Source organism: Oncorhynchus mykiss, chromosome 2 (assembly GCF_057628025.1).
Source record: "Oncorhynchus mykiss isolate SJ-2025 chromosome 2, ASM5762802v1, whole genome shotgun sequence".
Taxonomy (NCBI): Eukaryota; Metazoa; Chordata; class Actinopteri; order Salmoniformes; family Salmonidae; genus Oncorhynchus; species Oncorhynchus mykiss.
This window is the reverse complement of record NC_143023.1, coordinates 51,468,493-51,612,671: the sequence shown is the minus strand read 5'-3', so window position 1 is coordinate 51,612,671 and position 144,179 is coordinate 51,468,493. Positions and strand designations below refer to the sequence as shown.

Here is a 144,179-nt window from a genome sequence, read left to right as displayed (position 1 = left end):
ATTTGGCACCAGATCCAAACAGCTAAGAAGGACAAGAGAGACCTCTATGTCATCTTCCTCGACCTGGCCAATGCCTTTGTCTCAGTTCCCCATGAACTCCTCTGGGAATCCTTCAACATTTCCCACGTACCAGAACCCATCACTACACTGGTAAAGGCCTATTTCTAAGACCTGCAATTGTGTTTCAGAACACCAGACTTCACAACAACATGGCAGCGCTTGGAAGTAGGCATAATGGCAGGCTGTACAATTTCACCTCTGGCCTTCACTATGGCCATGGAAGTCATCATCAGGGCATCGAGATGGGTGGTCGGCGGTGAGAGAACTAAGGAAGGGCTCCATCTCCCACCTATCCGAGCATACATGGATGACATGACTACACTGACCACCACTGCAGCATGCACCAGGCGGCTACTTGCAAAACTGCAGGATAACATCAAGTGGGCCCGGATGAAAATCAAGCCAAGCAAATCTCGAAACATCTCCATAGTCAAGGGACAGCTTAAAGATATGAGGTTCTGCATTGGAGATGACCCGATACCAACGGTGTCTGAAGGACTCCAAAGACCAGACCATTAGCAAGGCTGCACCTCCCCTACAAACTGGACGGAAATGGACATCATCCAAGGCTGTGCAGCAAGCAACATCAGCTCTGAGACACCAATACATTGTGGGGAATATGCAGCATGGAAGAGGAGGCTTTGGCCTGGCAACAACATCTGAACGCAGGAAGATGGTGGTCGAGGAGGTGCGCAGACAGGAGGAGGCTGCAAGAAGTGCAATGGCTGTCTCTCTTGCTAAACAAGGGCAATGGACGCGGTGGGAAGGCCTGGAGAGGCAAAGATCAACTGGAGTGAGCTTTGGCAAATGGAGGCAAGCAACATCAGCTTCATCATTAGAGCTGTTTATGATGTGCTACCATCACCAAAAAACCTACATCCATGGTATGGCGAGGACCCGACCTGCCCCCTCTGCCCAGCTCCAGGGACTCTCAGACATATAATGACAGGTTGCAAGACCAGCCTCTCAACAAGGCCGCTACACCTGGAGGCACAATCAGGTCCTCAAGTGCCTGCAACCAATTCATTACCTCCAAAAACAAGCAATCCCGTCAAAACAACAACATTCATCCGGGAGGGACAGAAAAGGCCCAAGCATCCTCCTACGAAGCCAGAAACTGGACACCTAGCCATGGCCCGGGACTGGAAGATGCTTGTCGATATTGGCCAGCAACACATTTTTCCACCTGAGATTGCTTCTACCAACCTTAGGCCAGACATGGTACTCTTGTCCCCTTCACGAAAGGCTGTGTACATCAGTCCCGTGGGAAACCTCTGTTGAAGAGGCCTATGAGCGTAAGAAACTGCGTTACACAGAGTTGGTAGCAGACGCAACTCAGCGTGGCTGGAATGCAAAAGTCTGGCCAGTTGAAATGGGATGCAGAGGATTCGTGGTTTCTTCCACCATCAGGTTGCTGAAAGAACTTGGAATCCATGGACAGGCTCTGCGGCAGACCGTCAGAGCAGTTTCTCAAGCAGCTGAAAGAAGCATGCCAGTGGATCTGGATCAAACGGAAGGACCCTTGCTGGGCTATAACTTCATGACCCACCACCCCCACCTGAGAACCCAATTCAGATCCCTCCAACTTGAGGAGGGCATATGAGGTATGCGGTCAGCTGTAGAGCTGGCTCAGGGAAGAGGACGCCCCTGCCTTGCATAGTCTTAAATCTTAATTGGGCATGGGACACATGCTAAGGCTTGATCACCCTTTAGCTGGCCACCTTTGATGAGGGTGTTTAGTGATTAAAGGCCAAAACACCCACTGATTCGAAGGCACACTACTGAGGATGTGTCCCAAAATTGACATCTTAACCCAGTCTAAGAAATAAACCTCCCATGCCACTCTGTCAACGTCACGGCAAATCTCATGTGAGTGCATACCATCTATTGGCACAATGGACAGTTTTTAACATCTCGTCCCGTGTTTTATGATTCTCAGATGGTAGGTGTTCCAAAGGTCCAACTTGGAGAAGATTACCACCCCCTGGAGAAGCTTGAAAGCCGAGGAGAAGAGTGGTAGCGGGTAACGGTTTTAAACCGTAATGTCATTAAGACCCCTATAATTGATACACGGACGCAGGGTCTTGTCCTTCTTCTCCACAATGAAGTTCCCTTCACCGGCAGGGGAGGAAGATGGGTGCATAGTCCCTGCAGCGAGAGAGTCCTCAATATAACCTTCCATTGCTATGGTCTTCGAACCCGACAGGGAATAAAGTCACCCCCGAGGTGGTGCGGTGCCTGGGAGAAGGTCGATAGCACAGTCATAGGGCCGATGCGGAGGAAGAGATTTGGCGCGGTCAGAGTTGATAACATCCCGTAAGTCCTGGTTCTCGGTGGAGAGATCAAAAGCTTTATCCAAGCCAGCAGGGAGACGTCCCGTGGCAGGCTGCACCAAGGCTGCACCAACCACTCCCTGTGCCTCACCCGTAGCCTAGTTGATTAGGGGATTGTGCCTCTGAAGCCATGAAAACCCCAAAACCATGGGTACATGAGGAGACTTCAGGAGCAGAAACTGCATAGACTCACTGTGGTTACCTGACACTTGCAGGTGGATAGGAACTGTACTGCCAAAAGGGCACCCATCCATAACTCTGAAGTCCATCGGGATTGAGATACCCATCTCCGACACCAGGGTAGTGTCCATAAAGCTCTCGTCGGCTCCAGAGTAAATGAGCACGCCGATGGATTTGGACTGGCCTCCCCACAACAGGGTAGCATTGAAGGGGTTAAGAGTAGTGAGAGATTACTAGTAGTGAGAGAGTAGTGAGAGATACCTACTGATGAGCCTGGTCTTTTAATGGACAGGTAGATAAGAAATGTCCCCTAGCTCCACAATACAGACAGCTCTTGGTGTTTAGTCTGCGTAAGCGCTCAGCAGTTGCATGGGCTCCGGAGGAAACGAGTCAACAGCCCTCTGATTTCAGAGAGAACTCTGGTGACATTGGATTCACTCGGAGATGGAGACTTTGGGGATTTTCAGGAATCCTCGGAGGCAAGGTGGAAATTGAGGACAAGCGAGATCGACAGGGAACACCCTCTCCCTCCTACGTTCCCTTAGCTGCCCATCGATCCGGATTGTCAAGCCTATGAGGTAGTCGAGGTCCATGGGCAGCTCCTGAGCTGCTAGCTCGTCTTTAATCACCTCTGATAATCCGTGAAGGAATGCGTCGAACAGGGCTTCCAGGTTCCAGGCACTCTCAGCCACCAATGTGCGAAAATACACAGCGTAATCTGCCATGTTACGGGAGTCTTGACTTAGTTGGAGCAGCTTAGGAGCAGCCACTCTCCTGGACAACAAAGAATTGAACACCTTACGTACCTCCACCTCATACTCCTTCAGACTGAGGCAAACAGTGGATTGTTGCTCCCACACCGCTGTAGCCTGTGCGAGTGCCCTCCCGGACCTACAGCATTATCAAATACTCTATATTCGAGTGGTCCGAGGGGAACGAAGAAGTCTGCTGCTCGGAGATGAGTGAGCACTGGGAGAGAAACGCCCGGCAGTTTCCAGAATCTCCAACGTAGCACTACGGAGGAGGTAAACAAGGTTCTCGGGACACCGGGGAAGGCTGGGAAGAAGCGTCACTCTTGGCGGGGGAGTCTGCTGGGTCAGTCAGGGCCAGTTCCTACTATCACGGTTCATGCTAAGATCCAGATGCAGACACAGGAGGCGGATCGATTGCTGCGTCAATCGACTCTAGGGGGTTAAACTACACCGAAAGTAACAGTAAGGTACACAGAAAATATGGGGGGTTAACAACATATTATAGACAGAGATGTAAAGTACTTAAAGTTGTTTTTTGGGGTATCTGTACTTTACTTTAGTATTCATTTTTGACAACTTTTACTTTTACTTCACTACAAACCTAAATGGAATTATGTACTTTTACTCCATACATTTTCCCTGACACCCAAAAGTACTCGTTACATTTTGATTGCTTAGCAGGACAGAAAATGGTCCAATTCACTCACGTATCAAGAGGACGTCCCTGGTCATCTCTACAGCCTCTGATCTGGTGGACTCACTAAACACAAATTATTTGTTTGTAAATGACGTCTGAGTGTTGGAATGTGCTCATGGCTATCCGTAAATAAAATAAACACACAAATTGTGCCTACTGCTTTCCTTAATTTAAGTAATTAGAAATTATTCATAATTTTACATTTGCTTTTGATACTTAAGTATATTTAAAACCAAATACTTTTAGAGAAGTAGCATTTTACCTGGTGACTTTCACATTAGTCATTTTCTATGAAGGTACAGTTAAAGTGAGAAGTTTACATACACTTATTTATTTTATCTTTATTTAACTAGGCAAGTCAGTTAAGAACAATTTCTTATTTTCAATGATGGCCTAGGAACAGTGGGTTAACTGCCTGTTCAGGGGCAGAATGACAGATTTGTACCTTGTCAGCTCTGGAATTTGAACTTGCAACCTTTCGGTTACTAGTGCAACACTCTAACCACTAGGCTACCCTGCCGTCCCAACTAGGCTACTCTGCCGCCCCAACTTAGGTTGGAGTCATTAACTCGTTTTTCAACCACACAAATGTATTGTTAAAAAAATATTGTTTTGGCAAGTCTATTAGGATATCTACTTTGTGCATGACAAAAGACATGTCCAACAATTGTTTATAGACATATTATTTCAGTGTATCACAATTCCAGTGGGTCAGAAGTTTACATACACTAAGTTGACTGTGCCTTTAAACAGCTTGGGAAATTCCAGAAAATGTAATGGCTTTAGAAGCTTCTGATAGGCTAATTGACATTGTGTGAGTGTTCACAAAATTTGAAGAGGTAGGGTTTCAGATGTTTTCGGAAGATGGGCGGGGACTGTGCTGTCCTAGCTTCGGGGGGAAGCTGGTTCCACCATTGGGGTGCCAGAACAAAGAAGGGCTGACCAAGAGCTGCCCCCCTGTAGAGGTGGGAGCACCAGGAATCCAGAGCTAGCAGAACGGAGTGCTCAGGTTGGGGTGTAGGGTTAGAGCATAGCCTGAAGTTGGTGGGGGTTCCTATTGCTTCTCCATAGGAAAGTAGCATGGTATTGCAGTAGATGCAAGCTTCGACTGGAGGCCAGCAGAGTGTGCAGAGGAGTGGGGTGACATGGGAGAAGGTTGACACCAGGTGGGCTGCAGTGTTCTGGATAAGTTACAGGGGTTTGATGGCACAAATAGGGAGCCCAGCCAACAGCGAGTTGCAGTAGTCCAGACAGGAGATGAGAAGCACCTGGATTAGGACCGGGCCACTTCCTGTGTGGGTTAGGGTCATACTCTACGGATGTTGTAGACCATGAACCTACAGGAGCGAGTCACTGATTTAATGTTCCAGATAATGACTGTGATGTCCAGGGTCACGCTTAGGTTCTTTTCACTCTGGGAGGGGGACACCATGGAGTTGTACCCCATGATGGAGAGGACTTGGAGCGGGCAGGCCTTCGCCGGGAGGAAGAGCAGCTCCATCTAGTCAAGGTTGAGGTGGTGGGCTGACATCCAAGCTGAGATATCTGCCAGGTACGCAGAGATGTGTAACACCACCATGGTGTCAGAAAGGGGGAAGGAGAGTAGTAGTTGAGTGTCATTTTCATAGCAATGACAGGAGAGACCATGTGTGGATATGACAAAGCCGAGTGACTTGGTTTATAGAGAGAAGAGGAGCGGGCCTAGAACTGGAGGTTATAGTTGCCAGATATGAAAAATGGTGAGCTATCAGCTTGAGCTTGAATGGACAAGTGACAGTGACAGCATGGCATTTAAATTAGGATGGACAGGTGAGAGAGGGAGAAAATAGAAAATCTACTGTACACTTAGGAGAAATGCGTAGGCCTGGGCCATCACCATGATGACCAGATGCTCTCAGACTATGAGAGAAAATGCAGTCAGATGAAGAGAGAGCATCTGGGCCAAAAAGCTAAGAGACTGAAGAGCAGCATAGGCTGAGATGAACTTGGCATTCTTGACCGCAGATTGTTAGTTCCAAACAATGCCAGAGACCAGGAATTCCACATGGGTTGTGCGTGCAGGGTACACTAAATCAGAAGGTTTGCAGCCAAGGGGTGAGGAGGTTCTGTAAAGCCTACAGGGAGTGGAGAGAACAGTTATAGAAAACACACACATAGACACCAAAGTTACAAATGAGCAAAATGAGATGTGAAAATTACTAGATAAGGTACTGAAGTGAGGGAGTTGTGTGAAGCATTTCTCTCTTAATGCCGCTGAATAATCGGCAGAACTGTCTTGGTTTTGGCAACGGTCTGTAGTGAGGTGTGTACTGGCGGCAGAGAAGTCAGGCGCAGGAGAGCGAAAACTGATTTACAACGGTGTCGTTTAATATCCATAAACCACCGTCAACAGAACAATACAATAAATGGGTCAAACAAAACCCGGTAAATACCAGCATACCGTGCAATAAGCACTACAAGAAACAATTACCGACAAGGACATGGGGGGAACAGAGGGTTACATACACAACATGTAATTGATGGAATTGGAACCAGGTGTGATGGAAGACAAGACAAAACCAATGGAAAATGAAAAGTGGATCAGCAATGGCTAGAAGTTCGGTGATTTCGACCGCCAAACGTCGCCCGAACAAGGAGAGGGCCCAACTTCGGCGGAAGTCGTGAAACAGTCTTGGATTTGAGATGAGACCGCTGCTTACAGCTGCTGCTGATAAAATAGGGTAGACTGAAGTACTAATACTAATTGCCTTGCAAAGTTGAAGAGCACACATCCTGGTACTAATTGCTGATTGCCTAGGAGAGGAGAAATCAGCCCCTCTAATACAGCCACTGATTACCAAAACAACAACAGTCACAAATTGCCCTGCCCCTTAATCCTGGTTGATGTGTCAAGTATTTCGCTACACTCGCAATAACATTTGCTAAATATGTGTATGCGACCAAAAATTTGATTACATTTTGATTTGAACAATTAGCTGCAAGTTAAAAACCTCTTAGAACTACCCATCCCGGATCCGGGAGAATTGTCATCAACTACACTAATTAGCATAGCGCAACGGTCAAAAAATATTACTAGAAAATATTAATATTCATGAAATCACAAGTGAAATATAGTGAAACACAGTTTAGCCTTTTGTTAATCACCCTGACATCTCAGATTTTGAAATTATGCTTTACAGCCAAAGCAAGACAAGCGTTTGTGTAAGTTTATCGATAGCCTAGCATAGCATTATGCCCAGCTAGCAGCAGGAAGCTTGGTCATGAAAATCAGAAAAGCAATCAAATTAAATCGTTTACCTTTGATGATCTTCGGATGTTTTCACTGACGAGACTCCCAGTTAGACAGCAAATGTTCCTTTTGTTCCATAAAGATTATTTTTATAGCCATTTAGTCGACCCGACTAAATTCACATAGTAATGTGAGTTATAGATCTGTCTTTCGCATTGAAAGCTAGTCTAAGAAGTGATATCTGCATATTGCACCTTTAAATAGAGTGCCGAAATAAGACGGCATCGACAAGGTAACTACCCAGCTACAAGATGAGGTTTCTCAAATGTTTCTCTATTATTAAGAGTTCTTCAGTAACAATTATTTGTTCCTATATAACAATCAGGATAATTAATCACTCTTTATAGCAGTACTTAACAGCTACAATCAAACTATTAATGGGTAATTACCACATACTTAAATAATTGTTGCCGTCTTATTTTCCTGTTTTCTAGTACTTTCTGGACATTACTTTTTATTTCAGCACTGTAAACTAAAATGCTACCCATATTTTCTATAGCCCTCCCAGCATCTCCCTCCTCACTCTCCAACCCAAACCAGGAAAATGATAAATATTGGAAGGAGAATTGAAAAAAACAACCATAACAAATTCTCATGACTGCAAATAATAATTAACAACCTTGGAGGGAGTCAGAGAAATCTCCTCAGAAGGAAATTGAAAACAAGGCAACTGTTGATTTCAGTCTTTTTAATTAATAGAATAATTCAAACAATATTTTTTTGGAGCTCTCAACATAGCTTCCAGATGCAATAACTATGGAATTAATACTACATGTGGTGCCATTGAATTTGCATGAAAGCGTCATTTTATTTGATGGTGCTGCATAGGGGGCATCAGTCAACATCTGAGTCATGCATTTAGCGTATTTTCCTTGTCTCTCAGTAACATATAAGGTGGTGCCCAAGACAGCAGCAAAAACTGCCAGATGGAGAAAGAGGAAAGCATGTTAATCGCCTGTTTGACATAACATTGATAAGAGAAAATATTTTACAGTGAAGCTTTAACAAGGTACCTTGTACCAAAACTCAATTATGGTCCATGCAGGAATGTAACGCAGGTGTTTCAACCTCCACACTCCTTCCGACTGATCCATTGAATCACTATTGAATGACTACAATCAAATTCTGTAAACAATGGAATTAACAGGATTTTGTATCCCCACACATTTGAGTGAGCATGGCAAATATATATCTTCAAATTAATGTTTCTACTCTGGTGTGCAGTTAGTGTTGTAAATCTGCAACGGTTTGAGACCTTATTTTACCCATGGGTTTCCTTTCCTTATGCAACTCGATCTAGGGACCTAATACATCACAGATTAAAATTATCCAAGGCAGGGGAGCCCATTAGAAAATCACAGCATGCAATTAGTAGAAATAACAATGCCATGTGGCAAGCAATTAGTGGCTGAGATCACCTCTAACCCACTTATTATGACAACCTGACCTCGGCGAGTCCCAAGAAAGTCAATTTAAGAACAAGGATGGCAATTTTCCTGGCACATATGTATTTATGTGAAGAGGTATATGACTTATAATGTCTAATGCCTCATAATAATTGTCTTATGAAGCCATTTTAATTGTGTGAACCCTTATTGTTTCCCTGCAGTTAAATCCTCTTTGACTAATCCTCAGGCACCTTGCCTTATTTCCCTAGATAGTTTGATAGAATGAGCAAACTTAGCCACTCACTGTTTCTCTCGTCCTACCACATCTTGCTAACTTTCCTCTGAGTGGTGGCCTTATAGTCAGCATGATGATGGCAAAAACAGTAGCTCTATCGAGACTCAGATGTAAGATCTTAATTTGAGCCAGTTTGCTACAGCAGGAAAATAATCCTGCAGCAACAGGAAATGTGAATTATTACATGGGTTAATTGACATTTTTGAAGGGGTTGACACATTTTTCATAAGGGAAAATCAAGTCTGAAATTTCAAAGTGGAAATTACAAACTTCAGAGGCCTTTTAAAACATCAAATACACTACAAGTGTTTTTTTCCTGCATTACAGGAAAGTTCTCCTGCAACAGGGTGAACAAATTCAGATCCTACATCTATATAGCTCACTGCTGAACTTTAAAACTAACCATTAAGGAGTGGAAATGGATGTGGTTGAGTGTTCCCTCTCTCGCTGCCTCAAGGTCCTGTTTTAAATATGATGAAACTAAAAGACAGGGAGGGAGGAGGGGGTGGTGGGGTGGGCTCTGCGCCGCATGTGTAATCACTTTTAAGCTCTTAATCAGTCAAAATTAAACTGTCTCGCTGACAGGCATGAGATTCAAGTCGGAGGAGTGATATGAATTTTTGCCTCACCTTCAACAAAGGGCAGTTTTTATGATGGCTGGAGAATTCCCAGGCCCCCCATTGGATTGGATCATCTAGGAATCAGAACCGGAGGATTAGTAGGCTAATGTTACTGGGAGAGGGTTGCGGCTCTGCTCAGCACAGTAGTCAGGTCTTGCTCTTTACACCTGAGGACCGTTCAGCAGAATAATACAAGCAGCGTATGTAACTTTTTGCGCGACCGGACCAAATTCACATAGAAATATGTGCTATAGATCTGTCATCCTCATTGAAAGCAAGTCTAAGAGTCGGTAAATATGTTCTATGTGCACTATTTCTATGCTTCCCGTTCTTAAGTTTCATTTTTGCTTATTTTACCTTCAGTATTGTACACTTCAAACGACTGAAAATACAATATTTTTGGTTATGGAAAATGATTCATTAGATGATTCAATACACGGTACACAATTCACTTGCTTGTTTTGTCACATAAACTGGAATTAAGCAAACTATTATAATTTTAGCAACCAGAATATGACAGTTCTTATTGGCCGAGTTCTGGTAGTACCTCCCTGTTTTAAAATATTTTCTGTGGTGACTATGTCACATGAAGAATTGTTAGAACATTAACCTCTCTAGGGTAGGGGGCAGCATTTGGAATTTTGGATGAAAAGCATGCCCAAATTAAACGGCCTGCTACTCGGTCCCAGAAGATATGATAAATATAACTGGTAGATTTGGATAGAAAACCAAAACTGTTTCCAAAACTGTTACAATAGTGTCTGTGAGTATAACAGAACTGATATAGCAGGCGAAAAACTGAGAAAAATCCATTCAGGAAGTAGTTTTATTTTTGATTTTGTAGTTTTCTATTCAATGCTATTACAGTATCCATTGACTTAGGACTCCATTTGCCGTTCCTATGCCTTCCACTAGATGTCAACAGTCTTTAGAAATCGTTTCAGGCTTGTATTCTTATAAATGAGGGAGTAAGAACAGTCTGAACGAGTGGACCCTACCATATCGCAGAGCTTTTTCATGCGCATGTGCATTTCTTGTTTACCTTTTATATTGACAACGTTATTGTCTGGTTGAAATATTATAGATCATTTAGGCTAAAAAAACAACCTGAGGATTGATTATAAACATCGTTTTACATGTTTCAATGAACTTTACGGATACGATTTTGATTTTTTGTCTGATTGTTTTGACTTCGTTTGAGCCTGTGGATTACTGAAGAAAACGCGGTAACAAAACAAAGGTTTTTGTATATAAAGAGACTTCATCAAACAAAAGGAACATTTATTGAGTAAATGATTGCCACCATATGAAGATCATCAAAGGTAAGGGATTAATTTCATCTCTATTTCTGAGTTTTTTTAACGCTTCTTCTTGGCTGGTTACTGCTTGTAATAAATTGTCAACTGGGCTATGTTCTGGGCTAGGTATGTTCTGGGCTAGGCATGCTTTCGCCGAAAAGCATTTTATAAATATGACACTGTGGTTGGTATAACAAGAAGTTAATCTTTAAACCTATGTAAAATATGTTTTGTTTTCGGAATTTTTATAATGAACATTTCTGTAATTGAATTTGGCGCTCTGCAATCTCACTGGATGTTGGCCAGATGGGACGCTAGCATCCCACGTACCCTAGAGAGGTTAAAGAAAAACAGCGCTTGTAATGCAGATTCTGATGTTTCAAAACCACAACAAAGCGGCCTACAGAAACATCAATGGCCTCTGAGAGAATCACCTGAAGATAAAAAGACTACAGCAAAGCCTACACAGGATGTACCCTGCCAGAAACCTTAGAAAACTCTGTTTTGTATAGACTGCTGCCTTTTTTCAAACATTTTCATTTCATTTGGTATTGTAAACAATAGGGAATAAATCTACAAACGAAACTTACTTCAGTGATTAATTGAAATACACATATCAAATGGTGCTGAAACCCATGATTTCCAAAGGGGATTAATGAAGGCTGAGGTAGATTGTGGATTGCACTGAACATGACCCAACGCTTTTTTAACAGGTCGTTAGTTCGGGACTTATTTTCCACTTTGTGTAATATGCTAAACAGATTCTGCGAGAAGAGCATGCACTATCAAGCTTCATAAACACAATACTATTTGAATGATCAACATTCAATACAATCAGAAAAAATGATAGTTTAACCAGTGATGAAATGGGATGTATTTGTGTACTGTGTGCTAAATGTATACTGTATTTGTTACATCGTGATAAATGTTTACAATTCTGACGGATGCCGTTTGTGATCGATCATTTCCTGCATCACGCTGGGGAATTCAGAGCAGGGGCTGTTTGAAAAATAAAGCAATATTAAGTGGTATTATAATGAAGCGAGAAAAGGAGACACTCCCAGCCTCTTTTTTCACTCCTTCCAACTTTCTCACTCTCACTAGTGATTCTCTGTGATAGAAGTACAATAGATAATAACAAACTCTGGTGGCCAACATTTGTTTTGCATTCTGTGCTTATAATATATTCACACAGTTGTGTGAATATATTGCCTGAGTTGAGCAAACAGCGTAGTTTGTGTGTCCTTAGGCTAGCACAGGACTACATTTTTTTAATTGCTACACTCCAGCCCAAGACATTTGGGGGGAGTGATGTATTCGCTCTCGCCATTCAAGGCCGTTTAGGGTGTTTCCTGCAAGTAGTTAGCTGATGGGCAATTTCAATGTCAAGTATTATCTAGCATGTGTATATCTAATATCTAGTGACTGCATGTGTAACGGCCGTTGTTGGTGGAAGAAGGCGAGGACCAATGCGCAGCATGGTAAGTGTCCATATGTTTAATAAAGAAATTGAACACTGAACAAAAGAAAACAAAGTGAACGACCAAAACCGAAACAGTTCTGTCTGGTGCAGAATACAAACACTCAACAGAAAATAATCACCCACAACTCAAGGGTGAAAACAGGCTACCTAAGTATGGTTCTCAATCAGGGACAACGATTGACAGCTGCCTCTGATTGAGAACCATACCAGGCCAAACACAGGAATCCCAAAACAAAGGAACTAAGGTCAGAACGTGACAGTACCCAACTGACTGACCTGTGGCTCTGGCAGCTCCTGACTGGCCGGCGGCTCTGGCAGCACCTGACTGGCGGGCGGCTCTGGCAGCTCAGGACAGACGGGCGGCTCTGGCAGCTCATGACAGACGGGCGACGGGCGGCTCTGGCAGCTCATGACAGACGGGCGGCTCTGGCAGCTCATGACAGACGGGCGACTCTGGCAGCTCAGGACAGACGGGCGACTCTGGCAGCTCAGGACAGACGGGCGACTCTGGCAGCTCAGGACAGACGGGCGACTCTGGCAGCTCAGGACAGACGGGCGACTCTGGCAGCTCAGGACAGACGGGCGACTCTGGCAGCTCAGGACAGACGGGAGACTCTGGCAGCTCAGGACAGATGGGAGACTCTGGCAGCTCAGGACAGACGGGAGCACCTGTAGGGAGAAGACGGAGAGACAGCCTGGTGCAGTTTCAGCTATATAGGAGCTCTGCCTTGGGGCGCCGATATTCTCCCGGCTGTACCCAGGGTCCTTTGCCATCCAAGATCTCCTCCCAAGTCCAGGAGTCTTGAACCCGCTGCTCCTGGGTACCACGCTGCTGGTAGTTGTGGTGGGTGATTCTGTAACGGCCGTTGTTGGTGGAAGAAGGTGAGGACCAAAATATACTGCCCACCCCAACTCACGCCCTGACCATACTAAAACAAAGACAAAACAAAGGAACTAAGGTCAGAACGTTACAGCATGTTTCTTCATATTATGCAAAAATCCTAACGACTAAATCAATCCATCATTAACCACTAACTTTTTAATATTCCGACACACAATAAAACAGATTAATTATGAAAAATGTAATACTTTTCCTGACTTTTAAATTACTTTGACGAAGCAATGCGTTACATCACACATACTGTAAATACATTCCAGTCTAACATTTATTTGTGCCTATATCATATTTGCATTTAATACCACCCCGATGCCTCCTTGTCAAACACTGACCTTGTGGGAATTTAAAATGTTTTAAAATGTGACAATTGTATAACCTCCGACTATACCGAAAGAGCTTGGACTTTCCCCTGCCAATTTGGAGAGTATCCAGCACAGTGAACACTGATGGGGAGTGACTTGTCCTTAGTGGTGGACGGTTTCAGCTATATGGGAGGTCAGCACCGGAGGTCAAGGCCACATGACTCACGGTCGTAGGGAGACGGAACCAATTACAGTGCTGAATAGCTGTCCAAACAATAGCCTGTGGGACCCGTGGAACTGCGGCCACACACTGACTAAGGACTATGAGAGGAGAGTGAGGACCAATCAGGTCGGTGGGCAGCGTTCCAGCTCAATTAACACAGTCAGGTGACAAATGCATGCACACACACCAAATACATGCACACAGCTCAAGGCAAACACACCTCTCGGCACTCACACTCACTCACACTCACTCACACACACACACACACACACACACACACACACACACACAACTTGCACCTCCAATGCTGAGGATTTGTCAGTCACACTTCAGAAACAATATCTAAAGGTTACAAAGTTGGAGTTGTGTGATATGTGTGTATTATGTAAGCAAGAATGAGAATACTTCCAGCCATATGAGGAACTAAAATCCATGAAGGGCGGTGATGTTTCTGCTTTGTTTGCAGCATAACCAATGTGATGAATGGCTCATTCTTGTCAAGCTTTAAGTGTCCAGGGATACAGTTAGCCCAGGGTTCAAATACCATTATCTCATTAAAGGGAATGAAACTACTCTCATCATGAAGAGGTAACACTGCATGAAAAGGCACATTTACGGGTTGAACAGTCCGGTGCACAAGTCCGAAAGCGTTACGTTTCTGGAAATATGAAGGCACGTGTCCAGCAGTGTTCAGCCCTATCCTGTAAATCTCAGAAAATGGACCACTTTTGTGCACGGATGGAAATTCTTCAGTAAATCTCCAGAAACTACCACACATATCCATCTCACGACATCGCTATACTAAAACAATTCTTAGTTACTTGAATAAAACACACTTTTTGAAGGATGACAATTCATTTCAGTAGAGCAGGAAAAGGCAGGCAATAGCATCTGTGTTTTAGCTAAGCAGGGCCTGACACTAAAGTAACCCCCATGGAGACTTGCACTGGGCCAAGGATGACTCCTGCCAGTACTCTGCTCGATTCTTTAGAAAACACTTTCATTAATCTATGAATTTTGAATGTGGTGCTTACTTGCTTACATGGGTTAATATATTGGTTAAAGGGGAATATACCTCATTTTGAGGAATATGACCAAGCCTATTCAAAATTCAACGAATTTTCAAAAGAATCAGGAGTCATCCAGCTTGGCCCAGGATGGGCCTCCATTCAGGGTGCTATAGTGTTGAGGCTTGAGGGGTCCATGGTATATAGGTTGCCTTGATGAAAACTCCCCAGACATGATCCATGTGGTGTGGCTCGCCAAGTAGCTTGTGTCACTTTCCAAGCGGATCTGTAGTTCTTGACTAAGAGCAGTGAGAACCTTACTCCGGAAGAAGGGACGCTTGACGAACCACAAAGGTTTGCCATTTTGCAGGCCATCCTCCTCACCGCTCATCCGGTCCACATGAACTCTTCTCCAAATGTCTCTTTCATCCACTGCACACACTCTCGACCTTGCATCTAGACCCAATAGAACACAGTAAAAAAATGCCTAAGTCTCAAGTCATGCATATTCATATAATACATATAAAATCTGAATTTAACCCCACCAACTTCAGATTGAGAGATAGTAAGAGGAAATTCTAAACTTGATTGTAGTTCCCCCAAACAGTTTTTGATATCTTGTGAAATGACTGAGATTACTGGTATTATTGGACTATATTAAATGTAAGTAAAAACCATCAATAGCTAGCCAACAACATAAGCTAAAAGTTGCTAGCTAGTAGGGAGAAATAGTAGGCTAGCTATCACCTAGTGCTGACCTACAATGGATCTTCATTTAAAAGTTGTGAGGTACTGCAGCACAGCTTGCAGGCTGCCGCAGAATTCTATGGCACGTTATTTGGATCTACCCATCCCGGATCCGGGAGAATTGTCATCAACTGACATTAAGTAGCATAACGCAAAGGACAAAAAATCTTACTAGAAAATATTCATATTCATGAAATCACAAGTGAAATATATTCAGACACAGTTTAACCTTTTGTTAATCACTCTGAAAATATCACCCTTGAAAATATGCTTTACTGCCAAAGCAAGACAAGCATTTGTGTAAGTTTATCGATAGCCTAGCATAGCATTATGCCTAGCCAGCAGCAAGCAATCTGGTCACGAAAATCAGAAAAGCAATCAAATTAAATCGTTTACCTTTGATGAGCTTCGGATGTTTTCACTCACGAGACTCCCAGTTAGATAGCAAATGTTCCCTTTTTCCAGAATAATTATTTTTGTAGACAAAAATTTCTCCGTTAAGTTCTTCACGTTTGGCTGAGAAAACGACCGGAATTGCGGTCACGACAACGGCGAAAAATATTCCAAATTAGCTCCATAATATGGACAGAAACATGGCAAACGTTTATAATCAATCCTGAAGGTGTTTTTCAAATATCTATTCAATAATAGATCAACCTGGACAGGTGGCTTCTTAGTAGGAAAGAGAGAAACAATGGCCACATTTTATTTTACGCACAAAACACTCTGAGAGCCTCCAGCTGACCACTGACGCAATGTTGACGTTCAGGCTCATTTTTCAAAATAAAAGCCTGAAACTATGTATTGTAACACTAGACACATTGGGGAAGCCATAGAAAAAGGAATCTGGTTGATATCTCATTCACTGCTCAATAGGGACGCATAGGAACGCAGAGCTTTCTAATTAAGAGTCCCTTCCTGATTGGATTTTTCTCAGGCTTTCGCCTGCAATATCAGTTCTGTTATACCCACAGACAATATGTTTACAGTTTTGGAAACTTTAGAGTGATTTATATCCTAAGCTGTCAATTATATGCATATTCTAGCATCTTGTCCTGACAAAATAGCCCGTTTACTTTGGGGACGTTATTTTTACAAAAATGAAAATAGTGCCCCCTAGATTCAAGAGGTTATTAACAAGATGTTTATCTTTAATTTGCTGTATTGGACTTGTTAATGTGTGAAAGTTACATATTTCAAAAAAAAAAATTTTTAATTTCGCACGTTGCCTTTTCAGTGGAATGTTGTCGAGGGGTTCCGCTAGCGGAGGTAGAAAGGTTAAAAGAAAGGTTAACCTAGAAAGGTTAAAAGACCATTCGAGGACCGAAGGGTTGTGGGGCCCGATGGACCAGAGCCAGCTGTAATATATGTGGTAGAGACCCCCTGGGTAGAGGATGTAGGAGTGAGAATCTCCGGAAGCAGTTGGGAGAATCTGTTAGTCAGCAGGATGGGATCCCCCAAAGTCGTTTCAGCCCCATTCACCAAAGAAAGGTGCCTTGCGCTGGGCTTACGGTATATGACGTCCCTCCACTGGAATACAGGATCGATACTCGTGGATACGCCAGCTCCTCATTAAGCGTCCTTGCTCCTTTATTCTCTGAGGGGGGTGGGAGGTTCGGGGTAGGATGGGGAGGGCAGGTAAGATGGGAGGGAAGAGGGAACTTCACTAGGGTGGGGTCTCTGCAGAGGAGCTCTAGCAAGTCGTTCTGAGAGTGGCAACATGGTGGCGAGGCAGTGGCACGACGACCAGGCTGAGGAGTAGAAAAGGAAAAGCTCTTAGAGTGGGACCTATCCAGGATATGCTGCAATGTCTCAATTTGCTTAATCTGGACATACAGCGTCCAACTGGACATCTCAATAAGCTGACAGTTTCCACATTGGAAATTTGTCTGGCAATATTATTCCAAAACTGTGAAAGGTAGGTGCAGCTCCTACATGGGATGAAACGTTTGCCGTAGTCTCTGGTGGTTGCTGCCAATCTGGAAAAAGTCAATTTCCCCGCATGGCGGAAAGTGGTAGACGCCATTTTGGAACAATTCTGTTAAAATCCACGCAAATAAAATAGGTTGTCGGGGAATCAGCTAAAAGTCAATCAATCCACACATTGTGATAGTCAGTTAAATTGAATCACACAGTTTGAAGAATCACCACAGTCATAGGTAGCAAGCCAGAACCCAACCACAGACTAGAAAACAGCCAGCAATAGGACCCACAATAAACACAACCAAGGCACAAAACTCGCCAGCATAACAACAGCAAGAAGAGAAACTTACTCAATGCGATTTAATGCTGTGGCCCATCAGCAACACTGTGTGGAGGTTGTGTTACTAGTATGATAGCCAAGAGAGAAGCACCTTGGGGATGTAGTTTCCAGTATAGGTTGGTGGAGAGCCGGGAGGGTGGCAAGGCAGAGGAGCGTTAATGTGTACAATACAAGCTAATACTTTTTTGATGCCTTTAGCATTGTTCTACAGAATTAATAGAAACATTTAACTACATATGCACAAGTGAGTATAACACCATAAAGTTTATGACATCAGTAGCTTACGTTTCTGCGGTTATAAAGGTATACACACAGAAAACATTATGTGTCCTAAAGTGAGTGAATTCTGACATCACGTGTGTAAGAAACATCACTCCGGGGGGGGGGGGGAGCTTTTTGTAACTTGGCTACACTCATATGCATGAGAAAATCTCACTTGTTTTCACTCAGTCAAACCCAAATAATACATCACAATTACCAGAAAACTCAACACAGTTTAGATAACCATGTTACCTCTAGATTTTGAAACACTACTTATAAATGCACACAAACCTAAAAGAATATATAAATGGAGAGGTGGCTTTTTTTTCACAACGCTTCTCTTCGAACACGAGGTAGGGAAGCACTGCCACACGTGCCTGTGGCAGTTGAGGATTTACGTGAAGTGCCAAGTGTGTGCAAAGATGTCATCAAGGCAAAGGGTGCTACAAATATATTTTGATTTGTTCAACACTTATTTGGTTATTACATGATTCCATATCTGTTATTTCATAGTTTTGATGTCTTCACTATGATTCTACAAACTTCTGACTGGTACTGTATGTATTGCAAATATGTAAAAAAAAATATATATATATGTTTTTGCTTTGTCATTATGGGTTATTGTGTGTAGATTGATGACATTTAAAAATATATATTTTTGTAATAAGGCTGTAACGTAACAAATTGTGGAAAAGGGAATTGGTCTGAAAACTTTCAGAATACATTTTATGTCTCCGACTGGCTCGATTTGGTCTTATGTAGCAAAATCTGAAATTGCGTTTTTTACATTGGATGAAAGTACAGACTCAGAGCAAGAAAATTGTATATCATACACTACAGTTGAGAAACAATGTGAAAGTAGTTTTATAAGCCATAAAATGTGTGTTTTGATAAATTTGCATTCGTTATTATTTGCGGCTTGTGTCTTTTTTAAATATCAATGAATATTTCACTTTCTCTGGTCATAGGAGTAACAACATGAAATGGTACATGAGGCAGAAGTAATGTAATGCGACTTTTTGCTAACAGCTGGAAGACTGTGTCACTTTCTCAGCGGAGGGAGGGAGAGAGGAGGGACTGTGAGTTGGGTGAGAAGCGTCCTCACCGCTGATCCCTCCCTTCCCTCAGACTGACCATCAGATGCAAGCCATCAGTCCAATCAAAAAAGCTCATGTCTATGCTCACTCAGCTGTGCCTCACAAGTAATACAACACATTATCTATTACCAGTGTTATCATATACCTACAATTTTGAAATATAATTTCAAAATGGTCTGAAAGAATAACATTGGCAGGGCAATTCAAGTGTAGACAATATGCAGTGATAATGTATTGGGACTATAGCCTAATGCACAAACCTCATTGCTACAGAAAAGTTTTTAATTGGTTAATGTTGCATAGGCTTATGTTTTCTAAGTCATGTTTACAATATGTTCTGAGCGGTAGATCTCGGTTAGCATTTTGACTCAGATAGTGATCTTGACTCAGAAAAGGTTGGTGACCATTATGTCAAAGGGATGAGTGAACCAGTGAAACCACAGTATGCTGCAGAAGGGAGGATGGCTCATAATAATGTCTGTAACGGAGCAAATGGAATGGCATCAAGCACATGGAAACCATTTGTTTGATGTATTAGATACCATTCCACCGATTCTGCTCCAGCCATTACCATGAGCCCATCCTCTCCAATTAAGGTGCAACCAACCTCCTGTGAGTGAGACAGATCTTGCATTCGGACTGTGCGCACAGCGTTAGCTTCGGCTAGTATTGTCTCGTCTGGAACCTTTGTCAGGCGGTGGAGCGCACTCGGTGGTATGAAGAGCTCTCTGCTCAAAGAATCTGCAACAATCTTTTTGGGACCAGGGATGTACTTGATTTCAAACTTGTGCAGTTCCAGCTTGGAAATCCATCTCTGCTCACAAGCATCGAGTTTTGCTTTTGTCAGGATGTATATCAAGGGATTGTTATCCGTCCATACAGTGAACTGCTGCCCCCGTAGTCAATGGTGTAATTTGTCGCAGATAGCCCATTTTATGGCAAAGAACTCAAGTCTGTGTGCAGGATACCTTGACTGCGATTTACTGCCTGACTAGCTTGCGAAGGCTTTTGGTCTTGCTGTAGATCCCCCTTTTTGTACCTGATACAGAACAGCTCCTAGGCCATTGCTGGACGCATCCACAGAGAGTAGGAAAGGTTAGTCGAAGTTGGGGTGGGCCAACAAGACCTTATCCAGCAATGGTTGTTTTAGCTGGAGGAAGGCCTGCTTGCACTCTGTTGTCCAGTCAGCTGCCGTCAACTCCCTGACTGTTGAGAGTCGCTTCTTCATCTTGTTGTGTGGAACCTTGTGTCCAGTTGTCAAACCAACAAGAGGCTTTGCGATGGTCAAGCAGCCTTCAGTGAACTGTTGGTAATGCACCACAATCCCGAGGAATGACCTCAGAGGGGGTGTCAGTTCCGTTTTCCATCAGGTCAGTTCTGTCACACCTGTAATGGCCTTCACCTTCTCACAATCTATAACTACGCTATCCGCACTGATGATATGCCCCAAGAACATCCAAGACCTCTGATAAAGTGACACTTTTTAGAGGCCAGCTTCAAGTTGTGAGTCTTGAGCTGTTCAAAGACCATTTCCAGTCACTGCAGAGCCAGGTGTTCAGTGGGCGAATAAATCAAGACATCATAAAGGTAACACAACATCCTAAGAAAGTTCTAATCGGCGAATATATTTAGCATCATCCTCTCCGGTCATCCCCAAGCACTTTCACCTAAAGCAGCCAGCGCTTCATCCTGGTGATGGAGTGTATGGGCATATTTTATGGTGTGAGCATTGAGCTAACAAAAGTCAGTGCAGCCTTAGGCCTCCAGAATTCTTCCAGACAAAGACATGGGGTGAGGCGAACCCACTACTGGACTTCCTTAGGAGTTCACATTCTTCCATCTCATTCAATGTTTGCTTGAGCTTCTCATACTGATTATTTGAAAAGTGTCAGTATGAGATTTGAAAGGTTTTCTCGTCACTGAGTCGGATGCAATGAAAATAGCCACTAGCTTTTCCTTAGCAGCAGGAGACACTTGACAGGAGTCAATGTCAATATCACTCAAACCTAAGTCAAGTAAAAGTCCCTGACCGCTTGAACTGTCGGCCGGAACTGTCATCAGTCAGAGTCAGGTCATCTTGGATGTCAGTGAGTATGTCGGTCATTCCCCGTATGTGTTGCTCCAAAGCTAGTGGTGAATCAGCCACGCGAACAATCAAAGTCCTCTAAAGCCACACAAGGAAAGACAACGGCTAGTGTGGCGTTTTCGGCTCAATGTAATTGCCTTCTGAGAATGGTTTATCACATTAACAGGAAGCCACCCATCCCCCCGCAACAGAGTTACAGTGCTGCCAATCAGGTCTGACCTTGGTGTTGACCTTATGGGCTTGATAAGGACAGCAGAGTCAGCTGATAGGTTCTGAGTGCTTCATAGTCTGCCCCAGACTAAGTGCTTCTGTATGGGCTCTAGAGTCAAAGCCCCCTTAAATCTCACAGTTCGAACTTTGTCAGGTCACTGTCTCTCCATGTTAGCTATCATGCTGATTAACCTTTTTGATCTCCCCATCCCGGATCCGGGATCGTGAATACAGACTCAAGCTCATTACCATAACGCAACGTTAACTATTCATGAAAATCGCAAATGAAATGAAATAAATATGCTAGCTCTCAAGCTTAGCCTTTTGTTAACAACACTGTCATCTCAGATTTTCAAAATATGCTTCTCAACCATTGCAAAACAAGCATTTGTGTAACAGTATTGATGGCTAACGTAGCATTTAGCATTAGCATTCAGCTGGCAACATTTACACAAAAAAACAGAAAAGCATTCAAATAAAATCATTTACCTTTGAAGAACTTCAGATGTTTTCAATGAGGAGACTCTCAGATAGCAAATGTTCAGTTTTTCCTGAAAGATTATTTGTTTAGGACAAATCGCTCCGTTTTCTGCGTCACGTTTAGCTATGAAAAAACCCCTGTATCCAGGATTGTGTAAATCTATCAGCAAGCTCATTAGCATAACACAACGTTAACTATTTATGAAAATCGCAAATGAAATGAAATAAATATGCCATCTCTCAAGCTTAGCCTTTTGTAAACAACACTGTCATCTCAGATTTTCAAAATATGCTCCTCAACCATAGGAAAACAATCATTTGTGTAAAAGTAGCTAGCTAGCGTTAGCATTTCGCGTTAGCATTTAGCGTTAGCATTAGCGTTAGCATTAGCGTTAGCATCCAGCACGCAACATTAACAAAAACATAAAAGCCTTCAAATAAAATCATTTACCTTTGAAGAACTTCTGATGTTTTCAATGAGGATACTCTCAGTTAGATAGCAGATGCTCAGTTTTTCCAAAAAGATTCCTTGTGTATTAGAAATAGCTCCGTTTTATACATCACATTTGGCTACCAAAAAAAATCTGAAAATTCAGTCCTCAAAACGCGAACTTTTTTCCAAATTAACTCCATAATATCGACTGAAAACATGGCAAACGTTGTTTAGAATCAATCATCAAGGTGTTTTTCACATATCTCTTCATTGATACATCGTTCTTGGACACATGCTTTCTCCCCTGAATCAAATGGTAAAGTAGAAGCAGCTGGCAATTGCGCACCGAATTCGACGCAGGACACCAGGCGGACACTTGGAAAATGTAGTCTCTTATGGTCAATCTTCCAATGATGTGCCTACAAATACGTCACAATGCTGCTAAGACCTTGGGCGAACGACAGAAAGTGTAGGCTCATTCGTTGCGCAATCACAGCCATATAAGGAGAGAATGGAAAACAGAGCTTCAGAAATTCTGCTAATTCCTGGGTGATGCATCATCTTGGTTTCGCCTGTAGAATGAGTTCAAAATCTTTGCAGATTCTGAAACTTCAGAGTGTTTTCTTTCCAAAACTGTCAAGAATATGCATAGTCGAGCATCTTTTCGTGACAAAATATCGCGCTTAAAACGGGAACGTTTTTTATCCAAAAATGAAATAGCGCCCCTAGAGCTCTAACAGGTTAACTTGTTATGGCTGCAATCCCACTAACAGGATAAGTGTCATCAACAACCGCTGAATAGCATAGCGCTACATTCAATAAATATTACTATAAATATTTATATTCATGAAATCACAAGTGCAATATAGGAAAACACAGTTTAGCCTTTTGTTAATCCACCTGTGGTGTCAGATTTAGAAATTATGCTTTACAGCGATAGCAATCCAAGCGTTTGTGTAAGTTTATGGATCGCACGACAAAACATTATGTACACTTAGCATTAAGTAGCTTGGTCACGAAAATCAGAAAAGCAATCAAATTAATCGTTTACTTGCGATGATCTTCTGATGTTTTCACTCACGAGACTCCCAGTGACAAAACAAATGTTCCATAAAGATTATTTTTATGTCCAAAATACCTCCGTTTGTTTGGCGCCTTATGTTCAGAAATCCACAGGAAAGAGCGGTCACGACAACGCAGACGAAAGTTCCAAATAGTTTCCATAATGTCCACAGAAACATGTCAAACGTTTTTTATAATCATTCCTCAGGTTGTTTTTAAAATATATAATCAATAATATATCAACCGCAAATGTCTTTCACAGTAGGAGAGGGAAAAGCAATACCTATCCAAAATCAAACTCATGTGACCACTTGACGCAATGTTATCTTTCTGGCTCCTTTTTCAAAATAAAAGCCTGAAACTATGTCTGAAGACTGTTGACACCTTGAGGAAGCGATAGGAAAAGGAATCTGGTTCATATCCCATTAAATCCAGCAAAGGGAGGCTATGGAACATGAAGTTTTCAAAATAGAAGCCACTTCCTGTTTTGATTTTCCTCAGGGTTTCACCTGCAATATCAGTTCTGTTATACTCACAGACAATATTTTGACCGTTTTGGAAACTTTAGAGTGTTTTCTATCCAATACTAATACTAATATGCATATTTAAGCAACTGAGACTGAGGAGCTGGCTGTTTACAATAGGCACCTTTTCATCCAAGCTACTCAATACTGCCCCTGCAGCCATAAAAAGTTAAGTCTCCAGTTGTCTTCAGCTGGCGAATTAAGTCCTTGTCCTCTAACTAAAAAGCAGCATTCCCCAAGTGAGGATGGCCTTTATTTTAGCAGTGATGAATTCATGAACTTATTTGATGAAAAGATCCTGATCATTAGTAAGCAAATTACGAACTCCTCTTTGGATCTGCATAGTTGTCCAAAACTCAGTTGTCCTGAGTCTGCACAGAACTACCAGGACCGAGGATGAATGGAGACACTATAGTTTTTTAATCCTGTATGTCTTGACACATTCACAAATAGTAATGACTTCTAAACCTTCCAGATGCCTACTGGACCCTATTCCAACTAAACTACTGAAAGAGCTACTTCCTGTGCTTGGCCCTCCTACTTGGAACATAATAAACGGTTCACTATCCACTGGAGGTGTAACAAACTCACTAAAAGTGGCAGTAATAGAGTCTCTCCTGAAAAAGCCAAACTTTGACACGTAAAATTTAAAAAACGATCTATATCGAAACTCCCATTCCTCTCAACATTTTTCGAAAAAGTTGTTGCGCAGAAACTCACTGCCTTCCTGAAGACAAATAATGTATACTAAACGCTCCCCTGGTTTTTGACCACATGATAGTACTGTGAATGCACTTGTGAACCGGCTAAATTAGCTTTTAATTATGTCAGACGAAGGCTCTGCATCGGCCATCGTGCACCCATATTTTAGTGCCACATTTGACACCATTGATCACCACACTATTTTTGAGAGATTGGAAACCCTAATTGGTCTACACGGACATGTCGGAAAGATATCAGTTTGTCTTTGTGAATGGTTTGTACTCTGACAAATCAATTGTAAGTTTTGGTGTTCCTCAAGGTTCAATTTCAGGACAACTATTGTTTTCACTATATATTTTACATCTTGGTGATGTCTTTTGGAAACAAAATATCTACTTTCACTGAGGACGACACACAGCTGTACACTTCGATGAAACACGGTGAGTGTCAAAATTGCCTACCCTGGAAGCCTTTGTTTCATACATAAGGAAGTGGATTGCGGTAAATGTTTTACTTTTAAACTCAGACAAAAAACAAAGATGATAGTTCTAGGTCCCAAGAAACAATGAGATCTGTTGTTTGATCTGACAATTAATCTTGATGGTTGTAGTTTTTTTCAAATAAAACTGCAAAGGACCACACAGACATTATAAGTAAGGCTTTGTTCTTAATTAACTGCCTTGCCTAGTTAAATAAAGGTTAAATAAAAATTATCTGGACCCTGATCTCTCTTTTGACAAACATATTTAAAGGGCAGCTTTTTTCCTTCTTCATAACTGTCACTTTCTGATCTTAGTTATTTTTGTTATGTCTTTGTTTTAGTATGGTCAGGGCATGAGTTGGGTGGGTAGTCTATGTTCTTTTTTCTATGTTGTGGTTTTGTGTTTGGCCTGGTATGGTATGGTTTTCAATCAGAGGCAGGTGTTGTTCGTTGTCTCTGATTGAGAATCATACTTAGGTAGCATTTTCCCACCTGTGTGGTGTGGGTGATTATTTTCTGTTCTGTGTTTTTCTTCACCGTACAGGACTGTTTGTTTGTCGTTTTTTTTTCACCAGTGTTCAGTTATTTCCTTAAAAAATATGAAGACTTACCACGCTGCGCATTGGTCCTCCTCTTCTTCCACCCACGACGAGCATTACAGAATCACCCACCAAAAAAGGACCAAGCAGCGTGGTATCGGGCAGCAGCAGAAATCTCTGGACTAATGGACATGGGAGGAGATTCTGGACGGAGAAGGACCCTGGGCACAGGGTATATCGCCGCCCCAAGGCAGAGCTGGAGGCAGCGAAAGCTGAGCGGCGGTGGTATGAGGAGGCAGCGCGGCAGCGCGGCTGGGATGAGAAGCAGTCCCAAAAATGTCTTGGGGGAGGCACACGAGGAGTGTGGCTAAGTCAGTTAGGAGACTGGAGCCAACTCCCCGTGCTTACCGTGGAGAGAGGTGGACCGGGCAGGCACCGTGTTATGCCGTCAGGCGCACGGTGTCCCTGGTGCGCAGGCATAGCCCGGTGCGCTACATCGCTGCGCCTCGTATTGGTCGGGCTAGAGTGGGCATCAAGCCAGGTGCCATGAAGTCGGCTCAGCGCATCTTCTTGATGGGCTGTTGGTCAGGAAATGGGTTCCACACTATGATCAGGGTCTAGGAGAACCAGTCTTTCAAATAGTTGTACCTACTACTTTGCGAAATAAAGTGTTGTAAACATCACATGGTGATGTGAAGTGCCAGCCCTGTTCGAGAGTGCAAGCGTGCAAGCCCTGTTCGAAAGCCTGGTGTGGGCCAGGTTGACTATTCATTTGGCAAAATATGAGTTTGCCAAAGCTACAGTCACATACAGTGCCTTGCGAAAGTATTCGGCCCCCTTGAACTTTGCGACCTTTTGCCACATTTCAGGCTTCAAACATAAAGATATAAAACTGTATTTTTTTGTGAAGAATCAACAACAAGTGGGACACAATCATGAAGTGGAACGACATTTATTGGATATTTCAAACTTTTTTAACAACTCAAAAACTGAAAAATTGGACGTGCAAAATTATTCAGCCCCTTTACTTTCAGTGCAGTAAACTCTCCCCAGAAGTTCAGTGAGAATCTCTGAATGATCCAATGTTGACCTAAATGACTAATGATGATAAATACAATCCACCTGTGTAATCAAGTCTCCGTATAAATGCACCTGCACTGTGATAGTCTCAGAGGTCCGTCAAAAGCGCAGAGAGCATCATGAAGAACAAGGAACACACCAGGCAGGTCCGAGATACTGTTGTGAAGAAGTTTAAAGCCGGATTTGGATACAAAAAGATTTCCCAAGCTTTAAACATCCCAAGGAGCACTGTGCAAGCGATAATATTGAAATGGAAGGAGTATCAGACCACTGCAAATCTACCAAGACCTGGCCGTCCCTCTAAACTTTCAGCTCATACAAGGAGAAGACTGATCAGAGATGCAGCCAAGAGGCCCATGATCACTCTGGATGAACTGCAGAGATCTACAGCTGAGGTGGGAGACTCTGTCCATAGGACAACAATCAGTCGTATATTGCACAAATCTGGCCTTTATGGAAGAGTGGCAAGAAGAAAGCCATTTCTTAAAGATATCCATAAAAAGTGTCATTTAAAGTTTGCCACAAGCCACCTGAGAGACACACCAAACATGTGGAAGAAGGTGCTCTGGTCAGATGAAACCAAAATTGAACTTTTTGGCAACAATGCAAGACGTTATGTTTGGCGTAAAAGCAACAGAGCTCATCACCCTGAACACACCATCCCCACTGTCAAACATGGTGGTGGCAGCATCATGGTTTGGGCCTGCTTTTCTTCAGCAGGGACAGGGAAGATGGTTAAAATTGATGGGAAGATGGATGGAGCCAAATACAGGACCATTCTGGAAGAAAACCTGATGGAGTCTGCAAAAGACCTGAGACTGGGACAGAGATTTGTCTTCCAACAAGACAACGATCCAAAACATAAAGCAAAATCTACAATGGAATGGTTCAAAAATAAACATATCCAGGTGTTAGAATGGCCAAGTCAAAGTCCAGACCTGAATCCAATCGAGAATCTGTGGAAAGAACTGAAAACTGCTGTTCACAAATGCTCTCCATCCAACCTCACTGAGCTCGAGCTGTTTTGCAAGGAGGAATGGGAAAAAATGTCAGTCTCTCGATGTGCAAAACTGATAGAGACATACCCCAAGCGACTTACAGCTGTAATCGCAGCAAAAGGTGGCGCTACAAAGTATTAACTTAAGGGGGCTGAATAATTTTGCACGCCCAATTTTTCAGTTTTTGATTTGTCAAAAAAGTTTGAAATATCCAATAAATGTCGTTCCACTTCATGATTGTGTCCCACTTGTTGTTGATTCTTCACAAAAAAATACAGTTTTATATCTTTATGTTTGAAGCCTGAAATGTGGCAAAAGGTCGCAAAGTTCAAGGGGGCCGAATACTTTCGCAAGGCACTGTACCTAGGCAAGGTTGTTGGTCAGGGTTTTGTCTGTCCCGTGGAAGCTAAGGTCCAGGCTGTGAAGCAGCTCCCACAGCCCTCCACAAAGAAAGAACTGATGCGCTTCCTGGGAATGGCGGGGTACTACCGTGCTTTCTGTAAAAACTTTTCGGTAGTAGTGTCCCCACTGACCAATCTGTTGAAGGCCAAGGCTGAATTTATCTGGTCCACCCAGTGTCAAGAGGCATTTGATGCAGTTAAGGCTCTTTTGTGTTTGGCACCTGTGTTGGCAGCACCAAATTTTGGAAATGTAATAAGTATCAGCAAAACTATTCTGTAATTGAAAAGGAGGCTTTAGGTCTCATTTGGGCTTTACAGCACTTTGAGGTCTATGTTAGTACTGGTTTGACCCCTTTAATTGTGTTCACCGACCACAACCTACTTGTTTTTGAGGTCCCTACAAAATCCCAACCTGCGCCTGATGCGTTGGGCTTTGTTCTTGCAACCATTCAACCTTGATATTAGACACATTAGTGGTAAGGATCATATCATTGCTGATGCTCTGTCCCGTGCTCCTTTAACCTATATTGTATCTTCTCTCTGCTGACCCCTACGGGCTGTCTGTGCCTCTTAAATTGCTCCCCAGGTACCAGGGCTGCCGAGTTTGAGGGGCGGACAGTCAGTTGGGGGACACGGGGCCACTACTAGGAGCCGGGACTGGTATCCTTTTTTTTTCTTTTTTGGGGAATTTTATTGTTTTGAATATGTTGGGCCGAAATTTGGGTTGAGGGTGGGACCCTCATTTTAAGGAGGGGGTGTCACGGCCCCTACTCTGCAGTGCAGGGGCGGTTCCTCCTGCAGGCAGAGGAGGGTCAAATCAAATCAAAATGTATTTGTCACATACACATGGTTAGCAGATGTTAATGCGAGTGTAGCGAAATGCTTGTGCTTCTAGTTCCGACAATGCAGTAATAACCAACGAGTAATCTAGCTAACAATTCCAAAACTACTACCTTATACACACATGTGTAAGGGAATAAAGAATATGTACATAAAGATATATGAATGAGTGATGGTACAGAGCGGCATAGGCAAGATGCAGTAGATGGTATCGAGTACAGTATATACATATGAGATGAGTATGTAAAAAGTGGCATAGTTTAAAGTGGCTAGTGAGACATGTATTACATAAAGATGCAGTAGATGATATAGAGTACAGTATATACGTATACATATGAGATAAATAATGTAGGGTATGTAAACATTATATTAAGTAGCATTGTTTAAAGTGGCTAGTGACATATTTTACATCAATTCCCATTATTAAAGTGGCTGGAGTTGAGTCAGTGTGTTGGCAGCAGCCACTCAATCTTAGTGGTGGCTGTTTACCAGTCTGATGGCCTTGAGATAGAAGCTGTTTTTCAGTCTCTCGGTCCCAGCTTTGATGCACCTGTACTGACCTCGCCTTCTGGATGATAGCAAGGTGAACAGGCAGTGGCTCGGGTGGTTGTTGTCCTTGATGATCTTTATGGTCTTCCTGTGACATCGGGTGGTGTAGGTGTCCTGGAGGGCAGGTAGTTTGCCCCCGGTGATGCGTTGTGCGGACCTCACTACCCTCTGGAGAGCCTTACGGTTGTGGGCGGAGCAGTTGCCGTACCAGGCGGTGATACAGCCCGACAGGATGCTCTCGATTGTGCATCTGTAGAAGTTTGTGAGTGCTTTTGGTGACAAGACGAATTTCTTCAGCCTCCTGAGGTTGAAGAGGCGCTGCTGCGCCTTCTTCACGATGCTGTCTGTGTGGGTGGACCAATTCAGTTTGTCTGTGATGTGTACGCCGAGGAACTTAAAACTTACAACCCTCTCCACTACTATTCCATCGATGTGGATAGGGGGGTGTCCCCTCTGCTGTTTCCTGAAGTCCACAATCATCTCCTTAGTTTTGTTGACGTTGAGTGTGAGGTTATTTTCCTGACACCACACTCCGAGGGCCCTCACCTCCTCCCTGTAGGCCGTCTCGTCGTTGTTGGTAATCAAGCCTACCACTGTTGTGTTGTCCGCAAACATCACACCTGCTGGAAAGGTACAGGATGGCAACAACTGGTCGTTAGTGATTGGAGTCACCTGGGCTCAGGTTATTTAAACTGCTTCACTAATCACTCTTGTCTATCTCTCTCTCTGCTCCTCCGGGTATGACCCTGTTTTGTTTGTTCCTTTGTAGTTTTGCATAGTTTTCACTCAGCCAGTCACACACACAGATTCACGCATCCCTGCACTTTACATACACCTTAACTTATGATACTTTCACACCTCATTCCTTTTTCTTTGTTTAAAGTTAATAGTTTTGGTTTACAATAAATAACCTTTTTGATTGGCCTATACCTGTTGTTCGTGTCCCCTCATTTTTGCCACAGGCTATGAGCCAGCCTGTGTCAGGTCGTGAGTTGGGTGGGCAGTCTATGTTCTTTTTTCTATGATTTGGTATTTCTGTGCTTGGCCTGGTATGGTTCTCAATCAGAGGCAGCTGTCAATCGTTATCCCTGATTGAGAACCATACTTAGGCAGCCTGTTTTCACCCTTGAGTTTTGGGTGATTATTTTCTGTTTAGTGTGTTTTCCACTTGACCGAGCTGTTTCGGTTGTGCTTTTTTGATTCTTTGTTTGATAGTGTTCCGTTTAAATAAATAACATGAACAAGTACCACGCTGCGCTTTGGTCCTCACCTTCTTCCACCGACGACCGTTACAATAACATTGTAAAAATCATAAACATTTTTGTAGATGCTTATGTTTCTTCTAGATTAGACAACTGCAATGTTCTATTCTCCGGCTAAAGCACTAAATACACTTCAGTTAGTGCTAAATACGGCTGCTAGAATCTTGACTATAAACAAAAAATGTGAATATATTACTCAAGTGCTAGCCTCTCTACATTGGCTTCCTGCTATGGATAGGGCTGATGTCAAGGTTTTACTGCTAACCTACAAAGCATTACATAGTCTTGCTCCTACCTAAACTCAGCAACAACAAAAAACAACTTTTTCAGGACCATGTATTTCAAAGATAATTTGTAAAACTTCAAAGATCTTCATTGTAAAAGGTATAAACACTGTTTCCCATGCTTGTTCAATGAACCATAAACAATTAATGAACATGCACCTGTGGAACGGTCGTTAAGACGGTAGGTAGGAAATTAAGGTCACAGCTATGAAAACTTAGGACACTAAAGAGGCCTTTCTACTGACTGGAAAAACACCAAAAGAAAGATGCCCAGTGTCCCTGCTCATCTGCATGAATGTGCCTTAGGCATGCTGCAAGGAGGCATGAGTACTGCAGATGTGGCATGGGCAATACATTGCCATGTCCGAACTGTGAGAAGCCTAAGACAGCGCTGCAGGGAGACTGGACAGCTGATCGTCCTCGCAGTGGCAGACCATGTGTAACAACACCTGCACAAGATCGGTACATCCGAACATCACACCTGCTGGAAAGGTACAGGATGGCAACAACTGCTCGAGTTACACCAGGAATGCACAATCCTTCCATCAGTGCTCAGACTGTCTGCAATAGGCTGAGAGAGGCTGGACTGAGAGCTTGTAGGACTGTTGTAAGGCAGATCCTCACGAGACATCACTGGCAACAACTATGGGCACAAACGCACCGTCGCTGGACCAGACAGGGCTGGCAAAAAGTGCTCTTCACTGAGGAGTCACGGTTTTGTCTCACCCGGGGTGATGGTCGGATTCGGGTTTATTGTCGAAAGAATGAGAGCTTCAACAAGGCCTTTACTTTGGAGCGGGATTGATTTGGAGGTAGAGGGTCCATAATGGTCTGGGGCGGTGTGTCACAGCATCAATGGACTCAGCTTCTTGTCATTGCAGGCAATCTCAACGCTGTGCATTACAAGGAAGACATCCTCCTCCCTCATGTGGTACCTTTCCTGCAGGCTCATCTTGACATGACCCTACAGCATGACAATGCCACCAGCCATACTGCTCATTCTGTGCGTGACTTCCTGCAAGACAGGAATGTCAGTGTTCTGCCATGGCCAGCGAAGAACCAGAATCTCAATGCCAATGAGCACGTCTGGTACCTGTTGGATTGGAGGGTGAGGGCTAGGGCTAGGGACATTCCCCCCAGAAATGTCTGGGTGCCTTGGTGGAAGAGTGGGGTAACATCTCACAGCAATAACTGGCAAATCTGGTGCAGTCCATGAAGAGGAGATGCACTGCAGTACTTAATGCAGCTGGTGGCCACACCAGATACTGACTGTTACTTTTGATTTTGACCCCTCCCCCTTTGTTCAGGGACACATTATTCCATTTCTGTTAGTCACATGTCTTTGGAACTTGTTCAGTTTATGTCTTAGTTGTTGAATCTTGTTATGTTAATACAAATATTTACACATGTTTGCTGAAATGTAACGCAGTTGACAGTGAGAGGACGTTTCTTTTTGGCTGGATTGGCTGGAATTGTTTTGTGTTATACTTTGGGTGTCACACCAAGTTATTAACTGAAACAACAGACATACATGCAAATAATTTAAACTGAATAATTCCACATTAAGTCCTCAAGCACATGAAGTGGGTATTGTGGTTACTCATCCTGTCACAATCCAGACTTGAAACACGTTTATGTCAACAATGCATGAATATTGAAACAACAATAATGAGTTGGTAACTTGAAAAACATTTTCTGAGGAATGCCAATTTACCATCACCATTGCTATTAGCTAATGCTATGTCCTTGTCAGTATATACGTATACAGGACCAATTACTAAATAACTTCTTCTCTGAGGGCCCATGCATTTGGCACCGTAACATGTATCAGACAGTTCTGTCCCTCCTCCATGTATGCTGTGGTTCATGTTCTACAGTACTGCCAGCTGGCTCATGTTTTCAGACTGTGTCACTTTCAACACGTCTTCCATCCTCAGTATCTCTCCTTCTGCAGTGATTATGACATTTTAATGAATTCCCCTTTCTGACTCTCTCTAAGTTGCAGGACTGTTTAGAACTGGATATAGTCTCCCTCTCATAACCCTCCTTCAACAGGTACCCAAATAACCAGTTTTCTCACATTTTAGGTGTATGTGAGTGCATGTCTGCATGCAGTTGTACTTGCTTGCATTTGTGCTTGTTTTTATTACAAGAATCTGATTGAAACTTGTGAACAAAGAAGGGGACAAATGGTGTAGTCAAAATGTTACCAGAAATATAACCAACAGTAACATTGCATTACTTACATTCTTAAATTACTGTAACATTAATTAAATTGTATATGGTAATCTCGGTCTATGAATTCAAGAGTGGTTACATTTCTCTATCCTCATCCCTCAGTGGTGTCGTGTCTGCTTTGTTATTGTTTCAGATATTGTTGCAGATTCCCCCTTTAATCATTATCCCAAAATGTTGAAATCCAGTTTGTATTATTAAAGTGCACTTCTTCTCAAAAGGATGGAGATTATTATTATTTTTCAATTCGCTAGGGGCGAGGAGTTTGTACATATTGGTAATTAAAAACGCAGCATTATCCAATTACTTCAAAAAAACAGTTGCCACTATAGATGATTTCTGTTTAATAGACTACAAATAAAATATAAAGAGTCATATCTTCTATTGAGTGTACGGCTCTGATATAATGCCTAATTTGCTCCAGGGGATTGAAAATATACAGAAAATATATCTTATAATTTCCATGCAGGATTAAAAGTAGGCAAAGTTTAAAGGGGGTGGGGGCTCCATTAAGGGACGAGAGCCAGTTTGCGCTGTTCTTTGAAGGGAGTAGTACACAGCGTTGTACGAGATATTCAGTTTCTTGGAAATTTCTTACAAGGAATAGCTTTAATTTCTCAGAACAAGAGTAGACTGACGAGTTTCAGAAGAAAGATATTTGTTTCTGGTGATTTTGAGCCTGTAATCGAACCCACAAATGCTGATCCTCCAGATACTCAACTAGTCTAAAGAAGGCCAGTTTTATTGCTTCTTTAATCATAACAACAGTTTTCAGCTCTGTTAACATAATTGCAAAAGGGTTTTCTAATGATCAATAAGCCTTTTAAAATGCTAAACTTGGATTAGCTAACACAACATGCCATTAGAACACAGGACTGATGGTTGCTGATAATGGCCCTCTGTACGTCTATGTAGATATTCCATAACAAATATGCTGTTTTCAGCTACAACCGTCATTTACAACACATTAACAATGTCTAGACTGTATTTCTGATCAATTCGATGTTATTTTAATAGGCTTTCTTTTTTTTTAAGTGACCCCAAACTTTTGAACGGTAGTGTAGGCGTTCTTTGTATAATATGAAATAAAGTGTTGATTCTTTGATTTAATTATAGTGTATTTTTGGTCATTGAACATTCCCTGTTTGTCTGTTTTATTTGGTCACTCACTCTCATTTTGTCTAATAATATTGAACAGATCTGCAGCTATATCTGATGTCCTTGATCACTGGTGTGGGTGTAACAATCCCTGTATGGCTGACCTAGGATGCAACCCCTATCCGTAACAGCACTTCATAGCCACTAAGCAGCATCCATTATCCTCCAAAAACCATAATCTTGGTAGGGCTAGGATAACAGTACTTTAGGTCTCAGGGTGGGTGACATCACCACATGATGGCTATTAGGGCTTTGTCTCACTTTGTCTTTCCTTGATTCCTCATCTCCTCACCTGTATTGTATGGCAACTTTATTGGAGGAGAAGGTACAAAGTTCCTCCCCACTGGCCTTCTCCAATGGGTTTTGAAAAGGAGGCGAAGAGAGGAATCAAGGAAGGATGAATTGAGAAGCAGCCTAGCACTCAGCTGTCAACTAGCTCACATTGTGCTATACACTCTGCTACACTCACTGACCTCCTCCTTCCCGCATCAACCTCAGCAGCCAGCAGAGCAGACGGTGTGAACTGAGTCAATCTAGCACCCACAGAATACATTTTGTGGGTATTTAATTCTGCTACATTGAATCAGATCACACAGTTGACGGCTGAGTAATACTGGTGGTGGCATAGGAGGAGGTGAAAGGGATGTGACTGTAGCAAAGATGAGCTGCAGGTGAGTTCCATACTGAACATAAATATAATTGGAACATGTAAAGTGTTGGTCCCATGTTTCAAGAGCTGAAATAAAATATCCCAGAAATGTTCCATACACACTCAAAAGCTTATTTCTCTCAAATGTTGAGCACAAGTTTGTTTACATTCCTGTTAGTGAGAATTTCTCTCTTTGCCAAGATAATCCATCCATCTGACAGGTGTGGAATATCAAGAAGCTGATTAAACAGCATGATCATTACACATGTGCACCTTGTGCTAGGGGCAATAAAAGGCCGCTCTAAAATGTGTCGCACAACACAATGCCACAGATGTCTCAAGTTTTGAGGGAGCGTGCAAATGTCCTTCGAGATGGAATCGACATTTAAAACATTGCCATCAAGGCAACTAGCTACTACGCAACAACCTTCTCCTGTCTTCCTCCATCAGGCTTCTGATTTGTCTTCCGCGGGTCCATGAAATGAGCAATAATAGTCTTGATAGAATGTTTCAATGTCTTTTGATATAGCTTGTCATGGTATTTAAGGATATTAAAATGAAATCAAATCCAGGAGTTTCCCAGACTAGTCTCTCGGCCTCGTAATTTAGTGCCTCCACAAGCTTGTAATGAGGTGCACATTGCAATGTATAGACAAGAGCTGATGTGATTTTAATATGCACTGTATGGTCCGGTGGCAAGAGACAGAGACATTGCATTAAAAGTTATCTCTCAGAGTGCATAATTAAGTAAGCAAGGAAGCAATTGTTGTCTGTCTGATGCATTTGTGTCTGCCTCTGCTTGCCCCAGCCAGACAGACGTACAAAGAAGGTTTGAGGCAACGTGCAAACAAGTCTTCTTTCATTGTAGATAAGGCGCTTTGGAATACATTAACCTTTTCCTCATTTGTTTTGTGTGTGTACCCTTTTTGTTCTGCACACAAAATGAGGGGACATGGTATCCGCATCTATGGGTGACTCACAACGGCACTCATTGGGCTCACGAGGGAGAGGCATGTGGTGCCTGAATATTAGCCTCTTCGATGGAAATGAAAAAAAAATGGGGTATGAGTAGGTGAGGAGGGACAGGGTGATGGTCTATTCAGGGAGCAGGTAGCAGCTTTTCTCTCTCGTTTCCTCTTTCTCTCTCTCTCTGTCTCTCCGTCTGAGCTCTCAGTTCCTGAGGCACTGCAATTATCCGCAGGCTAAAGATGAAAGGTCATGAGTGTTTGTGGAAGACAAAGAGGAAAGAAGAGAAGAAGAATAGGTTCTAACTTTCCATCTTGCCATCTCCTGGTGCCCTTACAGGTAGTTGAGACAATGAAGACAGTAGGACAATACACTGTAATGGCTGTCAAAGGCATTGTGTTTAAAAAGGGGGAGAGGGGGAAATAGATAGAGAGGGGGACAGAGTGAAAGAGAGGGAACAAAAGAGAAATAAAAAAAAATGGAAACAGGTATGTTTAGAGGTATAAGAAGAATGTGAGAGTAAAAGAGAGACAGAGAAAGATACAGTAGATACCACACTGTGATGGATGTCAAAGTGATTGCATTGAAAAGGAGAGAGGGATAGAGGGTGGAAAAGGGAAGGAGATAGAAGGGGTTAAGGAGAGAGATTGAGAAATGGAGAGACACAGAGAGAGGGTAAAGGGTTAGCATTGTGAGAGAGAAGGGGAAAGAGGTATAAATAAACAGACAGAGATGCAGAAAGAATGAGAAGGAGAGAGTGTAAGAGAGAGGGGTCTCTATATGCTGGGGGGAATTATGCAGTATTTCAGGCCCAGTGCTCTGTGCCATTTGAGTCACTGCAGGTTCCTCACGCTCCAGGCTCTTCTATATAAAGCTCAGACAGCTGCTAGATTTTCCACCTTGCTGCTGTGGAATTCGATTAATATAATGCACATCCATGTTTTTGCCCTCATCAGTGGAAACTCGAGGGGGCCTGCTCATGCAGGTCGCTGGCCACATGTCTCGTGGTCATTGGACATAATTTGAAAATGGACAATATAGTATATCCTATATATATCCTATATCTTACTCTATTATATTCTATTCAATTCTACAACTAAAATGTAGGTAAATGCATGTACAGTTGAAGTCGGAAGTTTACATACACCTTAGCCAAATACATTTAAACTCCGTTTTTCACAAATCCTGACATTTCATTTTAGTAAAAATTCTCTGTCTAACGTCAGTTCGGATCAGCACTTTATTTTAAGAATGTGAAATGACAGTAGAGAATGATTTATTTCAGTTTTTATTTCTTTCATCACATTCCCAGTGGGTCAGAAGTTTACATACACTCAATTAGTATTTGGTTGCATTGCCTTTAAATTGTTTAACTTGGGTAAAACGTTTCGGGTGGCCTTCCACAAGCTTCCCACGAAGTTGGGTGAATTTTGGCCCATTCCTCCTTTGTAGGCCTCCTTGCTCGCACACACTTTTTCAGTTCTAACCACAAATTTTCTCTGAAATTGAGGTCAGGGCTTTGTGATGGCCACTCCAATACCTTGACTTTGTTGTCCTGAAGCCATTTTGCTTGGGGTGAATGTCCATTTGGAATACCCATTTTTGACCAAGCATTAACTTCCTGCCTGATGTCTTGAGATGTTGCTTCAATATATCCACATTATTTCCCTTCCTCATTATGCCATCTATTTCGTGAAGTGCACCAGTCCCTCCTGCATCAAAGCACCCCCACAGCATGATGCTGCCATCAACGTGCTTCACGTTTGGGATGGTGTTCTTCAGCTTGCAAGCCTCCAAACATAACGATAGTCATTATGGCCAAACAGATCTATTTTTGTTTCATCAGACCAGAGGACATTACTCCAAAAAGTACGATCTTTGTCCCCATGTGCAGTTGCAAACTGAAGTCTGGCTTTTTTACAGCGGTTTTGGAGCAGTGGCTTCTTCCTTGCGGCGCTTCCTTTCAGGTTATGTCGATATAGGACTCGTTTTAATGTGGATATAAATACATTTGTACTTGTTTCCTACAGCATATTCACAAGGTCCTTTGCTGTTGTTCTGGGATTGATTTGCACTTTTTTGCACAAAAGTATGTTCATCCCTAGGAGACAGAACGTGTTTCCTTCTTGAGCGGTATGACGGCTGCGTGGTCCCATGGTGTTTATACTTGCGTACTATTATTTGTACAGATGACTGGTACCTTCAGGCATTTGGAAATTGCTGCCAAGGATGAACCAGACTTGTGGAGGTCTACAATTTTTTTCTGTGGTCTCGGCTGAATCCTTCTTATTTTCCCATGATGTCAAGCAAAGAGGCACTGAGTTTGAAGGTAGGCTTAGAAATACATCCACAGGTACACCTCCAATTGACTCAAATGATGTCAATTAGCCTATCAGAAGCTTCTACAGCCTGACATCATTTTCTGGAATTTTCCAAGCTCTTTAAAAATACAGTCAACTTAGTGTATGTAAACTTTTGACCCACTGGAATTGTGATACAGTGAATTACAAGTGAAATAATCTGTCTGTAAACAATTGTTGGAAAAACTACTTGTTTCATGCACAAAGTAGATGTCCTAACCGACTAGCACAAACTATAGTTTGTTAACAAGAAATTGGTGGAGTGGTTGAAAAACGAGTTAACCTAAGTGTATGTAAACTTCCGACTTCAACTGTGTCTTTGCACTCAGACGAACTCCCAGCAAGCTGTTCATCATTCAAAGTTGTGTCCTAAAATATTTCAACTTCAATTTTATCTGCCTCTGTTCAACATATCTCTGCTCTTTTTCCTCAAAATTGCTAATCTACAGGAATGAGAAGACAAAATTAGTGTCATGCTCTCATCTCTTATGAGTTTTACATAATCTATGGTTGTTTCACATAGATACGTCTCCTGTCTCCCGTCAAAGAGCAAGCAAGAACGTCCTTTAGTCTTTCTTTTTATCTAATGATAAATGAAGACGAGTACGTGATCGCTTAAAACCTGCCATTTTAATGACATTCCCTTTCCCACTGCCATCGATTAATAGTTGGAAGTATCAAGTCGTGTGACAGAGTGTGTCGCGGTGCTTTCATCAAAGCCTTGCTCTGAGTCCTCCATCTCATTGGGATCCGCCTTAATTACCATCTCCCTGATCATATCTCGTCTTGCCTCATCTCACGCCAGCTCGAAGGCTCTTTGGTGCATTTTATGAATTGTTAGGTACTGATGAAAACAGTCCACATAAACATAACCGGGACAAGGATTGGTAGGAAGACAGGGGAGAAAAGGGGGAGGACAGGGATTTCATAAAAGTGTAATCACTGAGGGATACCTTTTATAGTGATGAAGTCGTAGTGTGGCGGCGCCGCATGAGAGCACACACCCCCCACCGCCTGCCTCTATTAAAAGAGACTGGGGCCGCGGGAGCAACATCTGCTGTGCCCAGAGAGAGAAAGAGAGAGAGGAGGAGGGAGGAAGGGAGGGAGAGAAAATGTGAGAAAGAATGAGAGTGAGAGAGTTAAATTGAGAGAGAGATCATCACAGTTTCCTCTGTTCCCTCTTCTCCTCGGGGATGGCAGAACCGAGAGAGTTTGGGGACGGCAGTATCCCGAATGTAAAAGACAAATTAAAAAGGTTTTGTCAATCTGGTGGCACTCATACTACCTACTCACGAATCCCTACTCACGAATTTTAAATAGCCTTTGTACAGAGTTGTGGTACATTAGGTTTTAAGTGCGTTAGAACAAAGGCTTGAAAATATAACAAACCTGGGCATGGTTTTTCAAGTTGGTGTAGTAGGGTAGAGAGAATTGATGCTTTCGATGTTAAACATAAAAGTTATGTTTAGAAAGATTTGGTAATCTGATGAGACCAAAAAACACGGGTTATTGTCTCTCGCCATAACTGATGAAAAACTGGATTATATTAAAAGAAGAAAACACTGTCACAGTTGACATTTACGCAACTGTTCATTTTGTAAGTATTAGTATTATTGTATTTCCTCTCAACATTGATTAACCCATAACATTACGGTAACACAATATGAATACAATGCTGTATTATTGATTTATCCATTATACATTTTATGATAGCCAGAAATGTTGTGTTCATATCAACTCCTTCCTTTTCCCATTTACTAAAGATCTACAAGAGCGATTTTACAGCATTGATTTACCAATCTCATAGTTTACTATTGGTTGTCCATTGGATGAACGCACAAACCAATTGAAACCTGTGGAAATGTCAGATTTTGCACGAGGATGGAGAACCATTGGAAAACAATTAATGGAAATCCGACTGGCTGCTGAGTGGAAGGAATAAACTGCTTGGTCGCTCAAACCTTTCCGATGGGTCGACTTCCATGGATGACTTGAGGGCGCTTGCTATTTGTCCAATCAGTGGGCCCTCTCAGGGATGTCCCATTTGCACAGTGCACTTCTCTCCTACTCCCCTCACTCTTCAGACCCGACGACGTCCCTCCAGGACTTCTCACACTACAAGGTGGCGTCCTTTGGCAAACGTTCCCGAAACGTGTGAAACATTTTCCGGGCAAGGCAAGCCATCTGGTAGGCAGTGGAGAGACCAGCTGGGAGACACAGGAAGAGAACCAAGTCAGCATCCCCTAAAAATGCATGTGTGAAAAGAATAGCATGATGAATCAGGTGATCTCTCATGAACAGGGCCAGAGGGTCAGGTGATTCAGTGTCGGAGAAGAGTGCACCTGCTCAAGGTTATCCTCCTCAGTCTGTGGGACGCGATGCTCTGGGCTGTGCTCTGCTTGGTGCATTGTGTCGAATCAGTCAACAAGAAAAACTGCTTTTCTCCTTTCCCTCAATATCTTTATTCTCGTTTTTCATTACTCACTGCATACCGGCAAAGACTTGTACAGTTTTTCCAGCTGGAATATCATGCATCTCGTCCTAAAATGGTTTGCTCGTTATTTTAGAAACCAGCTTTGCATTAACGTGGAATGCAGTACATTGTGCTGTTCCGATTAGTAGATAATGTGTCTCCAGGCAAAATATACAAAGAGGAAAATTGCTGACCGCATTTATTTTATATACGATTTCAATGCGCATAGAAAATATGTTGCAATCAAAATACGCTATAATAGCACCAAAGGTAACAGTTTTGATGGATAAACACACCATTACAAAACGGCTGAAACACAATGGCTATCTTATATTCGGTTTAAGTCACATCTTTACATTTTTTGGTCCTCTACCATACCTCCAATGGTATTAGCAAACAAGCACATCCTTAAAATTATCTTCACAATCATCCAAAACACTTTCCATAACAGTTTGTTATTTGTTTGTTTGCTGAATAACTTTCTGTGCCTTTTGCCCTACAACAAGGTTTGGCCTAATCCTAGTCGCCGGCCAATCAATGATGCCAACAGTTTTGACAGTTGCTGCTGAGAGACAGCATGGGGGCTTATCCACCAAGCCCGGAATGGCTTCACCCTGTCCTTTATCACTGCCACAGCTTGACACATGCTCAGTGTGACACCTTGACTGATTGCCTCATCGCGGACCAGGCTGAAGACCATGATTGATGTGTTACGAAGTGGCTTCAGTCTATACAATGCCACTCTGGCGTTTCGAACGGGACTTTAGATGGCAGGTTATTCCATATTAGGTTTATGTACAGTGGCTCAAATAATGGATGTTTGTTGATGCTGTCCCCCCATGTTGATTTATTGACTGAATTCCAAAGATGAGGGAAGGTCATACAGTGTAGTTGAGATAGTGAGAGTATGGAATGTGGAGCCTTGACAGTCTTGGTTTATGCTGGGACGAACTTGTCGGTAGGGTGAAAGGGCACAGGTGACACTGGTTAGAGGTCTCTACATCAATACACACCAGAGGAACCAGCCAGGGTCAGCAAAGGAGTCTGGGATGGGGAGACATGGGCTATCATTTATCAGCATTAGGCAAGAGCAGCTAGTGGGACACCAATACATCAGGAACATAGGCTCTCTGTCACACACACACACGCGGTAATGAGGTAGAATACAAAAGGTCAGTGCGCATATGAAGAAGTATGTGCAAACCACAGGGTGCAAATCATATTCCCAATCAGAAGCATTGTACCCCCCAATGATTCTCCCCTGTATTTCAAACTGTATGATAAAGACACTCATGGAATAAGCATAGAGAATAAGGCGATTCTTACTAGCTGAAACAAATGGGGAGCGTCCATAAAGACTGCAGCAGAAACATTCCTCTTGACAATTGCCTTTGCTGGAAAGCTGAGGGAATTTCCATCCACCCAGCAAATATTGATTTTGCTCTCCTTCTCCATCACCCTCCGTTCCTTTCCCTTCCCCCACTCCTCATCCCCCTCCTCCACAGCTTGGCCCTCTGGGTCCTGTGTGGTTTTGTTAAAGTAGCACACTAGAAGTCATGGATGCAGTTCAGACACTTTTGACTGGAATCTCCAATGATTTTCTCGCTTTCATCTTAAAGCTTCGCAGTGCTTGCTTCAAAGTTAACATTTTGGATTTTCAAATGCTAGGGGCATATTAACCAGGATAAACCATCCAGTGTGTTGCATGTTCAAGGGGAATAAGCCTGTGCAGCTCTCCCTGGGCGGGTCATAGTGGTCCCAGGAAACACTCCAAGGGATAGGGGAGTCTGGGGACAGGGCCAGGCTGAAGAAGGTGGGACTGGAGGAGGAGTGCTGGAGGAGGAGCTAACATTGAAAGTCAATATATATATAAAAAAATATTTAAAAAAATAAAAAGAGTTCTTAAAAATGTAAAAACTTTGTTGGCTTTTAATCAACATCATGAGCGTTTGATTCCCACTGTGAGCGTTTGTTAACAAATGTTAATTTGAATGTTTTTATATTTTTATTCTAATCAGTTTCTTAGGGAAAAGCCAATGATCTCTTCGCTCATGAGCGTTTGACTCCCAAAAAAAACAAGTAAAAAGAGCTGACATAAAAAGTCTTAAAAAGAACTGTGAGGAGTGATGTTGAGTGAATTACAAGAATGATACTGGCAAACAAAACCATCACAATAGTAGTTCAGATAAAACTCAAGTTGAAAGACATGCCACTGAATTGTTTATGTTCAATACTTGACCTTTTTACCTAGGTCCGACTAAATAGATGGGGTCTTTTCAGATTAACCAATAATGCAGTGACATTATTTTATGACTGAAAAAATATATATACATATGACACACATGACACGTCAAAATAAGGTAAATTGATAGCTGTATCAAAACTCCTCATATTCAGAAAATATGATACCCACAGGAGTGAAATACTCAACAAATGCTACAACCTTCCAACCAATTTGACGACTTCACACTCCCCTACCACTCCCAAATAATGCACCTGGCCAAATGGCAAAATTCATGATAAGGGTTTAGAAAAGGGAGCACACAGGAGTCACAATATAGAGTAGAGGCAGCACTGCCAAGTTTTACTAGACTACTTGATATCATTCCTCCTACACCACAGATTAATCTGATATCATGATGACACTGGTCTTGTTTATTCAATCTAGCTCCCTATGTGACACAGTCAGATCTTTTTTTAAGCAACCAAGCCATCTGGCCTGTGAAACCGAGCTACGCTCAGCTTCTGACTCACTGTTACTTAAGCAACACTTGCTATGAGCCAACTACTGGTACCATAGAAGTGCATTTGTAAGCTTTCATAAGTAACCATGAGAGTTTATGTATGCTTTATAAAGTCTTTATAAAGTTTGTTGAAAAGAGCCTGAAGTTGTTATGAATGCTTATAAGTCTTAAATGGCACTATGGGTTGATAGAAGGAATTGCAATTACTTTATAATGAATTATACACAATGTGTTACTGACACCTCCTTCACTAGGCATTTTGAGTGGTGCAGAACTGTGTTTGCCCACCCAAATGTACACACCCATCACTTCCTCCTCATAGAGGGCTAATGCTGTTTACCTGTCATTACGTTGTCATGATGTTTGTCAGCAATGTCAACTTAATGACCTTGTTATGCATAATACAACTTCATTACGCCTCCAAAGTGTTGCGTGTCAATGGAATAGAGTGGGCGGTAACAGCTTGGCCAATTTCTAAATGTGCTCTGGGGTGTTACCCACAAATCCTCTGGCTCCCCCTAGTGAGGACCTCCAAAACTAGAAGTGTTTTTTTTATACATTTGGGGCCCATTGGGATGGCCAAGAGGCAACATCACAATCATTACAGTTGTAAGTGATCCCATGTGGCTTAGAAAATAAGTGCATGGCACAAACAACGCCAGGGTCATGGGTTCAATTCTAGCTGCGGCCATCAATATGAAAAGTATGCACTCACAGTTGTAAGTCGCTTTGGATAAAAACATCCGCTAAATTGCATTACTGGTTTATTAAGTAGCGATTTCCTGTCATCGGGTGTACCTAATTTGTAGTGATTACACTGCACTTACTTGCAGTTACTATATAATTACATAAGTAGCCTATTGATTATCATTTGTTATGAAGTGTATTCTTGTAGGCAGTATCATCAGATTAATAAGAGTTTGTGTTTACAAACTATTATCTACACATGGATATAGGCTTTGTGTAAGAGCCTCCCCTGATGAGAATTATGTGACAATTCCTTTTACACTTTTCGTGGGCCTTTTTGACAGTGGAGAGTATTTCAATGATTTCCATTCAGGAAAATATGTAATGTGGAAACATTTTATCAGAGGGGCCTTTGTGTATGGGAGTTACCGTGGCACAATCATGTCACCATTACATCGTTGTGCCATTTACTGCATGGCAAAATACTTCTATGATGGACAGGGTTACTTTAAGCTCTGAACAGAGTTTGAACAGTTTGCTCAGAGAGATTGTTCGGTGAATGGCACAAGGCTCTGACATATACTGCTAAAGATGCATTGAGACATAAAAATCCTCACTAAGGGTTCGATTCAATCTGTGAATTTGTAAGATCTGTGCTGTAGTGCGATTGAAATTCAAATGCAATGTTCCCACGTTCACGGAGACTGCATTCACGATAAACGCTGCATATGTCAACTCAATAGGAAATTACCTTTAAATTTCAATCACACTATAGCTCTGAATCCCTTTTATATATATTTCCACACTATGAGGTTGGAATAATAGTTTTAGTGTACGAGCTGTTTGAAAAGACTGGCTGAAATTTCAGCATGTTTGGTGGGATGTAGTTTTGGCCTTCCATGTTGACATCACCATGAGGTAAATTAGCTAGCCCTTTCCTGCAGTCAATTGACCTAATGGCATCAATGGTGTGGTGGAATGTTATTAATATTTTTCATAATTTCATAGTTAATAAACATAATTTTTAAAAAGCTTTTGTGAGGTGTATACTTTTGTTTCAAAGTAGATTTGTTTAAGACTACCAAGAAACACTTTGTGTGACATTCTCAGAAATAATTTGATATTGAGATAAAAACTGCTGCGCTGTGGTAACCTGAATAAGTAAATCTGTGTAGCTAGTCATAGTTGTTTGGCATTATGTATCTTACAATTATATTAAATCATGCGCCTACAGGACCGAATAACAGAGCATCTAACAAATCAGCCCTTTTGGACATTATTCTAAGGAATACCCTTAACAAATACACATCGACTGGGATATTCTGTAATAATGTCAGTGATTACTGTGCAATTGCTTGTGTTAGAAAAACAAAAATGAACAAAGCCAAACCACGTTATATTTTTGAAAGACATTTTAGACAGTTTGATGTGCAAGTGTTCTTACATGATCTGTACCATAATATTGAAAGAGTAAGTCTGATTCCCGATGTTGACACTGCCTGGGACTATTTTATATGAAATTTGTGTTGACCATTTTAACTTTGAACCTGTTTCTTATACTGAGGTCTATAAAGCACTAAAGGCTATAGACACTAAAAAGTCTGCAGGTCCAGACAACCTTGACCCCTACCTCTTAAAGATAGCAGCTGGTATTATTACTGAACCTGTGGCTCACATTTTCAACTTGATTCCCTTGACCAATTCCATAACCAGACTTTTGGAAATCAGCTTATGTACTCCCACTGCTAAAGGGTGGAGATCCCTCTGATGCTAATAACGATCGTCCTATCATTAAACTCCCTATGCTAGCCAAAGTCTATGAATCCCTAGTGAACTCACAGTTAAAAAACTTCTTAATTGAAAATAACATACTGAGCCGGGTTCAGTCTGGCTTTAGATCGGGGCACAGCACCATAACTGCAGCTATGGCAGTGGCACATGACATCATTAATGCACTTGATAAAAAGCAACATTGCGCTGCTCTGTTTGTGGATTTATCAAAGGCCTTTGATTCAGTTAACCATGAATTGTTGCTACCTAGACCCAGAAACATTGGTCTCAGTGAAGGGGCAATAAATTGGTTATGGAACTATCTTTCTGACAGAAGACAATGTGTATATACTGACAATCACAAGTATAGCTTTCTTGAGAGGTGTGCCCCAGGGTTCCATTTTAGCTCCTGTGTTGTTCTCAAGTTGTACTAATGATTTGGGAAATGGGATGCAACCAGCAAAGTTACATCTATGAGCAGATGATACAGTCATCTATTCATGTGCTCCTTCTCTGGTTCAGGCTGTTGAAGAGCTCCAGACCTCTTTTCAGTCACGGCAGGCCTCCCTTTATGCTCTCAAACTGGTCTTGAATGTACAAAAACTACATTCCTGACCTTTTACAGAGCTAGAACTCTGCCAGAGAATGTTAGCATTGTCACATCTGGTGGCTTATCCATTGAAAAAGTGTCATCCTACAAATACCTAGGTATTTGGTTGGATGACAAATTGTCCTTTACAGTTCATGTGGATAATCTTGTGAGAAAGCTTAAATTGAAATTGGGATTTTGTTTTCGTAATAAGGCTTGCTTCCCACTTATGGCTAGAAAGAAGCTTGTTTAGGACACCTTTCTCTCTATAATTGATTATGGTGACATGTGAGATATGCATGCAACCTCCTCCATCTTACAGAGACTGGACCTGTTTATCATGCATCCTTGTGCTTTATTGCAAATGCCAAGTAACTCACCCACCATTGCACCAAATGGTAGGTTGGACCTCACTTTATAGCCGCAGAAAGCTACATTTGTATGTGTTCATCTACAAAGCCCTTTTGGGTAAACTCCCTCTTTACCTCTGTAGTCTGGTCTCCTTCACCACCAGCAGTTACCAAACACGGTCTGCTAGGTAGTTGCTACTTAATGCAACCGCTGTGTCAGATTTTTTTTAAACTTTACGGAAAAAGCATAATCTGAGACCGGCGCTCAGAACCCAAAACAGACAGAGGAATATCTGCCATTTTGGAGTCAACAAAGTTAGAAATGACACCATAAATATTCACTTACCTTTGATGATCTTCATCAGAAGGCACTCCCAGGAATCCCAGTTCGACAATAAATGACTGATTTGTTCCATAAAGTTCCATTAGGTCCATCATTTATGTCCAAATAGCCACTTGTTGTTAACCTTTCTGATCTCCCCATCCCGGATCCGGGATCGTGAATACAGACTCAAGCTCATTACCATAACGCAACGTTAACTATTCATGAAAATCGCAAAAATGAAATGAAATAAATATGCCATCTCTCAAGCTTAGCCTTTTGTTAACAACACTGTCATCTCAGATTTTCAAAATATGCTTCTCAACCATTGCAAAACAAGCATTTGTGTAACAGTATTGATGGCTAACGTAGCATTTAGCATTAGCATTCAGCTGGCAACATTTACACAAAAAAACAGAAAAGCATTCAAATAAAATCATTTACCTTTGAAGAACTTCAGATGTTTTCAATGAGGAGACTCTCAGATAGCAAATGTTCAGTTTTTCCTGAAAGATTATTTGTTTAGGACAAATCGCTCCGTTTTCTGCGTCACGTTTAGCTATGAAAAAAACCCTGTATCCAGGATTGTGTAAATCTATCAGCAAGCTCATTAGCATAACACAACGTTAACTATTTATGAAAATCGCAAATGAAATGAAATAAATATGCCATCTCTCAAGCTTAGCCTTTTGTAAACAACACTGTCATCTCAGATTTTCAAAATATGCTTCTCAACCATAGGAAAACAATCATTTGTGTAAAAGTAGCTAGCTAGCGTTAGCATTTCGCGTTAGCATTTAGCGTTAGCATTAGCGTTAGCATCCAGCACGCAACATTAACAAAAACATAAAAGCCTTCAAATAAAATAATTTACCTTTGAAGAACTTCTGATGTTTTCAATGAGTCAGTTAGATAGCAGATGCTCAGTTTTTCCAAAAAGATTCCTTGTGTATTAGAAATAGCTCCGTTTTATACATCACATTTGGCTACCAAAAAAAATCCGAAAATTCAGTCCTCAAAACGCGAACTTTTTTCCAAATTAACTCCATAATATCGACTGAAAACATGGCAAACGTTTAGAATCAATCATCAAGGTGTTTTTCACATATCTCTTCATTGATACATCGTTCTTGGACACATGCTTTCTCCCCTGAATCAAATGGTAAAGTAGAAGCAGCTGGCAATTGCGCACCGAATTCGACGCAGGACACCAGGCGGACACTTGGAAAATGTAGTCTCTTATGGTCAATCTTCCAATGATATGCCTACAAATACGTCACAATGCTGCTAAGACCTTGGGCGAACGACAGAAAGTGTAGGCTCATTCGTTGCGGAATCACAGCCATATAAGGAGAGAATGGAAAACAGAGCTTCAGAAATTCTGCTAATTCCTGGGTGATGCATCATCTTGGTTTCGCCTGTAGAATGAGTTCTGGGGCACTTACAGACAAAATCTTTGCAGATTCTGAAACTTCAGAGTGTTTTCTTTCCAAAACTGTCAAGAATATGCATAGTCGAGCATCTTTTCGTGACAAAATATCGCGCTTAAAACGGGAACGTTTTTTATCCAAAAATGAAATAGCGCCCCTAGAGCTCTAACAGGTTAACATCAATAATGTTCCAACCAGAGAATTCCTTTGTCTGAAGAAAAGCACTGGAACGAGAGGTAACTCTGTCGGGAGCGCGCATCATGAGACCAAGGCTCTCTGCCAGACCACTGACTCAAAGAGGTCTCATGAGCCCCTCCTTCATAGTTGAATCCTCATTCAAGTTTCAAAAGACGGTTGACATCTAGTGGAAGCCGTAGTAAGTGCAACTTTATCCATATCTCAATTTGTATTCGGTAAGCCAAGCTTTGAAAAACTACAAACCTCAGATGTCCCACTTCCTGGTTGGATTTTTCTCAGGTTTTCACCTGCCATATGCGTTCTGTTATACTCACAGACATAATTCAAACAATTTTAGAAACTTCCGAGCTTTTTCTATCCAATAGTAATAATAATATGCATATATTTGCATCCGGGACAGAGTAAGAGGCAGTTCACTCAGGGCACACTATTCATCCAAAGTGAAAATGCTGCCCCCTACCCCTAAAAGGTTAATCTACCCATCGTGTCCGATTTAAAAAATGCTTTACAGCGAAAGCACAACATATGATTATGTTAGGTCAGAGTCAAGTCACAAAAACACACACAGCCATTTTCCAGCCAAAGAGAGGAGTCACAAAAATCAGAAATATTGATAAAATTAATCACTAACCTTTGATGATCTTCATCAGATGACACTCATAGGACATCATGTAACACAATTCATGTATGTTTTGTTCGATAATGTGCATCTTTATATCCAAAAATCTCAGTTTACATTGGCACGTTACGTGCAGTAATGTTTTGATTCCAAAACATCCGGTGATTTTGCAGAAACACTCATAATAAACATTGATAAAAGATAGACTTCTCCTTAACCTTTTATAACTAGGGGCAGTATTTTCATTTTTGGAAAAAAAACGACAGTGTGATTAACAAAAGGCTAAGCTGTGTCTCAATATATTTCATTTGTGATTTTCATGAATAGGAACATTTTCTAGGAAGATTTATGTCCGCTGCGTTATGCTAATTAGTTTGAGGCTATGATTACACTCCCGCATGCGGGATGGGTAGTATCAAGAAGCCAGATGTTTATATTTCATTTGCTGTGTTGGACTTGTTAACCTCTAATGACTCCCCATCCCGCATGAGGGAGCGTAATCATCGACTGACACTAATTAGCATAACGCAATGGACATAAATATTCCTAGAAAACATTCCTATTCATGACAAGTGAAATATATTGAGACACAGCTTAGCCTTTTGTTAATCGCCCTGTCATCTCAGAATTTCAAAATATGCTTTACAGCCAAAGCTAGACAAGCATTTGTGTAAGTTTATCGATAGCCTAGCATAGCATGATGCCTTGCTAGCAGCAGGCAACCTTGTCACGGAAATCAGAAAAGCAATCAAATTAAATAGTTTACCTTTGATGAACTTTCGATGTTTTCACTCACGACACTCCCAGGTAGATAGCCAAAGTTCATTTTTTCCCAAAATATTATTTTTGTAGGCGAAATAGCTCCGTTTGTACTTCACGTTTGGCTGAGAAATCGCCCAGAAATTGCGGTCACCACAACGCCGAAAAATATTCCAAATTAGCTCCATAATATCGACAGAAACATGGCAAACGTTGTTTATAATCAATCCTCAAGGTGTTTTACTAATATCTATTCGATAATATATCCGTTGGGACAATTTGTTTTTCAGTAGGAACGATTGGAGTAATGGCTACCTCTGTATTTTACGCGAGAATCTCTCTCGGAGCCACCATGTGACCACTTACGCAATGTGGCAGCCTACGGCTATTCTTCAACAGAAATGCGTAAAACTATGTCACAATGCTGCAGACACCTTGGGGAATACGTAGAAAGCGTAAGCTCATTGATGGCACATTCACAGCTGAATAGGGACTCATTGGAACGCAGCGCTTTCAAAACCTGGGGCACTTCCGGATTGGATTTCTCAGGCATTTGCCTGCAACATCAGTTCTGTTATACTCACAGACAATATTTTCACAGTTTTGGAAACGCTAGTGTTTTCTATCTAAAGCTGTCATAAATGATATATCATTCTAGCATCTTGTCCTGACAAAATATCCCGTTTCAAACGGGAACGTTTTTTTTTCCGAAAATGAAAATACTGCCCCCTAGTACCAACAGGCTAAGAAACATTGAGCGGCTGTGAACTTTTGGAAAACTTTCCAGGTGGAGAGTACTGTAAATCCTGCCACAGGTTTTGAAGATTACTTAGTTATTTCCATCCCAAACACGTCTTACACGGCTGCTGCCTTCCCCCTACTTAGACTTGATTAATTCACAGCTACATAATAAACAGAATACATTCCAGCTGAGGCATTATATTACCTGTAATTAGGCCACAGATTGAATGTTCTGATCTAGTTAATTGATTGTAATGTTCATTCATTTAAAACCAAATATTCTGATGTAATTCAAGCTGATGTCAACTTGGAGAGAAAGCCATTCATCTTGTGATGTCTGATGTGGTATGTCCCGAATGTGAGCACAGCCATGTCCATCACTGACTTCTTTGAGTACTGCAGAGACATACTGTATGCTGCAAAGGCCCTGGAAACCACAGTGCAAAAGTTAACTACGGAAAGATTGTTCCATCATGGTAATTAAACAATTAGGTATATTGTGTCTAATTATGATTTGTCAGTAATTGATCAGTAATCATACAAAACAAAGGCGGTAATTACTGACTCTGACGGTGTGTTGACGGATCAAAAGGTAATTGACACAACCAATGGACATAAAAAACATAGGTTTTACTGAAAGCCAAAAATGTCTGTTTGGGATTACTTTCTTGGGATCGTTGGGACATCCCTACCCTAAACCCTAACCTTAAAGGAGCAATCTGCAGTACAGTGGTTCTTCCTTTAAAAGTTGCGTCACACTGCAGCACACCTTGCGGACTGCCGCAGAATTCTATGGCACATTATTTAATTGTCAGCCATTGTTACCATTAATGCTAGCTAGTGCTAGTTTGACCACCAGAGGGCATCTTTGAGAAGCATTTTATAGCCTTAAATATTGGCTGTACTAGATAATTTAAATACCCTTTTTGAAAAACATAGTACAGTGCCTTGCAAAAGTATCCACCCCCTTGGCATTTTTCCTATTTTGTTGCATTACAACCTGTAATTTAAATTGATTTTTATTTGGAGTTCATGTAATGGACATACACAAAATCGTCCAAATTGCTAAAATGAAATGGAAAAAAAAATACTTGTTTCAAAAACATTTAAGAAATGTAAAACTGAAAAGTGGTGGGTGCATATGTATTCACCCCTTTGCTATGAAGCCCCTAAATAAGATCTGGTGCAACCAATTACCTTCAGAAGTCACATCATTTGTTAAATAAAGTCCAACTGTGTGCAATCTAAGTGTCACATGATCTGTCACATGATCTCAGTATATATATACACCTGTTCTGAAAGGCCCCAGTCTGCAACACCACTAAGCAAGGGGCACCACCAAGGAGTACCACTATGAAGACCAAGGAGCTCTCCAAACAGGTCAGGAACAAAGTTGTGGAGAAATACAGATAAGGGTTGTGTTATTAAAAAATATCCAAAAATGTAAACATCCCAAGGAGCACAATTATAAAAAAATGGAAAGAATATGGCACCACAACAAATCTGCCAAGAGAGGGTCGCCCACCAAAACTCACAGAACAGGCATGGAGGGCATTAATCAGAGGGGCAACAAAGAGACCAAAGATAACCCTGAAGGAGCTGCAAAGCTCCAGAGTGGAGATTGAAGTATCTGTCCATAGGACCACATTAAGCCATACACTCCACAGAGCTGGGCTTTACGGAAGAGTGTCCAGAAAAAAAGCCATTGCTTCAAGTAAAAAAAGAAGCAAACATGTCTGGTGTTCGCCAAAATGCATGTGGGAAACATATCTAAGAAGGTACTCTGATCAGATTAGACAAAAATGTTGCTTTTTGGCCAAACCCAACTCCTCTCATCACCCAGAGAATACCATACCCACAGTGAAGCATGGTGATGGCAGCATGCTGTGGGGATGTTTTTCTTTGGCAGGTTCTGGGAAAAAGGTCAGAATTGAAGGAATGATGGATGGTGCTAAATACAGATTATTGAGGGAAACCTGTTTCAGTCTTCCAGAGATTTGAGACGGGGACCGAGGTTCACCTACCAGCAGGACAATGATCCTGAACATACTGCTAAAGCAACACTTGAGTGGTTTAAGGGGAAACATTTAAATGTCTTGGAATGGCCTAGTCAAAGCCCAGACCTCAATCTAATTGATAATCTGTGGCATGACTGTTGTACCCCAGTTGTACCGAGTTGTACCCATCCAACTTGAAGGAGCTGGAGCAGTTTTGCCTTGAAGAATGAGCAAAAATCCCAGTGGCTTGATGTGCCAAGCTTATAGAGACATACCCCAAGAGACTTGCAGCTGTCATTGCTGCAAAAGGTGGCTCTACAAAGTATTTACTTTGGGGAGTGAATAGTTATGCACGCTCAAGTTTTCTGTTTTATTGTCTTATTTCTTGTTTGTTTCACAAAAAAATATTTAGCATCTTCAACGTGCTAGGCATATTGTGTAAATCAAATGATACAAATATATTTTAATTCTAGGTTGTAAGGCAACAAAATAGGAAAAATGCCAAGGGGGTGAATACTTTCAGAAGCCGCTGTATATGGGATTGATTTTAAGACATTTTAAGAAATTCATTTGATTAATATTATGGTGTTTCTATTCCAAGAAAAATGTCAAACCAAACCATTAGAGTTTCCGTTAAGATGGAATAGAAAATATGGCGCTGTGCAACGTGATGGTCGGTAGTAGGCTACAGAACTAAGAGCATAACATTTCCACACCCTAACTGAAGTCTAACCAATACCCAAACGGAGACTGAGTGAAAATTAAAAATCTTGTTGATTTATCAAGACCAGTACCCATGCTTGTCTCAGAGCAGTGTGAAACGGTGCTGAAATAGTTGACTACCGCGGGTATGCTATTGCTTCAAATCCTATTGCTTCTAACTTCAATATGCTTTTTAAATAAATAAGACTTACCCCACATTAATCAGCACAACTTTTTTATGACTGCAGGGGCAGTATTGAGTAGCTTGGATGAAAAGGTGCCCATTGTAAACGGCAAGCTTCTCAGTCTCAGTTGCTATTATATACATATTACTATTAGTATTGGATAGAAAACACTCTGAAGTTTCTATGTCTGTGAGTATAACAGAACTCATATAGCAGGCAAAAACCTGAGAAATTCCACTTCCTGTTTTTTTTCTGGGGGTGGCAGATCTTCAACCAAGCTCTCATTGAAATTACAGCGGGACATGGATGAGTTTTCACTTCCTACGCCTTCCACTAGATGTCAACAGTCAATGGAACGTTGTCTGATGACTCAAATTTGAAGGGGGGTCGAATGACACAGGAAATAGTCACCACTGCCACGAGTTGACCATGCATTAACTATGCGCGTTTACAGGGGAAGCACCTGCGTTCCACCTCTCATATGAAGTCATTCTAGTTCTCCGGTTGGAACGTTATTCAAGATATATGTAAACAACATTCTAAAGATTGATTCGGTACATCATTTGACATGTTTCTACTGACTGTTACGGAACTTTTGGACATTTCGTCACGTTATAGTGGACGCGCTTTGTGACTTTGGAATTGTTTACCAAACGCGCTAACCAAAGTAGCTAATTGAACATAAATAACGGACATTTTCGAACAACTCAAGCATTTATTGTGGACCTGGGATTCCTAGGACTGCATTCTGATGAAGTTAATCAAAGGAAACATGTATCATGTAATTTCTGGTTTCTGTTGACTCCAATATGGCGGCTAATTTGGCTTCTGTTCTGAGCAGCGTCTCAGATTATTGCATGTGTTGCTTTTTCCGTAAACTTTTTTTGAAATCTGACACAGCGGTTGCATTATTAACTTGTTATGGCTGCAATTCCAGTACCGGGATTGATATTTTCACTCACGAGACACTAGATAACAAATGTTCCTTTTTTCCCATAAGATTATTTTTGTAGCCGAAATAGCTCCGTTTGTTCTTCACGTTTGGTTTAGAAATCGACCGAAAATTGCGGTCACGGCAATGCCGAAAAATATTCCAAATTAGATCCATAATATTGACAGAAACATGGCAAACGTTTTTTATAATCAATCCTCAAGTTGTTTTTCAAATACCTATTCGATAATATTTCAACCGGGTCAGTTGGCTTCTTAGTAGAAGCGAGAGAAACAATGGCCGCATTTGTCTATAACGCACATATCACTCTGAGAGCCACCAGCTGACCACTGACGCAGTTCCGGCACCGACAGAGATGGCCGCCTCACTTCGCGTTCCTAGGAAACTATGTAGTTTTTTGTTTTTTTACGTGTTATTTCTTACATTGGTACCCCAGGTCATCTTAGGTTTCATTACATACAGTCGAGAAGAACTACTGAACATAAGAGCAGCGTCAACTCACCATCAGTACGACCAAGAATATGACTTTCGCGAAGCGGATCCTGTGTTCTGCCTTTCACCCAGGACAACGGAATGGATCCCAGCCGGCGACCCAAAAAAACGACTTCGTAAAAGGGGGAAACGGAGTGGTCTTCTGGTCAGACTCCGGAGACGGGCACATCGTGCACCACTCCCTAGCATTCTTCTCGCCAATGTCCAGTCTCTTGACAACAAGGTTGATGAAATCCGAGCAAGGGTAGCATTCCAGAGGGACATCAGAGACTGTAACGTTCTTTGCTTCACGGAAACATGGCTCACTGGAGAGACGCTATCGGAATCGGTGCAGCCAGCTGGTTTCTCCACGCATCGCGCAGACAGAAACAAACATCTTTCTGGTAAGAAGAGGGGCGGGGGCGTATGCTTCATGGTTAACGTGACGTGGTGTGATCATAACAACATGCAGGTACTCAAGTCCTTCTGTTCACCTGATTTATAATTCCTCACAATCAAATGTTGACCGCATTATCTACCAAGGGAATTATCTTCGATTATAATCACAGCCGTATATATTCCCCCCCAAGCAGACACATCGATGGCTCTGAACAAACTTTATTTGACTCTTTGCAAACTGGAATCCATTTATCCGGAGGCTGCATTCATTGTAGCTGGGGATTTTAACAAGGCCAATCTGAAAACAAGACTCCCTAAATTTTATCAGCATATCGATTGCGCAACCAGGGCTGGAAAAACCTTGGATCACTGCTATTCTAACTTCCGCGACGCATATAAGGCCCTGACGCATATAGGTCCACAGACGATGCAATCTCAACCACACTGCACACTGCCCTAACCAATCTGGACAAGAGGAATACCTATGTGAGAATGCTGTTCATCGACTACAGCTCGGCATTCAACACCATAGTGCCCTCCAAGCTCGTCATCAAGCTCGAGACCCTGGGTCTCGACCCCGCCCTGTGCAACTGGGTACTGGACTTCCTGACGGGCTGCCCCCAGGTGGTGAGGGTAGGCAACAACATTTCCACCCCGCTGATCCTCAACACTGGGGCCCCACAAGGGTGCGTTCTGAGCCCTCTCCTGTAATCCCTGTTCACCCACGACTGCGTGGCCACGCACGCCTCCAACTCAATCATCAAGTTTGTGGACGACACAACAGTGGTAGGCTTGATTACCAACAACGACGAGACGGCCTACAGGGAGGAGGTGAGGGCCCTCGGAGTGTGGTGTCAGGAAAATAACCTCACACTCAACGTCATCAAAACTAAGGAGATTATTGTGGACTTCAGGAAACAGCAGAGGGAACACCCCCCTATCCACATCGTTGGGACAGTAGTGGAGAGGGTAGTAAGTTTTAAGTTCCTCGGCGTACACATCACAGACAAACTGAATTGGTCCACCCACACAGACAGCATCGTGAAGAAGGCGCAGCAGCGACTCTTCAACCTCAGGAGGCTGAAGAAATTTGGCTTGTCACCTAAAGCACTCACAAACTTCTACAGATGCACAATCGAGAGCATCCTGTCGGGCAGTATCACCGCCTGGTACGGCAACTGCTCCGCCCACAACCGTAAGGCTCTCCAGAGGGTAGTGAGGTCTGCGCAACGCATCACCGGGGGCAAACTACCTGCCCTCCAGGACACCTACACCACCCGATGTCACAGGAAGGCCATAAAGATCATCAAGGACAACAACCACCCGAGCCACTGCCTGTTCACCCCGCTATCATCCAGAAGGCGAGGTCAGTACAGGTGCATCAAAGCTGGGACCGAGAGACTGAAAAACAGCTTCTATCTCAAGGCCATCAGACTGTTAAACAGCCACCACTAAGCTTGAGTGGCTGCTGCAAACACACTGACTCAACTCCAGCCACTTTAATAATGGGAATTGATGGGAAATGATGTAAAATATATCACTAGCCACTTTAAACAATGCCACCTAATATAATGTTACATACCCTACATTATTCATCTCATATGTATATGTATATACTGTACTCTATATCATCTACTGCATCTTTATGTAATACATGTATCACTAGCCACTTTAACTATGCCACTTTGTTTACATACTCATCTCATATGTATATACTGCACTCAATACCATCTACTGTATCTTGCCTATGCCGCTCTGTACCATCACTCATTCATATATCTTTATGTACATATTCTTTATCCCCTTACACTTGTGTCTATAAGGTAGTAGTTTTGGAATTGTTAGCTAGATTACTTGTTGGTTATTACTGCATTGTCGGAACTAGAAGCACAAGCATTTCGCTACACTCGCATTAACATCTGCTAACCATGTGTATGTGACAAATAAAATGTGATTTGATTTGATTTGATGTTGTCGCTCACGCTAATTTTTCAAAATAAAAGCCTGAAACTATGTCTTGTGACACTACACACATTAGGGAAGCCATAAAAAAAGGAATCTGGTTTATATCCCTTTCACTGCTCAATAGGGATGCATAGGAACGCAGAGGTTTCTAAATAAGAGTCACTTCCTGATTGGATTTTTCTCAGGCTTTCGCCTGCAATATCAGTTCTGTTATACTCAAAGACGATATTTTTATAGTTTTGGAAACTTTAGTGTTTTCTATCCTAAGCTGTCAATTATATGCATATTCTATTATCTGGTCCTGAAAAATAGCCCGTTTACTTTCCAAAAATGAAAATAGTGCCCCCTAGTTTCAAGAGGTTAACACTAGTGTGACTCATGTCGCCTACGGTAGACCTACAGTGTTACAAAAAATAATATTTTTAATGACGTGACATTCAGCCAATAATTCGACTTATAGTATTGAAGGATTCTAAATTAATAACTAACGGGCATTTTTTGTTAGGGAAAATCTGATCTGTGAGAATATCTAAGGGGCTTTTACATAATTCAAAATTAAATAATAATAATAATCGCTTTGTTTAAAAAATTGTGATATTTTGGAAAATATTTAGTTTCAAATTACCGAAAGTGAGTGAGAAAAAGGCCATTTTTGAAAATGGGTAAGACATTCTTACTCATTTGTAAATAAAGCCAGTTTGTTATTTAGAATGATTTATTTCTGTTTTTAGAGAGAGAGAAACCACCATCGCCTCATGGGTCTCCAGGTGGGGGCCGGCACCTGTAACAACACAGTTTGCACTGCGATGCAGTGTCTTAGACTGCTGCACCACTCGGTAGACCCAATCCGCAAAGTCTTTAATGCTGATCAATTGCCTTGCACTAAGTATTTATTGTCCTGTTAATAGCCCATACGTGACTGGTCGAGAGTAGGCTACAGTACTACAGTAAGAGCAAAATAATCCTAACATTTCCACACCCTAATTATAGTCTAAATTTCTCTTAGAATAAAAACCTTAGTGTAAAAACAGCTTAGTAAGTAATACTGACGAGTAGTAACAAAACAGATTGTGTATTTTTCCGTATGTGCAAGTGCAGGACAGAGGAATAGCAATTCTTACACTATTGTTCTAAATTCAATCACCTTCTGCATCCTCATCATTTAGTTAATTGAATTTACATTTTAAAGTTGTGCACAATTATCAGTTTCTATTTGGTTTATGTCGCCCGCTCATTGTCAGTTAGAGACACAGTAGTGCCTTGGGACCCTAAAGCATAATCAGTGCTCTAACTCCCCCTTGCGCTGATCTGGAGCAATGAAGTTGTGACGCAGGGTATCGTACTAAACCACAAATGACCTAAACCACAAAGTCAAGCAGCATAATCGCAAAACTTATAGTTGAGAAACCACGGTAGCTACATTTATTTTGGGGCTTAAATAAATGAATGATATGTACCCATTGAGTCTTGAAGAATATAACTTATAAATGCCTCCTGAGCATAAACTGTCCTACCCCATCAGATCCCAAAATATAAGCTTGTTTTACTCCAATGTTTGTAAACAAAGTAAATGTAACAAACATTTTCGCCTCAAAACATGGTTGAAACTATAGTGTTGATATCATCAATGTTCAGTCCTTGTAGCTATAGCTCTGTCTATGAATTTGATAGTGAATACATATCTCCAGCCCCATCCCTCAGCTTTCTAGCAAAACTGTGGCGGGCAGTATGCATTGTTATTGTTTCAACTGTTGTTGGCCGCTTTAACCCATACCCTTAACCTAACCTTAACCATAACCCTTCCCTAACCTTAACCCTGACCATTTAACATTTCTCCTTCAATGGGATATGGATGTCCCAAGGATCCCACATCAAATCATATCAAAGTTTATTTGTCACGTGCGCCGAATAAAACAGGTGAAATGCTTACTTACAGGCTCTAACCAATAGTGCAAAAAAATTATTAGGTGAACAATAGGTAAGTAAAGAAATAAAACTACAGTAAGAAGACAGGCTATATAGAGTAGCGAGGCTACATACAGACACCGGTTAGTCAGGCTGATTGAGGTAATATGTACATGTAGATATGGTTAAAGTGACTATGCATATATGACGAACAGAGAGTAGCAGTAGCATAAAAGAGGGGTTGGTGGGTGGCGGGGCACAATGCAGATAGCCCAGACAGCCAATGTATGGGAGCACTGGTTGGTCGGCCCAATTGAGGTAGTATGTACATGAATGTATAGTTAAAGTGACTATGCATATATGATAAACAGAGAGTAGCAGCAGCGTAAAAGAAGGGTGTGGGGGGGGGGGGGGGGGGGGTACACAATGCAAATAGTCCGGGTAGCCATTTGATTACCTGTTCAGGAGTCTTATGGCTTGGGGGTAAAAACTGTTGAGAAGCCTTTTTATTCTAGACTTGGCACTCTGTGTGATGTGTTGCTACCTACCCTCAGCACCTGGGGGCGGCTCGCCAGGAAGTCCAGGATCCAGTTGCAGAGGAAGGTGTTTAGTCCCAGGATCCTTAGTTTAGTGATAAGCTTTGAGGGTACTATGGTGTTGAACGCTGAGCTGTAGTCAATGAATAGCATTCTCACATAAGTGTTCCTTTTGTCCAGGTGGGAAAGGGCAGTGTGGAGTGCAATAGAGATTGCATCATCTGTGGATCTGTTTGGGCGGTATGCAAATTGGAGTGGGTCTAGGGTTTCTGGGATAATGGTGTTGATGTGAGCCATTACCAACCTTTCAAAGCACTTCATGGCTACGGACGTGAGTGCTACGGGTTGGTAGTCATTTAAGCAGGTTGCCTTTGTGTTCTTGGGCACAGAGACTATGGTGGTCTGCTTGAAACATGTTGGTATGGTATTACAGACTCAGTCAGGGACATGTTGAAAATGTCAGTGAAGACACCTGCCAGTTGGTCAGCACATGCCCGGAGCACACGTCCTGGTAATCAGTCTGGCCCCGCAGCCTTGTGTATGTTGACCTGTTTAATAAAGGTCTTACTCACATCGACTACGGAGAGCGTGATCAAACAGCACCGACTGTAACATGTGGTTGGAGATCATTTCCAAGCCATACAAATGTAGGATCTTAATTTGATCACCCTGTTGCATGAGAACTTTCCTGAAATTAGAATCTTGTAGTTTTTTTAGGTTTAAAAAGGCTTCTGAAGTTTGTAATTTCCACTTTCAAATGTTTGACTTCATTTTCCATTTTCCAAAAATGTCCACTAATTCATACAGTGCCTTGCGAAAGTATTCGGCCCCCTTGAACTTTGCGACCTTTTGCCATATTTCAGGCTTCAAACATAAAGATATAAAACTGTATTTTTTTGTGAAGAATCAACAACAAGTGGGACACAATCATGAAGTGGAACGACATTTATTGGATATTTCAAACTTTTTTAACAAATCAAAAACTGAAAAATTGGGCGTGCAAAATTATTCAGCCCCTTTACTTTCAGTGCAAACTCTCTCCAGAAGTTCAGTGAGGATCTCTGAATGATCCAATGTTGACCTAAATGACTAATGATGATAAATACAATCCACCTGTGTGTAATCAAGTCTCCGTATAAATGCACCTGCACTGTGATAGTCTCAGAGGTCCGTTAAAAGCGCAGAGAGCATCATGAAGAACAAGGAACACACCAGGCAGGTCCGAGATACTGTTGTGAAGAAGTTGAAAGCCGGATTTGGATACAAAAAGATTTCCCAAGCTTTAAACATCCCAAGGAGCACTGTGCAAGCGATAATATTGAAATGGAAGGAGTATCAGACCACTGCAAATCTACCAAGACCTGGCCGTCCCTCTAAACTTTCAGCTCATACAAGGAGAAGACTGATCAGAGATGCAGCCAAGAGGCCCATGATCACTCTGGATGAACTGCAGAGATCTACAGCTGAGGTGGGAGACTCTGTCCATAGGACAACAATCAGTCGTATATTGCACAAATCTGGCCTTTATGGAAGAGTGGCAAGAAGAAAGCCATTTCTTAAAGATATCCATAAAAAGTGTTGTTTAAAGTTTGCCACAAGCCACTTGGGAGACACACCAAACATGTGGAAGAAGGTGCTCTGGTCAGATGAAACCAAAATTGAACTTTTTGGCAACAATGCAAAACGTTATGTTTGGCGTAAAAGCAACACAGCTCATCACCCTGAACACACCATACCCACTGTCAAACATGGTGGTGGCAGTATCATGGTTTGGGCCTGCTTTTCTTCAGCAGGGACAGGGAAGATGGTTAAAATTGATGGGAAGATGGATGGAGCCAAATACAGGACCATTCTGGAAGAAAACCTGATGGAGTCTGCAAAAGACCTGAGACTGGGACGGAGATTTGTCTTCCAACAAGACAATGATCCAAAACATAAAGCAAAATCTACAATGGAATGGTTCAAAATAAACATATCCAGGTGTTAGAATGGCCAAGTCAAAGTCCAGACCTGAATCCAATCGAGAATCTGTGGAAAGAACTGAAAACTGCTGTTCACAAATGCTCTCCATCCAACCTCATTGAGCTCGAGCTGTTTTGCAAGGAGGAATGGGAAAAAAAATCAGTCTCTCGATGTGCAAAACTGATAGAGACATACCCCAAGCGACTTACAGCTGTAATCGCAGCAAAAGGTGGCACTACAAAGTATTAACTTAAGGGGGCTGAATAATTTTGCACACCCAATTTTTCAGTTTTTGATTTGTTAAAAAGGTTTGAAATATCCAATAAATGTCGTTCCACTTCATGATTGTTTCCCACTTGTTGTTGATTCTTCACAAAAAATACAGTTTTATATCTTTATGTTTGAAGCCTGAAATGTGGCAAAAGGTCGCAAAGTTCAAGGGGGCCGAATACTTTCGCAAGGCACTGTATTTCCTTTTTCCTGCAGGATTATTTATTCATTTTGCTGATTTGCAATGCCATTTTTTGGGGTTGTCAATGGATAGGCCTACCAGTGAGATGTCTTGACTAATGAGGAGTCAAACACATTTGGGAACTTCCCACAGTTACTTAAAGTGTACAGTATGTCTGTAGTAGGCCTGTGTTTTTGTATTGGTGTTACAACAGAACAATGGAGAGCTGAGGACAAAAGAAAATGGAGGGACACTCCAGCACCTTGTTCCACAACGTTACTATTCCGAAATGTATTCTCCTTGTGCTCCCCATCACTGCTGTTGCCCTATGACGTCAAGCAGATAAATGTTTAAAGACAACCATGAAATATCCATTCCTTTCTTAGTTAAAAGGCACCTCTGCGTCACGCCTTTTGTCTTTTGCTCATTTCTGTCACAGATATTGGCCCATGATGAGGTGTCATGAAGTTGTGAGTGGTCCAATTTAGAATTCAAAAAACACCATGATGGGAACCGTTCCCTGAACCAAACATTGAATATTGAGACTTTGGTGCACTTTGAGTCTCCGTTACTCCCACACAGCTGATTGGAACGCTCAAAAATAAACCTTATAGATGTTTCCGCCACAACACATGGGCTTGGTTTCAATGTCACTACAGTTGAAAGGAGAGGGGGTGCAGGCAGAGAATGTGTGTGATATAACGGCCACACTCCTATTCAATATACCAAGTACATTCAAATAAATAAGATATTCTAGCTGGAAAGAAATTACATGGTTGAAACATTGAATGGAATTGAAGCTTGAGCACTCTCTCGCTCACAGTCCATCAGTCTCTAGCTCTCTCTCTCACACACACACACACACACACACACACTCCATTTCTCTATATCTCTCTCATATACCATATTTCACTGGCTAGTCTTTCCACCAATGCCTCAGGAAGCTTAAGTTGAAACCCGTCTGTACTCCCACCTTGCAGCATTTACCCTAAATCTCACCCCAAATCCCAGCTAGGATAATCTCATCCATCCACTCAGATGTACTCCCATTCATCTCGGCCTCGCAGTACTGCCAGCTCAGTCCTGTGTTATGAAAAGTAAGGGGATTTCCTCCTTGCTCCAACACTTCAGTAGGGATGTAAGTCTGTGTCACTGCAGAGACCCAGGGAAGCTGCTCACTGTCACCCAGACCCAGAGGCCTCTGACGACTCTATGGGCTCTGTGCGCATGTGACAGTGCACGTGATAGTCGGTTACAGTCCAGTGCAGCCATGCTTCTGTTAGACCAGGGATCTATAATTCCATAACTTCAGTCCACCAGAGCCACAACTGTTCAGTCTCCCTGACACGTAATTGATCAATTACTGTCGCTGATTGATTACCCACATCTTGATTCCCCTAAATAAATCAGTTATTGATTAAATGGGACACGAGGAATGAAGACCACTAGACACTGCATACCATCCTGCATCCCACTGCTGGCTTGCTTCTGATGCTAAGCAGGGTCGATTCTGGTCGGTCCATGGATGGGACACCAAATGATGCTGGAGGTGGTGTTGGTGAACCACTAGGGACACTATTCCCTCTGGTCTCAGGGCATTTTCACACATAGTTCTGAGCTATGGTTTGAATTTTATCATTTGATTGTTTGATTATTTGATATATTGTATTTTTTGGATTTGGTCCGGTTGGTTTCACATTGCAAAATGTCAAATGAACTGAAATACCTAAACAAAACCAAGTCGTTTATTTGTTGGAGAAAAATGCTCATGTTAAATTCACCTATGATTATCAAGAAGCATAAAGGGAAATTTCTCCCCTTTGTACCAAACTTCATTTACTTTAGTTTTGGTCTTACAACAACATGCGGGAGGAAACACTGCTACATGAATATGCTATATTCAGTATCTTATATCCCTGGTACAGCCCTCTTCTCCCCTAATCTGCATCAGATTAGCTCATAAATGCTCTTCTAATCACAGAATGTTTCAGAGATTTCAAGTTATTGTACTGCGTGCATTTTATCAAATGTTCGAAATCAAACAACCAATAATACTGCGCGCCTCTGTGTTTCCTGTGTTTGGTCCAGACTGTGTTCTCACCAGTAGCGAACCCCACCGCGTTACGAATGCAATCAGACCGAGACCACCGCTTTTGAGCAAACCCCGTAAGGATATCCCAATGCCCCAGGGCAGTGATAGGGACATTGGGATGATGTCTTTCAGATGGAACCTTAATCAGGTGCCCTGTCTTTCAGATGGGATGTTAAAACGCGCGTCTTGACAAATGATAATTATTCAAACTAAGAGCTCTATTTAAGCAATAAGGCATGAGGGGGTGTGGTATATCGCCAATATACCACGGCTAAAAGGGCTGTTCTTAGCACATTATACAATGGGTGGTTCTAATACTGGATACTGATTGGTTAATCCTTAAGAGTCTATTGACGCCTTGTGTGTCAATCTAATTATTATAATACAAACATTTCCATCAAAATCCGTCAGTTATCTGAGATATCGATTTTTTTTGGAAGGGGCTGTGTCTCAATCCACCAATGTTGGCCTTCCAAAACTGTGATTGAAAGTAGCAGAGCTAAAGCAAGGTTTTATATCATTTTACATTTTTGGGGTGTTAGATCAGCTTTAATATTGCAGGTAGATTGTAGCTTCCATCAATGTAATTGTCTGCATCATTTCCAATCCCCCATTTGTTATTTTGTAAATATATAGAGTACCAGTCAAAAGTTTGGACACACCTGATCATTCAAGAGTTTTTCTTTATTTTACTATTTTTATTTTACAGATTTGGAATCATGTATTAACCAAAAAAGTGTTAAACAAATCAAAATATTTTATATATTTGAGATTCTTCAAAGTAGCCATGCATGATGACAGCTTTGCACACTCTTGGCATTCTCTCAACCAGCTTCATGAGGAATACTTTTCCAACTGTCTTGAAGGAGTTCCCACATATGCTGAGCACTTGTTGGCCTCTTTTCCTTCATGCTGCAGTCCAACTCATTCCAAACCATTTACATTGGGTTGAGGTCGGTTGATTGTGGAGGCCAGGTCATCTGATGCAGCACTCCATCCCTCTCCTCCTTAGTCAAATAGCCTTTACACAGCCTGGTGGTGTGTTCTGGGTCATTGTCCTGTGAAAACCAAACCTTATTTTTGCTATTCATGAAGGCCAAATTCAATACTTTATCAAATAATTTTAACCTATATTTTTTTAAATCATACAGGGGTCCTACAATTCAAATTAAAATAGCTAAATGATCCATGGTATGACCAACCTTTAAACAATATTTTGTGGAAGGATGAACTAATATGAAGATATTCATAAAAAATATGTTTTTCTATTCTTCCAGTCAGGCAGGTTGAGGTAACCAAACTTGAATTCCGGCAACACTAAAAGTGTATAACATTTGTTTTTATGTTTGATTAAATATAGTCCTATTGAAGCCCACTAGCTTCAAGTACAGGAAAGTGCACAGTAAACAGTGTTTTGCCTGTTGTAATACTCTATATGACCTATACATTAACACAACCTGCTGAGGAAAAATCAAACAGTGTTTTGCCCTATAGTCATAATACTCTATATGACCTATACACTAACACCACCTGCCGGGGGAATCATAACATTGGCAGCCATGTGACACACATGCAGACATCTCATTCTCACAAGGCACCTTCTGGTAGAATGTGCAAAGACATACTACAGAACAAGGGAGCGAGGATAGAACTGCATTGGGTCGTATTTGGGCCATGGCATGTGGAAGGCCAATGTCATTGCATTATTTCAAGAGGGCAGGTTTTCTCTCTCTGTCTGTCTGTGTGTTGTTTTTGTTTATTGGGATTGGCCTATAATGTATTTTGTTGCTGACTTTCATGACAGGGCTTGTAAGTAGACCTAGAATCCTAGCGTATGAATCTACTTACGCCTAATAAATAAAAATAAATAAAAAGATGGGTTGAGGAAGGATAGAGATTCTGTGTTCCAGCACTTGCTTTGTGGCATGCGATTGGCAATAGTGGAGGACAGATTTTCACAGTTGTCTTTATGTATCTTCCTTGGGTTGTATTGTGATTAAGTTATATTGTGATTTGCCTATGTACACTCTATATAGATTTCCTTCCTGACTTTCTTGCCAGGTCTCCAGTTCTACTCTATTGTAAATCGTGGTCATTGATTTCTTTCACATTTCCATGATATGAAATATATCTGACACACTTACTTTTTTCTTACATGGACACCCATTGTTAGAGATGCCAGACATTCAACAGATCATTAGATGGAATACCTACTGTAGCTATAGGGATCGGTAACAGATATAGGCATAACAGAAAACACTGTGACAAACAAGCACCTCATCAGAGGGTTGTAAGACGCATATGGGTGAATTCCTTCTGCAATCAGTGCCGCACAGCATCATTTATTAATTACCATTTGGCATGATCTCTGAGTTGGGTGTATACATGGAGGCTGGTTGATTAACTTACCCCTGCAAGGCGAGAGGCAAGAGACACCGCATTTTCTTGCTTACAGGAAGCAGTTTGAATTTATATGACCCAACAGGGACTTTAAGAACGCATTTAAGCAACTTGGAGCCTGGCGTCTCTGCTTCGATACCTCTGTCATAGGGCCATAGCTACAGACTAAGACCAGACCTTGGTCATTTTTTTGTAGTTTTTACATTTTTTACTCAGTCGTGGTCTCAACTTACTGTTGATCGTTAGAATAGTAAAATACACAAGTTCCATTTCTAAACTTTGTTGCAGCAGTTTTCCTCTTGTTATAAGTCACTCACTGACAGTCACTCAATTAGCTCATGTCAGTTAAAATATTTTATACAACGGGTGGGTCTAGTCCTGAAAGCTGACTGGTTAAAACCGCATTCCAGCTAGAGTCTATTCCACAAGTTACCACCGTCTAAATCTATGACATGAAAATGCCTATTTACTCTGTTCCATCTGACTGCGCAATCCACTGTCTCATCATTCCAGCCAGGCAATTTATAAACTTGATCTCCACCATAAAAAAGCATCTAGACATTATCTTTTAGACTAACATTTCGTTTTCAACAGCGGAGATTTGTATAAATCTTGCTGTCTGTCTCTCTGACATTTGCAACATTGTTTCAATATTTTTATTGATATATACAAATAAATATCATCCTAAACTGGGTGGATCGAGCCCAAAATGCTGATTGGTTGACAACACAGAGCGAGATAGAGAGGTGGAGAGAGAGAAGACATTGTAGGATGCATCTGCTGCCCTGAGTGTGCGGCTGGTGTATCCCTGGGCATGGTGTCCCCAGAGCTTCTGCCTCCGTGACACACTAGGCCTCTGGGTCGACTCAAGCTCATATGGCTCCACAGCCATATGGAGGCCTGTGTGTTTTTGTGTGTGCTTGCGTGTTTATGTATGTGTTCTTGCGTGTATACGTGTGTGTGCTTATGTTTCTGTCTGTGTGCGTTTTTACATGCTTATGAGTACAAGTGTGTGCATAATTTTGTGTGAAACATGGAAGGCTGCAGCCACAACATGTGTTTTAACCTCTGAAGCTAGGGGACACTATTTTTATGTTTGGAAAATTAACATTCCCAAAGTAAATGGCCTATTTCTCAGGACCAGATGCTAGAATATGCATATAATTGATAGAAAACACTCTAAAGTTTCCAAAACTGTCAAAATATTGTCTGTGAGTATAACAGAACTGATATTGCAGGCGAAACCCTGAGAAAAATCCATTTTGAAAACTCCATAGCCTCCCATTGCTCCATTTAAAGGGATATCAACCAGATTCATTTTCCTATCGCTTCCTCAAGGTGTCAACAGTCTTCAGACATAGTTTCAGGCTATTATTTTGAAGAATGAGCGTGAATGACCACATTGCATAATTGGATAGGTGGGGGCTCTCAGAGTGAGTTGTGCGCAAAAGAGAAAGGCGGCCATTGTTATTCCCGGTCCTAGTGAAAAGCCAACGGTCCCGGTTGATATATTATCGAATAGATATTTGAAAAACACCCTGAGGATTGATTATAAAAAACATTTGACATGTTTATGTGGACATTATGGATATAATTTTTAATTTTTGTCTGTGTTGTCATGACCGCTCTTTCCGGTGGATTCCTGGGCATAACGCACCAAACTAACGGAGGTATTTGGATATAAAAAATATCTTTATGGAACAAAAGGAACATTTGTTGTCTAACTGGGAGTCTCGTGAGTGAAAACATCCGAAGATCATAAAAGGTAAACGATTAATTTGATGTATTTTCTGATTTTCGTGACCAAGTTGCCTGATGCTAAGTGTACTTATTGTTTTGTCGAGCGATCGATAAACTTACACAAGCGCTTGTATTGCTTTCGCTGTAAAGCATAATGTTAAAATCTGAGACGACAGGTGGATTAACAAAAGGCTAAACTGTGTTTTGCAATATTTCACTTGTGATTTCATGAATATGAATATTATTTGACTGTGGCGCTATGCTATTCAGCGTTGCTGATGACAATTATCCCGGATCCGGTATTGGTGGTTCAGAGAGGTTAAGAACACGTCCCTTGCTCAGATTTTGCATGTTGGGCAAGCTGTAGGAGTCGTGAGAGATAATGGCTACGCTGGTGCAAGCAGGTGTCATGTAGCGTTGCTAGCTACTCCTGTGGGGTGTCCTTTGGTCATTTTTGTGCCATGTGTCGGCAGCAACATGTACTTTACTCCATAGAGTGAGCAGAAATGTAAGCTCACTTAAAAGTGCATTATACTTTCAAATTAAAGTTTGTCAGATTTTTTTCATAACTCGAAAGTTGTCTACTGTCAAGAGGATACCACGTCTCATGACATTGGTTGTGTAGATCCACCTGTATACCTCCAACCCAAATGACTGAAGAAGATAAGCAGTGAATAAAACCAGAAGACACAGGAAATTAGACGGTACTTATCTTTTCCATTCATTTGGGATAGCTGGATCTACAGTACACAACTGATGACACAACCGTTGTCATGCTACTTTGGTTTCATAATGAAATTACTATTTTTGATGTCTGAAAACATCTGACAAACTTTCATTTATGAGTAATTGTCACCTTTAGTCTCTGCCTTGGTTGTTGAAAGTAGTTCTGTCCGCTCTATAGCCCATTGATTGTTACGATTTTTCAATATGTTATGTAAGCTTTTACTTTTTGCTATAACGTCTTATCTGCTCATACCTCACACTCTAGGGATATTACCAGTGTTTTGATTCATTTTGTTTTACCTAGCCTGGCATGGTTTTATTATTTTTAATATACGTCTCTATTGCTCACAGGTTCATTACTCAGAAAGTTTGCACTAGTTCCTTAAGGCAGAGAATGTTTGAGTCCCAAAGAGCACACTATTCCCTAGTGAACTACTTTTGACCAGAGCCCCAAAAGTAGTGCACTATATATAGGGTACTATTTGGGATGCAATGCTGCCTAAGTGAGTAGAACTAGGTCAACAGCCTCTTGAAAGGGAGTTGGAGTTTTCCACAGGTGAGAAAGTGCTCAATTACTCTGAAAATGTTCATGAAGCATTAATAATTCCAGAGGTTATAGTATTGAAGGGCAAGTAGAGGGTGTAATTAACATGTTAATTAGATATTGTTGTGTGTTTGGGTGAGTGTGTGTGCGTGCGTGTGTGCGTGTGGGCTGGGTGAGCTTGCGGGTATATATATATGTGTGTGTGTGTGTGTGTGTGTGTGCTTATTTGTGTGTGTTTGGGTGGGTGGATGTTTGGCTGGGTGGGTGAGAGGGTGTGTGCACGTGCATATACCTGTGTGTTCGTGTGTGTGTGTGTTCCTGTGTGTGTGTGTGTGTGTGTGTGTGTGTGTGTGTATGGGTGTGTGTTCGTGCAGTTGACACGATAGGCAAAGGAGATACAGGCTACCTTGAGCCACTGTTTTCACAGACCTGTGTGTAATTGCAGGTATGAATAATTGATGGACCACTTGGGCTGCAAGATTCATGTGTAACTGCAGCTGTGCATCTCCATCATAATAAGCTATGTGGGTCTTTCCACCAATTCGGTGCCTTTTGAGCAATGTAACTTGGAGACAAAAACATTGTATTTCACCAAATTGTAACATTTTGTTATAAAGAGCACATGTTAAACCTTACTTGTTTGGGCTAGAGTCCTTTTTTCTCAATTTCCGACCTGACTAACGTGCCCAAAGTAAACTGTCTGTTGCTCAGGTCCTGAAGCCAGGACATGCATATAATTGGTACCATTGGAAAGAAAACACTTTGACGTTTGTAGAAATGTTAAAATAATGTAGAAAAGAAAAACCAACCAAAATGTAAAATGTATTTGAGAGCCCATGCTCTTACACTGGAAAGTATAGGGACATAGTGAAATCTAGCTTCCACTGGGTGTCGGCACTCTATGCTCAAGGTTTAAGGCTTGTTTCTTCCAAAACGACAAAGTCTTGGTATTTCGTATTTGGGTGCGCGATGAAGACAAGACGCACCTGCTAATACCGGTTTCCTATTGAATATACTTCTTTCCGTATTAAATATTATAGTTTGATTACATTTTAAGGTATCTGAGGAGTCAATATAAACGTATTTTGACTTGTTTTAACCAAGTTTAGTGATAGATTTTTAGATTCCTTTTTCTGCATGTTGAACGAGTGGATTAATCAAATCGATGGCGCCAACTAAACTGACTTTTTGGGATATAAAGAAGTATTGTATCTAACAAAACAACACTACATGTTATAGCTGGGACCCTTTGGATGACAAATCAAAGGAAGATTCTCAAAAAGTAAGTGAATATTTAATCGCTATTATTGAATTTATGAAACCTGTGCCGGTGGAAAAATATTTTGATGTGGGGTGCCGTCTTCAAACAATCGTATGGCATGCTTTCACTGTAATGGCTAGTGTAAATCGGACAGTGCAGTTAGATTAACAAAATGTAAGCTTTCAACCGATATAAGACACTTGTATTTACCTAAATGTTTAATATCCATAATTTAACTAATGGAAGCTTGTTTTGTGCAACAGGGATGGGCAATTGAATGCAAACGTATGGCTGTTACTGTGACCATATTACCACCACACCGGGAGTCACTAGTCATGACCACAGTCAAATTCCATGGTAACGAGGCTTCTCCAAAACTTCTCTGATGCCGTTGATAGTCATTAGTAGCCTACAAAACCTTCTAATGGCTTGGCACTACTGGCCTGATACTCAGTGGACTATTGTCCCTCTATTTATTCTTGACATTAATGAAAATCAAATCAAACAATTCATGAGAGCCCTGGCATTCAGTGTTTGAGTGGAATAGGATCACCAGTTGCTCAGCGAGAGCCAGCTTTTCATAGCTGGTTGATGCATGGAATGAAATAAGTGTTCCGATAAGCCCATGTTGCACAACATTTCTATATGATATGCAATGTAATTAGAAAGTGTTTTGACCGCCTCTATTAAAAATAGGAGGGTCACATTACCTTTCAATAGGCTAAGTCTACTGTATTTATTTCACAACTTTCCTAATATTAAGCACATTGCTTCGCTTTACAACCGGAGTAGCCTACCTGGCTGGCATGAACTTTAACCACGGGAAAAGTCATTCGCTATTCAAGTGCATACAGATTAAAACATTTTTCCCCTGCCCCTGTTCCAACAGATGCATGCTAATGGCTGATTCTAAATCAAAACTAATTTCTCACATGTATTTTCTTCATATCATAATGTTTCTTTAGACCTGCCTAAAATATTTTTTTGTGATGGTGTAGGCTATATTAAATGGATGTATTATAGTTTTTCAAATGTAAATGTTCCAATGGTCTGCATCAGTGACTTGACGCCTCGAGATGCTAAACATGTTTGTCAATTATCGTAAGACCGGCAGTTATTTGCAGGCCTGATGTGGCCTTTAAACCAGCAGATTCCTAATACCACTGTGTTAGGATATAACTAGGCCCTAGAAGAAAGGCCTTATGATATATGTAATGTATTGTCATAAATAAAACAATTTTAACTTATTTCGGGATCGGTGTCCATTCCACGGGACATTTGAGCTAACGTAGGCTAATGTGATTAGCACGAGGTTGTAAATAACAAGAACATTTCCCAGGACTTAGACATATTTGATATTGGCAGAAAGCTTAAATTCTTGTTAATCTAACTGCACTGTCAGTTTTACAGTAGCTATTACAGTGAAAGAATACCATGCTATTGTTTGAGGAGAGTGCACAATTTGAACAGAAATGCAATGGTTCATTGAATCAGTCTAAATCTTAGCACATACAGTGATGCCATCTAGTGGCCAACATCTAAATTGCACCTGGGCTGGAATAATACATTATGTCCTTTCTCTTACATTTCAAAGGTGATAGTACAAAATAATACAAAATAATGTTTTTTTCTTTTCTTTGTATTATCTTTTACCAGATCTATTGCGTTATATTCTACTACATTTCCATAAACTTCAAAGTGTTTCTTTTCAAATGGTACCAAGAATATGCATGTCCTGGCTCCAGGGACTGACCTACAGGCAGTTAGATTTGGGTATGTCATTTTAGGTGAAAATTTGAAAAAAAGGGGCCAATCCTTAAAATGCTATTAAGGCTGTGAAACTGTTTATAGAGGGTTCCAGGAAGAACCCTCCAAAGATAAAAGGGTTCTCGGTAGAACCCTTCATAGGCAGTTCTAGGAAGAACCGTTAGATGATAAAAAGGATGTTGGTAGAACCCTTCATAGAGGGTTCTAGGTAGAAACATACACATGGAGTTATTTGAAGAACCCAACATAGGGGGTTCAAGATAGAACCCTCTGCACCAAAAACGGTTCCCCTATGGGGACAAACCAAAGAACCCTGTACAGTTCTACTTAGCACCTTTTTTAAATGAGAGTTCAGTTCACGTAACAGGTTAAAAAAAGGTTAAATTAAAAAAATAGGGTTGACCTTAAAGACCCAATGCAGTCAAAATTCAGAGATGTGTTCAATAAGGCTTCTGTTTGCGAATGCTCGCGGCAAACTATGATTGCTTTCAAGTGTTTGCTGAAAGTTTTTATCACGAATGTTCCATTTGTTTGTTTCTCTTAGTTCTTGGCAAAACTTAAATGAATGCCGTAAGGAAAGCAGCTGTGCTTGCTGCAGCTGGAGCAATTGTGGATGATTTTATTTTTTATTTTGGTCCCGATCCTATAGAAGCACTGATTTCTCTACTAGCAGTCGCAATTAATGAAGATGAGTCCGAGAGAATACCTTTTCAAACTTTTAGCTACCGTTAACAAATGTTCAAGGCCAACACCAAGCTAACTGAGTCTTTTTGAATATGTTAGCTAGCATTCGCAAACGCATTCCCTTGTTGATAGCGCCGCAGTTTTGCCTTTGTATTGAGCTGATGAAACGAACACTGTCTAAGTGAGAAGAAAATGTATCAATGTTAATTCCTGATAGTTGATGGTTGAAAATACAATCTACACAGGACTTTCTAATCAGCAGGTTTGCATGGGCGGGAGTTTCGGCTTTCCATGGTGACATCTACATGCGGTAAATTGGTTAGAAAACCAATAACAAAGTGACTTCCAAACTTCTCTGCCAATAACAGTTTGTTTTCAGTTTTCCCCTCCCAACTCAGACCAATCCCAGACTGTCCTAGACCAATCCCAGACAGTCCTAGCAAAATCTTGCTTGAGAATTAGTTTTTCTATTACAGTAAGTTACTTAATTGTTACCCAGAAATGATTTGATATTGAAATAGAAGCAGGTGCACTGGGCCTTTAAAATAAGGGACAGGGCTGTTGTTTTTTACCTTAACCACTTTACCTTTACCCCTAGACATGAAATAAATAATAATATTCATATATGACTTTGTCAAGGCAACAAAGAAACTAGGGATTACAATGTTAGCAACAATTTGGATACATTTTGGGATTAAGTGGGTAAAAAACGTCCTAGAAGTCAGAGGATGCACAGAGGGTCAAAATGATTAATTCTGGCACTTTACCAAGTCTTTATTCATATATAATTAAATGATGTATTATAGGACCATTTAGATGTAGGATAACCAACAACAGAGTGGACGTGGTCTCAGTAAACAAAGCTTGTCTCAAATGATGAGAGAACCTTGAAATGGGAACTCTATGTCCTCATATCTTATTTCGACATTGAGTTATAAGCCATCAAACACACTCTGTCCACTTGTGACAATGAGCCATTGTGGGGTTGGTTGTCACAACGTTTGCTAAAAGCTTATTCATTTTGTAACAGGAAATGAAGCAATATTTTATTTATTTTTATTTTACCTTTATTTAACTAGGCAAGTCAGTTAAGAACAAATTCTTATTTTCAATGACGGCCTAGGAACAGTGGGTTAACTGCCTGTTCAGGGGCAGAACGACAGATTTGTACCTTGTCAGCTCAGGGATTTAGAACTTGCAACCTTCCGGTTACAAGTCCACCGCTCTAACCACTAGGCTACCCTGCCGCCCCACATAGCATACAGAGTCTTAGAAATAGAGAACCTTTTTTGATTGAATGATATTCCTAACAAAATTCTGCATTTATGCCTTGATAATAACATATTACATTTTCAAAAATATGTGTGAGAGGTAGACAACGAAGGGAGCTCTTTATAGCACAAGTACAAAAGAGCTTGGGATTTATTGTATACCGGCAGTGGCAATGTCCCCAAACAATATGGTTACAATGGGTTGGATTATGACAAGGACATTTCCATGTGAATGGCCCCATGAGCACTATCATAGAAGCACATCAAACTTGGTGACAAATGAAAGCTAAGAGTCTACGCTATATGCTTGAGAAATTAAAGCATATATACATCAAATCAAATGTATTTATATAGCCCTTCTTACATCAGCTGATATGTCAAAGTGCTGTACGGAAACCCAGCCTAAAACCCTAACCAGCAAGCAATGCAGGTGTAGAAGCACGGGGGCTAGGAAAAACTCCCTAGAAAGGTCAAAACCTAGGAAGAAAGTCCTCTTCTGGCTGTGCCGGGTGGAGATTATAACAGAACATGGCCAAGATGTTAAAATGTTCATAAATTACCAGCAAGGTCAAATAATAATAATCACAGTAGTTGTTGAGGGTGCAGCAAGTCAGTTGGCTTTTCATAGCCGATCATTAAGAGTATCTCTACCGCTCCTGCTGTCTCTAGAGAGTTGAAAACAGCAGGTCTGGAACAGGTAGCACGTCCGGTGAACAGGTCAGGTTTCCATAGCCGCAGGCAGAACAGTTGAAACTGGAGCAGCAGCACGGCTAGGTGGACTGGGGACAGCAAGGAGGCATCATGCCAGTTAGTCCTGAGGCATGGTCCTAGGTCTCAGGTCCTCCGAGAGAGAGAAAGAGAGAGAGCATAGTTAAATTCACACAGGACACCGGATAGGACAGGAGAAGTACTCCAGATATAACAAACTGACCCTTGCCCCCCGACACATAAACTACTACAGCATAAATACTGGAGATATACATTTTTTAACCATTTTCCAAAAATGTTGAATACACAAAGGCTTTGATTTCTGGTCAAACAGATGGAAGAGAAGTCTTAGAAAACAGTACAGTATAGTTCAGTACAGTATAATTTAGTACAGTAGAGCACACAGTGACATTTACTGTACTGTACTTTACTGTTCTGAACTATACTCTACTGTACTGTGCTTTTCTGTATTCTACTGTACTGTAGTGAACTCTACTCTACTCTGCCGTGCTCTACTGTGCTGTACTGTGATGTCCAAACCTATGAAAAATAGTCGTCTTTGATTCGTACAGATTTGGTCCGGTCCAGGCCAACCAAATTTGGTCTTGTTTGTTGTTAGAATAATAGCCAGTATGTAGAATAATACCCATATGTGTACTTATTCAGGATACATCACCATGAAGAGAATGACATTCATAATTATGCATTTCTGTATAATAGTACAGATGAGGGACCAATGATGTCATTCTGTTACCATTGTTCTGCTACATCATTTGTGGAAATGCCCTAAAAAATTATATAATGGAGTTGTAAAAAATATGCTAGCTACCACATGGCTTGGCCTTGGCACTCAAAAATAGCTTTGACATGTAGCTCTCCATCTCCTCTTAAGTATATTTAAAATCAAATACTTTTAGACTTTTATTCAAGTAATTTTTTACTGGTTGACTTTCACTTACACTTGAGTCATTTTCTATTAAGGTATCTTTACTTTTACTCAAGAATGACAATTCGATACTTTTTCCACCACTGCGTACACAGACAATGAGGCTAAAGTGGAGGGGATCAAATGCCTCAATTTCCATGGTGTGCACATCAATGACGACCTGAAATGGTCCCTTCAAGTGAAGAAGGCGCAACAGCGTGTTCACCCCGATATTATTTAAGGAGGAGACAGTAAAGGTGCATCAAAGCTTGGACCAAGAGGCTGATAAATAGCTTCTATCTCCAGGCCATCAGACTGTTAAACAGTCAGCCTCCACCCAGTACCCTGCACTGAACCTTAATCACTGTTACTAGCCAGCTACCACCTAGTACTCTACCTTGCACCTTAGAGATTGCTTTGCCCTACATACATAGTCACTTAACACTGGTCTCTTTAATTATGTTTTCATACAGTTTTACCCACTGTATATGTACAGTGCCTTCGTAAAGTATTCATACCCTTTGACCTTTTTTTCCGCATTTTGTTAGGTTACAGCCTTATTTTAAAATGGATTACATTGTTTTTCCCCTTCATCAATCTACACACAATACCCCATAACGACAAAGCAAAAACCGGTTCGATTTTTTTTTGCTGATTTAATAAACTTACATATGACATTTACATAAGTATTCATACTATTTACTCAGTACTTTGTTGAAGCACCTTTGACAGAGATTACAGCCTCGAGTCTTCTTGGGTATGACGCTACAGTGCCTTGCGAAAGTATTCGGCCCCCTTGAACTTTGCGACCTTTTGCCACATTTCAGGCTTCAAACATAAAGATATAAAACTGTATTTTTTTGTGAAGAATCAACAACAAGTGGGACACAATCATGAAGTGGAACGACATTTATTGGATATTTCAAACTTTTTTAACAAATCAAAAACTGAAAATTGGGCGTGCAAAATTATTCAGCCCCTTTACTTTCAGTGCAGCAAACTCTCTCCAGAAGTTCAGTGAAGATCTCTGAATGATCCAATGTTGACCTAAATGACTAATGATGATAAATACAATCCACCTGTGTGTAATCAAGTCTCCGTATAAATGCACCTGCACTGTGATAGTCTCAGAGGTCCGTTAAAAGCGCAGAGAGCATCATGAAGAACAAGGAACACACCAGGCAGGTCCGAGATACTGTTGTGAAGAAGTTGAAAGCCGGATTTGGATACAAAAATATTTCCCAAGCTTTAAACATCCCAAGGAGCACTGTGCAAGCGATAATATTGAAATGGAAGGAGTATCAGACCACTGCAAATCTACCAAGACCTGGCCGTCCCTCTAAACTTTCAGCTCATACAAGGAGAAGACTGATCAGAGATGCAGCCAAGAGGCCCATGATCACTCTGGATGAACTGCAGAGATCTACAGCTGAGGTGGGAGACTCTGTCCATAGGACAACAATCAGTCGTATATTGCACAAATCTGGCCTTTATGGAAGAGTGGCAAGAAGAAAGCCATTTCTTAAAGATATCCATAAAAAGTGTCATTTAAAGTTTGCCACAAGCCACCTGGGAGACACACCAAACATGTGGAAGAAGGTGCTCTGGTCAGATGAACTTTTTGGCAACAATGCAAAATGTTATGTTTGGCGTAAAAGCAACACAGCTGAACACACCATCCCCACTGTCAAACATGGTGGTGGCAGCATCATGGTTTGGGCCTGCTTTTCTTCAGCAGGGACAGGGAAGATGGTTAAAATTGATGGGAAGATGGATGGAGCCAAATACAGGACCATTCTGGAAGAAAACCTGATGGAGTCTGCAAAAGACCTGAGACTGGGATGGAGATTTGTCTTCCAACAAGACAATGATCCAAAACATAAAGCAAAATCTACAATGGAATGGTTAAAAAATAAACATATCCAGGTGTTAGAATGGCCAAGTCAAAGTCCAGACCTGAATCCAATAGAGAATCTGTGGAAAGAACTGAAAACTGCTGTTCACAACTGCTCTCCATCCAACCTCACTGAGCTCGAGCTGTTTTGCAAGGAGGAATGGGAAAAAATGTCAGTCTCTCGATGTGCAAAACTGATAGAGACATACCCCAAGCGACTTACAGCTGTAATTGCAGCAAAAGGTGGCGCTACAAAGTATTAACTTAAGGGGGCTGAATAATTTTGCACGCCCAATTTTTCAGTTTTTGATTTGTTAAAAAAGTTTGAAATATCCAATAAATGTCGTTCCACTTCATGATTGTGTCCCACTTGTTGTTGATTCTTCACAAAAAAATACAGTTTTACATCTTTATGTTTGAAGCCTGAAATGTGGCAAAAGGTCGCAAAGTTCAAGGGGGCCGAATACTTTCGCAAGGCACTGTACAAGCTTGGCTGTAATGCAAAAAAGGCTGTAACGTACATTTTTGGGGGAAAAGGTCAAGGGGTCTGAACTTTCCGAAGGCACTGTATATACTGTATTCTAGTCAAGGCTCATCCTATATAAATATCCTACTGCTGTACAAACCTTTCCTTTTCATACACTGTCCATACTGTCTATGCACACCATTATATACACTGGGTGTACAAACACCTGCTCTTTCCATGACATAGACTGACCAGCAGAATCCAGATGAAAGCTATGATCCCTTATTGATGTATGCACGTCAATCAGTGTAGATGAAGGGGAAGAGACAGGTTACTGTGGGGGGATCTTGGAGGGTTCACGTCTCCGTTTTTTGGGGGGGACATGTGGGAGATCTGTTGACGTGCCCCTGAGCAGGGCGTTGACGCTGGATGTTTCTGTGTGTTGCTCTGAATGGGAGTCTGTTGGATGACTGGTGTAGTTGTTGAGTGGCTTCACTGCAAGTATATTGTATGTTTTGGATATTCAATTAAAAAAAATAGAAAAATGTAAAAGAAAGGTATTTATTTGTATTTATATTTATTATGGATGCCCATTAGCAGCTGGTAAGGGTCCAGCAAAATTAAGGCAGTTTATACCATTTTAAAACATAACAAAACATTGTGCCCTCAGGCCCCTACTATGTTGATAGTGTTGCCTCATTCCATCTCAACCATACAATTTTTCAAGTCCTCATCAATCCAAGGGGATTTAACAGTTTTTACAGTCATTTTATTAATGGGTGAGTGCTTATTAGTAACTGGCATAAGTAGTTTCATAAATGCGTCAAGTTCAGCATCAGGTTGCTCCTCATTACACACCACAGACCAGCAAATATTACATCATTAGATCATCAATGTATGAATCACTACAAAAGTTATTGTATGACCTCTTATACACTATAGACCTAGCCTTTGGAACTTTGGTTTTCCTAGATATGGCTATTACATTGTGATCACTATATCCTATGGATTTGGATACTGCTTTAAAGCAAATATCTGCAGCGTCAGTAAAAATGTGATCAATACATGTTGATGATTGTGGGAAGTATTGGAGTCAACATGGGCCAGCATCCCTGTGGATCGCGTTTGACACCTTGTCGAGTCCATGCCCTGACAAATTTAGGCTGAGGGCAAAAGGGACCCAACTCAATATTAGGAAGGTGTTTTTAATGTTTTGTACACTCAGTGTATATATTTATATTCCGCACTGATACGGTATTTCTTCATTTCTTAATTTTTACTTTTTGGCTTTATGTGCGTACACACACACACAAAGGCACAGACAGAGACACACACACAGAGCTAGTAGACCACTTTAGGTGATATGCTGAGGCCATTTTATATTGATGCGTTGGGTTGTGGTGGGGTAAGTAGTGTGTGTGTTTGTTTTTGTCTGCATGTGTCTGCGTTTGTGTGTGAGTGACAGCTGGCAGAACCGGCTGGCAGAGCTGTTTGCTGACTCCGGTGCCCGGACCTTCCCACAGCGTCCGGGCGGCGATGCTCGCCAACCAAAAAACGTTGCTTTTTGATCAGAGCTGCTCTGATCCCGGGGACAGAGAGAGAGATGGAGAGAGGAAAAGAATGAGTGAGCCAGGAGAGAACGAGTGCCAGCTCCGTCTCCAGCGTCCAACGCACATCCTCCTATCCCCTTCCCCCTCATCCTCCTCCAAAGGCCTACCAACAGCTGGTGAGGCTCCCCAAACCAGAGAAAGAAGCCAATGATTGGGTGGACTGAGGGTCCACAGTTTGCCCTGATGCCTGTGAAAGGCTTTCCTTCTTCTCTCTCTCCCAGCTGCCACTGGTGTCTCCGGTCTCATTTTTTGTTGAGTAAATAAATAAAGTCACTCAACCTGTTGAACGTTAAGTGGATGGCCGTATAAAACATATCTTCACGAGAGGGCCATAAACAGTACTTGGTAACGCCTAATGCTGTTAAAAATCTCTGCTTTTTCTATTTATTTAATATTCATCAATGATTTGTGTGAACTTTTTGCAGTAGTATGCACTGCGAGAGTAAGTAGTGCATCCCCAGCTAGCACATTTTGTTCTTTGGAAGTTGTGGGAATGTACATTTTTGGTTTCCCATTAGTTTTGGGAATGAAGCCATAAGTTTCCTGACCGATAAAACTGAAGGTTTTTCAAACATTCTGAGAACAGAACAAAATTTCACCTGTTCTGGGAACGTTCTGTGAATTTTTAGGTTGCAGGGAGGTTCTGAGACCATTTTACTATGGCTCACTGAAAGTTTTCCTTTGAATTTTTCTTAACATTCTGAGAACGGAAATTCTAGGTTATTTGAATGTAATTTAAAAAAATTCTGGGAACATGTTTTAATACCACTGCTATCTTCGTGTGGGTTAACTGTTTTGAACTCCAAGCACAGATACAGTGCCTTCAGAGAGTATTCACACCTCTTGACTTTTTCAAAATGTAACAACATTTTGTAACAACACAACAGTGTTACAGTCCGCATTTAAAATGGATTAGATTGAGATTGTGTGTCACCGATCTAAACACAAAACCCCCATACTGTCAAAGTGGAATTGTTTTTTGGGAATATTTAAAAATGAATGAAAAGTGTGAACTTGGAAGGTCTTGAATCAATAAGTATTCAAACCTTTGGTTATGGCAAACCTAAATAAGTTCAAGAATAAAAATGTGCTTAACAAGTCACATAATAAGAGTGCAATTGTGTTAAGCATGATTTTTAAATGACTACCCTATCTATGTACCCCACACATACAATTATCTGTAAGTTCCCTAAGTCGAACAGTGATTCAACCACAAAGACCATGGAGGTTTTGCCAAAGGAGCAGCTATTCTTCCTGGGGTCCAGCCAAATTAAGGCAGTTTATACAATTTTAAAACATTACAATACATTCACAGGTTTCACACCACACTATGTGCCCTCAGGCCCCTACTCCACCACTAACACATAAATATGTGTGTGTGTGTGTGTGTGTGTGTGTGGCAATGTTTGTGTTGCTTCACAGTCCCCGCTGTTCCATAATGTATTTTTTTCATCTGTAATCTTAATTACATTTTACTGCTTGCGTAAGTTACTTGATGTGGAATAGAGTTCCATGTAGTCATGGTTCTATGTAGTACTGTGTGCCTCCATAGTCTGTTCTGGACTTGGGGACTGTGAAGAGACGTCTTGTGGGGTATGCATGGGTGTCCGAGCTGTGTGCCTGTAGTTTAGACAGACAGCTCGGTGCATTCAACATGCATTCAACACTCATAAATAAAAGTAGTGATGAAGTGAATCTCTCCTCCACTTTCAGCCAGGAGAGATTGACATGCATATTATTAATATTAGCTAACTGTGTACAACCAAGGGCCAGCTGTGATGCCCTGTTCTGAGCCAATTGCAATTTTCAAAAAGCCAATTGCAAAAAGTCATTTTTTGTTGCACCTGACAACACGACGGGACAGGAGTCAAGGTGAGACAAAACTAGGGTCTGTAGGACCTGCCTTGTTGATAATGTTAAGAAGGCAGAGCATCGCTTAATTATATAGTCTTCTCCCCATCTTACCTACTACTGCATCAATATGTTTTGACCATGACAATTTACAATCTAGTGTTACTCATAGCAGTTTAGTCATGCTCAGTTTCCACATGATTTATTACAAGATTTAGTTGAGGTTTAGGGATTAGTGAGTGTTTTAGAAATATTTAGGGCTAACTTATTCCTTGTTACCCACTCTGAAACTAACTGCAGCTCTTTGTTGAGTGTTGCAGTCATTTCAGTCGCTGTATTAGCTGACGTGTATAGTGTTGAGTCATCTGCATACATAGACACTCTGGCTTTACTCAGTCAGTGGCATGCTGTTAGTAAAAATTGAAAAAAGCAAAGGGGCTAAACAGCTACCCTGGGAAATTCCTGATTCTAACAGGATTATATTTGATAGGCTTCCATGAAAGAACACCCTCTGCGTTCTGTTAGACATTATAGCAGGGGGTGTAAAGCCATAACACAAGTTTTTCCAGCAGCAGACTATGATCAATAATGTCAAAAGCTGCACTGAAGTCTAACAAGACAGCCCCCACAATCATTTTATCATCAATTTCTCTCAGCCATTCATCAGTCATTTGTGTAAGTGCTGTGCTTGTTGAGTGTCTTTCCCTATAAGCATGCTGAAATTCTGTTGTCAATTTGTTTACTGTAAAATAGTATTGTATCTGGTCAAACACAATTTTTTCCAGAGGTTTACGAAGGGTTGGTAACAGGCTGATTGGTCGTCTATTTGAGCTGGTAAAGGGGACTTTACTATTCTTGGGTAGCGGAATGACTTTAGCTTCTCTACATAAGAGTATGGCATTACCCGTATGGTTGATGAGGATCTCCATATTGCAAATGTATGGTCCCTTACTAGATGTCCGCGAGTGTTAATAAAATAGGCCAACAGACTCAGGTCTTGCCCCAGGGCCGGATCTTCTGGGAAGTCATTAAATAAAGTATCTCGGACATTTGGTTTCCGTTTCATAAATGTTTTTACTTTTTATAAGTTTTCCGTTGTTCTGGAAAATTCCAACAGACTGCTTATTGCAAGTTGACAAAACATCACCAAAGTGAAATGGCCATTTCTCCTAAATCGAAATTACTTTGAAAACGAAACTCATTGTAAACTGGTTTGACCAATTTTGCGTTTAGCCCAGAAACAAGATGGCGTCGAGGACTAAACATTTTTTGAGTTAAAACCTCTTGATACTACCCATCCCGGGTCCGGGAGCGTAATCATCAACTGACACTAATTAGCATAACGAAACAGACATAACTATTACTAGAAAATATTCCTATTCATGAAATCACAAGTGAAATATATTGAAACACAGCTTAGCCTTTTGTTAATAATCCTGTCATCTCAGATTTTGAAAATATGCTTTACAGCCAAAGCAAGACAAGCATTTGTGTAAGATTATCGATAGCCCAAAGTATAGTATAGCATTATGACTAGCTAGCAGCAGGCAACCTGGTCACGAAAATCAGAAAAGCAATCAAATTAAATTGTTTACCTTTGATGAGCTTCGGGTGTTTTCACTCACGAGACTCCCGAGACTCTCACTAAAACGCAGAAAAATATTCAAAATTAGATCCATAATATCGACAGAAACATGGCAAACGTTTATAATCAATCCTCAAGGTGTTTTTCAAATATCTATTCGATAATATATCAACCGGAACTGGTGGCTTCTTAGTAGGATAGAGAGAAACAATGGCCGCATTTGTCCTTTATGCACAAAACACTCTGAGAGCCACCAGCTGACCACTGACGCAATGTTGTCGCTCACGCTCATTTTTCAAAATAAAAGCCTGAAACTATGTCTTGTGACACTAGACACATTAGAGAAGCCATAGAAAAAGGAATCTGGTTGATATCCCTTTCACTGCTCAGTAGGGATGCATAGGAATGCAGAGGTTTCTAAATAAGAGTTACTTCCTGATTGGATTTTTCTCAGGCTTTCGCCTGCAATATCAGTTCTGTTATACTCACAGACAATATTTTTACAGTTTTGGAAACGTTAGAGTGTTTTCTATCTATAATTATATGCATATTCTATTATCTGTTCCTGAAAAATAGCCCGTTTACTTGGGGAATGTTATTTTTCAAAAATGAAAATAGTGCCCCCTAGTTTCAAGAGGTCTTAATGGGTGCGTGCTTATTAGTAACTGGAATAAGTAGTTTCAGAAATGGGTCAAGTGCAGCGTCTGGTTGCTCCTCATCACACACCACAGACCAGCATACAGTGCCTTGCGAAAGTATTCGGCCCCCTTGAACTTTGCGACCTTTTGCCACATTTCAGGCTTCAAACATAAAGATATAAAACTGTATTCTTTTGTGAAGAATCAACAACAAGTGGAACGACATTTATTGGATATTTCAAACTTTTTTAACAAATCAAAAACTGAAAAATTGGGCATGCAAAATTATTCAGCCCCCTTAAGTTAATACTTTGTAACGCCACCTTTTGCTGCGATTACAGCTGTAAGTCGCTTGGGGTATGTCTCTATCAGTTTTGCACATCGAGAGACTGACATTTTTTCCCATTCCTCCTTGCAAAACAGCTCGAGCTCAGTGAGGTTGGATGGAGAGCATTTGTGAACAGCAGTTTTCAGTTCTTTCCACAGATTCTCGATTGGATTCAGGTCTGGACTTTGACTTGGCCATTCTAACACCTGGATATGTTTATTTTTGAACCATTCCATTGTAGATTTTGCTTTATGTTTTGGATCATTGTCTTGTTGGAAGACAAATCTCCGTCCCAGTCTCAGGTCTTTTGCAGACTCCATCAGGTTTTCTTCCAGAATGGTCCTGTATTTGGCTCCATCCATCTTCCCATCAATTTTAACCATCTTCCCTGTCCCTGCTGAAGAAAAGCAGGCCCAAACCATGATGCTGCCACCACCATGTTTGACAGTGGGGATGGTGTGAACAGCTGTGTTGCTTTCACGCCAAACATAACGTTTTGCATTGTTGCCAAAAAGTTCAATTTTGGTTTCATCTGACCAGAGCACCTTCTTCCACATGTTTGGTGTGTCTCCCAAGTGGCTTGTGGCAAACTTTAAACAACACTTTTTATGGATATCTTTAAGAAATGGCTTTCTTCTTGCCACTCTTCCATAAAGGCCAGATTTGTGCAATATACGACTGATTGTTGTCCTATGGACAGAGTCTCCCACCTCAGCTGTAGATCTCTGCAGTTCATCCAGAGTGATCATGGGCCTCTTGGCCGCATCTCTGATCAGTCTTCTCCTTGTATGAGCTGAAAGTTTAGAGGGACGGCCAGGTCTTGGTAGATTTGCAGTGGTCTGATACTCCTTCCATTTCAATATTATCGCTTGCACAGTGCTCCTTGGGATGTTTAAAGCTTGGGAAATCTTTTTGTATCCAAATCCGGCTTTAAACTTCTTCACAACAGTATCTCGGACCTGCCTGGTGTGTTCCTTGTTCTTCATGATGCTCTCTGCGCTTTTAACAGACCTCTGAGACTATCACAGTGCAGGTGCATTTATACGGAGACTTGATTACACACAGGTGGATTGCATTTATCATCATTAGTCATTTAGGTCAACATTGGATCATTCAGAGATCCTCACTGAACTTCTGGAGAGAGTTTGCTGCACTGAAAGTAAAGGGGCTGAATAATTTTGCACGCCCAATTTTTCAGTTTTTGATTTGTTAAAAAAGTTTGAAATATCCAATAAATGTCGTTCCACTTCATGATTGTGTCCCACTTGTTGTTGATTCTTCACAAAAAAATACAGTTTTATATCTTTATGTTTGAAGCCTGAAATGTGGCAAAAGGTTGCAAAGTTCAATGGGGCCGAATACTTTCGCAAGGCACTGTATATTCTTTACATCAACAACATATGACTCAAGACAAAACTTATTTTATGACCTCTTATACACTATATTAGGCACAGCCTTTGGAATTTTGGTTTTCCTAGGTATGGCTATTATATTGTGCTCACTATATCCTATGGTTTTGGATACTGCTTTAAAAATTTCTGCAGCGTTTGTAAAAATGTGTTCAATACATGTTGATGATTAACTTATTTACGATCATTGGGACGCTAGCGTGCCACCTCGACAACATCCGGGGCAATTGCAGACGGAAAATTCCAAAATCAAAAGTAGTATTATTCATAAAAATATAAGTGTTATACACCATTCTTTAGCTTAGAATCTTGGTAATTGTCTGAAGACAGCGCATCACCCACCTGCATTAACATGAATTCATAACCTGCACAGTTGTCACAACTCCAAAATAGCGATAAAATAAATCACTTACATTTGAAGATCTTCACCTTTTTGCAATCCAAAGGGAACCAGTTTCCCAATGAATGGACGTTTTGTTCGAAAAAGTCAGTTTAGTTGGAGCGCTTCATTCAATAATCTACCGGTTTCCCGTCGTTCAAAATGCGTACAAAATGAATCCCAATATACTTCGTCCAAACGAGCCAAACAACGTTCCTAATCAATCCTCAGGTACCTTAATATGTAAAAGAAATGATACAATTTAAGACGGAAAATAGTATGTTCATTCCCGGAGATAAATATCCAAGTGCGCGCCCTCACCGAAGCACACCAAACATTTTTTAACCAAGCAGAGGCATAACAAAAGTCAGAAATAGCGATCACATAAATGACTTACCTTTGAAGATCTTCATCTGTTTGCAATCCAAAGGGTCCCAGTTACACAATGAATGGTAATTTTGTTCGATAAAGTCCTTCTTTATATCCCAAAAATGTCAGTTTATATGGCGCGTTTGATTCAGAAATACACCTGTTCCAAATCGCCCAAAATGCTTACAAAGGAATCTAAAAAGTCCAAACAATTCAAACAATGTTTCTAATCCAACCTACGGTACCCTAACATGTAAATAATCGATACAATTTAGAACGGAATAAACTGTGTTCAATACTGGAGAAAAAGAACAAGGAGCGCGTACTCATTCACGAGCGCCAAAAGTCTTTCTGAGGGATACTTCGAAAGAATACAAATGCTTCTTCATTTTTCAAAAAACAACCATGAACCAATTCCTAAAGACTGTTGACATCTAGTGGAAGCCATAGGAACTGCAATCTGGGTCCAGTCTGGGTCCTATTAGACTTTCCCATAGAAAAGCATTGAAAAGTCAATGACCTCAAAACTTAATTTTCCTGGATGGATTGTTCTCTGGGTTTTGCCTGCCAAATCAGTTCTGTTACACTCACAGACATTATTTTAACAATTTTAGAAACATTAGAGTGTTTTCTATACAAAACTAGGCCTGAGTAACAGGCAGTTTACTTTGGGCACTTCAGTTATTCAAACTTCTGAATACTGCCCCCTAGCCTTAAAAAGTTAATTCCTCTGTTATTTGGTAGGTTGACTGGCAACCTGATCCAGGTTGCAGGCACTGATTACAGGAACTGGTTACAGTTTGAAGTTTTTTTTCCTGAGTGGGTAGCTTGATGATAGCCTGTCAATATTTAAATCACCCAGAAAATATACTTCTCTGTTGATATCACATACATTATCAAGCATTTCACACATATTGTCCAGATACTGATTGTTAGCACTTCGTGGTCTGTAGCAGCTTCCCACAAGAATGGTCTTTAGGTGAGGCAGATGAACCTGTAGCCATATTACTTCAACAGTATTTAACATTAGATTGTCCCTAACCCTAACCCTAACCCTAAGATTTACAGGAATGTGGTTCTGAATATATGAGTTTCAGAGATAGTCAGAATATGAAAGTCAGCTGTTACAAGCAAATTATTGACTTCATGGACCTTGTTTCTTAGGCTACATATGGTTAATATGGACTATTTGTTGCACTTTTCTACGTTGCTTGATTGTTTTTAATGCTTTACTGGGAAGCTTATCAGAAGTAGACTTACTCATATTATTTACATTGGTCTTCCTACTATTGCACACCGCCTCAATGCTAACAATGTAACTCTGGTTTATAGGCTCAAGATTACTGCTTACAATAGCTGTAGGATAAACAGATATATTTGGTGCAATTAGGGGTACATAAATTTAATTACTTACATTGTGTTTGCCAATGCCCCTAAGATCATGTATATTTGATGCAGCATTATGACGACTCATTGTCACAATGGTAAGGATTAACTGAGCTGGTCGTGGATCATTTACCAGTCATTGTTTCAACGCAGTCTTGAAATGGGTGGACAGAGTCCAGAAGCCAAGATGATTTGGATGGACTCCATCATTCCTGTAGAGTATCTTCTGATTCCAGAAGGTGTCAAAGTTATCAATGAAAGTGACTCCAGCAGAGCTAGCTGGTCTTTTGCATCTCTCCTATACGTAATCTGGCAGGATCCCGGGACAGATGGCAGCACTCACAGCAATTTAGCCCAACAGAGCCGCAGGATTCAACATTTTAAAAAGTAAATAAAAACACGGTCAGCTTTAAAACCAAGGTCTTTAGTTCAGGTTTCAGGTCCCTTTTTCAGGGACATGTCTTTCAAAGATAATTCGCAAAAATCTAAATAGCTTCACAGATCTTCATTGTAAAGTGTTTAAACACTGTTTCCCATGCTTGAACATGCACCTGTGGAACGGTCGTTAAGATACTAAAAGATTACAGACGGTAGGCAAATAAGGTCACAGTTATGAAAACTTAGGACACTAAAGAGGCCTTTCTACTGACTCTGAAAAGACAAAATAAAGATGCCCAGGGTCCCTGCTCACCTGCGTGAACGTGCCTCAGGCATGCTGCAAGGAGGCATGTGTACTGCATGTGTGGCCAGGGCAATAAATTGCAATGTCCGTACTTTGAGACACCGAAGACAGCGCTATAGGGAGACAGGATGGACAGCTGATCATCCTAGCAGTGGCTGACCACGTGTAACAACACCTGCACAGGATCGGTACATCCGAACATCACACCTGCGGAACAGGTACAGAATGGCAACAACAACTGCCCGAGTTACACCAGGAATGCAAAATCCCTCCATCAGTGCTGTCCGCAATAGGCTGAGAGAGGCTGGACTGAGGGCTTGTAGGCCTGTTGTAAGGCAGGACCTTACCAGACATCACCGGCAACAACGTCGCCTATGGGCACAAACCCACCATCGCTGGACCAGACAGGACTGGCAAAAAGTGCCCTTCACTGACGAGTCACGGTTTTGTCTCACCCGGGGTGATGGTCGGATTTACGTTTATCGTTGAAGGAATGAGCTTTCCACCGAGGCCTGTACTCTGGAGCGGGATCAATATGGAGGTGGAGGGTCCATCATGGTCTGGGGCGGTGCATCACAGCATCATCGGACTGAGCTTGTTGTCATTGCAGGCAATCTCAACCCTGTGAGTTACAGGGAAGACATCCTCCTCCCTCATGTGGTACCCTTCCTGCAGGCTCATCCTGACATGGTCCTCCAGCATGACAATGCCACCAGCCATACTGCTCGTTATGTGCGTGATTTCCTGCAAGACAGGAATGTTAGTGTTCCGCCATGGCAAGCGAATACCCCGAATTTCAATCCCATTGTTGGATTGGAGGTTGAGGGCTAGGGCCATTCCCCACAGAAATGTCCGGGATCTTGCAAGTGCCTAACATCTCACAGCAAGACCTGGCAAATCTGGTACAGTCAATGAGGAGGAGATACACTGGAGTACTTAATGCAGCTGGTGACCACACCAGATACTGACTGTTACTTTTGATTTTCATCCCCTCTTTGTTCAGGGACACATTATTCCATTTCTGTTAGTCACATGTCTGTGGAGCTTGTTCAGTTTTTCTCAGTTGTTGAATCTCGTTATGTTCATACAAATATTTATACATGTTAAGTTTGCTGAAAATAAACGCAGTTTTAAACACAGTGAGTGGACGTTTCTTTTTTGCTGAGTTTATAATAGAGTCAATATAGCCGCATACAAACATTCTCTTTTTTGTTTTCTTGAGTAGGGCCGCTCCAAAATGCAGTTATTTCAGCCTAGCTCAGTGATTTCTGTGGTGGTGGGGTAAGCCAGCAGAAAAAATGTAGCATTGCACCGTGTTTGGCTCAGTGTTCTGTCACTCAATTGGACACTACATCATCACATCACTGCAAAGGCTAAGGGTAGACTTGGAGAGAAGCTAAAGTCATTCCGCTACCCAAGAATAGTAAAGCCCCCTTTACCAGCTCAAATAGACGACCAATCAGCCTGTTACCAACCCTTAGTAAACGTCTGGGGAAAATTATGTTTGACCAGATACAATGCTATTTTACAGTAAACAAATTGACAACAGAATATCAGCATGCTTATATGGAAGGACACTCAACAAGCACAGCACTTACACAATTTACTGATGAATGGCTGTGAGTAATTGATGATAAAATGATTGTGGGGTCTGTCTTGTTAGACTTCAGTGCAGCTTTTGACATTATTGATCATAGTCTGCTGCTGGAAAAACTTGTGTTATGGCTTTACACACCCTGCTATAATGTGGATTAAGAGTTACTTGTCTAACAGAACACATAGGGTGTTCTTTAATGGAAGCCTATCAAATATAATCCTGTTAGAATCAGGAATTCCCCAGGGTAGCTGTTTAGCCCCCTTGCTTTTTTCAGTTTTTACTAACGACATGCCAATGACTGAGTAAATCCAGTGTCTATGTATGCGATGACTCAACACTATACATGTCAGCTTCTACAGCAACTGAAATGACTGCAACACTCAACAAAGAGCTGCAGTTAGTTTCAGAGTGGGTGGCAAGGAATAAGTTAACCCTAAATATTTCTAAAACTAAAAGTTTGGTATTTGAAACAGAACACTCACTAAACTGACTGGAACGAATCGCAAAAATCCCTGAAGCTGGAGACTTATATTTCCCTCACTAACTTTAAACATCAGTTATCTAAACAGCTAACCGATCGCTGCAGCTGTACATTGCCCATCTGTAAAAACCCCATCCAATCTACCTACCTCATCCCCATATTGTTTTAATGGACTTTTCTGCTCTTTTGCACACCAGTATTTGTACTTGCACATAATCATCTGCTCATCTATCACTCCAGTGATAATTTGCTGAATTGTAACTACTTCGCTACTATGGTCTATTTATTGCCTTACCTCCTCACGCCATTTGTGCACACTGTATATAGACTTTATTTTTTTCTATTGTGTTGACTGTACACTTGTTTGTTCCATATGAAACTCTGTGTTTTTGTTTGCGTCGCTCTGCTTTGCTTTATCTTGGCCAGGTCGCAGTTGTAAATGAGAACTTGTTCTCAACTAGCTTACCTGGTTAAATGAAGGTGAAATAAATTATTTATTTATTTTTAAAAACTAAACCTCAACTAAATTTTAGAATAAATAATGTGGAAATTGGGCAAGTTGAGATGACTAAACTGCATGGAGCAACACTAGATTGTAAACTGTCATGGTCAAAACATATTGATGCAGTAGTAGCTAAGATGGGGAGAAGTCTGTCTACAATAAAGTGATGCTCTGTCTTCTTTCTTAACACTATCAACAAGGCAGGTCCTACAGGCCCTAGTTTATTCACAACAGATATATCAGCTATGTGGTCAGGTGCCACAAAAAAGGGAATTTGAAAGTGGAGGAGAGATTGACTTCACTACTTTTATTTATGAGAGGTAATTGACATGTTGAATGCACTGAGCTGTCTGTCTAAACTACGGGCACACAGCTCGGATACCCATGCATTCCACACAATACATGCCATAAGAGGTCTCTTTACAGTCCCCAAGTCAAGAAGAGACTATGGGAGGCATAGAGCCATGACTACATGGAACTCTATTCCACATCAAGTAACTGACGCAAGCAGTAAAATTATATTTAAAAAACAGATTATAAAAACACCTTCTGGAACAGCTAGGACTGTGAAGCAACACAAACATTGGCGCACACACACACACACACACACACACACACACACACACACACACACACACTATACATACACATGGATTTAGTACTGTAGATATGTAGTAGTGGTGGAGTAGGGTTCTGAGGGCACACAGTGTGTTGTGAAATCTGTGAATGTATTGTAATGTTTTAAATTGTATAAACGGGCTTAATTTTGCTTAACCCCAAGAAGAGTAGCTGCTGCTTTGGCATAAATCATGTTATACAATGCCTTGCAAAAGTATTAATCCCCTGTCACGTTTGTTGTATGGAGGAGATGAATACATATTTTTTAATGAAGATGAAGAACACTTAACAAACTACACAAAAACAACAAACTGAACGTGAAGCTATATAGTACTAGTGCAGACAGTTAACTAGACATAGACAATGACCCACAAAATAACCCAAGGAATATGGCTGCCTAAATATGGTTCCCCATCAGAGACAACGATAAACAGCTGCCTCTAATTGAGAACTATTCTAGGCAACCATGGACGTATAGGTTAACACTAACCTGTCTCTCGACGGTCTAATCCCAGCTCACGTTCCCTATTAGTGGGTGAACAATCCAACGCTTGGTGAATTCTGCTTCACAATGATAGGAAGAGCCTAGACTAGTGAAAACCCATAGACTTAAAAAAAAACACAGACAATTCAAAAACACATTTTTCACCCTGACCTAACCAAAATAATAAAGAAAACAAAGCAAACTAAGGTCATGGCGTGGCATCCCCCTTGCCATTTTTACTATTTTGTTTCATTACAACCTGTAATTTAAATAGATTTTTATTTGGATATCATGCAAAGGACATACACAAAATAGTCAACAACAAAATATCACAAAATTACAATCTGAAAAGTGGTGTGTGCGCATGTACTGTATTCACCCCCTTTTCTTTGAAGCCCCTAAATAAGATCTGGTGCTACCAATTACCTTCAGAAGTCACATAATTAATTAAATAAAGTAATCCTGTGTACAATCTAAGTGTGACCTGTCACATGATCTCAGTATATATACACCTGTTCAGAAAGGCCCCAGAGTCTGCAACACCGCTAAGCAAGGGGCACCACCAAGCAAGCACCACCATGAAGACCAAGGAGCTCTCCAGACAGGTCAGGGACAAAGTTGTGGAGGAGTACAGATAAGGGTCGGGTTATTAAAAAATATCCGAAACTTCAAACATCCTACTGAGCACCATTAAATCCATTATTAAAAAATGGAAAGAATATGGCGCCTCAATAAACCTGCCAAGACAGAGCCGCCCACCAAAACTCACAGACCAGGCAAGAAGGGCATTAATCAGAGAGGCAACAAAGAGACCAAAGATAACCATGAAGGAGCTGCAAAGCTCCACAGCGGAGAATGGAGTATCTGTCCATAGGACCACTTTATGCCGTACAATCCACAGAGCTGGGCTTTACAGAAGTGTGGCCATAAAAAAGCCATTGCTTAAATAAAAAAATAAGCAAACACGTTTGGTGTTTGGCAGAAGGCATGTGGGAGACTCCGCAAACATATGGATGAAGGTACTCTGGTCAGATGAGACTAAAATTTAGCTTTTTGGCCATCAAGTAAAACGCTATGTCTGGCACAAACCCAACAACTCTCATCTCCCCCCGAGAATACCATGTTTTTCATTGGCAGGGACTGGGAAAAAGGTTCAGAATTGAATGAATGATGGATGGCGCTAAATACAGGGATATTCTTGAGGGAAACCTGGTTCAGTCTTCTTGTGATTTGAGACTGGGACAGAGGTTCACCTTCCAGCAGAACAATGACCCAAAGCATACTGCTAAAGCAACACTCGAGTGGTTTAAGGGGAAACATTTAAATGCCTTGGAATGGCCTAATCAAAGCCCATACCTAAATTCAATTGAGAATCTGTAGCATGACTTAAAGATTACTGTACACCAGCGAACCCATCCAACTTGAAGGAGCTGGAGCCGTTTTGCCTTAAAGAATGGGCAAAAATCCCAGTGGCTAGATGTGCCAAGCTTATAGAGACATACCCCAAGAGACTTGCATCTATAATTCCTGCAAAAGGTGGCTCTAACAAAGTATTGACTTTGGGGGATGGAATAGTTATGCACGCTCAATTTTTCATTTTTTTTTGTGTTATTTCTTGTTTGTTTCACAAGAACAAATATTTAGCATATTCAAGGTGGTAGGCATGTTGTGTAAATCAAATGATACATTCGTCCAAAAAATCAATTTTAATTCCAGGTTGTAAGGCAACAAAATAGAAAAAATGCATGTACAGTATCTTTGAATGGACTGCTCTTGTCAACATCATACTTTCAAAATCTTAGCTAGCAGTCATCGTCATGAATCAAGTCAACAATATACTGGCAAATCCTTTTCAATCTTTGTCATATAAAAATAATTAAATGAGAGAAATTATAGATAAAACTTATCGGTGCTCATCGGCCATTTGACATTACACAACAAGTTGGAAATCGCAAATTCAACAATGAGGTGATTCCAAAAATGTATTGTATGCTGCTGCATAAATTATGTAATATGCCAGGGAGATATGTATACTGTAACTAAGAAAGTGTATGTTGTGTAGTAAGATGTTAATAACCCATGTGCCTCACCCCAGTAATTTGGTCCCTTTTTAAATTCACCTCCTGTTCTGACTTGATGGTGCACATGTATTCTTTAGCCTGTTTTAGAGAAATGTAATCATTGAATATTGTAAGAGCTTTCATTGTCTGCTTATATGCCCTTGTTATTTATCCTACAGTTCTGACTTGGTTTACAGGGAGAATACTGTAAGAACGGCCCATGATCTGAATTCTGTCGCTATTCATTTCAAAAGTGTTGAACAAATAGTTATATTGACAACGTCCATCCTAGCTTGCTTATTAATGTCTTAACCGATATTACAGATGGCCTCTTATTCGCTTGTCGTTCCCTTTTGCCATAGTTTGTACATCTGTCACATGTGTTCCCTCTCTGGCCTCTGGGTCACCAGGCGCACACCTGTCACCATCGTTACGCGCACCTGTGCATCATCAGACTCACCTGGACTACATCACCTCCCTGATTACCTTCCCTATATTTGTCACTCCCTTTGGTTCCTTTCCCAGGCGTTATTGTTTCTGTTACTGTGTCATATCCGTGCGTTGTTCGTGTTTCATATTTTGTATTATGTTGTGTTTATTTATTAAAACACTCACTCCCTGAACTTGCTTCCTGACTCAGTGCACATCGTTACAACAAATAAATTGTCAGTAGAAACCACGTTTTTTTTAACAAGTCAGATTTATCAGCTATGTTTTAAAAAAGGCAGTATATGAGGCTGAATTAACTGTCTCGCTGCCAGACAAGGCTCTGCTGATAGCCAGGTGTAGCAATGGTAAGTTGTTGGGACTGCTGTTGGGACTTTGCTGTTGGGACAGCTTTATGTAGGCCCTAACAGTTTGTGGCACCGTTTGTCACCGAAATAGTGCAATTAATGTATTGTTTAGTGTTGTGTTGTGGCTTTGCTGGCATGCATACTTTTTTGGTTTGTTTGCCACACCAAGATTTACATGCCACAATCGTCACTGAATAGGAGATAACTGAGGATGGATCTGTAATATTTGTGTTGTGGAGAAAATTACCAGGCAGGAGACGGGAGTACAGTTTAGTGCTGTTTAATAAAAAATACCTTGTACCTTACAGCAACTGGGCCAATGGTGTGCATGTCCTCTTCCTATTAGATGTTGTAACATAACACTGCTGTAATACATTACTGCTTAGTAACAGCATAGTAACTAATATAGACAGCTATGGATCAGCAATACTACACTCCTCCCCCATAGCTTTTAACTCCCAGAGAACAAGATAAATACATTAGGGAAATACTAATGCAATATCTGAACAAGGCATTCTTAAACATTTAAACATCAACTACTGGGTTGAAGTAGACTTTTCAGAGCCTAGCACAAATCCAGGAGATTATTCTGCCCTATGGTGGGAAGATTACACATTTTGCTACGCACATGTGCTGTATGAGCCTTAGACCTGTAAGTTTCCAATGTCTGTTTCTCTCATGTATGAAGAAGCCAGTGTTTTTCCTCTCTTGTTTTTGAGCAACTTGGTCACGCGGCCAAAGACAAAGGGCCGCCTGAGAGTGATCAGTTTTTGGTCCATCCTGTTATTTTCATATCTTTCAAGGGCACAGCTGTGTGGGGATATGAAGAGAAAAGAGGCTAGCTTGAGCAGCAGCAACAAATCTATCAGCAGAAAGGAGTAATAAAACGGCCGTTATGTTTGTACACTATGTTCCCATCATGATCTCACACAACTGCTAAACTGCCATGTAGACAAAGGTTATAAAGGCTGAAAGTGATTGAGTTATTGTTATCCGCTCCAGAATTGCAATTCTTATAATAAAAAGTAGGTTTTGAAAAATCTAAAGTCTCTCTTCCTTTCTGGCTAGTATATCCCATGACAAATCTTGGCGATGAGGATGAGATGACTAACTCTGCTTGCTGATTGTTCTCAGGGAACCCAAGGTTATCTGCGCAGGGGCCATGTTAGCCATGGCTCAGGGAGCCCACTCCACTCAAAGGAACAGAAAGCAGGGAGCGTCAGTGGACGGATACGCCATCCCGAACAGACAAAATCAATTAAGGGTGAGATTGATTTTCTTTCAAATATAGACAATCCTGTCTTGGAAACAGGTTGTCCACATTATGTTTTTGTTGAAGCAAAGACACCCCTAGTTAAAAACTCTATTGTAGCAGATTTATTTCTGATAGGGGAAGATCTAGAATCTTTCATTAGGAACAGAGATATCTTTAATTAAAGGAGAAATTCTGGGACGAGTTGCCCTGTTGGAGCAGGGTAGGGTTCTCTGTTGAAGAAGAGAAGCGGCCATAGGATGATATGACATGGTTTAGTAATGTAAGGTGTAGATGTACGAGCTATGTGTTCCCAGGGCACAATCCTGAGGTGGAAGTTCAAAAAGATTCAGAGGTTAGCATATAATTTTAGAAGGTTGCAATTTGACCAATGGAGCCATAGGGGAATTGGATATACTTTGGAAATAATTGGTTATATGTGTAAAACAATTACAAGAAGTTGCATGCATAGGGGGAAATACTGTACGGGTACAAAATCCTAAATTACATAAAGAAATAAAATATTTTGATGGAGAATATATTTTTGTTTTTGAGTGTGTGTGTGTACAGTCGTGGCCAAGTTTTGAGAATGACACAAATATTAATGTTCAAAGTTTGCTGCTTCAGTGCCTTTAGATATTTTTGTCAGATGTTACTATGGAATACTGAAGTATAATTACAAGCATTTCATATGTGTCAAAGGCTTTTATTTACAATTACATGAAGTTCATGCAAAGAGTCAATATTTCCAGTTTTAACCATTATTTTTTAAGACCTCTGCAATCCGCTCTGGCATGCTGTCAATTAACTTCTGGGCCACATCCTGACTGATGGCAGCCCATTCTTGCATAATCAATGCTTGGAGTTTGTCAGAGTTTGTGGGTTTTTGTTTGCCCACCTGCCTCTTGAGGATTGACCACAAGTTCTCAATGGGATTCAGGGCTGTGGAGTTCCCTGGCCATGGACCCAAAATATTGATGTTTTGTTCCCTGAGCCACTTACTTATCACTTTTGCCTTATGGCAAGGTGCTACAACATGCTGGAAAAGGCATTGTTCGTCACCAAACTGTTCCTGGATGGTTGGGAGAAGTTGCTCTCGGAGGATGTGTTGGTACTATTCTTTATTCATGGCTGTGTTCTTAGGCAAAATTGTGAGTGAGCCCACTGAGAAGAAATGGCTGAGAAGAAACCCAACACATGAATGGTCGCAGGATGCTTTACTATTGGCATGATCAGGACTGATGGTAGAGCTCACCTTGTCTTCTCCGGACAAGCTTTTTTACGGATGCCCCAAACAATCGGAAATGGGATTCATCAGAGAAAATGACTTTACCCCAGTCCTCAGCAGTCCAATCCCTGTACCTTTGCAGAATATCAGTCTGTCCCTGATGTTTTTCCTGGTGAGAAGTGGCTTCTTTGCTGCCCTTCTTGACACCAGGCCATCCTCCAAAAGTCTTCACCTCACTGTGCATGCAGATGCTCTCACACCTGCCTGCTGTCATTCCTGAGCAAGCTCTGTACTGGTGGTGCCCCGATCTCGCAGCTGAATCAACTTTAGAGACGGTCCTGGCGCTTGCTGAACTTTCTTGGGCGCCCTGAAGCCTTCTTCACAACAATCGAACCACTCTCCTTGAAGTTCTTGATGATCCGATAAATGGTTGATTTAGGTGCAATCCTACTGGCAGCAATATCCTTGCCTGTGAAGCCCTTTTTGTGCAAAGCAATGATGACGGCATGTGTTTCCTTGCAGGTAACCATGATTGACAGAGGAAGAACAATGATTCCAAGCACCACCCTCCTTTTGAAGCTTCCAGTCTATTATTCAAACTCAATCAGCATGACAAGAGTGATCTCCAGCCTCGTCAACACTCACACCAGTGTTAACGACACAATCACTGACATGATGTCAGCTGGTCTTTCTGTGGCAGGGTTGAAATGCAGTGGGAATGTTTTTGGGGGATTCAGTTAATTTGCATGGCAAAGAGGGACTTTGCAATTCATCTCACTTTTCATAACATTCTGGAGTATATGCAAATTGCCATCATACAAACTGAGGCAGCAGAATTCGTGAAAATGTATATTTGTGTCAATCTCAAAACGTTTGGCCATGACTGTAGACAGAGTTTTTCACAATGTGAGCCAAAAGCAGTAAGGGAGAACCTTGCCTGCCCAACCTGGTGACTGGACCGGTGATGGTGGATAAGTGGGGCAGGGACATTCTGGAACAGGTACCACTCTGGCACAATCAATCAAATGTATTTATATAGCCCTTTTTACATCAGCCGATGTCACAATGTGCGGTACAGAAACCCAGCCTGAAACCCCAAACAGCAAGCAATGCAGATGTAGAAGCACGGTGGCTCCCTAGAAAGGCCAGAACCTAGGAAGAAATCTAGAGAGGATCCAGGCTCTGAGGGGTGACCAGTCCTCACCTGGCAGTGAGATTATAATGGAACATGGCCAAGATGTTTAAATGAGATATCAGACTTTCCATTGAAAGGCACATTGAATGAAGCTTTATTAGCAGAATGTAGAAAGAAGTTGCAGGACCCTTCAAAGAACAGAGCAAACGGTCTCTAACCAGAATAGAAAGAGGAGTGGGAGGCCCCACTAATATTTTATTTTTACTGGCCAGTCTGAGATATGGCTTTTTCTTTGCAACTCTGCATTCCCATTATGTGAAGAATCCCGGAGACCCCTGAAGTCTGCATGTCCGACTGAACCTGATGTCACCCGAGTTCTCTCGGGAATCACTGAGGGCTGCCGACTCGCCTCCTTCGGAGTCCATGCACCTGGGCAAGGCTGGATTGACTCCGGCTGAGCAATTATGCCGATTCCACACCCAGAGCTGTCTATTATGTGGAGCTACGGGACATTTCGTAGCTACCCGCCCATTAAGAGGTTAAAAACCCAGACTTTTCAAGAAAGGGGCGAGTATCTCTCTGGGTACTCATCGACTCTGGGGCCGATGACAGGTTTTTGCTGCCTTGTCTCCGCCAACCCCTCCACCTGAAGCCAACAACTCTTGTGGGTTGAATATGCACACAACACCCTGCTCTGCCACTGGGCTCTCGCCTTTCGAGTGTACCCTGGGGTATCAGCCCCTGCTCTTCCCGGAGGAAGAGGTTGACATACCCTTGTCCCCAGATGTTTGTTCGCCGCTGTCACCGTACCTGTAGGCCATTTCCCTTTTGTGTAAATGAATGAGGTAGTGGAACACACCTCAATTCAAATTGATAGAAAATAAAACTTGTCAGAAAATTATTTGAAATGGACAAATTGAAAGCAGGCAGCAAACCTTAGTCTGAGGGCAGTATGCAACTGTCCTGTTGCGTAACAATCACATTTTGACATCACGTGCTTAAAAAACTCACGCTAATTGACCGTTAGAGATATTTGGAACTCACATGTAAAAGGCTATACCCCTTTATCCACTGCACCAGCACCTGCCCTGGTTGTCCAACAGCAGCCCGCTCATCCCTCTTCCCCGCCAGAGCTCTACCCCCAACAAGACCTGATGCAAGTGCAGAACCAACAAACCCCTTAGAGGTGGCCCATGAGATGGGAATTTGTTCTACACACCACTTGCATGGACTCCCGTCTCTGGTGTTGATGGACTCTGTGAACTTAGTCCACCATCGACGTCGACCCCTACCACAAGTCCCTCACCCCCAACAGTCACAACCAGATCAGGGACTAAAGGAGATCCAGACACTGCTATTCTCCAGGCACCCCTGGTGATGTTCCCTAACCAACAATCATGGCCAGCGGCTGGTGAGGCTGGCCACACCGATTTGGTGCCCAGAATTGGACATCCAGAAAACTTGATGAAGGACATTTCAAAGGACCTCCTTGATCCAACAAAAGACTGGTGATTTAACAGCTCGGGTGCTCAAATTGGTATGGCTGTACAAATCATAGGCGGCTGAGATCGCCCACATTTTCTGTATCAAGTTGAAGCTACGTTGGGCGGATGTGGAAGGTGGATTTGAGGAGTCGTTGGAGGACTATTGACATCGGATGGAGACCTGCATCTGTAAGCACAGTAGCCTAAAAAACCAATGAACAACGGCCAACAAAATGATGACTACGATAGCCTCTTGAAGGCTGCCCTCATGAATGGACTCTCAGCCCTTGGTAAACAGGATATGATGACCCGTATTGCCTGTGAAACTGCCGATCTGCAAACCGTTGTTCAACACTGCAAACATGCTGAAAGGCAAAAACTGTCAAGATGACAAGACAAAGCAGAAACAGGAGAAAGATGGTGTGAAGTTGCAGGCTGCACAGTTGCCATTCTACCAAGGGCAGGGCCAACAACAGCGAGGAGGTCCCCAAGCGATGGACAAAGGGGGAGAGGACGAGGTAGAGGGAGAGGAGGAAGGGGAGGCAACGCTGACGGACGGGCTGATCACCAAACAGCACAGGGTGGGGGCTTCACATGCTACAATGGTGAAAAATAGGGACACTTTGCCAGCAAATGTCTGGATGGCAAAGGACCGCAAGGGGAAGTGGGGGGAGGTTGGAAAACCGGACCACCACCGAAAATGACCCTTACAACCCACATATGGACTGACGTGAGGTAGAGAAAGTTGACACCCTTGGACAGCATTTAAATATTTTTTTCAAGCCCATTTGAGGGGCCAATGGTTTGTCTTTTCGTCAATTGTGAGTCAATTTAATTTCTAAAAGATACTAGCGCTGCAATATCTGTAATAGACTATGAAAGAGTTGCTCACAATGGACAAAGGGGATTGTTTACCTGATAAGATTGATGACACGTGCATAAAGCATCAATTTCTTCTGTATGTTGTCCTATAAATTTGTCAGGAAGATATCTACTCTGTAAATTCAGAAGTAATATTATTTTTAAAGAAAAAAGTCTCAATGTTATACAGCCTCAGGAGACATGTCAATTCATGACGGTGTCTAACATTGACCCAATGTGTGACTTGTACTATGCATGGGACATACAGGACATTGACGGATCACATTGTGACCCAACTGAAGAGATTTTCTCAACAGCCCACAGCTGTTGGAAACAGAAAGGCAGTTTTATGCCACAGACTGACTTACATTGCACTGCCCGTTTCTCACCATTGACGAGAGATTTACACTTTGAACAAAATTGGCTGAAAGGAACCACACCCCAAAGAAAGCTTAATATGCAGTGATATGTTTACTGGGCCCCAATTTTGCGCTCTTAGTGTAATCTTTTTAGTGACAGGGTACCACATGTTTCGTTAGCTAAAACAGATGATGTTGACTGGGAGAATCCTGGTGTTTGGTTGAAGTCTGTCTTGCAGGTTACTGACTGGGAAATTAGGGCTGATGGGTCAAAATTTCTCCCAAGCACACATATATTATGTGTGCCATTCTTTTGGAATGTACCTGTTCAATGAGGCATCCATGGCCTTGATGTGAGACTGAGTCACCATTGTTGGCTGAACTCCCAGACTCTTTGTGGGCTAAAGATAAATATGACATTGGGCAAATTAAGGGGGTGGAACTGCTCACAGTCACACCAAAAGGCACACACAGACCCAGCCGTGCCCAATATCTGCTGAGTCAGGAAGCTGTCAGGGGAATTACCCCTGTTCATGCTTCATTGGTAGAAAGAGGAGCTATTGTGCCTTGTCCAGACTCTTCCTGTAACACCCCCATGCTTCCCGCCTGGAAGGCCTCAGGTGATTGGTGTTTTGTTCAAAATCTTATACCTGTTAGCCTCTTGAGTGTAGGGGCAGTATTTTCGTGTTTGGCTGAAAAACGTACCCAATTGAAACTGCCTATTTCTCAGGCCCAGAAACTAGAATATGCATATAATTGTCAGATTAGGATAGAAAACACTCTAAAGTTTCCAAAACTGTCAAAACATTGTCTGTGAGTATAAAATAACTGATATTGCAGGCGAAAACCTGATGAAAATCCAACAAGGAAGTGCTGTTTTTCCTGAAAGCTCTATGTTCCATTGGATGCCATGCCTCCATTTAAAGGGATATCAACCAGATTCCTTTTCCTATGGCTTCCTCAAGGTGGGAACAGTCTTTAGACATAGTTTCAGGCTTTTATTTTGAAAGATGAGCAAGAAAGATCACATCCGTCATTGTATGGCTGGCTGGCTGACAGCAGCGTTTTGTATGCGCAACAGCTTGGAACATCCATTTTCTCTCTCTCTCTCTGAAGAAGCTACATTCCCGGTTGATATGTTATTGATTATATATTGAAAAACCAACCTGAGGATTGATTATAAAACATGTTTGACATGTTTCTGTGAACATTACGGATACTATTTGGAATTTTCGTCTGCGATGTCGTGACCGCTCGAGCCTGTGGATTTCTGAACGTAACGCGGCAAACAAATGGAGGTATTTTGGATATAAAAATAATCTTTATGGAACAAAAGGAACATTTATTGTGTAACTGGGAGTCTCGTGTGTGCAAACATCTGAAGATCATCAAAGGTATGCGATTGAATTTTATTGCTTTTCTGACATTCGTGACCAATCTACTTGGCTGCTAGCTGTTTATAATATTTTGCCTAATGAGAGAGATGTGCTTACATAAACGCTTGGTATGCTTTTGCCAAAATCCTTTATTGAAATCTGACACGACAGGTGGATTAACCTGTTGCGACGAGCAATCCCGTATCCGGGAGCGTAATTATAGCCTCAAGCTCATTACCATAACGCAACATTAACTATTCATGAAAATCGCAAATGAAATGAAATAAATATATTGGCTCTCAAGCTTAGCCATTTTCAAAATGTGCTTTTCAACCATAGGAAAACAAGCATTTATTTAAGAGTATTGATAGCTAGCATAGCATTAAGCCTAGCATTCAGCACGCAACATTTTCACAAAAACAATAAAAGCATTCAAATAAAATAATTTACCTTTGAAGAACTTCAGATGTTTTCAATGAGGAGACTCTCAGTTAGATAGCAAATGTTCAGTTTTTCCAAAAATATTATTTGTGTAGGAGAAATCGCTCCGTTTTGTTCATCACATTTGGCTAAGAAAAAAAAACGAAAATCCAGTCATTATAAAGCCAAACTTTTTTCCATATTAACTCCATAATATCGACAGAAACATGGCAAACGTTGTTTAGAACCAATCCTCAAGGTGTTTTTCACATATCTATTCGATGATATATCCCTCGTGGAAGTTTGGTTTCTCCTCTGAACGACGTGGAAAAATGCCTGCAGCTGGAGATTGCGCACCAATTTCGACGGAGGACACCAGGCGGACACCTGGTAAATGTAGTCTCTTATGGTCAATTTTCCAATGATATGCCTACAAATACGTCACAATGCTGCAAACACCTTGGGGAAACGACAGAAAGTGTAGGCTCATTCATTGCGCATTTACAGCCATATAAGGAGACATTGGAACACAGCGCCTCCAAAATCTGGGGCACTTCCTGTTTGAAATGTAATCTTGGTTTCGCCTGTAGCATCAGTTCTGTGGCACTCACAGATAATATCTTTGCAGATTTGGAAAAGTCAGAGTGTTTTCTTTCCAAAGCTGTCAATTATATGCATAGTCGAGCATCTTTTCGTGACAAAATATCTTGTTTAAAACGGGAACGTTTTTCATCCAAAAATGAAATACTGCCCCTAGAGTTTCAAGAGGTTAACAACAAGCTAAGCTGTATTTTGCTATATTGCACTTGTGATTTCATGAAAATTAAATATTTTTAGTGATTTGATTTTGAATTTGGCGCTCTGCAATTTATTGGTGGTTGACGAAAATGATCCCGCTAACGGGATGGGTGCATCAATAAGTTAACGATGCAGTTTATCGGATTCATCACAAGGGCTCTTGTTGTGCCAAACCCCATTACTATTCTATTTTGCATTCCCGATGCACCAGAGTCACAGTTCTGGTTCGCGTTTACATTCTTAAACAAGCGTTGGAATTGGACCATTTGCCACCAAGGTTATAGGGAATCGCCTGCGGTGTTTTCGGACACTTTGGTGCAAAATTTAGAGGGTTTCACGCCCCCCGCTGGGTGTACGTTAATACTGCTTGTTACTAGGTTCTGAAATACAACAAGCCTGTGAAGAGAACACCAGAACCTCTGCTAGTCTTTCTTGTTGAAAATGGAAACAAAGTCTCTAACAAAAAGCTGCAGGTTGTCTCCGAATCAGTTAAATGTTGGGGACATGATATGACAATGATGTTGAGCCCCATGATTGTTCTGTCCTAGTTGACCAGGTCTGTATGCCACCCCCTGATATATCTGACGTGCCTTTGGTGAATGCTGATTTGGAACTATTTGTTGATGGTTCCGCTCAAAAATCACATCCAGGTGAACCACTACTACTCATATGGCAGGCAAAAACCTGAGAAAAATCCAACCAGGAAGTGGGAGATCTGAGGTTTGTAGTTTTCCAAAGGTTGGCCTACCGAATGAATACACAGTGTCTATGGGGTCAAGTTGCACTTCCTAAGGCTTCCACTAGATGTCAACCGTCTTTAGAAACTTGTTTCAGGCTTCTGCTATAAAGGAGTGGGGAATGGGAGCTGAATGACTCATGGGTCTGACAGAGTGTCTCAGGCTCGTGATGCGCGCTCCAGACAGAGTTAGCTCTCGTTACAGTGCTTTTCTTCAGACAATGGAATTCTCCGGTTGGAACATTATTGATGATTTATGTTAAAAACACCCTAAAGATTGTTTCCATACATCGTTTGACTAGTTTCTACGACCTGTAACGGAACTTTGAGTTTTGTCTGGACGTAGTGCTCGCGCCTCATGAAGATGGATTACTGGGCTGAACACGCTAACAACAAGTGGCTATTTGGACATAAATGATGGACTTTATGGAACTTTATGGAACAAATCAGTCATTTATTGTCGAACTGGGATTCCTGGGAGTTCCTTCTGATGAAGATCATCAAAGGTAAGTGAATATTTATAATGTTATTGCTAACTTCTGTTGACTCCAACATGGTGGATATTTCTTTGGCTGGATTGGGCTCTGAGCGCCGTACTCAGATTATGCTTTTTCCGTAATCTGACACAGCGGTTGCATTAAGGAGAAGTCTATCTTTCACTTCTTGAGTGTAGGGGGCAGGATTTTCGTACCCATTTGAAACTGCCTATTTCTCAGGCCCAGAAACTAGAATATGCATATAATTTTCAGATTAGGATAGAAAACTCTAAATTTTCCAAAACTATCAAAATATTGTCTGTGAGTATAAAATAAATTATATTGCAGGCGAAAACCTGAGGAAAATGAAAACAGGAAGTGGCTTCTATTTTGAAAACTCCATGTTCCATAGCCTCCCTTTGCTGGATTTAAAGGGATATGAACCAGATTCCTTTTCCTGTCGCTTCCTCAAGGTGTCAACAGTCTTCAGACATAGTTTCAGGCTTTTAAAGCCTGATACTATGTCAAGAAGTTATTTGAATAACACTAGTATCTTTTATCAATGTTTATTGTGAGTATTTCTGCAAAATCATCGGATGTTATGGAAACAAAACATTACTGCACGTAACGCGCCAATGTAAACTGAGATTTTTGGATATAAATATGCACATTATCGAACAAAACATACATGTATTGTGTAACATTATGTCCTTTAGTGTCATCTGATGAAGATCATCAAAGTGATTCATTTGATCTATATTTCTGCTTTTTGTCTGGAAAAATGGCTGTGTTTTTTGATTTGGCTCTGACCTAACATAATCATATGTTGTGCTTTCGCTGTAAAGCCCTTTTGAAATCAGACACGATGGGTAGATTAAGAAGATGTTTATCTTTCATTTGCTATATTGGACTTGTTAATGTGTGAAAGTGACATATTTCCCAGAGACTGAACCTCGAGTCTAGTCCAGGCCTTCTTAACTTTTTATGGCGGCAGGGGCAGTATTGAGTAGCTTGGATGAAAAGGTGCCCATTGTAAACGGCTAGCTCCTCAGTCTCAGTTGCTAATATATGCATACTATTATTAGTATTGGATAGAAAACACTAAAGTTTCCAAAATTGTCAAAATATTGTCTGTGTATTAACAGAACTGTTATTGCAGGCGAAACCCTGAGGAAAATCAAAACAGGAAGTGGCATTTATTTTGAAAACTCCATGTTCCATAGCCTCCCTTTGCTGGATTTAAAGGGATATTATGAACCAGATTCATTTTCCTATCGCTTCCTCAAGGTGTCAACAGTCTTCAGACAGAGTTTCAGGCTTTTATTTTGAAAAATGAGCGATAACATTGTGTCCAGTGGTCACATGAGTTTTGCTCGCGGAACAGAGTTTGGATAGGTATTGCTTTTCCCTCTCCTACTGTGAAAGACATTTGCGGTTGATATATTATCGATTATATATTTTAAAAACAACCTGAGGGTTGATTATAAAACACGTTTGACATGTTTCTGTGGACATTATGGAAACTATTTGTAATTTTCATCTACGTTGTCATGACCGATCTTTCCTGTGGATTTCTGAACATAACGCGGCAAACAAACGGAGGTGTTTTGGATATAAAAATAATCTTTATGGAACAAAAGGAACATTTGTTGTGTAACTGGGAGTCTCGTGAGTGAAAACATCCTTAATTTGATTGCTTTTCTGATTTTCGTGACCAAGCTACCTGATGCTAAGTGTACTTAATGTTTTTTCATGCGATCGATAAATTTACACAACGCTTGGATTGCTTTCGCTGTAAAGCATAATTTCAAAATCTGACACGACAGCTGGATTAACAAAAGGCTAAGCTGTGTTTTCCTATATTGCACTTGTGATTTCATGAATAGAAATATTTATAGTAATATTTATTGAATGTAGCGCTATGCTATTCAGCGGTTGTTGATGACACTTAATGTATCCCGTTAGTGCGGTTGCAGCCATAACAAGTTAAAGGTTTGCACGGCTCTCTCCGCTAGCCCATTTGATGCCTAATTCTGTTGTTCTTCAGAAACATTTAGAAATAGTTCTACATGAAAGGAGGGACATTGTCTGAGACAAGCTCTTTGACTAGTACAAAGGATGTGAACAGGTGTCAGAAGATTGATGGACTTCACAGCTGTGGTCAGTTGAGTAGGGAACACTTACATCCACTTGGAATAGACATCGACGACATCAAGGAAGTGTTTGGTGATCTCGGCATAATCCGCATGTATGCATTCCCATGGTGTAGCAGCCCAGAACCATGGATGAAGAGGTGCAGTAGCAGGCTTGTTGCAAACAGCTTCACACGGTGAGCAGTGGCTTACATGCTGCTGAATGTACTGGTCCAGTCCAGGACACCACAGATAACTGTGGATGAGTGCTTTCAATCGAGTGATCCCTGGATGTCCCTCATGCAGGTCAGATAGCGGTCTCCTCTTGAATTTGTGAGGTACCACCAACTTTGATCCGCACAGAACACATCCTTGATCAGTAGACAACTGGTCTTTCTTGTCGATAAATGGACGAAGGTTATCACCGTTTACGTAGGTTGGCCAGCCGGCCAATGTTAACACCAAGTACTTGGTCTTTCCTCTGCTATGTCAGAAGCAGATATTGGCAGTTGGTCGATGAGAGAGATCAGGAAGACTGCTATATCATCTTCACTGTCAATGTCACTTTTGCTTGGTAGTCTTGATAGTGCATTGGCATTTGCATAAATACTGGTTTGTCTGTACTCAATCTCGTAGTCGTAAGCTAGCAATATCAAAGTCCAACATTGCATTCGAAATGCAGCCAGGGTTGGAATGGCTGATTTTGGTCCAAATATGGCCAACGGAGGCTTGTGATCTGTCAGCAGTTGGATCTTCCTCCTGTAGAGGTATTTGTGAAACTTTTTCACTCCGAATATTATGCACAGTGCTTCTTTCTCATTTTGAGAATAATTTTTCTCAATTGGTGACAGAGTCTGTGATGCAAATCCTCAACTGCCAGCTTCATTAAATAGTACCCGCAAAACACCCGTCTCAACATCAACAGCGGAGAATCGACTCCGGGATCCTGGCCTTCTAGGCAGAGATCCTCTGTCCAGTGTCTCTGTTCTTTTTCCCATCTTAATCTTTTCTTTTTATTGGCAAGTCTGAGATATGAATTTTTCTTTGCAACTCTGCCTAGAAGGCCAGCATCCCAGAGTCGCCTCTTCACTTTTGACATTGAGACTGGTGTTTTGCGGGTACTACTTAATGAAACTGCCAGTTTCTGGAACATTGTCAGGCATTACATGCATTTGAGCAGCAAAGATGCAAATGTATGTTGGGGAGACCGGGGATGGTTGTAACACAGGATAGTTGAAACACTCTCAATATCTCCAATCAGGAACAAGCTAGGATTATGTGCAATGCTCAGTTTAGTCCTCAAACCTTACGTGAAGAAGGGTTTTGAGGTCCTTTTTTTGTTTTCGTGATGGCATCACCTGCTTTGAAGTTAGATTATTTAATGTAAGTTAGCAATGCTAAAGTTTTTACATTAACCTCTTGAAACTAGGGGGCACTATTTTCATTTTGGGAAAAATAACGTTCCCAAAGTAAACAAGCTATTTTTCAGGACCAGATAATAGAATATGCATGTAATTGACAGCTTAGTATAGAAAACACTCTAAAGTTTCCAAAACTGTAAAAATATATATAACATTGTCTGTGAGTATAACAGAACTGATATTGCAGGCTAAAGCCTGAGAAAAATCCAATCAGGAGTTGACTCTTATTTAGAAACCTCTATGTTCCTATGCGTCCCTATTGAGCAGTGAAAGGGATATCAACCAGATTCCTTTTTCTATGGCTTCCCTAATGTGTCTAGTGTCATAAGACATAGTTTCAGGCTTTTATTTTGAAAAATGAGCGTGAGCGACAACATTGCGTCAGTGGTCAGCTGGTGGTTCTGAGAGTGATATGTGCGTAATAGACAAATGCGGCCATTGTTTCTCTCGCTCCTACTAAGAAGCCAACTGACCCGGTTGATATATTATCGAATAGATATTTGAAAAACACCTTGAGGATGGATTCTAAACAACGTTTGCCATGTTTCTGTCGATATTATGGAGCTAATTTGGAATATTGGCGTTGTGGTGACCGTAATTTCCGGGCGATTTCTCAGCCAAATGTGAAGAACAAACGCAGCTATTTCGCCTACAAATTTTTTTCCCAAAATATTATTTAACTTTGGCTATCTACCTGGGAGTCTCGTGAGTGAAAACATCTGAAGTTCATCAAAGGTAAACGATTTAATTTGATTGATTTTCTGAATTCCGTGACAAGGTTGCTTGCTGCTAGCAAGGCATAATGCTATGCTAGGCTATTATAAACTTACACAAATGCTTGTCTAGCGTTGGCTGTAAAGCATATTTTGAAAATCTGAGATGACAGGGTGAATAACAAAAGGCTAAGCTGTGTTCCAATATATTTCACTTGTGATTTTCATGAATAGGAGTATTTTCTAGGAAGATTTATGTCCGTTGCGTTATGCTAATTAGTGTAAGATGATGAAAACGGTCCCGTTCATGGGATGGGGTGTCACTAGAGGTTAAAAATCCTACAATGTGATTTTCTGGATATTTTTTTTTCTCATTTTGTCTGTCATAGTTGATGTGTGCCTATGATGAAAATTACAGGCCTCTCTCATCTTTTTAAGTCGGAGAACTTGCACAATTGGTGGCTGACTAAATACTTTTTTGCCCCACTGTATGTAAAATATGTTTTGTTTTATAATGAGCTTTTCTGTATTTGAATTTGGCGCTCTGCAATCTCACTGGATGTTGGCCAAATGAGACGCTAGCGTCCCACATACCCTGGAGAGGTAAATGGAGCGTAAAAATTAATTAATTTAATATTTCTGCCACACAAAATGTTAAACATGGCAATGTTGTTCTCAATAAATTATTTCAATATATGTCATGATTTATTTTATTTTCTTATCTGCAATTCACCCCAACCCGGTGTAATATTCATATGTGTAAACATACTGAATTGTAATTGGATGCCTTTTACCGCCATATCATACTGTGCTATGATTGGTTATTAAGACCACCCAAATGGTTAGGTCATGGTCAGTTTGATCCTGGTTGGCGATACGTGAACATGCCAGTTATAGCTAGCTAATAAAGGGATACGTTAAGAAATATCCTGTAGTCCTGCATTATATTATTTTGTACAAATTGTGCAAAACAAGACATGGTGTCAGAGTAAAAGGTCTTACAAGATGGATTTTTCTGGAGTTCCTTCACCTCGAATGGACTGGGAGGCTACAAACAGCATGTGAAGCTAATGTTCATGAGGTCCTCTGAAGGACAGAGGAGAAGAGGACAAATGCAGCTACCTGCTCCTCTGGATTGTGAAAAAGGGAGAGATATTTACAACACATGGACACTTATCGAGGCTGAATCAAAGGTACTGGAAACATACTACGATTGTTTTGAAGCATATGTTGCGCCGAAGACCAATACGATTTTCGCTAGGTACAAATTCCATGAGAAAGTACAGGGAACTAGCAAGTATTTTGAACAGTTTGTGACAGAGCTGCGTCTGCTTGTGAAAGACTGATTATGCAAACAAGGATGAGATGGTCAGGGACCATATTGTATTTGGAATACAATCACTGCGAGTGAGAGAGAAACTTTTGAATGTTGGGTCTGAGGTAACGCTGGACAAAGCTATCGACATAGCCAGATTTCACGAGCTAGCACAGGCTCAGATGAAAAACATTTCGCACGGCAGCACGAGCGCATCACCTGAACAAGCAGTGCACGCACAGCTCAGGTGCACAGAGAGCGTGTTTTAGAACGGAGAGAGACATCCAAAACAGAGCGACACAGACTCAAAATGCCCCAAAACATGTGGCTATTGTGAACACAAAGTGCATGGGGAACAAGGAAATTGCAAAAATCTGCAGAGTTTACCGTGGAAAAACAGTACACACAGTGAGTGAAGATGAAATGTCAATCAAAGAGTCAAACGCTGATGAACTGTTTATTGATTCAGTGACACAGAAAAGTGAAATATCAGAGACAGAGCAAGCCTTTGCTCATATTGAGATAGGAACACAAGGCACAGAGCTAACGTTCAAACTAGACACTGGTGCACAGGTAAACATTATTCCTCTGAATAAGTACCACAGCTTGACATCTGAGTGCGATCTACAGCCCACCATGAGCAGACTGACTAGTTATGGTGGTGAAAGGCTCCCAGTAAAAGGCACATGCAAATACAAGGAAAGTGACATGATGATGGACTGTTATGTTGTTGACACTAGAGCACCTGCAGGGCTAGGTCTTAAAGCATGTTTAGACATGGACCTCATAAAGCTAGTTTTATCAGTGACAGCACCAGTAGAGACAGGCAATGTACTGGAGGAGTTTGCTGATGTTTTTACAGGAATAGGATTATTCCCATGAGAATGTACCATTCACCTTGACCCAGACGCAAACCCTGTGGTCTACCCACCGAGAAAGATTCCCCTTGCACTCCGTGCCCGTCTGAAGAAAGAGTTGGAGATCATGGAGCAAACTGACATAGTCACCAAGGTTACAGAACCGACTGACTGGGTGAACACATTAGTGGTGGTGGAGAAACCATGCACAGGCAAGCTCCGAGTATGTCTCGACCCAAGAGACTTGGACAAGAATATCAAACGCCCCCATTATCCTTTACCGACTCTAGATAGCATCACACACAAGCTAGCGGAAGCACACTACTTCAGTGTCATGGACGCTAGATCAGGCTACTGGGCTATCATGCTCACAGAAGAGTCATCTAAGCTCACAACATTCACACTACAGGTTCTGTCGCCTGCCTTTTGGGATTATCTCATTCCAAGACGAGTTTAAGAGAAAGATTGACGAAGTGTACGAAGTCCTCGACGGAGTTGTGGCAATTGTGGACGACATCCTTGTCTATGGTCGAACCAAAGAGGAGCACGACCGAAACCTCCGCACAATGCTGCAAAGGTCCCGTGAGAGAGGAGTCCGGCTCAACCCTGAGAAGACGCCATTCGGCATTACAGAGGTCAGCTACTTCGGACATCTTCTCACAGCGACTGGAATCAAGCCAGATCCACAGAAGATCTTAGCCATAAAAGAAATGGAGCCACCAAAGAACCGTAGAGAGCTGGAAACAGTGCTTGGCATGGTCAACTACTTCCAACTGCTAAAGCAGTCCAGTGAGTTTCTCTGGGACAAGCAACACGACATTGGTTTCCAGAATGTGAAAGACTTGATCACGAGAGAACCGGGACAAATCCTTGCCTACTACGACCCCAACAAAGAGCTCAGACTCCAAGTGGACACGTTGAAGAGTGGACTAGGTGCAGTGCTACTGCAAGAAGGAAAGCCCATCGGTTAAGCTTACAAATCTCTCATAGGCTGTGAAATCAACTACGATCAAATCGAAAAGGAGCTCTACGCCTTTCTGTTCGGATGTAAACGTTTCCATCAGTACATACAGTGCCTTGCGAAAGTATTCGGCCCCCTTGAACTTTGCGACCTTTTGCCACATTTCAGGCTTCAAACATAAAGATATAAAACTGTATTATTTTGTGAAGAATCAACAACAAGTGGGACACAATCATGAAGTGGAACGACATTTATTGGATATTTCAAACTTTTTTAACAAATCAAAAACTGAAAAATTGGGCGTGCAAAATTATTCAGCCCCCTTAAGTTAATACTTTGTAACGCCACCTTTTGCTGAGATTACAGCTGTAAGTCGCTTGGGGTATGTCTCTGTCAGTTTTGCACATCGAGAGACTGAAATTTTTTCCCATTCCTCCTTGCAAAACAGCTCGAGCTCAGTGAGGTTGGATGGAGAGCATTTGTGAACAGCAGTTTTCAGTTCTTTCCACAGATTCTCGATTGGATTCAGGTCTGAACTTTGACTTGGCCATTCTAACACCTGGATATGTTTATTTTTTAACCATTCCATTGTAGATTTTGCTTTATGTTTTGTATCACTGTCTTGTTGGAAGACAAATCTCCGTCCCAGTCTCAGGTCTTTTGCAGACTCCATCAGGTTTTCTTCCAGAATGGTCCTGTATTTGGCTCTATCCATCTTCCCATCAATTTTAACCATCTTCCCTGTCCCTGCTGAAGAAAAGCAGGCCCAAACCATGATGCTGCCACCACCATGTTTGACAGTGGGGATGGTGTGTTCAGTGTGATGAGCTGTGTTGCTTTTACGCCAAACATAACGTTTTGCATTGTTGCCAAAAAGTTCAATTTTGGTTTCATCTGACCAGAGCACCTTCTTCCACATGTTTGGTGTGTCTCCCCAGGTGGCTTGTGGCAAACTTTAAACGACACTTTTTATGGATATCTTTAAGAAATGGCTTTCTTCTTGCCACTCTTCCATAAAGGCCAGATTTGTGCAATATACGACTGATTGTTGTCCTATGGACAGAGTCTCCCACCTCAGCTGTAGATCTCTGCAGTTCATCCAGAGTGATCATGGGCCTCTTGGCTGCATCTCTGATCAGTCTTCTCCTTGTATGAGCTGAAAGTTTAGAGGGACGGCCAGGTCTTGGTAGATTTGCAGTGGTCTGATACTCCTTCCATTTCAATATTATCGCTTGCACAGTGCTCCTTGGGATGTTTAAAGCTTGGGAAATCTTTTTGTATCCAAATCCGGCTTTAAACTTCTTCACAACAGTATCTCGGACCTGCCTGGTATGTTCCTTGTTCTTCATGATGCTCTCTGCGCTTTTAACGGACCTCTGAGACTATCACAGTGCAGGTGCATTTATACAGAGACTTGATTACACACAGGTGGATTGTATTTATCCTCATTAGTCATTTAGGTCAACATTGGATCATCACTGAACTTCTGGAGAGAGTTTGCTGCACTTAAAGTAAAGGGGCTGAATAATTTTGCACGCCCAATTTTTCAGTTTTTGATTTGTTAAAAAAGTTTGAAATATCCAATAAATGTCGTTCCACTTCATGATTGTGTCCCACTTGTTGATGATTCTTCACAAAAAAATACAGTTTTATATCTTTATGTTTGAAGCCTGAAATGTGGCAAAAGGTCGCAAAGTTCAAGGGGGCCGAATACTTTCGCAAGGCACTGTATATGGACGACAAGTCATTGTAGAATCCGACCCTGCGCTGTGGCTTGTAGGCCTCTCCAGGTCTCGCACCCACTGTGAAATTTGGTGGATGGTCGTTGATGATCTGGGGGTGCTTCAGCAAGGCTGGAATTGGGCAGATTTGTCTTTGTGAAGGACGCATGAATCAAGCCACGTTCAAGTTTGTTCTGGAAGAAAACTTGCTTCCCTCTGCTCTGACAATGTTCCCCAACTCTGAGGATTGTTTTGTGCAGCAGGACAATGCTCCATGACACACAGCCAAGTCAATCAAGATGTGGATGGAGGACCATGGCCAGCCCAATCTCCAGACCTGAACCCCATTGAAAACCTATGGAATGTGATCAAGAGTAAGATGGATGGTTGCAAGCCATCAAACAAATACGTGCTGCTTGAATTTTTGCACCAGGAGTGGCATAAAGTCACCCAACATAAATTTGAAAGACTGGAGGAGAATATGCCAAGACGCATGAAAGCTGTGACTGAAAAATCAGGGTTATTCCAATAAATATGATTTCTGACCTCTTCTTAAGCTAAACTGGGGGGGGGGGGGCAGTATTGAGTAGCTTGGATGAATAAGGTGCCAGAGTAAATTGCCTGCTACTCAGGCCCAAAAGCTAGAATATGCATAATTAGTAGATTTGGATAGAAAACACCCTGGAGGTTCTAAAACTGTTTGAATGATGTCTGTGAGTATAACAGAACTCATATGGCAGGCAAAAAAAATAGAAAAAATCCAACCAGGAAGTGGGAAATATGAGGTTTGTAGTTTGGTTCTATACATCGTTATTTGTTATTACAAACTGTAATATAATGTTTTTGACTTTTCATCTGAACTAATTGCTTGCACATTGTGCATTTGGATTACTGGGCTAAACGTGCGAACAGAAAGGAGGTATTTGGACATAAATGATGGACTTTATTGAACAAAGCAAACATTCCATAGCCGCAGGCAGAACAGATGAAACTGGAGTATCAGCATATTCAGGTGTACTGGGGACAGCAAGGAGTCATCATGCCAGGTAGTCCTGAGGCATGGTCCTAGGGCTCAGGTCCTCCGAGAGAGAGAAAGAAAGAGAGAGAGCATACTTAAATTCACACAGGACACAGGATAAGACAGGAGAGGTATGTACGGCAGGACCAAATCGGAAAGATAGGTAGGAGCAAGCCCATGTAATGCTTTGTAGGTTAGCAATAACACCTTGAAATCAGCCCTTGCCTTAACAGGAAGCCAGTGTAGGGAGGCTAGCACTGGAGTAATATAATAAAACATTTTGGTTCTGGTCAGGATTCTAGCAGCCATATTTAGCACTAACTGAAGTTAATTTAGTGCTTTATCTGGGTAGCTGGAAAGTAGAGCATTGCAGTAGCCTAACCTAAAGAAACAAAAGCATGAATTCATTTTTCTGCATCATTTTTGGACATTTCATATCTGATTTTTGCAATGTTACGTAGATGGAAAAAAAGCTGTCCTTGAAACAGTCTTGATATATTCGTCAAAAGAGAGATCAGGGTCCAGATTAACGCCGAGGTCCATGGCTTCACCATGTTTCATTGAAATGTACAGCTGTGTGTCATCCGCATAGCAGTGAAAGTTAACATTATGTTTTCGAATGACATTGCCAAGAGAGAAAATATATCGTGAAAACAATAGTGGTCCTAAAACGGAACCTTGAGGAACACCGACATTTACAGTTGATTTGTCAGAGGACAAACCATCCACAGAGACAAACTCATATCTTTCCGACAGATAAGATCAAAATCAGGCCAGAACTTGTCAGTGTAGACCAATTTGGGATTCCAATCTCTCCAAAAGAATGTGGTGATCGATGGTATCAAAAGCAGCACTAAGGTCTAGGAGCACGAGGACAGTCTTACCAGTGGCTGCTGTTCTGTCCTGCCGATACAGTGTAAAACCCGCCAGCTGTTATTTTGTCTTGGTTAACACAAATTGTCATCCAATAGGCTTTGATTAAATTTTCAATATCCCCATCCACGTGAAAATTCTGTAAGAGTTATATGGAAGCCAATTAGGAGGTGGTCCGATCCCATTCGGTCTCCTATTAATACGTTTTTAAACTTTTGATGCCAGCAAGAATGTACTAGGATGTAATCAAGACTGCTAACTTCATTAAGCCTCCTCCTTCTATCATCATTCATGTCACCTTCTGCACCTGCTTCCTGACTCCAAGCGTATACGTTACAGCAACCCCCGTTTGAATAGCCCGCCTTCGAGGGTGGGAACACAAATGGACAAGGAAATATGGCTCCTGTCAGGCTGTAGTCTCTACAAAGTCAAATTAGTCAACCTAAATATCTTGCAATGTTGTGACAGATTGGAACATTGAGAAAAGTCCAATGGCTCTGTTGAACAAGGATAGCCATATTTACTCGCGCTAGCATGATCGTGCAATTAGCCAAAACACAAAGGCCACAATATTGCTAGAAAACATGACACATTCGTTTTTGGATCAGACAGCAGGCTCAATCAACCGATGATGTCAATGGTTGAACTCTCCCAGTGCGAAAATTCTAAAATACTGCTATGGTGCATAATTATGTCTGAAACACCTCTCATCACTCATAATTATGTAGGAAGACTAGAAAACCACCTCAAACAATGTCTAGCGGTTAAGTTTCCTTTTAAGGTGAAAGTAATTTCATTTGTTCCTCATGAAATTCATCACCATAGCAGCGTGCAGAGCGGGTTCAAAAAGCCTCTGTTATTGCATTGCTTTATGTGCCAGGTTAGAAGCTAGTGTTTGCTTTAGATGCCTCAGACACCGGATAATTGGGTTATATGTAGCCGTTGATTGTATTATGTGGATAGAAGGTGCTACCAATGTGTGTGTGTGTGTGTGTGTTTGCGTGTAGCGCTGTGCTTTGTTTGCAGTACTCTGCAATATAAAGTATATGACTTTAGATGAAACTCAGGTGAGACTTGGATCAAGTGCACTACAGTAATTCTGTGGTTGAGAAAACGTGAGAATAATTTGTGAAGAGCGAATTCAGTGATTTATCTTATTTGCAGATACAATGGTTTCACTATCTTACCTTCCCATTCATGAATCATCCTCCTAATTCACATGAAGTGCCCATGAAGTGCCCTGGGGCAGATATGAAGGCAAGATCACAAACCACAAGGCATGATTTCCCATCAGGGGGCAAATTATGTCAACAAAGAATCTGAAACATGAAAGAAATCGCCGCACTCCTCGATTTGATTTAAAGATCATGTGGTGAGGAGAGCTTCGGTTCTCAGGCTTATAACACAACTGGAAAGACTTGGAAAGCTACACTTGTGTGACCATAGCTCCTGCTTGACAGGTTTTGGCAATTTACTTCATTAAATTCTCTACACCAAGTATTCCCAAACCCCCAGGGGTACGCGCAATTCCGTCGGGGGTACGCCAATTAAAAATGTGATTCACATTTTAAAAAATCATGAATGATTAAAAAAATATTTCAAAAATGCACATTTCAAACAAACAGTACATTTAGATTTTCCAACAGGGCTATACATTTGGGTGAGTTTTTTTTCCTCGCCTGAGTAGCCTCGTTTCACAGAAATAACAATACAATGTCAATACAGTCTACCTAGTCAAATAATTAACATCCAATCACATTAACCGTTACTCGCTCGTGGAAATTCAACTAACGGTCCGTATGTAGCCAAACGTAGCTGCTGCTCATTCCGTTTTCTCAAAAATGTATTAATGGGTAAAAAAAGTAAGTTCATAGACTCACACACCAGCTCTACTGGTAGTACTACTACTACCAGCAGTACTACACCTGCACCTGTCGACAACACAAGTTGTTCTGCTTCCACGAGCACATCCAATGCTAGCATCAGTAATTCTGCATTTGTTCTTAGCCCAGCTAGCATGGACACTGACAATTGTGAATCTGATGCAACCGAAGAGCTACTGCCCCCTTACCAGGGAAAGCACCGAACAACAGATAGGGACGTTGGACCATCGAAGAGGTGCAAATATGATGAGATCTACATTGATTTGGGATTCAATTACATTGGGAGTAGTGCCTTTCCTCAGCCAGTGTGTTATATGTGCAAAAGTACTACCTTCACTCTTGCACAGACATTTAGAAACAAAACATGCCAATTTGAAAAATAAGACGACATGTAAAAAAGCAACAGATACCATTAATAAGAAGGGGCTATATGGGTGAGCTACAGAGTGGCTAGGACAGGCAAGCTCCATACTATTCTGGAGGACTTCATTATTCCTGCTGCCGCGGATATGGCTGGGACAATGCTGGGGGAAAAAAACTATACAGACAATGTCTGTCACGCCCTGACCTTAGAGATCCTTATTATTCTCTATGTTTTGTTAGGTCAGGGTGTGACTCGGGTGGGAAATTCTATGTTTTATGTTTCTTTGTTTTTGACCGAGTGTGGTTCCCAATCAGTCTATCGTTGTCTCTGATTGGGAATCATACTTAGGCAGCCTGTTTTTCACCTGAATTTGTGGGATCTTGTTTTCTGTTTACTTACTGTTGCCTGAAAGAACTGTGTGCTTTCGTTTTCATTATTTTGTTTGATTGTTTATTAATTAAAATCATGAACACTTTCCACGCTGCGCTTTGGTCTACTCTTTCTACCACCAACGAGAGCCGTTACAATGTCTCCATCAAACAACACCATTTCACAACGTATCAGTGACATGGCAGGAGATGTTTTGAAACAATTACGGCTTTGCATACAAGCCAGTGAATTCTATGCGTTACAGCTGGATGAGTCAACAGACATGGCGGGCCTGGTACAGCTCCTGGTATATGTCCGTTACGTTTATGGGCGGTCAAACCACTGGAAACCAGGACAACAGGAAAGGATATTTTTAAGTACTGAACAGTTTTGTGACATCAAATGGACTTTAGTGGTCAAGATGTGTTGGTATCTGTACTGATGGTGCAAAAGCCATGACAGGGAGACATAGTGGAGTGGCTTAATGCTAGTCTCTCAATTATTTCAACCAGCGAGATTTCCAAGAGAGACCTGGGAAGGCTTTTGTTCCAGCCCAGCACTAACACACCCGTTTCAAATAATCATGGCAGTCAGTCTTAAAACATGATTAGTCAATAATCAACTGTCTGAGGGATGTGCTGGAACAAAATCCTAAATAGGCTGTAACCCTCCAGAACTGGAGTTGGAGAACCCTGCTCTACTTGGCTTTGGTCCTCACATCTAGGACTGGGACTTAAAAACATTGTCAACAGGTGCATGGACTCTGGCCAATCAATGGCTTTGATTAATTAATAAAGTAGTAGACACCGCACCCCTTAAGGACTAGGATGAAAGACAGCTTGTTACATTGTAGTTCTCAGAATGCTTAGGTCAATGTTAAGTTGTTGTGTTCTAAGAACTTTGAGGTGGTGATTGTCCAAGGAGCACAAAAATAACAAATAAAGTGAAGGGAATAGTAAACCCATTAATTAAGAGAAGGGAACAAAGAGTTATTATGGGTGAAAAGGGAAAGTGTTTTTTAACAGAACAGATGAAAGTTATCTTATGTAAGAAAATGACCACACTGGGCAACCATGGCTGGCACAGAGTGGACAAAGTGTCACATGTCAACAGGCACTTTTGTCTGTTAGTGGGGAATGACCGAGCACAACAAATTCTAGTGCCAGAGTAAATGACGCCGCTTGGCTTTGGGAGGTGACCTCTGTGGCCAATTACAGATTAAGCTAATACGCCGGGTGACATGCCTATTTTAATGGATGGAATGTTTCGTTAGTACGCTGTTTGACACCGGAGATCAAATGCCTATTATCATCACAATGCCCATACACTGGCTTATGTAAATGCGTACTCATGCACTAGCCCTCTGTCAACCCTGATCCATATTAGCTTTGTGTTTATAATAATGGAGTATGGGGAGAATGCAAGGCTGGAAATTCTGTTTGCCTCTTATTTCCACAACAGTTGATGCCACACTTAAAAGCTCATGGATTTTTTTCCCTCCAGACGGTTTACCTTTTTTAAATGTATTTTTTACATTTGTTCATTTGAGGATGTGTTGAGTCAGGTTAATCTCTGGTGCAGTATGGGTAGCAGTGGAGGCTGCCTCATAATAATGGTCTGGAACGGAGAAAATGTAATGGCATCAAACACATGGAAACCATTCCATTAATTCCACTCCAGCTGTTACCACAATTCCTTCCACCCCAATTAACTTCTTACGGCCAAGATCTCGTTAACGGGATCGATATGACAACAGCCAGTGAAAGTGCAGGGTGCCAAATTCAAACAACAGAAATCTCATAATTAAAATTCCTCAAACATACAAGTATTTTACACCATTTTAAAGGTAATCTTGTTGTTAACTTCTTCTTCTTCTTCACATCCGGATGAAATGCATGGCCAAATTCAACTGCCTGTTACTCATCCCCAGAAGATAAGATATGCATATTAGTAGATTTGGATGGAAAACACTGAAGTTTCTAAAACTGTTTGAATCATGTCTATGCATAAAACAGCAATTATTTAGCAGGCGAAACCCCGAGGACAAACCATTCAGATTTTTTGTTGTTGTTGAGGTCACTCACTTTTCAATGGGTTTTCAATGGGAATCCAGCTTTCTAAGGGACCTTCTTGCAGTTCCTACCGCTTCCACTGGATGTCACCAGTCTTTAGAAATTGGTTGAGGTTTTTCCTTTGTGGAATGAAGAAGTAGCCCTGTTCAGAACGAGGGTCACTTCAAGTGTACTGTTAGAGGCACGTGACCAGAAAGCTAGCTACAGTTTGTTTTCCTCCTGTATTGAACACAGATCATCGCGTCTTCAATTTTATTGATTATTTACGTAAAAAAATACCTAAAGTTGTATTGCAAAAGTAGTTTGAAATGTTTTGGCAAAATTTACAGCTAACTTTTGAGATATTTTGTAGTCACGTTGCACAAGTTGGAGCCGGTGTTTTTCTGGATCAAACGCGCCAAATAAATGGACATTTTGGATATATATTGACGGAATTAATCGAACAAAAAGGACCATTTGTGATGTTTATGGGACATATTGGAGTGCCAACAAAAGAAGCTTGTCAAAGGTAAGGCATGAATTATATTTTTATTTCTACATTTTGTGTCGCGCCTGCAGGGTTGAAATATGCTTTCCTCTCTTTGTTTACGGAAGTGCTATCCTCAGATAATAGCATCGTTTGCTTTCGCCAAAAAGCCTTTTTGAAATCTGACATGTTGGCTGGATTCACAAAAAGTGTAGCTTTAATTTGGTATCTTACATGTGTGATTTCATGAAAGTTAGATTTTTATAGTAATTTATTTGAATTTGGTGCTCTGCATTTTCACTGGCTTTTGGCCAGGTGGGACGCTAGTCTCCCACATATCCCAGAGAGGTTAATCCCACCACAGTGTCCGATTTCAAAAAGGCTTTACTACGAAAGCACACCATCTGATTATGTTAGGTCAGTACCTAGTCACAGAAAAAAACGTTTTTCCAGCCAAAGAGAGGAGTCACAAAAAACAGAAATATAGATAAAATGAATCACTAACCTTTGATGATCTTCATCAGATGACACTCATAGGACTTCATGTTACACAATACATGTATGTTTTGTTCAATAAAGTTCATATTTATATCCAAAAATCTCAGTTTACATTGGCGTGTTACGTTCAGTAATGCATTGCTTCCAAAACATCCAGTGATTTTGCAAAGAGCCACATCAATTTACAGAAATACTCATAAAAACATTGACAAAAAATACAAGAGTTACACATGGAACTTTAGATAAACTTCTCCTTAATGCAACCGCTGTGTCAGATTTCGAAAAAAGCACACCATGCTATAATCTGAGTACAGTGCTCAGAGACTAAAACAAGCCATACAGATATCCACCATGTTGTGGAGTCAACAGAAGTCAGAAATAGCATTATAAATATTCACTTACCTTTGATGATCTTCCTCAGATTGCACTCCCAGGAATCCCAGTTCCACAATAGATGTTTGTTTTGTTTGATAAAGTCCATAATTTATGTCCAAATACCTCGTTTTTGTTCAAGCCTTTAGTTAACAAATCCAAATTCACGACGCGCAGTCCAGACGAAAAGTCTAAAATTCCATTACAGTTCGTAGAAACATGTCAAACGATGTATAGAATCAATCTTACGGGTGTTTTTAACATAAATCTTCAATGTTTCAACCGGAGAATTCCTTTGTCTTTAGAAAAGCAATAGAAAGCAGCTACCTCTCACGGGAGCGCGCCTGAATGAGCTAATGGCACTCTACCAGACCTCTTACTCAATCAGGTCTCATTCTCTCTTCCTTCACAGTATAAGTCTCAAACAAGGTTCTAAAGACTGTTGACATCTAGTGGAAGCCTCAGGGAGGGCAATCAGACCAAATTGACACTTTATCTTGGATAGGCAAAGAGTTGAAAAACTACAAACCTCAGATTTCCCACTTGCTGGTTGGATTTCTTTCTCAGGTTTTTGCCTACCATATGAGTTCTGTTATACTCACAGACATCATTCAAACAGTTTTAGAAACTTCAGAGTGTTCTCTATCCAAATATACTAATAGTATGCATATCTTAGCTTCTGGGCCTGAGTAGCAGGCAGTTTACTGTGGGCACCTTATTCATCCAAGCTACTCAATACTGCCCCCAAGCCACAATAAGTTTTAAAATGCCACCAACCTCCTGTGATGGGTAGTAACGAAGAGGATGCATCATAATGTTAATTGTCATTGTCAAAGCTAGTTCTTCATAAGGCCTAAAGCTGGGTACCTTTTCTTAAGTAAAAGGAAGGGAACACTGCCGCTCCCTCACTCTCCAACAAAGATGCATGAATTGGGGAAAGAAGTGAAGAAGAAATTCATCGACTCTTGGAGGACAGTGGAAGTTGATAAAATAGCTTCTGTATTGTTAAAAGTAAAGATAAGATGAAGGCCAAGGGCCAAAACTCGTTAAACTATCAACTTCCACTGTCCTCCAAGAGTGGCTGAATTTACTCTTTACCTTCTCACTTTACCAACTGAGAAGATTGAGCTCCAAAAGGTAGGTTTTGTATTCATCTTAACAAGTAGTGGTCCCACATTGACCCCAAATGTATTGTTATTTCCAGATGGGAGCACTAATTAAACATTTATTTATAGGTCTACTTACGCTGAAAGTCTTATTCTTACCCCTTATTTATCTTTTCATTCTTTTGTATTTTAGGTGCTGTTCTCCCTTGTAAATAACAAGAGGGTATTTTTCATATATCGGGCCCACAAAGTATAGGAGGAAAAAGGTAAAAGTGATTCAGCCCCATTGGAGACACTAAAATTATCTTTGTGCTGTTATTTTCTCTTACTTAGGATTTTATATATATATATTTTTATTTTTATTTTACCTTTTATTTATACAGGTTTTTTCTCATTGAGATAATATCTCTTTTCCAAGAGAGATCTGGTCCAATAGCAGCAGGGGGAACAACGTTTCAGACAAAACAACTTACATACATTAACACAACATTAAACAAAACTATAAACACACATACAGTACAACAATTACATTAAAAACACAAACATCTTAACTAAAAACAGCTGGCCTAAAATCAAATACACTCTTCTGTGATATATACATCGATCAAGTGTTTAAACGAAATATATCATTCAGTGTGAAGGTAAACGACTACTAAGGTAAATGACTTGTTACACTTAGACTACACGACCAAAAGCCTAAAAGCTCCACCTCCAGCCATCAGATGGTTTGAAAGGTTTCCTGGATGTTTATACTGCCCTCTGTCCACCCCACTTAAGTCAGAGAAACTGAATTGGGGCTAGAGTATGCTTCAGGCATATAAAAATATGAGAAATATGGACTATGCCGTCCATGCAGCCAGTCTACCTCGGTCCCTATGGAGAGGACCCTTAATTAGGCCCCCTTCGTGTTGTCCGTATAGGTGCCTGAAGACAATATGTGGGTGGAGGAGCAGAGGCTCATTTGGAGGTGTGGAATGGGGGATGTAGCGAGACTGTATCTGTGGGGCTTATTTGTGTATGGAGATAACTTTCTTCTGTCGTAGTTTGAAGGTTGCAAGCAATATCCACAGCCACCCTTTTGACTTTTCTCATCTTGAGATATGCTGGGTGTGCGTTACTTCATCAGGGCCTCAATTAGTGGGATGTGCGGTGGACGATATGAACGATGTCAGTGTTTCCTGTGAATGAATGTCATTTTTTATTTCTTGGCAAATCGCCAGTTGGCAACCCATCCCTTATGGGATTAATTGACACAAAAACAGATATAATAAATCGCAGTGACAATTCAGTGATAATTCTTAATTCATTTTTTAGTAAAGTAAATCCATATATAATAGTAAATAAGGTTATCCAAGCAATAATAATAACCCTAGAGCAGTAAAAACAATACAAATAAATACATACAGACATTTTTATGGAAGGTGTTGAAAATGCTAAATTGTAATAACTTCGCCAACGGCCTATTTATTGCCTTACCTCATTTGCACACACAGTAAATATATTATTTATATTGTGTTATTGACTGTACATTTGTTTATTTCATGTGTAACTCTGTGTTGTTGTTTGTGTCGCACTGTTTTGCTTTATCTTGGCCAGCTCACAGTTGTAAATGAGAACTTGTCCTCAACTGGCCTACCTGGTTTAATAAAGACAAATTATTTTTTTAAACCAGTCTGGCACAAAGAGAAGATTCAAGTGTGAGACAGGCCTACACACAATCTATATACTGTACATGCAGTGCATACGGAAAGTATTCAGACCCCTTGCCTTTTTTTTATTCTAAAATGGAGCTCAGAGCTCTAGAGTTCCTCTGTGGAGATGGTTGTCCTTCTGGAAGGTTTTCCCATCTATGCAGCGCTCCAACAATCAGGCCTTTATGGTAGAGTGGCCAGATGGAAAACACTCAGTAAAAAGCACGACAGCCAGCTTGGAGTTTGCCAAAAGGCACCTAAAGGACTCTCAGACCATGAGAAACAAGATTTTCTGGTCTGATGAACCCAAGATTGAACTCTTTGCCCTGAATGCCAAACATCACATCTGGAGGAACCCTAGCATGCTCCCTATGGTGAAGCATGCTTGTGGCAGCATCATGCTGTTGGGATATATTTTTAATTTTAAATGTTATTTAACTAGGCAAGTCACGTAATAACTTCTTTGGGATAGGGGGCAGTATTTTGACATCCGGATGAAAAGCGTGCCCAACGTAAACTGCCTGTTACTCAGGCCCAGAAGCTAGGGTATGCATATACTAACTGTTAAAATAATGTCTGTGAGTATAACAGAACTGATATAGCAGGCAAAACCCCAAGGACACACCATCCAAAAATAATTGGCTTACCACTATTTTCAATGGCTAGTACTTTAATTATAAGGCCAAGACCTCCCAGATTGCAGATCATAGGGCTTCCGCTAGATGTCAACATTCTTTAGAAAGAGTTTCAGGCTGGTTTTCGGAAAAAAAATCCAGAAATGTAGTTTTTCTAGGTGGCTCCCATTTTGGCTGCAATGTTTCCAAGCGCGTGGATGAAAGCATGTTCTTTCTTATTTATCTCTGGTAATGAACATACTATTCTCCATCTTAAATTGTATAGTGTATTTGCGTATAAAGGTTTGATTATAAATTCTGTTTGACTTGTTTGGAAAAGTTTATTAGTAACGTTTGGGATTAATTTTGTATGCATTTTGATGGAGGGAAACTGGATGTATTATTGACTGAAGAGCGCCAGCTAAACTGAGTTTTTGTGGATATAAAGGACATTATCGAACAAAAGGACCATTTGTGATGTAACTGGGACCTTTTGGAGTGCCAACAGAAGAAGATCAAAGGTAAGGCATTTTTTACATCGCTATTTCTGATTTTGTGTCGCACCTGCCTGGTTGAAATATGTTTTTCATGGGTTTGTTTGCAGGGCGCTGTCCTCAGATAATTTCATGGTTTGCTTTTGCCGTAAAGCCTTTTTGAAATCTGACACGGTGGCTGCATCAACAAGCAGTTAAGCTTTATTTTGATGTGATTTCATGAAAGTTAAATATTTATAGTAATTTAATTAGAATTTAGCGCTCTGCAATTTCACAGGATGTTGTCATGGTGTCCCGCTAGCGGCAAACATTTTCCAAACAGGTTTTAAGAGCAAATTATTTTTCAGAGGCAAGGACTGGGAGACTCGTCAGGATCGAGGCAAAGATGAACGGAGAGATATCCTTGATGAAAACCGGCTCCAGAGCGCTCAGGACTTCAGACTTTGTATCGACTGCTTAGATTGTGTCGAGCCAAAAGGTCTGAATGAACAGCTCTCTTGCTCATATTTTTTGTAAATATGTTCTGTATTTTGCTATTCAATTGGAATGTATCTGTGGGAATCTTGAATGGTGATCATACTATTGCTTGAATAACCTGTGTAGTTTCTACTACTACTAGAATTATTGATATTATTGACATGTTTGATTGACATGATGAGTGGGACACTCCCCTGAGAGGGTATAGACAGTACCAGTCAAAAGTTTGGACACCTACTCATTCAAGGTTTTTTATACATTTGGACTATTTTCTACATTGTAGAATAATAGTGAAGACATCAAAACGATGAAATCACACATATGGAACCATGCAGTAACCAAAAAAAGTGTTAAAACCAATTAAACTATATTTTGGATTTGAGATTCTGCAAAGTAGCCATCCTTTGCCTTGATGTAAGCTTTGCACACTCTTGGCATTCTCTCAGCCAGATTCAGCTGGAATGACATTTTGGGAAAAAAAGCCAACTCGCCTCCTTCATTTATTGAATGAGATGGCTCATTCATCAAAGCCCAATGATGTTGTAAACTACTTTAATTACTTTATAATTGGCAAGATAAGCACACTTAGGGATGACATGCCAGCAACAAACGCTGTCACTATACATTCAAGTATATCGGACCAAATTATGAAAGATAAGTATTATACTTTTGAATTCCGTAAAGTCAGTGTGGAAGAGGAAAAAACTATTGTCGTCTATCAACAATGACAAGCCACCAGGGTCTGACAATATGTTTTTTACTGAGGATAATAGCAGACAATATTGCCACTCCTATTTGCCACATCTTCAATTTAATGGAAGCTTATCAAATATAATTTAGTTAGAGTCAGGAATTCCCCAGGGTAGCTGTTTAGGCCCCTTGATTTTATACATTTTTACTAATGATATGCCACTGATTTTGAGTAAAGCCAGAGTTTCTATTTATGCGGACGACTCAACACTATACATGTCAGCTACTACAGCGACTGAAATGACTGCAATACTCAACAAAGAGCTGAAATTAGTTTCAGAGTGGGGGGCAAGGAATAAATTAGCCCTAAATATTTCTAAAACTAAGAGCATTGTATTTGGAACAAAGCACTCACTAAATCCAAAACCTTGTAATAAATATTGTAGAAATTGAGCAAGTTGAGATGACTAAACTGCTTGGAGTAACACTAGATTGTAAACTGTCATGGTCAAAACATATTGATGCAGTAGTATCTAAGACGGGGAGAAGTCTGTCTATAACAAAGCCATGCTCTGCCTTCTTAACAACACTATCAACAAGGCAGGTCCTACAGGCCCTAGTTTTGTCGCACCTTGAAAAATTCCATTGTGTGGTCAGGTGCAACAAAAAAGGACTTAGGAAAATGTCAATTGGCTCAGAACAGGGTAGCACGGCTGGTCCTTGGATGTACACAGAGAGCTAATATTAATAATATGCATGGCAATGTCTCCCGGCTGAAAGTGGAGGAGAGACTGACTTCATCACTCCTTTTATTTCTGAGAGGTGTTGAATGCATGTTGAATGCACTGAGCTGTCTGTCTAAACTACTGGCACACAGCTCGGACACCCATGCATACCCCACAAGACATGCCACAAGAGGTCTCTTCACAGTCCCCAAGTCCAGAACATACTATGGGAGGCACACAGTACTACATAGAGCCATGACTACATGGAACTCTATTCCACATCAAGTAACTGACGCAAGCAGTAAAATGTTATTTAAAAAACATATTAAAAAAACACCTCATGGAACAACGGGGACTGTGAAGCAACACAAACATTGGCACAGAAACATGCATACACATACACGATAACATATGCACTATACATACACATGGATTTAGTACTGTAGATATGTGGTAGTGGTGGAGTAGGGGCTTGAGGACACGCAGTGTGTTGTGAAATCTGTGAATGTATTGTAATGTTTTAAAATTGTATAAATTGCCTTTATTTTGCTGGACCCCAGGAAGAGTAGCTGCTGCTTTGGCAGCAGCTAATGGGGATACAAAATACTACCAAAGCACACCTTCTCCATGCTTCATGGTGGGAACCACACATGCAGAGATCATCCGTTCACCTACTCTGCATCTCACAAAGACACGGCGGTTGGAACCAAAAGTCTCAAATTTGGACTCATAAGACCAAAGGACAGATTTCCACTGGTCTAATGTCCGTTGCTCGGGTTTCTTGGCCCAAGCAAGTATCTTATTCTTATTGTTGTCCTTCACTAGTGGTTTCTTTGCAGTAATTCGACCATGAAGGCCTGATTCACACAGTCTCCTCTGAACAGTTGATTTTGAGATGTGTCTGTTACTGAACTCCGAAGCATTTATTTGGGATGTAATTTCTGAGGCTGGTAACTCAAATGAACTGATCCTCTACAGCAGATGAAACTCTGGGATTTCCTTTCCTTTGACGGTCCTCGTGAGAGCCAGTTTCATCATAGCGCGTGTTGGTTTTTGCAACTGCACTTGAAGTTCTTCAAATTTTCCAAATTGAATGACATTCATGTCTTAACGTAATGATGTACTGTCTTTTCTCTTTGCTTATTTGAGCTCTTCTTGCCATAACATGGACTTGGTATTTTACCAAATAGGGCGTTGTTCTGTATATCACCCCTACCTTGTCACAATACAACTGATTGGCTCAAACGCATTAAGAAGGAAAGGAATTCCACAAATGAACCTTTATCAAGGCACACCTGTTAATTGAAATGCATTCCAGGTGACTTCCTCATGATGCTGGTGACGAGATTGATGACAGCTTTGCACACTCTTGGCAAGGAGAAGGATGGCTACTTTGTAGAATTTGTTTAACACTTCTTTGATTACTACATGATATGTGTTATTTCATAGTTTTGATGTCTTCACTATTATTCTACAACGTAGAAAATAGTACAAATAAAGAAAAACCCTTGAATAAGTAGGTGTGTCCAAACTTTTAACTGTTACTGTAGATAACTCACACATTTTTATCCTCCTCAATGCTCTGATGAAAGCAATTCATGCTGAAATATAAGCCTATTGTTTGCTTGTCCCGTCAAATCAATTAGCAACAGAGTGCTTCTTTTTTTTAGTCTCACGGATAGTCACCAGTTGAAGTATCCTGAGGTAAGGAGTGTTTTTAGAGTATGAAATGTATTGAATTCTCTCTCTCTTCGAGGTCCCAATAGTTACATACACTTTCCTCTTCCATTTCACCACAATACCAACCTTTTTCAATACGCAGGGGCAATATCCCTGATCTTACCTTATCTCTTGCTTTTAGGTAGGTTCTATTTAATACACTACATGACCAAAAGTATGTGGACACCTGCTTGTCTAACATCTAATTCCAAAATTATCGGAATTAATATGGAGTTGTTCCCTGCTTTGCTGTTGTAACAGCTTCCATTCTTCTGGGAAGGCTTTCCACTAAATGTTGGATTATTGCAGGGACTTGCTTTCATTCAGGCACAAGAGCATTAGTGAGGTAAGGCACTGATGTTGGGCGATTAGGCCCGGCTCGCAGTCGGCATTCCAGTTCATCCCAAAGACGTTCGATGGGGTACAGGTCAGGCAAGTTCTTCCACACTGATTGTGACAAACCATTTCTGTATGGACCTCGCTTTGTGCATGGGGGAATTGTCATGTTGAAACAGGAAAGGGTCTTCCCCAAACTTTTGTCACAAAGTTGGAAGCATTGAATCATCTAGAATGTCATTGTATGCTGTAGCATTAAGATTTCCCTTCACTGAAACTTAGGGGCCCAGTCCGAACTATGACAAATAGCCCCAGACCATCATTCCTCCTCCACCAAACTTTACAGTTGGCACCATGCTTTGGGGCAGGTAGCGTTCTCCTGCCATCCGCCAAACCCAGATTCTGACGTTGCTTCCAGAAGCAGTTTGGAACTCGGTAGTGAGTGTTGCAACCGAGGAAAGACCATTTTTAGGCGCCGCGCGCTTCAGCACTTGGTCATCTAGCTCACAAAACGGGTATGGCCTACCACTTTCTGGCTGAGCCGTTGTTGCTCCTAGACATTTTTGCTTCACAATAACAGCACTTTCACGAACAGACTTTTGCAAACCCATGTCTGATACAGTTTGGAATATTGTGGCATAACTAATATCTTTGTGTTTTGTTTTTTCCTGTAACTCCCCCAAGAGCTCTTACTTGCTGAGTCGGCCAGGGCAGATGTGCCTTATAGAAAGGCCATATCTTCAACAACATAATGACCCAAATATTTGTAACTGCAAGGAAACTTAGTACCTGTTTTTCTAAAATATATTATCTGTTTTTTTTCTGATTTATCATGAGTGCACCAATTGAATGCGCATAAAATTTTCTGCGGGTCTTGTTCAGTTTCTGCCATTAAAATAATATCATCAGCCTATAACAGGATACTTAGCATTTCATCATCATATCTTACTCCAATATTTAACTCTTTCATTTATTTTGTCAAATCATTAATAAACATAAACAGAATAGGTGATAAGGTGTCTCATTGCTTTACACACAAGGGTGTGGAAAACCTGTTACGGTTCTCTTGGTGTGAAGGAGAGTCTGACCAAAATGCAGCGTGTAGATTGCGATCCATGTTTAATGAACAAACGTAAAACACGAATCAATTATAAACACTACAAAACAAAGAACGTAACGAAAACCGAAACAGCCTATACTAGTGTAATCTAACACAGGAACAACGACACTAAGGACAATCACCCACGACAAACTCAAAGAATATGGCTGCCTAAATATGGTTCCCAATCAGAGACAACGATAAACACCCACCTCTGATTGAGAACCACTCCAGACAGCCATAGACTTTGCTAGATAACCCCACTAGCTACAATCCCAATACATACACACCAAAACCCCAAGACAAAACACACCACAATACAAAAACCCCATGCCACACCCTGGCCTGACCCAATACATGAAGAAAAACACAAAATACTTAGACCAGGGCGTGACAAAACCAATCTGCACAATATTCATTAACACGCACATAGGTAGTTGGTGCTTTGCAGAGAGACCCGATTGCGTGTTACAATTTCCCATCAATCCCTCTTTATGAAACTATAGCCTAAAAGATTCCTGTTTACAAAATTAAAAGCTTTCAGAAAATCAATGAAACATGCAAAAGTAAGCTTATTTTCCTGCAGTCTATTTTTAAAGATTTGGGAATAGGATTCACTATAGACTTATACGATGTGGATGGCAGTACTGTCTACTGTACTCAGAAAAATGTGAAGCAAACCAAGTAGAACTTCAGTTAATTTAGGGTATTGTGTTAGTGTTTGTATGTATTTGTGTGTGTTGTGGGGGCTTGGGCTCTGAGCAAATGTCATCAGTCATTCTCGTCAGGGGAAAAAGTCAACTAATTTGCATCCCCGTCTCTGGTGTTTGATCTCGGCAGCCTGTTCGCCCATCAGCTCCTTTGTAAACTCTCTAGGAACGCATGGCATGCACCCACACATAGACATGCACACGTGTGTGTGTGTGTGTGTGTGTGTGTGTGTGTGTGTGTGTGTGCGCGCACATCCACAAGGACAAGCTAACACAGGTGTGCATGCAAACACAGACACCAAAAGCTATGTTGACATACAAAGGCATACAAAGACAGGCAGTCCCACACACAACCCACAGCTATGTACAGTCCCACACGCACACACACACACACACTAAATCTGTTTCCTGACTGATGATTTTGCACTCCTTTCACATGCTTGTATCATTGTCTCAAGGTATCTTTTTTATACTTCTTCCAGTGGCAGTAAACAGAATGGCTTCCTATGGGCTGCCAGAGGCAGTAAGCAGCCCTTTGGTGGACAACAGCAGAGAACAGGGTGTTTTATATGTGTCACAGCCATCCAAGCAGCAAACATCGTCTGTCCTGCCACGCTGATAAGAACACAAGCCAAGGACACGACGAGTGACAGACAGACGTCAAAGGATATGACTGCGAGGAGCACATTTACAAAATGATCTCAAGCATCACTCTCTGCGATTCAAAGTCCAGTCCTATTTGCTGCTATTCATTTTGCCGAAGTGGCAGGCCTCTTATAAATAAATTGCTCACGCTGGGCCCTGACTTTAGTTGAAAAGTTACATCTGAATCTCCCTCTGCTATCTTCAGCTTGACTAACAGCTCATGTAGTAGGCCTACATGTACAGCTGTCAACCATCACCCTCTGCTGGAGATGGGCTGAATTGCATTTGTTTTAAATGACTTGAACATATGGGTTTTTTAAATGAGGTTTTGTCATCCTCCTAGTATCGTCCACTTCAAACATGTATGCCACCATTATATGGTGGTGTGCAGTAATTTGACAGTCCTGGTAGAGTGGTTCCAGTAAAACAACCTGTACCTCAACGTCAAAAAAAAGAGAGAAGCTGATCGTGGACTACAGGAGACAGCAGAGAGAGTGTGCCCCCATCCACATTGACCTGGCCACAGTTGAGAGGGTCAAAAGTTCCTGGGCGTGCACCTCACTCGGCACCGGAAATGGTCCCTCCATGCCTACAGTGTGGGAAAGAAGACGCAACAGCGCCCCTGCAACTTCAGTAGGCTGAAGAAATACTGCTTGTTATGAATCCAGCCAACATCAAATTTCAAAAAGGCATTTTGGCGAAAGTTTTGACTTAAATCAACTTGAAAATCTAAGACTTGAAAATTGCTGTCTAGCAATAATCATCAACCAAATTGACAGAGCTTGAAGAATTTTTAAAGAATAATGTGCAAATATTGTACAATCCAGGGGTGCAAAGCTTTTAGAGCCTTACCCCAGAATGACTCACAGCTGCAATCGCTGCCAAAGGTGATTCTAACATGTATTGACCATTTTTGCATATATTTACTTATTTTTCAGACTGACTCTTTACCTTTTGGATTAAGTGTGTATTGTTTTGCATTGCTAGGTATTACTGCACTGTTGAATTTAGTAACACAAGTATTTCGCTGCACCTGCGATAAGATCTGCAAATCTGTGTATGCAACCAATAAACTTTGATTTGATTTATAGAATATAATAACTTAACTGAAGAAATAATAAAAAGCGTAGCTTTGTCAGTTAAGAGGATGGGGTGAAGGCTGACAGAATCCCTTGTAAATCCAACCATTATGAGACAAAAAAGTATTGTCATTAGTTTAACTTCTCTAGAGTAGGGGGCAGCATTTGGAATTTTGGATGAAAAGCATGCCAAAATTAAACTGCTTTCTACTCAGGTCCAGAAGATAGGATATGCATATAATTACTAGATTTGGATAGAAAACACTCTAAAGTTTCCAAAACTGTTAAACTAGTGTGTGTGAGTATAACAGAACTGCAGGATAAAACCTGAGAAAAATCAGTTCAGGAAGTAGGATTTTTCTTTTGCAGTTTTCTATTCAATGCCATTACAGTATCCATTGACTTAGGACTCAAATTGCAGTTATTATGCCTTCCACTAGATGTTAACAGTCTTTAAAATTTGTTTCAGGCTTGTATTCTGAAAAATAAGGGAGTAAGAGCAGTCTGAATAAGTGAACCCTGCCGTGTCACAGAGCTTTTTCATGTGCGCGACCGAAAGAATGCCTTTCTTGTTTACCTTTTATATTGATGACGTTATTGTCCAATTTAAATATTATCGATTATTTAGGCTAAAAACAACCTGAGGATTGAATATAAACATCGTTTTACATGTTTCTATGAACTTTACAGATTCAATTTGGATTTTTTTGTCTGCCTGTTTTGACTACATTTGAGCCTGCGGATTACTGAAGAAAACGCGCGAACAAAACAGAGGTTTCCGGACATAAAGAGAGACTTTATCGAACAAAAGGAACATTTATTGAATAAATGAATGTCTTCTGAGTGCAAACATATGAAGATCATCAAAGGTAAGTGATTCATTTTATCTCAATGTCTGACTTGTGCAACTATTCCACTTGACTGGTTACTGTTTGAAATGATTTGTCTGCTGGGCTATGTTCTCAAATAATTGTAAGGTCCGCTTTCGCCGTAAAGCATTTTTGAAATCTGACACCGTGGTTGGATTTACAAGAAGTTAATCTTATGTAAAATAGTTGTATCTTTTCTGAATTGTTATAATGAGTATTTCTGTATTTGAATTTGGCGCTCTGCAATCTCACTGGATGTTGGCCAGGTTGGACGCTAGCATCCCACATACCCTAGAGAGGTTAATGACATTTAAAAAGCAGTGCATGATTTCAGTCAGCAAGGGCTTCAGTGCCGCTGGTTTGCATTTCTCCTTGGCTCTTGAAATTAATATACACAGAGTGTCCAAAACATTAGTAACACCTTCCTAATATTGAGTTACATCCCCTTTTGCCCTCAGAACAGCGTCAAATTGTCAGGCATGGACTACAAGGTGTCAGAAGTGTTCCACATGAATGCTGGGCCATGTTGACTCCAATGCTTCCCGCAGTTGTGTCAAGTTGGCTGGAGATGTTGGGCATGGAAGGGTTTGACCAAGTTAGCTGCTACCACGTCTTTAGTCGCCTAACCTCCATTCCCATTTGCAGGACTGGTCTGAGTAGCTGGCACACACAGGAAGTGCGATAAATGGTGTCCCAGCAGGAGAGGGCTGCTGCCTCTATCCCTCAGCTGAGTGGCGCTAATAGGAAGAGGAAGCCCGGATAAAGGACCCTTGTCATGGTGTAACCACAGCCATAATGAGCACTGGCATCTGATGGATTACCTCAACTAATTTCTCAAAGGCTGGCCCATTTTCCCTCTTCGCTCTCCTCCATCCATCCCCACTCCTTGGTGGGTCTAACAAAGGCCACACTTTCTAAATGCCATTTGTCCTAATCATGCAGCCCCCCGTTCAGTGAGAATTTATTCCACTGCTCATTATTCCTCAATAACAATAAATCAATTGTTTTTTTTCTGGGACGTGTCGTGCGAAAATCAGGGAGTTTGACTACTGTATAGTGTGAGGATTTTGCAATGATGTGATGTCACCCCCTCCAGGTCAAACATTTGATGAAATACAGTAAAGTTATATCGCCATATAAAATGCACATCCTCAGCAAACAAACATTTCGGAAACAGCACCTGGCTGCAGAATGAAGAGCAGAACAGATATATATGGCCCAGATTCCTTGTCGGCTTTAGCTCATTCAACACAAAGCGTTTTGGCAGTGGTACAGCAAGCTCCCTCACCCCCCTCGCAGATTGTTAAATACTGGATAGGTCTAAGCAAAATGGTGGAAACTCCAACTAGCTTTCAGAACGACTATGGAGCTTTATTTCTTATGATAACTATCCAATCCTTCAAGATTGGCTACAGAGAATCAACAGGGACTAGGATTTAGGGCATAAGGATTGGTTTGGGGCTGGGTGCGCCATGTGTGGGCTTTTGAAGCTGGCCATGTGTTTGTTGATGCTTGTTGGGCGAGGGCCAGAGCCAAGGCTCTGTAACAGGAAATAAACTCAGCCATTCCCTAAGACAAGGGGAAATGGAGCTTGTCTACTCAGAGGGAGGCTGCAACAGTATTTACTATTTACCTCAGTTTAGGAAGCCCCTCGGCCACCATAAATTCTTGTGCATGCATCAGTAAACTGTCATGCCTGCCTGGACGCCGCTGAGTTTGTTTAGTTTCCCTGGGCATAAACAAATAGAAGGGCTGCCTTTTAATTGCGGCGGTAATTTGTCGCCTGACTAGCTAATTAAATCCTGTCTCCAGCCATCCTTGCCCAGGCGACCACTCAATGCCGACATGCAGGCGAGACACACCGAGGCGGTCTGAGTTGGCCGAGGGAAAGAGAAAGAGAGAGACAGGCAGGGAGAAGGAGAGAGTGAGACAGACAGAGGGAGAAGGAGAGACAGAGAGATGTTTTGGATTCTTCCAGAGGTAATATAACATGATGTACCATAAAGAGTTTATTGGAGGTATGAATTTAAAGGTAACAGAAGACTGAAAGCATAATAAATACATGGTCATAAGAGACAGAGAAATGGAGGGGTATATAGGGAGAAAGAAATACAGTAAGTGGGAGTGAGTGATAGAAAAAGAGAGATGGAAAGAGGGGGATAAAGAAAGAGGAGTAAGACATTTGGGTAACACTTTACCTGACACCCAGTGTCATAACACATTATGACACGTTATGACACAATAATAACCAATTCACAATGTCATAACACAATGACATAACTTTTCATGACCCATATGTACACCTGTTGTGATATATATTGTTATTTTATGGATGGTTATGACACCTACATAAGAGTATGAAATTAGTATTACCCCTGCCAAGAAGTTTCCTTTCGTTAAAATTGGTCTCTTAAATCCTTTGTTTTTGTTATAATGATATCATATTTTAAATAACTTGTAGAAAATACACTTTATGACCCTCCTGTGTCACTTTACTTAGACTAAGAAAATACACCTCATGACAATTGTTACAGGCTTTGGTTTTCAACTTATGTTTTGAGGTTGGACTTTGGCATGTATAGCTTGGAAGCACAACTGGTGTCACCTCGTTAGTCAATATGTGTTACACCTGTGCTGGCTGCCATCTTGTTAGTGGGAAGGTGTTTCATCTGTGCTGGCCCAGTGCTCCAGTTGTCTTGATAGAGGCGGAGGGTTAACACCTTTAGTTGGAACTCCCTATTTTGATTTCTAAACAAACAATCCTTTGTCTGTTTTGTCTGTTTTGCTTCACCTTTCTGGTTTGCTTCCTGTCTAAGTTTGGTGTGGGTTTTAATTTTATTTGCTTCTTGGGCAAATTTAGTGGGCACTTGTTATTGCTAGCTAACTTTCAGAGGACACCCCCATGAGTGTCTTTCAAAACCCCAGCGTTGGTCAGTGACTCTTTGTAAGTTCCCCCTTCTGTTTGAGCGACATTTTTGGTGGGGAACATAACACATGGTCAAGATGCATTATGACCATCCTGTGTCACTTTACTTGGACTAAGAAAATATATTTTATGACACTGTCAAAAAGCGTTATTATCATATAAGCCAGATAGGCCTATCACCTACATGCTCTTATCAGTCATCAGTCCTCCTTGATTCTGCGCCTGCATTCATCCCAGTCATTAGCAACAGAGTAATGGGATCTGACATCAATGTGCGCGCAATTAAAATGATAATTTAACATGGTCATAAAAAATAAACATACTGTTGACACAAATGCTATTTAATGGATTGTTTTGCCTTGTGTGGTAGGTTGTGGGTTTTAACAAGTGCAGGTGTCATAACCAACCATAAAGTAACTACCATGGTAGGTTTTGTGGGTTTTTACAGGGGTCATAACAAGCCACAAAAATAACGCAACTGGTCATGACAGTGTTATGACAAGTTGGCAGATGTTATGACATGGTTATGACCATGTCTGAGTGTCAAATAAAGTGTTACCAAAATTTGTGTAGCCTTTGTCGACCCTCCCGCGAGCCACTACAGAGCCCCTTCTAGTAGTGCCATGTGTTACAGAAGTCAGGGAGGTTCACGTGTTAGGTTCTAAATAACAGTGTAAAAACTGACGGACAACTAAACGTCCGTGTTTACGGGCATATTCAATCACTCCCTATCCCAGTCTGCTGTTCCCACATGCTTCAAGAGGGCCAACATTGTTCCTGTTCCCAAGAAAGCTAAGGTAACTGAGCTAAACGACTATCACCCGTTAGCACTCACTTCCGTCATTATGAAGTGCTTTGAGAGACTAGTCAAGGATCATATCACCTCCACCCTACCTGACACCCTAGAAACACTCCAATTTGCTTACAGCCCCACTAGGTCCACAGACGACGCAATCACACTGCACACTGCCCTAACACATCTGGACAAGAGGAATACATACAGTATGTAAGAATGCTGTTCATCGATTACAGCTCAGCATTTCACACCATAGTACCCTTCAAACTCGTCATTAAGCTCGAGACCCCAGGTCTCAACACCGCCCTGTGCAACTGGGTCCTGGACTTTCTGACGGGCTGCCCCCAGGTGGTGAGGGTAGGCAACAACATCACCACCCCACTGATCCTCAACACTAGGGCCCCACAAGGGTGAGTTCTCAGCCCTCTCCTGTACTCCCTGTTCACCCATGACTGCGTGGCCATGCACGCCTCCAACTCAATCATCAAGTTTGCAGACAACACTACAGTGGTAGACTTGATTACCAACAACGACGAGATGGCCTACAGAGAGGAGGTGAGGGCCCTCTGAGTGTGGTGTCAGGAAAACAACCTCACACTCAACGTCAACAAAACAAAGGAGATGATCATGGACTTCAGGAAACAGCAGAGGGAGCAGCCCCCTATCCACATCGACGGGACAGTAGTGGAGAAGGTGGAAAGTTTTAAGTTCCTCGGGGTACACATCTTGGACAACCTGAAATGGTCCACCCACACAGACAGCATGGTGAAGAAGGCGCAACAGCACCTCTTCAACCTCTGGAGGCTGAAGAAATTTGGCTTGTCACCAAAAACACTCCAACTTTTACAGATGCACAATCGAGAGCATCCTGTCGGGCTGTCGGATGCTGATACCAGCGGGGTGGTAGAGAGCATCCTGTCGGGCTGGTATCATCGCCTGCTTATGGGCGGGCAACTGCTCCGCCCATAACCGCAAGGCTCTCGAAAGGGTAGTGAGGTCTGCACAACGCATCACCGAAGGCAAACTACCTGGCCTCCAAGACACCTACACCACCCGATGTCACAGGAAGGCCAAAAAGATCACCACCACTGACTGTTCACACCGCTATCATCCAGAAGGCGAGGTCAGTACAGGTGCATCAAACCTGGGACCGAGAGACTGAAAAACATCTTCTATCTCAAGGCCATCAGACTGTTTTACCAGCTATCACTAACATGGCTGCTACCAACATACTGACTCAAATCTCTAGCCACTTTAATAATTCAAAATTGGATGTAATAAATGTATCACTAGTCACTTTAAACAATGCCACTGTATTAAATGTTTACATACCCTACATTACTCATCTCATATGTATATACTTACTCTGTCATCTACTGCATCTTGCCTATGCCGTTCGGCCATCGCTCTTCCATATATTTATATGTACATATTCTTATTCATTCCTTTACACGTGTGTGTATAAGGTAGTTGTTGTGAAATTGTTAGATTACTTGTTAGATATTACTGCATGTTCGGAACTAGAAGCACAAACATTTCACTACACTCGCACTAACATCTGCTAACCATGTGTATGTGACCAATACAATTTGATTTGACTCAGCAAAAAAGTAATGTCCCTTTTTCAGGACCCTGTCTTTCAAAGTTAATTCGTAAAAATCCAAATAACTTCACAGATCTTCATTGTAAAGGGTTTAAACATGGTTTCCAATGCTTGTTCAATGAACCATAAACAATTCATGAACATGCACCTATGGATTGGTCGTTAAGACACTAACTGCTTACAGATGGTTGGCAATTAAGGTCAGTTATGAAAACGTAGGACACCAAAGAGACCTTTCTACTGACTCTGAAAAACACCAAAAGAAAGATGCCCAGGGTCCCTGCAAATCTGCGTGAACGTGCATTATGCATGCTGCAAGGAGGCATGAGGACTGCAGATGGGGCCAGGGCAATAAATTGCAATGTCCGTACTGTGAGACGCCCAAGACAGCGCTACAGGGAGACAGGACGGACAGCTGAATGTCCTCGCAGTGGCAGACCAGGTGTAACACCTGCACAGGGTCGGTACATCCGAACATCACACCTGTGGGACAGGTACAGGCTGGCAACAACAACTGACAGAGTTACACCAGGAACGCACAATCCCTCCATCAGTGCTCAGACTGTCCGCAATATGCTGAGAGAGGCTGGACTGGGGGCTTGTAGGCCTGTTGTAAGGCAGGTCCTCACCAGACATCACTGGCAACAATGTCGCCTAAGGGCATAAACATACCGTCGCTGGACCAGACAGGACTGGCAAAAAGTGCTCTTCTCTAACGAGTCGCGGTTTTGTCTCACCAGGGGTGATGGTCAGATTCGCGTTTTGAGGTGTTCCAATTGATTTGGAGTTGTTGAGTCCATGGTCTGGGCGGTGTGTCACTGCATCATCGGATTGAGCTTGTTGTCATTGCAGGCAATCTCAACGCTGTGCGTTACAGGGAAGACATCCTCCTCCCTCATGTGGTACCTTCCTGCAGGCTCATCCTGACATGCCCCTCCAGCATGACAATGCCACCAGCCATACTGCTAATTCTTTGCGTGATTTCCTGCAAGACAGGAATGTCAGTGTTCTGCCATGGCCAGTGAAGCCCGGATCTCAATCCCATTGTGCACGTCTGGGACCTGTTGGATCACAGGGTGAGGGCTAGAACCATTCCCCCCCACAAATGTCCGGGAACTTGCAGGTGCCTTGGTTGAAGAGTGGAGTAACGTCTCACAGCAAGAACTGGAAAATCTGCCCATGTGGAGGAGATGCACTGCAGAACTTAATGCAGCTGATGGCCACAACAGATATGGACTGTTACTTTTGATTTTGACCCCCCTTTGTTCAGGGACACATTATTCAATTTCTGTTAGTCACATGTCTGTGGAACTTGTTCAGTTTATGCCTATTGTTGAATCTTATGTTCATACAAATATTTACACATGTTAAGTTTGAAAATAAACACAGTTTAAATAAACACCAAGTTTATTCACCCAAAGGGTCAGACAGCTCAACAGACATGTTTCCACCAGCACAAGTATATATACCCCAATTTGGGTGAAGTATCCTCCTTCTCTCTAAACATTGTGTCTTTATTGCTATGCAGGAAGTTAAGTGATGTGGGCAATAAACTGTTCCTTCTCCCATAATGTGACCTGCCCTGACCTCGGCCCCCATTCCTCACTAATCCAAATCTCTACCCCCTTATCAGTGACTGCAACCATGTGATTGCCTTTCTGTTACTCATTAGTACATTCCAAGCTGAATTGCCTCCACCATATACATTCCTCCTACAGAAAACCGTTAATTTATGGTGTAGAAACCAGACTAAGGCCCTCATTTCCATAGGATACCTGATAATTAACAATATTTCAAGTTCAGGAGGCAACAGTAAACATATCATCCTCATAAAATGATACAGTAAACATGCCCCCCCCCCCCCCGTGGATTAATGAGGAACAAAAAAATATATAACATTCCCTTGCTGGAAATCAAAACTAGATTGAATCCACTGCTTGATAGGGAGCTGCATTGATATAAAACAGGATTAATTTGTATGGGCAGATGAGGGACAGTCACAGTATACTGGTAGTAGTCTTGCTAGACTATACTGAAAACAATGGTCAATGTCAAATAATTGACTGTTGTCACTGTTGTCTATCATTTACAGTTATGCAAATGGTCTCTAGGCATGTAAGATGCTTCCTAGAGCATTTATTATGATTTCACTGAGTACTCACCTTAAATTATTATCAGGTACTAGCAAAAAAAACGACTAAGTTGAGAATATCTAATGTATGCACATTATGTTATATAGCCTAACGCCAGCCATTACATTTGTCCCTTTTTAAAGGTGCTACACACAGGATTTATTTTTGATTTTTGCATTGTACATTTCAGAAAATATCCATAATATATCTGCAGTAATAGTGGAATGATAGTGTTTCACAGCATTACTTACCCGCCAGTGTTGTGATGACTGAGATATTTGCCTATTGATTTCCCCCGCCAGAGCGTCATCGGTTGTCAAAATGGGAAAGCTGTTCTGACTTTGTGGCCGTGTTATCTAGTGAATATCGCTCTGTCATTTCCTGGTTGCACTGCTCTCTCAATTTAAATGTATGTGTGAAAACAAGAACTGAATAGTGTAGGGAATCAATATACCATCTAAATATCTTGTCAATAACAGAAAATAGCATTTTAACAGCTGTTTGAAGCTGGTGGACAAAATCCGAAAGTAAAAGGCTCAAGTGCAAGTATTATTATTATCATCATATCGGAAGAAAACAATATCTTAACACATCTTTCCAAGGTCGTCTCTCACTTTCTCCCTCCCACTTCTTCCCTCCGGCTAATCTGAACATACAGTAGATAAATTTATATCTCCGATAAAAGTACAATTTAACTAATTAACAACACGTACATGCTCAAATCATGACAACTCACAAATAATGCCATTTTAAAGGCTAGAAAGACAAGGATGGTTATGGATTGTTGCGAGTTTGAACATCATAGGTGAGATTGAAAAGTAGCTAGCTCAGTGTATTGATAACAACACTAACAAGTCACTTCCGGGTAACACATTTTAGCATTTCAAAGTAAAAGGCCCCCATGTCATAGTAGAAAAGTGTAAAAAAAAACACATTTAAAAAACTTTTTCTAGTTTAGTTTTTTCCGATGTAGTTACAATGTTGCATCCTAACGTACTGTTGTATGCAAAACTGCAAAAATATTGAATTCATTTAATACAAATGGTGTTTTATCACTAAGCTTGTATTTAAATGGCAAATAACAGAAGTCTACAGCTGTAGCCATGTGTTGCTGACGCTTCACGGGTGAGCTTCACCATTCCTTCTCACTGAGCTTTGGAAAGATATGTCTGTGGGTAAAGATGGGCACCTTTTTGATTTTGAGATTTAAGGACATGCTTACATAAACAAGGTCTAAATCATGTTTGATGCAATCTGGATGTAATTTTTTCCAGTACTGTTTATTTGAGATGTTATGACCACTATGGACAATTTTCAGCAAGTTGCAACATTGAAATACAGAAATAACCACTTTTCCA

At 41.3% G+C, this 144,179-nt stretch overlaps 2 long non-coding RNA genes across 4 annotated transcripts in view; both read right to left on the bottom strand.

The window, feature by feature from the left end:
• Window positions 1–22,990, bottom strand: part of LOC149985141 (uncharacterized) — a 714,490-nt gene extending 691,500 nt beyond the window's left edge. Inside the window, exons 1-2 of the long non-coding RNA XR_016487076.1 lie at window positions 22,421–22,990; window positions 21,979–22,040 (exon numbers count right to left, since the gene is read on the bottom strand). This is a non-coding gene — a long non-coding RNA (uncharacterized LOC149985141). The remainder of the gene's footprint in view (window positions 1–21,978; window positions 22,041–22,420) is intronic.
• Window positions 22,991–74,663: 51,673 nt separating this feature from the next.
• LOC149985140 (uncharacterized) lies at window positions 74,664–143,670 on the bottom strand. Of its 3 annotated transcripts, XR_016487071.1 has the most exons (4): window positions 143,558–143,670; window positions 143,073–143,177; window positions 84,234–84,282; window positions 74,664–76,025 (listed from the first exon to the last, which is right to left on the bottom strand). It is a non-coding gene; the product is annotated as an uncharacterized LOC149985140 (long non-coding RNA). The 3 variants fall into 3 exon arrangements; XR_016487069.1 differs by having other exon boundaries at window positions 143,073–143,656; XR_016487070.1 differs by lacking the exons at window positions 74,664–76,025; window positions 84,234–84,282 and adding an exon at window positions 112,101–116,274 and having other exon boundaries at window positions 143,073–143,656.
• Window positions 143,671–144,179: the final 509 nt, after the last annotated feature.